This window comes from Dunckerocampus dactyliophorus, chromosome 15 (genome assembly GCF_027744805.1).
Source record: "Dunckerocampus dactyliophorus isolate RoL2022-P2 chromosome 15, RoL_Ddac_1.1, whole genome shotgun sequence".
Lineage (NCBI taxonomy): Eukaryota > Metazoa > Chordata > Actinopteri > Syngnathiformes > Syngnathidae > Dunckerocampus > Dunckerocampus dactyliophorus.
In genome coordinates, this window is record NC_072833.1 from 19,060,001 (window position 1) to 19,162,827 (window position 102,827).

The 102,827-nt window shown below is 42.7% G+C and overlaps 3 protein-coding genes across 21 annotated transcripts in view; all 3 read left to right on the forward strand.

Annotated features, from left to right (window-relative positions):
* Positions 1 to 13,767, forward strand: part of mark2b (MAP/microtubule affinity-regulating kinase 2b) — a 49,211-nt gene extending 35,444 nt beyond the window's left edge. The window contains exons 11-21 of one of the 13 annotated variants that reach the window (XM_054800041.1): positions 67 to 179; positions 281 to 319; positions 512 to 569; positions 774 to 916; positions 1,360 to 1,454; positions 3,044 to 3,184; positions 4,584 to 4,850; positions 6,262 to 6,288; positions 8,635 to 8,673; positions 9,115 to 9,224; positions 11,771 to 13,767. In XM_054800041.1, coding sequence (XP_054656016.1) covers positions 67 to 179; positions 281 to 319; positions 512 to 569; positions 774 to 916; positions 1,360 to 1,454; positions 3,044 to 3,184; positions 4,584 to 4,850; positions 6,262 to 6,288; positions 8,635 to 8,673; positions 9,115 to 9,224; positions 11,771 to 12,120 — 1,382 coding nt within the window. In that variant the 3' untranslated portion in view covers positions 12,121 to 13,767. The other 12 variants (XM_054800043.1, XM_054800036.1, XM_054800037.1 and 9 more) reach the window with 12 other exon arrangements.
* Positions 13,768 to 14,093: 326 nt separating this feature from the next.
* On the forward strand, positions 14,094 to 22,894 carry zdhhc21 (zinc finger DHHC-type palmitoyltransferase 21). 2 transcript variants are annotated; one of them, XM_054800049.1, is made up of 8 exons: positions 14,094 to 14,829; positions 15,226 to 15,390; positions 15,462 to 15,560; positions 15,652 to 15,763; positions 17,543 to 17,681; positions 18,645 to 18,761; positions 19,031 to 19,074; positions 19,162 to 22,894. In XM_054800049.1, the coding sequence occupies exons 2-8, from the start codon at positions 15,237 to 15,239 to the stop codon at positions 19,298 to 19,300; spliced, it is 804 nt and encodes a 267-aa protein (XP_054656024.1). In that variant the 5' UTR covers positions 14,094 to 14,829; positions 15,226 to 15,236; the 3' UTR covers positions 19,301 to 22,894. The 2 variants fall into 2 exon arrangements, with proteins under 2 accessions (XP_054656024.1, XP_054656025.1); XM_054800050.1 differs by having other exon boundaries at positions 15,483 to 15,560.
* An 8,068-nt stretch (positions 22,895 to 30,962) lies between these two features.
* LOC129194715 (nuclear factor 1 B-type-like) lies at positions 30,963 to 102,024 on the forward strand. 6 transcript variants are annotated; one of them, XM_054800018.1, is made up of 12 exons: positions 30,963 to 31,206; positions 32,882 to 33,413; positions 70,519 to 70,575; positions 72,071 to 72,139; positions 75,977 to 76,097; positions 78,591 to 78,712; positions 83,306 to 83,440; positions 83,522 to 83,706; positions 86,072 to 86,210; positions 87,553 to 87,635; positions 91,002 to 91,090; positions 95,724 to 102,024. In XM_054800018.1, the coding sequence occupies exons 1-12, from the start codon at positions 31,189 to 31,191 to the stop codon at positions 95,854 to 95,856; spliced, it is 1,683 nt and encodes a 560-aa protein (XP_054655993.1). In that variant the 5' UTR covers positions 30,963 to 31,188; the 3' UTR covers positions 95,857 to 102,024. The 6 variants fall into 6 exon arrangements, with proteins under 6 accessions (XP_054655993.1, XP_054655994.1, XP_054655992.1 ...); XM_054800019.1 differs by having other exon boundaries at positions 83,309 to 83,440; XM_054800017.1 differs by lacking the exon at positions 30,963 to 31,206 and adding an exon at positions 31,218 to 31,856 and having other exon boundaries at positions 83,309 to 83,440.
* The last annotated feature ends 803 nt before the right edge of the window (positions 102,025 to 102,827 follow it).

Here is a 102,827-nt window from a genome sequence, read left to right on the forward strand (position 1 = left end):
TTTATCAAGAAGGAGTAATAATAATAATTAGCTAACAATTCTAATTGGTTTGCTGTGCATGTGCAGACATTATGCTGCAGATGGGATTCTCTCAGGAGGAGATCCAGGACTCGCTGGTGAATCAGAAGTACAATGATGTGATGGCAACATACCTGCTACTGGACTATAGGAACTCTGAGGTACACGCGATGCCTCAGTGCTGTCCATCACCCTCCACAGTACTCATTGATACATATGTACAGTGTCAAATCTCTGATTTTATGTCCACTGTTTTTATCAGCTGGATGAGGGTGGTATCAAGCCCCGGCCTGGAAGTGATGTAAGCAACATAAATGCCCCCTCCCCGCCTCACAAGGTACAATGAGAACACAGACTATTGCGTCTGTAACGTGGGCTGTTTTTGCCAAAGACGATGGCAGACTTGTAACAAAATATCCCGACACCGTCACCTATATGCTTGAGTGCAAAGCTGAAACACTACCGACCTCAATGTCCTTTATGTTGTTCTCAGGTACAGCGCAGTGTGTCATCCAACCAGAAGGCTCAGAACCGCAGAGCTACTGACCAGGGTGAGTTGTGTGCATGCGCATGTACGTGTCATAGTGAAGGGCAAACGCTCTGTTAGAACGTTAGGGGGAGGAAAGACAGACTGGGATTAGATTCAAATGGGGGCTTTGGCAGGAGCTCCTCAAAAGTGGAGGCAGTTTTGGCTTGCACATGAAGAAGAAATTATTTTGTTGGTGGAGAGACTGAATGCAATGTCGCTTCTCTAGGCTCCTCCTACTCAAAGAGAGGAGACAACCGAACTTCTGGGGAGGATTCTGGGAGGAAAGGTTCATCGGGCAGCTCCACTACCAAGGTGCCGGCAAGCCCTCTGGTCGCCTCTGACCGCAAGAAGAGCGCCACGCCCTCTACCGTGAGCTCAAGTTCCAACCTGCCCAGAACACAATAAAATGAGGACAATATTACTACATTCAATGTGAAAAATGGCACTAAAGTGCCGTCCAAAAATGAAACAAAAGTTACTAATTAACCTGATTAATGGCCATATGACGAGGCCTAACCTTGATTGACATTAGTCATAGTTGTACCATTACATTAATATGTCAGATAGGTACACCTGGGACATTACACACACACACACACACACACACACACACACACCTACACCTAATTTTATTGTGTTCTTGCTATGTGTATGTTGGTCCTGTTTGGGTGCCACCTCTCTCTCACTTGGCCTTTCCGTGTTTGCTTGCCGTGGCTACCTCTGTCATTTTTATATGGTAATGTTCCTCATAGCTCCTCATCTTTATATATCCTTGATTGTTTCCCTCTTTTTTTTACCCTCTTTCCCTTCAGAATAGCATCTTGTCCACTGGCACAGGTCGCAGTCGGAACTCTCCTTTGACTGAGAGAGCCACGCTGGGCCAGGGCATCCAAAACGGCAAAGACAGGTACACTTGAACTAAAACAAGGGCAAAGCACACACAAGCACACTGTCTGTCTCTCATGACTGAAGGTGGTACCCGCGAACAGACACATGCCACAAGGTGTCTCACCCCAGTTTGTGAATGAAGCTGTCTCTTGGCTGTCTGTGGCCCAGACCCAGACCTTGGCTGGTGCTTTCCCGACCTCTTCCAGCTGGCCCAGGGAGACCTGCAGATTTCTCCCGGGGTGGGGTGACCCACCCTGCTGGACAAGGAAATCAGGCTTTCCTGAGAATTTAGGCCAAACCTTCAGTAGATTACGGATAAGTTGGTTCGATGGACGCCGGCCAGTCGGTGCAGAGGCGGGATTTGATGCCATATTTGTTTAATCGACAAAAAATGATCTCACTGTTAGCTGACCTCATGTGCCCTTGACTTGCACTGAACACACCTCACACACGTCGGCACATGCAGCATCAGTGTGTACACACTCATGCCTAACGCAGGCAATGCTTGGTGTAACTTTCCATAAGCATTCAAATTGAAGCCATAAGTTCCCACTTTATGCAGTGTTCGTCTTACATTGCTGCTTTATGACTTGTTCGCTCATCAGTCTCAAATGACCTGTTTGCAAAAAGATTTGGTTTGATTCATTTTCATTTAGTCATCCCCTGCTTGACTTTTGTTTTTTGCTGCCAATGTGGTCATTTGAGACAGCACTGCTTTATTTGTGCTGTTGGTTGCAGTTTCTTCATGATCATCCTTAATGCTTTTTATACATGTTACACCTCCCCTCCCCTCCCCAGTTCTTTTCCTTCTACTTTCTTAATTTCTCCCTTTTTTGTCTTAAATTAGTCTTTCTTCTCTTTACTTCCTCCCCTTTTCTCTCTCTAAGGAGATTATAAGGACTTGTGATGGAATATTAACTCCTAGTGGCATTATGTGGACCCTCTTAATAGGCTTACACATATGCAGAAGTGGCCTCACTCTCTCACACACACACACACACACACACACACACACACACACACACACACACACGCATGCACTACAGCCGTAACAAATTCAAATACATTGTGAGGCTCACAAACATGCATGTCCCTCAAATACTGTTAGGCTTTATTTTCCATTACTTCCTGTACAAATCCTTCTGTGAGCTGTGTGTTTGGTTACTTTTCTCACTCCCTTTCCCAGTTCCTCTCTTTGGTGCCACTCTCCCACGTCTTGGGCCGCTTTTGCCTGTCAAGACAGAGTAAAGTAATTGGTGTAGTTTTTCTTAAGGCAATAAAATACAAATTGTGCCATTCATGTTGGTGTTGTCATAGCTAACGGTTGTTTTATAAGATAAAGAGCATCACTGAACATCATGACAGTGCAGTTTTTTTGTAGTTAGCTAGACTTTTCCTCTTGTTTACATCTTCATGTCTTCACTTCCTCTCCTCCTTCCTGTATTTTCTACCTCCACCCCTACCCGTCCCCCATTTACTCTGTTTAATATGTGCTGCCTCTAACCATGCTCCACCTCTCCGCCCTGCCCACCCACACACAAACCATACCGGGTGCGTGTTTGTGTGTGTGTGTGTATGTGTGTCTTGTCCCCACCTCGTCCCTCCCAGCCTAAACACTCCGGGTTCCCGCGCCTCCACTGCCTCAGCCGCCGCCGTCCTCTCCTCCTCCTCCTCGCGTCCCCGCCACCACAAGTCCTTGTCTTCCTCCAATCATCCATGCCCCTCTGACCTGCATGCACCACGACCCAGGCAAGTCACTCATCCACACTTGCACAAACAAAGGGTAGTGTTGTATTATTAGTGTTTAACCGCCATCACAAAGCGAGCCTCTTAAAGCAATACCTGCATTGCATTCTGTACCTGCTAATACTGCTGTTGTTGACAGCAGCGCGCTTTCACTACTGTCACTCAGTCGCTTTGAAATGTCATGGACCAAAGAATCAGCACGCAAGAACAAGATGAACAGGTTTTTTGGGACCAGGGCTGGTACAGGACCGAGGTGTTTCCCCACAGGAAGCTGTCAAAATAGGAAACTACAGTATACTCGTAGAATGGAGGTATCCAAAAATGCTCCTGAGTCATTATATAAGGGTGTCTGAATTAATGAGTTGAATTAATTGCTAGTAAATATGCTTCTCTGAGCCTCATAAAGGTCATAGTTCTACTGCTACAGGGAATATAGGTCTATAATGGAGAACTAGACAAAATGCATAATAATTTGTTCGCTAAGCCTTGGATATGTACTGTAGCTTGGGGATAGCCTGCCGCCATCTAATGGCTCACATCAGTACTGCAGATGTCTTATTGGCAAATCAATGACTCGTGTATGGTGTGTGCGTCCCTTGCTTGCTGTAGCCTTCTGTTTCAAGGCCACTTTGATATTTTTAGTCATATTGAAATAATCGGCTCTTTCTGGCATATTAATAAAACGGCAACATCAGCTATTTGTTGTGTACGGCAACTACATTAGAGCAAATGTCAAGGTGGCCCTCTAGCTGTTTGTGGCTTTTTGTCTGCTTCATGTTGAAGTCTCATTATGTTGCATGCATCCTTCAGCAATGAGCTTGGGCTGTTCAGAACCTGGTTGGGAACGATGGAGAGAAGGTACTGCTCTGCCCTGAGTGAGGAATAGGCACCCTTTTCTCAACAAACTCTTGCAGAGTGTCACATTTTCTTATGGCATTTGTGGACCAAAGTGGAACCGAAAGTGATGCACATCCACAAATGAAGCACCATGATACTCAATCCACTATATCACATTTCTTTTTAAATGCAATTAGAAAATATTTTTTTCATTGCAATATTACAATTCCGTTTTTGCACGCGTGTGCACTTTTCTTTGTTGGCTGAGAATGAGCATGTGCAAGATGTGTGTCTTCGTTGTACTGCTTTTTGGAGCTTATGATGGTTTGTCTAACAGCCAAGACTGACAGGATTAAAGTGCTGTGTGCGTGTGAGTTTTCCCTGACCTTGCGTGACCCTCGCTTGACTGCCTTTTGGGATTATGTGACACATCAGGATGAGCATATGTTAAACAGATTTAGATTATTGTACTAGATTATCACCTAGCATATAGGTAAGTAGCTCATGGAAATTAACGTAGGTGAAATGGGAGTTTGAACCGTCTGTCTGCCAATTTCTTCTACAGTGCGCCCTCTCAGCGGGCGCCTGCTGCTTCCCCGTCGGCCCATAACATCAGCAGTGCAGCGGCGACTGACCGCACCAACTTCTCCCGTGGGGTGGGCATCCGCAGCACGTTCCACGCAGGTCAGCAGCGGGGGGCCCGGGACCAGCAGGGCTCTGCCTACCCCGGCGGTCCGGCGTCCCCGTCGCTGTCGCATGGCAACAGCCAGGCACGGAGGACACACGGTGCCACAGGGATTTTCAGCAAGTTCACGTCAAAGTTTGTACGCAGGTGAGTGATGGCAAAAGACCCGTTTGCAACATTTCAAATGGGGAAGTTGAAATGTTAGATGTGTAGTTGGAGGTAGAAGCGAAAGGGAAGAGGAGTGGACGTGGCAGAACAAGACAGGAGATCCAAATTCTCCTCGTTTGGATGAGCGTGACAGAAATAAACCTCCACTGCAAGTGGAAGCCGTCGTGATAGCAGCCGCTTCCTTGAAGAGCTTATGCAGTTTGAGCCTTTTTTTGGCCCTTTGAGGTTGCAGGCTGAGCAGAAAATAACTAGGTTTACGTTACATGTCATTTAATGTGCTCATTTCCTCAAAGGAACCACCTACTATAAGTCGATGTCATCTCTTCAGAGTGCCTCTCGCTTGTGTCCCTATCATGGCGCTCTCGCTGATCTTGTGAGTCTGCCGCGAGTTGGAAGGGAGAGGAAACCGAGCAGCTGGCTCTTCTCTGTAATTTTCAATGCAGTGGCGACTGAGGAGTCATTTTGGGTTTGGTTCCAAGCCCTGGACAAGTTTGACTCTAACTTCTTTAGAGCAGCTTGGTTCTTTCGTATGTGATAATAAAGGAAGCAGCCTGATAGGCAATGTGGAATTTAACCACCATACTCAAGAAAATCTCAGAGAGGATGTGTCTGTGCTTGTGCGTGTGTGCATGTGCGTGCGCGGAAAGGATGCAGCATTGAGGGTCACTGCCATATTGTTATCTTATCTCAACGTGGAGGAAAAGATCCAGTGGGAAGTGCAGGTTTAATTGTAAGAATGAAACGCAAAGCAAAAGGGAGAAACGGAATGATCAAAAGTCTTGCCTGCATGCGGGGGTGTTGGCCGTGCACGGTGGTGGAGGTACAGCCACTCATGAGGCCTCCCACTCGCAGATACTGTAACTCCGTGGCGACAGTATCCATGGTTACGCCAGAGATATCACTCCACCTCCCCCTAACTATAAATACTGCAAGTGGGGACACCGTAAACACACATGATAACTAGGAAGTAGAGGTGGCAGAGAGTTTATGTTGCACATGTTTAACATGAGCGCAGACACAAAAGACTACACAACTGTGAAACTATCAAATACACATGGTTGTTTGTATGGTTGTTCCTAACCTTTTTTTAATTTTGTTCTTTGTGGGTAAATGTTTTGTTTTTTTAATGAATGTGCTTCCTGTTTTCATGTATTGTTTCCAATATGCCATGTTGTGCTGTTAATAATGCCTGTTCACACACTCACAATAATAATTTTCCATTTTTTTTAAATACCTTAAAAAAAAAAAGGAGCGCTGAGGCCATGATGTATTTTTTTTCCTGAATGTCTTACTGACGCTTTGCTGTTGAAAAAGCGGCATTTGGTTAAAATACACGTTTATACATACGTTTCTTTCTCTTTCTTTCTTATCCCTCTTTTTGTTTTTGTAGAAATCTGTCGTTCAGGTTTCCAAGAAGGTAGGCAAACACCCCCCAACGTTAATTTACAAACTCTTGATATCCAGTATATTCTCCTCTTCATATTTATTTGACATATCAATACTTTCCTCCCCCTTTTTTGGTGTTATGTGCAGCAGCTCTTGTGTTGAAATCTTCCCCTGTGCCTTGAGCCTTATCTTTTTCTCCTATTTATTTATTATTTCCTGTGGTTGGCCCTTATTTATGAGCCTTCTGGTTTTGAGCTCCTTGTTTGGCCCATTTTGTGTTTGTTTATTCCACTAATGCCCCTCCTCACCCACCCATGCCCCTAACTCACTCACTCACTCACTCCCTCCATCATCACGCCATATAACACCTCACTCCTCTTTCTCCTCACCCCTCCCATCCACCACATCCACCTCATCTCCCAACCCTTTGTCCCATTTAATTGCCAGGTAGAGTGTGTGTGAGCGCTGTCTTAGCTTGTTTTTGTTCTTCCCCTTGGACAGAGGCCTCCATTAATGATTAAATGTCACAATTGGTAACAATTATCTATTCTGAGTTGATAAGATGTAAAGGCCTTACCAACTTAATACTAATGGCAACTTTTGAGGACCCAAAGTGTGCTCATCCCATGCAGTAGTTGTAATAGTGACGTTTTGTTGTGGAAAAGAAGAGCGGATCCAGGAGGGGTGGTGGCGCTGCAGTGTTTCTCAGTTTCTTTTCCGGAGGCTGCACTCTCACTCTTTTTTTCTTGCTCCGGCCCTGGCTCTTTTAACAGTGGCAGCATCAGAACTGCTTTGACCTTGTCCTCAATGCTCTGAACACACACTCTTATGCATATTTGCATGATGCAAGATTCATATCAACACATGCTCTTAATAGATTGTGCATTTCAGGAAAACGTATCATCATCGAGTGTTCTGTCTTCATCTGGACCATTGTGCCACCTGCTGGTCAAAAGTTGTAACACTCACAATTCAATTCCAGCAATTTCCAATGATAGATTGGGACACATTTGTATCAATATTCTTCCACAGCCATTTTGCATCCCCCACATTGCAATTACCATGTAAAATGGTGCAGAAAATTACATTAAACTCTTTTTCAAACTTCACACACACGCAGTCATTTGCCATATACCCTATTTTTAACCATATTTCTCTTGCAGGAGGTATTACATTTGTTGATTTTGTCTCCCAAAACATTTTTGTCAGTTGTCTGCATGTGTTGTTTGTTTTCTTGTCTTCATGAGTGTCTGTTGTGTGTTTTTAAGTTGTGTGCTGGTACAAGAGGGAGTGTATGTGTACAAACTCAGCTGATAAATAGTTTTATATCAGTGAAAGGTCTATGTGTGTTTAGAGGAGGTTTTATTACCAAACCCTGTTTTCGCTGCAGGAAGTGCATTCATCATGGTTCAGTTCCAAGCCATGCCATCTCAGTCTACCCCCTCCCCCCCCCCTTTCATATTTTGAGTCTAACATTTATTCCAAGCTGTCCCATTCCCACGTTTTGATGATACATACTCATCACTCATTCATTTAATCAAACTACACTAAGTCCCCAACTTGTGAACATTCGGAGATACGAACGCAAGCGGACTGGTCTATATTTTCATGTATTTTGCCTTTTGGAACTCCATATTTATACTGTACATGCTTGACCAGTTGAGGGCACTGTGACACTGCTAATGGGACCAACAGGTAGAGGAAAAAAAGGAAGAGGAGAGAGGAAGGCTAAGAGTTTTTTGATACAACCCGGACAGAGTGTGACAGTGTGATTAAAGTTTATGAAGAGTTAATAGGCCTGCTTAATTCTACACCACCCACAGAACACTACCTCTTTTAGAAGAGTCTAACGACGACGACCATTTGTCCTTTTTTTCAATATCTCCTCCTCCACCACAACCACGACGTATGCTCGACCACTCCTCTTCAAAGGTAAATAACATTTATCATTACGTATTATTATATCATTTTTATTATTGTTTTTTAATGAATTATCCTTGTTTAATATTACTACTGCATCCAAACTCATATTTACATACATACGCATATATGTATACACGTACATTTAGTACCTATATTGGTAATATTAAATATTTTCGACTTGCGAACGGTCGTCCGGAACCAATTGTGTTCGTTGGTTGGGGACTTACAGTAGTGTACTGGTAATGTATTGTGGGCCATGTAGTCCTTAGTGGGGTCTTGGAATAACTGGAAGTTTTCCTTTTCAAAGAGTGGAATTCTGTATTTGGTATAACAATGGGATGTGGTTGGGTTGGAAAGGCCATGGTGAGCTGCTTTACTGTCACCCCCTTCCCGAACACCCCCACCCGGCACCAAAAATAGTAGAAAGACTAAACTTGTGTTGATTTTTCTCGAGGAGTCCGTATGAGGGAGAGGGTCGGGATGAGGGGAGCAGGTGAGATACAGACCAGAAACCCCGCTTCTTCCCTTGCCTGCCAATCAGTACTGTAGACAGTAGATGATCTTTGAGCTGGGACAGGGGGGCGCTGAGCTGGGATTTAATTGAGTGGTGAAGGTGACCAATCAGGATGGGAGATTAGTGGTGAGAGTGATGGTGTGGAGGTGAGCCTGCATGGTTGTATGAGTGCGTGACGGGGGAAATCATAGCTTTCCTGTATCCATATGTGTGTTTGTGTGTATAACACACATGCTGAACACACCCAAACACACACAGGGGTACTTAATTTTTGTTTTTTTGTCTTCATTTTTTCATCATCTCCCTCTTCCTCTTAATGCTTCCTCCAATTATCCAACAATTCTCTCGCATCTCCTCATCCCCCTCCTCTTCTCTCGCCTTTTTATCCCATTTTTTTCCTCCACCCTGCCGCCCATTCAGGTCCATGCTGAGCAGCACGGTGGACAAGTCGGAGAAGACATCTGGTGGCGTTCTCTCGTCCTCTTCCAACAATGATGAGAACAATTCCTCACCGGGATCTGGGAACACTGGTATGTCAGGATTATTCTTTCAGCTTCCTACTCCCAAAAGTGAGTAAAGCCCTCCCATTTAAGCAAGCATTTTTATGACATATCTTTGTAAAGCACAACACTATAGGTAGTTCACTTGGATATACTTTTGCTGAATCCCAATTCCACCCCTTAGCCCTTCCCCTTCGTCTTACCCCTTGCTTTACCCCTACCCCTTAAAGGAAAACTGCACTTTTTTTGGAATCCACAATCCTTGTGAGACATGAACACATGTCTTTCTCTTTTCTGTGCATTCTAGAGATAAAAAAAAACAGATAAAAAGCGACAGCTCATTACTGCATGTAATGGGAAACCCTCCACCGAAAAAGCCTTCTGAAAAAAAAATCAAAAATGTGCCAATAACGCTCCATTTACATATAATGTGACGTGCACATACAGGTGTGTCCCATTTTGTGCAGTAATGAGCTGTCTCTTTTAATCTGTTTTTATGTCTTTAGAACGCACAGAAAAGAGAGACATGTTTTCATGTCTTAAAGATTGTGGATGATGAGCACAATAAAAAAAAGTGCAGTTTTTCTTTAAAACCGAGGGCGAAGGGGAAGAAACCACTAAGAAATGGGACGCCACTTGATTCTAATTCCTTCATCACCCTTCACCGCTTGCTGGCTGTGATGTAGGTAGATGAGACAATGAAATTGTTCATAATAAATGTTTTCTACCATAGCGTAACAAAGTATACATTTCTACATTATTTCATTGTTATATAGCTTACCTCAGAACACCTTTTTTTTTTTTAAATAAAAGGAACACAACAGCTCTATAAAAAATAACAGCTTACACTGTAAAAACATTAATAAAAATAGAAAATGTATCAAATATAAACATGAAATAGAAATAATGATATAACAAACTTTATGAACATCAACAAATGTATATACCTTATCAAGCATTATTTTAAGGTTTAAAAAACTCCTTGTTTTGCCCTTGGTCTCCTCCTGTTGTTGATGTTCTCTCAGATTCTTTTGCAAGAACGTCCAGAATGGCATTTTGTTGCATTTTACTTGTCCATAGTGGGATTGCAACTTTTGAATAGTCCTGGAGTGCTGTGTGGTGTAGCTGAGGGCTGCCTTCACTTGGCTCAGCATCTCCTGCAGGAATGACATACATGCATGATCAATGGGGTACAATTATTAATTCATTATAAATTCAATAATAATAGTAATTGTAGTATACAAATGGTGTGCTGAAAACAAATTTTGAGTAATGGTAAAAAAAAAAAAGTGTGTGTGGGGGGGGGGGACACAAAAGTTGAATAAAGTTTGATAATACAGTGTGCTGTCCACATATGACCATGTTGTTTACATCTTTTATTGAGCTCGCTTCCTGACCATCCATACTGTTTGCTGAATATAATAAACATATCTCACCATGAGGATTGTTGGTGGACTAGGGAGGCTATAATTCACAGCAAACAGTCTTCACTACCATGTGCTGCGTTACATGAGTGATTAGATAGCTAATATAAAATGCCAACGTCACAGTACAGTTCAGTAATGTAGATTCCCCTCAGTACTGAGCTGGCAAGCTAGCGAGCAATTTTAAAATGAAACTTCTTAATTAACAGGCTTATGAGGTTGCTATCTAAACATTTTTTAGTCATTCATGAAAAGCAGTAGATTGCAGGTGAGTTAGATATTGGTGTTAGCCGGCTAGCTATAAGTAGCATCAACCAATGGTGGATATTTACGCGGAGTAGCAAATGATTGAATATGTGATGTAACTATGAAAATAAATAATTATGCTTAATTACTTGCATTTATTACTTGTATTTATTACTTGCCGTCTTGTCAGCGGGTGTTGCAGTTCCTCCTATCCCTTCGTTTCAAGTCTGGTCACGGACCACACTTGGTTTCTAAGGCTGTACACCCCTGAGCACCTTTACCCCTTTTTACCCCTCTCTTATGATCTTCTAAATATGTTTTTTTAACATTATTAGAGCTCTCTTGACATGAAATAACACCCATATAGTCACCTTTAGATTCGTATTACCCAATATATTAGATATACTCAGGGAAAATAAGCCATTTAAGGCATAAATTAAAGTCGTGTTTGTGTCACAGTAAATATGTTCAGTGCGGAGGACAAGAAGTGATTTGAGGGTTCAGAGTTACATTTTACAGCTGCAACAGTTGCCCGTGGAAGTATGATTATTATGTTTTTGTGAGATAACTTAAACCTGCAATAAAAGCCTGTTGTTCCGTCAATTAAGTCTGGTGGTTGTCTCACCAAACAATTACTTACACCTAGTGACTGATATAATATACTACTTACACAATTCTTAATGGCCTATATTTGTATTTTACTTCATTTAGCCATTTTTATGCATTAAAATGCTTAATTTAGGCAAAAACCTGCTTAAATGTGCATATTTTTGGACTATTGAATCAGCATGATTTATTCATTAATATGTTTGAAAAGCAATGATAGAGTCATGTGGCGATGGATGACTGTACTCACCATTACTTCCCCTATTTTGGTCATCACTCCTCTTCTTGCCCCCACTCTAGGCGGCACAGGCACGCCCCCCGCCATCGCCAGCCAGAAGGACTCGGCCAAGCCGCGCTCACTGCGCTTCACCTGGTCAATGAAGACCACGTCGTCCATGGAGCCCACGGAGATGATGCGCGAGATCCGCAAAGTGCTCGACTCCAACAGCTGTGAGTACGAGCTGCGTGAGCGCTACATGCTGATGTGCGTGTCAGGCAACCCGGCACGTGACGACTTCGTCCAGTGGGAAATGGAGGTGTGCAAACTGCCACGGCTCTCCCTCAACGGCGTACGTTTCAAGCGGATCTCGGGCACATCCATCGCCTTCAAGAACATTGCATCGAAGATTGCCAATGAGCTCAAGCTGTGAGCTGTCAGGGGAGCAGAGCGTGGATTGGGTGGGAGGGCTTGAGGGCGTGGCTATGCTGGAGCTTGACAGGTTAGAAATAACATGATTGTCCCACAATGCTTTGAAGTAGGGCTATCCCTAAGCTTTTCTCTCCTTTTTGTTCCGACACAGTTGGAACGCTTGATGTGAAGTACTTACAAACTGACATCTTCTCTCTTTTTGTTTTTTCACATTTTTAATTTTTTTTTTGGTCTCTTTCCGCTCTTCTGCATGTCAGATCTGCTCTTGTTAGGTCACCTCGAACACTCCTTTCAGTTCCTTGCTATTTATTCGCTGCACAGAATGGTTTTGGGTGGGGAAGCGGGCTTGGAAGGTGTGCGCAGAAATGCTGAAGGATTGACTTAATGTTGTAATGTGGAGCCTTAACTTGATTCTCCAAAACTCATCCATGGACTCCCAACTGAGCCATGCCTTCACACAAAAATGACTTTGATAGAAAGGACGCCTCCTTCATCACCAACCCTGAACTGAACCTTCCTCCTCACACACACCACCTCCGGCACAATCACCTCCATCCTTTCCCCCTCCCCCACTCCCTTTTCCTCTTCCCTTGAGTCAGGTCAGACGAGGCCAGTTGGACTTGGTATTATAACCCATCCTGCAGCAACTCTTCTTTAAAACACAAAAAAGTGTATTTTCCTTCTTTTATGGCTTTTATTAAAAAAAGTGCACTGGAAAAGAGGGGCAAATGTCTAATCTTCCTCCTCACAAGCTGATTCCCCCCCCTCATTCGTCTGGTCCCAAAGAGTGAACACGAACACACACACACACAAACACAAACACACAAACAAGAGTGTGTGATCACCGAGAGAAAAAAACTTATTAAAACAAACAACGAATGTTGAATTACTTTCCTGCTTTTGATTTGAGAAAACATTTTTGTGTTGTTTTAATATTTTTTGGATTTGTAAAATGTGTTTTCTTTCTGTGGAGTGGGGGGGAGGGGATCATATTATTGCTGCCTTTTTACACATTTATCATCCACACAGTGTGTTGGATTCAACACAAAAACCCCAAATTGAGCATTTGTCAATGTTAATATTGACTGTGGTGGTGGCTGCTGCTTGTTGATTTTAGGCCTTTTTTGTCTGCCATATCTACTTTTAAAATGTTCCTTTTTTTTAACAGCCTCACTAGTCCAGAATGTCTTTGCATACTACCCCCCCCCCCCCCCCCCCCCCCACACACACACACACACACCAGAGCACATGTTCAAAGGCCACAAACTTAATTTCCTCTTTGATTTCTTGTCTCCAGCTTGTTGAAGCAGTAGAAAACACACACACACACACACACACACTGGTGGTGGAGATAGGGATGTAATGGGGCAAGGCTATGCTTTTTTTCTTTTTAACATGACACTGTTTCTCTTCTGAGTCATTTTTTTCTTTAAAAGTTGATCATTGTATTAAGGTGCTGGGTATCGGATTCTAATGATTATTCTGGCTGTTGCTGTTATATTATCTCTTTCAGGGTTTTTTTTTTTTTAAATTTTATCTCGCATTATTTTTTTGTTTAACATTGCTGTAATTTACGTTGATTTTAAATGTGTTTTGAGCAAACTGTAACTGTAGTGGTGGGTTTTTGGGGTCGGCGGGGTCTTCAGCTCCTGAAAATGTATTATGTTTTTTTGTGCAAAGTTTAAATGATGAAAAATTACAATGATAGTAATAAAACAATGATATAATGATAGCTTGCCCATGGGATCCGTCATATGTGAAGCGAGACAAATGGAGTAATCCCTACACTTGTGTCACTTACTGTAATTATCCATCCAGCCATCCATTTTCTATGTCACTTGTCTTCATTAGGGTCGCAGGGGTATGCTGGGGCCTGCCCCAGCCGACTTCGGGCGAGAGGCGGGGTACACCATGCCAATCGAAACAACCATTCACACTCACACTCACATTCACATTCATACTGATAGACAATTTAGTCACCAACTAACCTAACCTTTTGGAATGTAGGAGGAAACCTGAAACCCAGGTTTTCCAGATCTCCTGACTGTGTGGCAAACATGCTAACCACTAGGCCACATAATTGTACCCTATTTATATTTGGTTACACATTACAACATGAAGCTTCAAAACAATATTTTCCTGTAAAGTCTTACAAATGCTCCGTAAAGCTGAAAGGACAAGAAGCTCTTATATTGGCAGGTTGGTAGCCACTTCCTATAAACGCCGGAAATTGGGAAACATTGCACTTGCATTTGCATTGGACAGTCAAAAGAAGTAATTATAAGATATAAAATGTTGTGCACATTAACGTATTACAGTCTTGTAAAGTTATATGGATATACTCTCGAAATGTGATCATTTAAAACATACTATGAGTGGGCACTTTAGGTCAACACGACGCAAAACCAGATGTCCGGAATGAGAACTGAAGAGGACAAATCCATAATTTTCTTGTTGGGGTCTCATGAGTACTAAATAATGTGGTTAATGGTACTTTATTTCCAGCTGTTGTGCTGTTGTTAATATACTAGTTTTGTGTATCGAGTTGTAGTAATGTGTGCTTGACACGTAATGGACTCTTATTTTCTAAACCAACTGAAACCGGAAATAGGTTTTTATTTTCCGCCACCACTTCCTGTCCATCCCACGGAGTCTCGGATGAGGAAGTAATTGACTCTACTACCTGCCCTGGCTAGGTCATCGCCATTAAGTATGTATTTTTAAATTTTTTCTGTTGGGCTTTATGATTTATATATAATGTAGGCAATAACTGTTAGTTATTGGGTACTTCGGTCTGCTGTTAACAAACAGAAACTCAATATGCAGTTACAGTATATAACAAGGTAGTAGTGCATGCTATCTAGTTAAGCAATTTTCATTCTTGTAGCGTTAGCGTGTAATAAAATGTCAACGTGCCACTCTGCTTTGTATTTAGATGATTTTAGCCACAAAATCCAATATTTTCATTCATACTTTTCTTGAATCTAGTTATTGATATATAGTAGCCCCTTTTGGCGTTCTTTTTTTAAACATTTGGGACACAAAGTAGCTTGCAACTTTAATTATAATACTTGCACTGTACCTTATTGTTTGGGTTTCCGTGAAGGTGCAGCAGCCATGAAGCTCCGACTACACTGTGTTGTAGATCCCATGGGCTGGCTGTGCATCAGCCTGGTCTTTGGCGTCTGGCTCTACAACTCCTTCTTCATTCCGATGCTGGTTCTGCTGCCACACTACAAAGAGGGACACATTCCCTGGGCTGTAGTTGTCTGTGAGTATCCACAATGCGCTGCTGCGCAGCTGCTCTGCCGACACGCCTGTTAAAAAGAAAGCTTCTCTCAGGTTATTATGCTGCGTCTGCAGTCTGCTTTGCTGCCCTGTTCAGAGCTTCCACGGCGGATCCTGGACGTCTTCCTGTCAACCCGCATATACCTCACTCAGGTATGGACACAGAAGTGTTCCTGCAAGCGTAGAATGTCTTGAACAGGTGCAGGGAAAGGCATAATCCTTAATTGCTGCTTTTGGGTTTCAGAGCGACAGCACTGGGAATTATGCAACAAGTGCAACCTAATGAGGCCCAGAAGGTCACATCACTGCAGTCGCTGTGGCCACTGTGTGCGCCGGATGGACCACCACTGCCCCTGGTGAGGGGCACAGCCCACTCCCTGCAAACACAGCATACACATACAGAAGTAGTAGTAGTAGTAGTACTTACTGTTCTACAAGCATAAAAAAAGTTAACCACTTTTTTTGTACAGTGTAAATTCAAGCGTCTTTGTGGTTCCTGCAAAAATCCTAGGCGCAGCCCCTTTTCGGCTCTAAACTACATTTTTCAACCAAAAAATATAAGATCACATCCACCGACTGGTAGATTTTACCAATTGTTTAAAAGAACAGATTAAACTAGGGTTGTCCCGATCCACATTTTTTATGATCTGATTTTTTAATGTCTTGCCGTGTCTCAGCACATTTTGGTATAAAGTCTTCAAACAAACTGTAATGCCCGTGCTGGTGATTAAGGAAGATGTAGTCACAGATGTAATGCCAATCGCATTATTAATGTAAGACATTTCAATGACAATATTTTGTTTAGACAATTAGACAAATGTGACAAAGAGCACTCTTATTTTGAAGGCTGGAATGTGTTATGTGTGTTGCGACTGTCTGAGTCTGAGTCGCGCATACAAACACGCACACACAGCTGCACTAGCTAAACTAAGCGAACCCCACTAGCTTCCATTCACGCTCGGTAACAAAGGAGTTTCCAAGGTTTTTCGCCTCCATTTCGACATGTTTAGTAGTGTTTGTGTGGTCCCTATTATAAGCAATAAGAGTGGCACTTCCCGTGCGAGCTCCCTACACCATGACACAGCTGTCCGGGCACAGGGAGCGGGAACTACCGCTGTAGCTGCGGAGCCAAATATCCAACGTCCAACGTGAAACTAACTTCACCACGGATACAAGGCGGACAACCAGCTTTGAGGTGTTTTACCGCACCTACCATGTTGGAGTGTGGCTCAGAGTTACGAACATGATACGGCAGCCGGATCTGCCCGATCTCTTGGCAGAAGCCGATATTGTCCGATCTTCACAAATATAGCGGATCGGCAGCTGATCCCGATCCTGAAGATCGGATCGGGACATCCCTAGATTAAACAAATAAAGTCTACATTTGTCACAGTTTGAAGTTAAACTAAATTTTGTTTGACACAAATAATATTACTGCCGTTCATGGCTTTCACTCACCACTGTTATGTTTACACGTACATGCCCGGTGTGCGTTGGAGTCATTCTGTGGCTATGATAGGCTATACATTCAATGATAGCTAATGTTAGTAGCTAAACTTTGTCAAATCGCTTTCATTAGCTTACAACAAACATAACTAATGCACGTGCGTGTGTGTTACTTTGGGTGTGTCTTGCAACGCCGGAGCAGGAAGAGGGCGATATAGTTAGCGCCCCCATGCCGTACCTACTAACCAAGGCAGACAGCATCTTTAAGTATTTTTTTATTATTAGTTATTGTAGTAGTAGTATTCATTGTCATACAGGTGTAAAAATAAGTTAACTACTGTGTTTGTAAGACATAAAAACAAGCATCTTTGTACTTATTAATATTATTACTAGTAGTATGAGTGTTATTAGTATTAACTGTCTTACAAGTGTAACAAGAAGTAAACCACAAACATAATGTGTTACAACAAGCAATGACGATTATAGCAGCTAGCTGGCTAGCTAGGTACCTGGTGCTAATGTTAGCGGTCAACTCCACTTCCTTCTGTCTTTTAAGCCTCTACTGATGGTTTGAAAGGGTGTTTGCTAACTTCATGTAACTTCCTGTATTCTCTTATCAGGCCTTTTAAGGTTGCAACACCAACCAAAACTGTGGATGAATAGGTAGTGTCTTATGTATGTCTCTTCAGGATTAATAACTGTGTGGGGGAGGACAACCACTGGCTCTTCCTGCAGCTCTGCTTCTACACCCAGGTGCTCAGTTTGTTCACTCTGGTGCTGGACTTCTGCCAGTACTACTACTTCCAGCCCCTCACGCAACTGGACCAGGTACTGCACTCACGTACAGGGCTGTCCAAGTGTGGCCGGGGGACCATTTGTGGCCCGTGGCTGTTTTTTTTTTTTTATTGGCCCATAGCAGATTCTAAAAATGTTATTTCACAAGAAAACAACACCAAACATGGAAAAATCAGCAGTAATTTTACAAGAATAAAGTCAAAATATTAAAAAACTAAAATTTGCGATTTTAGTAACAAAGTTGAAATATTAAAGAAAAAAGACATTTTAAAAAAAGTTTTGAAAAAGACAAACAAAACAACGACTAAAGTTGTAATTTTTGGACAATTAGATTGTGGAATAAGTTATAGTATTACGAGAATAAAGTCAAAATATTTTGGGAATAAAGTCATATTTGCGAGAAGAAAATTGACAAGAAGAAAGTTGAAATAGTTGGAAAATAACAGCTGTAATTTTACAAGAATAAGGTCAAAATATTAAGAAAAAAGTTTAAATGAAAATGAAAGTTCTGAAACGACGTTATTTTTAAAGTCATAATTGTATGACAAATAAAACAACATTTTTAAAAAATTAGGTTGGGGAAAAAGTCGTATTATTAAGGGAATATAGTCATAATATTCGTTCATTCATTCATTCATTGAATGAATAAATGGATAAAGTCATAATACTACGAAAAGAAAATTTACAAAGATTATTTAAGAAAAATGTTGAAGCATTTGGAAAATACAAAAAAACCCAGCAAAAATGGGCAAAAAAGAATAAAGACCGGAGTTGATACCAACAATGGGATTTTTCACCTATAATCACAAAATTGAGATGCAGTTTTTTCTTGAAATATGTATAACTTCTTATCATTACAAAATGTCAAAGTGGCCCTTGCGTCCTTTCATTTTTCAGTATGTGGCCCTTGCTGGAGAAAACCTCTGTAGCCTACTAGATGCAGGCGTCCATCGTTGTTAACACTTTGACTCTGCCTCTTCTGTTGCCGCTTGCCAGGAGAAGTTCACAACGCAGCACGAAGTGGCTCTACTGCGACTTTCAGCGCTCATGGGTGTGGTCATGTTCACCGGCATGTCAGGCTTGTTTTATTCTCAGCTGGCAGGCATCCTCACGGTCAGTATGCTCACTAAAATAGCTCGCCATGACAAATTAAGCCGACCGGGCTATTCCACTAAATTGTTCCAGGGTATACTTTTTCAGAAAGCTAAGGACCAGGACGGCTTCTTCCTTTGCTATTATTCCTATTTTGTATATAATGTCAATACCCTAAAACTTACTTGTTAAATTGTAGTCATTTACAAAGTTCTAAAGTCATACATTAAAACAGAAGCACAATTTAACACTTTTTTTTTGGTCTGATCATGTGACCCCCTCAATGACAGGATACCACCACCATAGAGAAAATGGCCTACTTCTCTAGTGAAATGTAAGTCTGCAGGAAATAACATGAAGCGTTATTTTCTTTTCAGTATAACAGAGTTTCTTTTTGTGTGGTGTTTGTCGTTTTTGGCAGCGACGGCCAGAGCAGATCGTGGAAGCTGGCCCTGGCCGAGGTGTGCGGCACCCACTGGAAGGCGCTGTGGTTCGTCCCCCTCCGAAGCAGGCAGGCGCTCCAGCAAGTTAGCAGCAGCCTGTATCGATCACACGTGTAGGCCCTCTACCTGCACACATGGTAGGTGCAGGCTACAACAAGAAAGGACTCTCCATGCATCTGTAAACAGTAAGGGTGTAACGGTACGTGTATTCGAATATGATTTTTCTGTACAGAGGCGTACCCATTTCCCACAAGGTAAACATGCAGACATGGGGAACAGGGCTACTAGCTACAACTATTAATACTGCACTTCAGCCACAAAGAAACCTTCATTTACTGAAAACAAATTCAATTCAAATGGTTCAAACTGTAACAGTTACATTTGTTTACATAATTACTGAAAAAGAAACGCTGTCATTCAAGGTATCCAAAGTGCAGCCCAGGGGCTATTTTCGACTTATAGCTTGTTTTCAATGGCCCTTGGCATATTGTAAAAATAAAATGATTTAATGATTAATTCATGCAAACTCCACATGGAGAAGCCCAAGCATGGCCAACATGCTAATCACTAGGCCACTGTGCGGAACATAATATTATTTACCTCCTGTATAATACGGTAATTGGCTTGGTCACCTATAACACCAAGCTAAGATGTTTTGCTCAACTAGCTTAGCATATGTAGACCTGCACTGAATTGGTTTTAGCATCTTTAATGCACAAAAAGTATCTAAGTGCCCCCCAACCCTCTCCACACATATTTTCTTTATGCTATATCTATACAGCCGTCCCTCGTTTATTGCTGTCAATTGGTTCCAGCCCTGACCAGAATAGGTGAATTTCCGTGAAGTAGTATTCAATATTAATAAATGGAATATCTTAATAGTTAGAGCATAGAAAACTTGTTTATGCCTTTCTAAAAACGTTTTTTTTTTACATTATTAGAGCCCTGTAGCCATGAAATAACGCCACTATATTCACATTTATACCCGTATTACCTAAAATAGTAGACATGATAAGCAATAATAACACATAATAACTTACTGTTAGCATTGGGAAAGCACCTTGTGGTTGTATCTCGAACGCAATGTGGGTCGATCGCATGGCATTTAAAAACATCACATCACATGACATCAGCCTATCATCCATCCTCATTTGTTACTTGATTGATGTACAGGACAGCCCACTGACACTAATCTGCCATACACAGATGTACACTGCAACAATAATGCTAGTTTTGTTTACACCTCATTGCGCACCGCTTTTGCGCAGGCTACGCGATTACTGCAGGGACATGGGATGCTGCTCGTAGCATATAGCAAGCTACAAAGCTAACTAGTTAGTCTGCAATTTATTTGTTCGGACCACAAATCGTACCACTTACACACGGAATGAGAGGAGAACTTTTTCACTGTCATGTTGCACTGCAAGGATCCATAGCTGCACGTGAAGGTACTGTCGTGTAAAGACATGACTCAGCAATGTAGCATCACTGATGCCTAGTGACCAGAATACTACGTACTGTATATATAACATATGTATAACTTGTCTTTCAGTATTTTTTGACTGATAATAATCCATAGTCAACCACGATAGTCAGCAGTGATCATTTATTAATTATTCATTCATTCATGAATAAATAAATGAATGAATAATTCATTCATTCAAAATAAACTTGAATAGAGGAAGGGATCAATGTTCGAACCGCAATGTGGCAAGGGACGACTGTAATTTTAAAGAATTTAATTTATTGGGAGAATTTCCTGCTGTTTTTTACATTCCATTTAAAAAATAAATACTGAAATGTAAAATAAATACATTTGAATACATTGTAAAAATAAATACTGCGAAACTGTTTTTGCTGCGACGCCACGGTGCAGCCATGACGTCTGCGTCCGCGCGCTAAAACACTGGAACACTGCGCGCAGTCATACGACAGGAGAGAAAGTAACGCAGAGCGATTGTGAGGTCAGATTTTTCTCAAGGAGGCATTTTTGTGACGCAAAGGTATTCCTCTTTTGAACGCATATTGTTTTGAGAAGCCAAACTCTTTACTTAAGTGGCCCCAGCAACTGACCGGAACTACTTTCCTCATCACCGAAATCCGACCAGAACTGGGCTCACGGCGGGTACGTCACTGTTGGTGCACTACACTGCTGATGGAGATGTCATACAAAAATCCGAACTGTCCCTTTAAAACCGAGGTAACGTGCCGAGCTGTGGTTATGGCGTACCATTACACCCCTTTTTAACGGGGTGAAGAAGCACCACTTTTTTTTTTTTTTTTTTTTTTGCTTTAACTCACTGTGAATATAAAAGCACTTTTTGGATTGAATAGATGCTAGTTTCAACCCTAAAGTGAAAGGAAACGCTCTCAGGTTCATTTATAGAAAGAGCTTTTTGTGTTTGTCACCGTTTAATTAGGATCTTTCATGTGAGAAAAAAGCATTTTGGTGTCTTGTTTTTTTGTTTGTTTTTGCTTCATTGTCTCCTTTGGAAAAGTGGAATGAATTGCAGGATTTTTCCTACATATTATTTGGCTCTATGAAAGCCCCTTTCCGCCGCTGAAAGAAAAAATATCCCACTGTTAAGTCATAATTATGAGATTAAACTACAGGTCAAATTACAAAGGTTCCTGCACTCGGTACATGCGCAGTTTTTTTTTTTTTTTTAATGTCATTACTTTTTATCTCGTAATTTAGACTTTTTCTTCCCATTGGGATATTCTTTTCTTTCAGTAGCAGAAACATAAATATAAAAATATAAATGGGTCAAGGCTAGCAGCTCGTTTGCTTGGCTTAGCCTCGAAAATGAACGAGGAGCTAAAAGAAAACCCATCTGCCCTTGCTAATAAAAGTTTCACACTTACAAAAGCACTAGTAGGTAGCCACTATGGCAATTTTCATTTTCAATTTTAATACTAAACTAAGCTAATTAGCTGTTGCTTTGCGAGTTCTTCCCCAACGCGTAATAAAACAAATGACCCAAACTGTTCAACTATTCTTGTTATAGATTTGATCTCTGGTGCAAACATCACATTGTGCGGTTTTATTGAGGATGTAAGGAGCAAACATGGCAGTATTCCTGTAGTTTTAAGTGCCTGGCAAGTTGAACTTCCATTCTGATCAAAATTCCTTTTGATGGCCAAAGAATTGTTGCAATAGGGTTAAAAAAAATGTACGTTAAATGCACTGATTTTTGTCTCTGCCTATTTTACTGTATTACTGGTACTCTGAAGGACACATGTTTACTTGAATTTTATTTTTGTAGTCCTTGTTTTGTGTTGAGACTTAAATTTGTGATTGCGGGTTTATGTTATGTATAGTGTGTAACATTCGAGGTGCAATGGTGTAATTGGGATCGAGTTATATATGTTTTTATATGTATGTTTTGTTTTGTCATTCTGCTCGTGTCTTAATTTGAAAACCTCACGCTATCAATCACAGACCGCAGCGTTGGTTTTTGATCACCTCATTGATGTTTATGTGCATTTTGCTGGATTTTCACCGGGAAACCTGCACTGGCTCTGATTTGTAAGAACAAGTTGATTAAATGTAAATATATGGATTTTTGTGTGTGTGTGTGTGTGGCCTATTACAAAGTGTCTGTTTAATCCTTTTCCCTGTGAATTTTAAGATTATGAAAGATTATGAATTCACACACTAGGAAATGAGATTATTATGGTTAGGAATTACCTGAAAGCAAAAAATAAAATGATGATGATGATAGTTGATATGTGTTCATGAGCTCTTTGGGGATGTGAAATTAAGAAAAACAACAGTAGATTCCCGCCGATCTGCGGTTCAGGATCCACTTCCCCTCATATTTGTGGATTTTTTTTCTCTGAATGAAATTGCAGTGGTTTGATGGCACTCGCTGCTGCAGCTATGAATCCAGCAAAGAGCGCTGCCTCACAAGTGAATTCACTCAATATTTTCCAGCAGGAAAATGCTTTGACAAGACACGATGTGGAACGACGTGTTTTTGTAAGTACAGTACTGGATACCCAATGCCTGTAATTGTTTCTTTATTTGTCAAACTGAATGTAAATGAAGTTGAATAACTTTGAGAGGCATTTTATATGTTTAGAGTATCAAAAATAGGCATTTTTGAGGTTTTTTATGTGTGCATCCATTTTTTGGGGTGTTTTTTTTTGGGTACATCCATTATTCACATTGTTTTTCCATTCAGTAGAGGAGGGTCTTGGAGCGAATAGCAGGGATCTACTAAAAAATATGAAAAATAAATGTAATTTGATTTCTTTTTAAGCATGCAAAACAAGACAGTGTCTTTACTACCAATTTAAACAATTTTTGTTATTACTCTAAACATGTAGGATTTGACCCTACTGTTTTTGTTAATACATCATTTTAAATTGGTATTGTTTCTGTTAGTTAATATAAGATGGCGTATGCACTGAAAAAGGTATGTTTTTTTAGATTCTAATCTGCTAAATCTGCTAAAAGTTTTAAGATCCCAAGCGGTGGTTCCATTGTTCGGGAAAAACCTTCAGTATCAGTGAGGCGTATGTAACGTGTGCATAGCTGTGAACATAATCTATATGTATTGTCTCTAAACGTAACTCAGTTGGCTGGAATGGCTGGAATAACTTTTGACTGTCTGGGATGCACAACAACAGCAACAAAACAAGACACACTGCACCATTTTTCAAGTCGAAGCGTGCATTTGAAATAGAAGTATGACATAATTGATTGTAGATTCCAAACATCTAGAGTGGCTCTTAATCTGCGGTAACGAAATGAGTGGCCACCTGCCACTTGTACTGTCTGTGACATCTGGCGGAACAAAAGACATCATTAGCCAGCAAGCTAACTCTGTACGCCGGGCACACGCGTGTACCTGGCTCGCCCAGACACGGATTAAGTCTAAGAAGTATTATCTGTATTAGTATTATTATTACTGTGTGGTGCATTTTTAGGTTTTTGTCCATATGGGGGTGTATATCCTGCTCCTGTGGCATCATGCTTTGCTTGGATGTCCTTTTGGACGTCTGCCTGCCATAATCTGATTGCCGCCATTTTGTACTTAAAAAAAAAGTCTTTTATAAAAGATAAATTGCATATCAATAGAATTGTTACCGTTTATATTTACGGCATGTTTCCGTGTGTTGAATCAGCCCACGTGGGGTTTTCCGCGTTCGAACTTCCTTTAAACGCAGGTTATTGATTGGCCTATTGATTTTCAAATAAGCTCTCATTGTAGAAAGTAGAAATCCAATTAAAAGTTGAACGTCAAATGCCTAATCCCATCAAGACGACGACGAAACGTATCGATTGATTCTTAGCGGAGCAAAGTTTGCTTTTCGACTCCATATTGTTTGTTTTTATAGTGATTTTGATACCTGTAGTCATCAGACGACTTCCTCCACACTCAGTAAAATAACAAATACACGCAACAGGCGGTATTTCCTGTTTTCCTGCAAGGATTTAACCATTTATTACCCACATGGTATTAAAAAAGAACACATACAGTGGAACCCTGTTAGTGTTATTAATTCGTTCCAGAAGGTCTGATTGTAACCGAAATGGGCACTAACTGAAGAAATAGTGAAAATCCAATTAATCCGTTCCAGAAAGCCAAACATGTTAACTCAAAACACGACAATTACAGTTTGACATGCGGAAAACAATTCACAATACATAAAAATGATGAATGAAAGGGATAAATGAACATTTAAGGTTACTTTTGCCTTAATTGAAGACGTAATTGTTGACGTGACTGTTCCCAAAGACATGATGTGGCAGCGAGATCGGTCACCGCCACCTTCCTGTTTTGATATGAGTTGTTTCTTGAATTCAGTAGTTTTTCACCTCAATACTGGTTGATCTCGCTGCCACATCCTGTCTTTGAGAACAGTCTTGTCTTCAGTGAAGGTAAAAGTAACTATAAATGTTCATTTATCCTTTTCATTCATCATTTATATGCATTTATAATTATTTTATGCATGTAAAACTATAATTATAAAACTATAAAAACGTGTTTTGTGTTTTTTTGAGTCAACCGCTGATGACATCATAAACGAGCGACGCAACTTCCGGTTCCAGTTGCGATTTTGTTTGCTAGCTAATTGGATGCTAACAATGAGGGGCGTTTTCTGCTAATAAAAAATATTAAGAATACAGATGGACTCAGGCAGCGTATTAATAACATCACAAGAAGCGCACCATATTGTGCGCTAACCGGAGAATACACGCAAACTGCGGCAAAATTGTGGTGTACATTTTCAACACTGACCAAAAAACCGCTGACCGGGGCAGACGCTTACTAAGGTGCTCCTGTAGTAGTCTGGTAGAAATTTGCTACGAACTAGTAGTGGTAGTATTTTTATACTTGAATTAATCAAATTCCTTCCTCCAAACTCAATACAATTTGATTTTTTTTCTCAAATACATGCAACAGGAGTTATTTCCTGTTTTCCTGCAAGGATTTAGCCACTTATTAACCACATTAGATTTTCTAAAAATCATTTAATCCATTGGAAGACTAACTAGTAGTAATAGTAGTAATATTTTTAATATTTTAAGTGTGCTTAAAGCTTCCTCCAAACTCAATAACATGACATTTTTTTCCTCAAATACATGCAACAGGAGCTGTTTCCTGTTTTCCTGCATTTATTAGCCACTTTAGATTTTAAATATCACCCTTGCAGGGCTTCATTCTTGTCGGCTGTGTCAACAGAGCAGGAGACCATCCAAGCACCACATTGCAATGCCTTTTACGACATTTCTTCTCCAGATTATGACACTTTTTCTTTATAATAATTTGTAGTAGTTTTTGCTATATTTTAGTCCATCAAGCGCTGTTAATACCACCCCATCACGTCGCAATCTTACAATGTGTGGCATTACAACGAGAGGCATTCTGCGTTTGAACGGCATCAAACCTTTATCATGGAATCCATGGCCCCTGATACGCGACTTGGATTTCTGCTCGTAAATTGAAGCGTTATGTAGCAGCGATCACCAGTGGAAGCACCTTTAAGTTTGGCCCTCAGCCAACTTTACTACAACATCACCTAGAGCAGTTCAGAATCAATATTTATCCAATCACATGACAAACGCATCAAAAATGGATTGAAAATGAAACTGGATTTTGAAGAATGTCCTACACCAAGTCAATTTCTCCTTCTTCATCAGCCATTGTGGGCGTTATTGTGTGCAAATCACAACGGACTATTCAGCTTGTTGAACTTGGCTTTGTTTTGCTCTAATCAGCCAATCAGAGGACAGACAAATACTGATATTTGTATGGGCCTGCTAGCTGTTCCTGTAAGGCGAATCTGAAATCTGATTGGTTGAAGAAACAGCCCCATTTCTAAGGGTTAAGTGACATCCACCAGCACTGCTGATGCTGAAGGCAGATTAAATCTGAATGGACAAAAAAAATGTAGCATCCACATATCCTGTACACATACTTGAAGCAGTGCAGCCAAGGGACACGCTACGAATTGAAGATAATAGACTGTAGGGAATAAATTAATTGTAAATGTCGGTCAGTGCTTCTGATTGTGTTTAGGCCATCAGAGAAAGCTTTGCTGGCCCTGACGGCACACCATTGCCATTAACTTCTACAGCCACTGAGGGGAGTAAAAAAAAGGTATAAAGGTATGTAATCTTTTTGTTATTTACAAACATTTACATAAAGATACAACACACATTAAAGTACATATACAGTATGAAGTCCTGACACTGATGAACATCTCAAGCGGTTTTCTCCAAAGGTGACAACACAAAATGAGCCGTTTAACACCGTCTTTGGGAACGTCACCCCAAAATGTGAGCTCAGTTTCCGTTTAGCTTTGAAAATCCGTAACATTGCACCATACCTGTTTTTATTTTCACCCACAAGTGGATACTTGAGAAATATTTACAAAAAGATATGATGAATAGAACAGCTTCCTTGAAGGATTATCACTAATAACTGGTTGGTTCACCCTTAGCAGCAACAACTGCAATCAAGTGTTTGCGATAACTTGCAATGAGTCTCTTACAGCACTGTGGAAGAATTTTGGAACACTCATCTTTGAAAAATTGTTGTAATTCTGCCACACCGGAGGGTTTTCCAGCATGAACCACCCTTTTAAGGTCATGCCCCAGGACTTTGACTAGGCCACTCCAAAGTCTTAATTTTGTTTTTCTTCAGCCATTCAGAGGTGGACTTGCTGGTGTGTTTTGGATCATTGTCCTGCTGCAAAAACAGATGGCCGGACATTCTCCTTCAGAATGATTTTTTTGGTAGACAGCAGAGTTCATGGTTCCATTTATCCCAGCAAGTCTTCCAGGTCCCGAAGCAGCAAAACAGCCCCAGACCATCACACTACCACCACTATATTTTACTGTAAATAAAAGGTAAAAACTCAAATGTTTTTCAGTTTAGTAAAAGAAAAAAATAACAAAATGGGTCTAAGAAGTATCTGAACACATTTTTTTAACCTAACTCAATTATTCTCTTCTTTTTTTGGTCATCTTCTGAATGAGCAACCTGTATTAACACAAAAAAAAACTTCAAAGGAGTCCTCACCAGCCATGAACCTCGCCGAATGTCAATGGTAATGTCACCCCAAAATGTAAACTTGTTTTCATATTAGTTTATAGCATCCATATTGTACCAAAACTATATTTTTTCACACCGACAAGTGTACATTTAAACACAGTGAAGAGGTTAAAATAGAACAGAAGTATAATACTGTATAGTGATACAGTATATCTTTATTAGAAATATGAGTTCCCAACAAGTAAAAAAAAAGTACTGCAATTTATTTCCATTTTTCTGTATTTCTATTTTTTTTGCTATTCAGTCATGTACTCTGAACTCATACTGGTTGCATTATGGGAAATGTAGGATTATGTCGGGTTTTTTGTATGTTTTTCCTTTAGCATCTATTTAACGTGTGTAATACAACATTTGTATTTGTCATTTTATCGGAGGCTTCATGTTGTAATTAATCCGCATCCAATGCTAAGGCGAGGGGAGGGGGCTTTGTTACAAAGGGAGGGGGTCGCTGGGTCGTATAATTAGCACATTCATGTCCAAGTTGGTTAGGTCAAGCTGCTTGTCTGCTGATTGTGTGTCTTCTGCAGTGTTCTCCCACAATGCAGTGCCTTATGGACCGGCCTCCGTGCGGCGTGCCTCCACTGATGCCCCTCGTTGATAAGGTGTCTCCATCCTCCAGCAGGCTGCATCCCGGGACCACTGCCACCGTCATGGCTGCAAAAGTGTCCCAGAGGCCTGTCAAGTGGCAGCTTTGCTATGATGTGACAGCCAGGACATGGTGGATGGTGAGTGAAACAACTTTTTGCACATTAGGATTTATTGCAGGGAATGCTCCAGTTGAAGCTTCTCCTATTCTCGTGCCTTATTTCACTGTTTCACAACAGTTTGTGCACCTTTTCAGATTAGTTTTAATGTCAGTACAGTACAGTTGTGACTTTTCATATGAATAACTCCAGAAAACCACAAACAAAAAGCTCCTTGTCCAGCCAACCCGCGCCTTTCCCATGATGAAGAGGTGCCATATTGAATATTTATTTACTTGTCACACTATAGGTCAGCTTGTCTCAGGGTTTTTTGCACAATTAAATGATTTTAGTATTATGTTAAGTCAACATCTTTTGCCTGGATTTTATTTTATTGCTTTAAATATTTTTTTCATGGTAAACTGAGTGTAAAATGATAAATAAGAGTATAAATACTACTACTAATAGTGATAATACTACAATGGATTTATACTCATTGGACACAGGATTAGGTGCTTGTCCACTATCAAATAAAAACAACTTTAGTATTATGTTAAGTGGACTTTCCGGCTTTATTTCATTTTTAACTAAATACAAAAAATAAGTAATAAAAAAATTCTAAAATTCTTAGGCTGCACGGTGGCCTAGTGGTTAGCATGTTGGCCACACAGTCAGGAGATCTGGCAGATCTGGATTTGAATCTCTGTTGGACATCTCTGTGTGGAATTTGCATGTTCTCCCCGCGCGTGCGTGACTTCCTCCCTCATTCCAAAAACATGCATGCATTTTGGCTTAAACTTAATACAAAATGATAAATAAGAATCTTAAAAATAATAATGATAATAATACTTTGGATTTATACTCATTGGAAGGAAGTAGGCCTACTTATGCACAATCCAAAAACCAACCACTTTAGTATTATGTTAAGTGGACATTCTCGGCATGAGTTGTCTTGTTATTGACTGTAAAGTAACCAAAATAGTATTATAATACAGAGAGGTGTTTATAGTATTTTGGTTGCATTATTTAGATACATTTAATAGTCAGAAAAATAAACTTAACTGAGCTATTATACTGTTATTTGCATTGTGCATGTACCTAAAGTTATTGCCAATTAGCGTCCAGTTAAATAGGGCTGTCTCAGTATGTCTATTGAGACATCAGGTAACTAATATTTACATTTACAATATATAACAAAAAGGTCTTACGTTACATTTGTTGGTAAAGTACCGATATTGAAAAAGGGGCCACAAAAAGTGGAGCAATTCAGACAAACATCACTGATGTAATGTAGCAAAATGACATGAACCTATAATTCTTGCAGTGTGAATGTATAGTTTTGGTGACAATGTATTTTTAAGCAGTACAAATCATAGTGTAGTGTCGTTTCCTTGAAGCAGTTTCAATAGTGTCCACTGGAGGTCATCAGAGCCTTGGTAACAACGCTGTGTATGGCTATGCTAACAATGCCTTGCGCTCCAATATATGAAAACTAATACTGTATATGTGCATAATAATGCTTTTGCACACAACACAAAAGACATATAATTAACAAAATTAATGCTGTATATGACTTCTAAAGCTAGATTGTAAAACGCACCATGTTCTAAAAGATACACACGTAGAAATATCACAGTTATGTCAACATTAAGAGTGTATAGGACCGCTTTAGTGACCATTTGTACTTATAGTGTCCAGTACGTCAAGCCCCCAAGCAGCAATGCAGTACGTCAGTGGAGCGGAAGTGGGGGGCCCGGGGCAGAGTCTCCCGGGGGCTGCGGGGTGGGGGTTGCTGCTCGTAGCCAATCAGTGGCCAGAATTCCAACACTATGACAAAACTGATCAAGCCGCACGGGGCAGCCACGCTTTGAGGCGTGAGTGTGTGGATGTTTCTTGTCAAAATAAGAGACAAAAACACACCTATGTTAGTTAATAAGAATTACAAGGCTAGCTCACAGAGTGGCATAGCCTGGTAGTAGCTTGCAGTGGCGTTTGCATTTTTGTCTCCAACCTAAATTAAAGTGGAAGCCTTTTTAAAGACCTACTGCAAAAACACTATTTCAAGTTCATCTACATCAAAGTGTGGCCAGAGGGCCAAAATTGTAATGAAAAAAAAGTATGTATCTTTGTTTTTAAAGTTGTCAAATTATGAGAAACAAAGAAAACTAATTAAAGTTAATTTAATCAACCAAATTTTTGGAAAATTAGGTGGGGGGGAAAAGTTACAATATTATGAGAATAAAGTCAATATATTATTGGAATAAAGTCCTAATTATGAAGCACCCTGGCATTAACTCTCTATGTGGTGTTTGTCATAGGGACATTTCAAGAGTGACCAAGTTTGTGTGCAAACGAGTTTTCCATGAGTTCTTATTTTGAAGGCAGCTACCGGAAATACCCCTGCTCCCAACGAGGGGCTTATCTCCAAGGCAGGCAGACAGTGAAAGTGAAGGCGGAGACCAAGCCTTACAGACAACCTCCTCTTCTGGATCACCGAACAACCCCCCCCCCCCCCCTTAAAAAACTTGGAAGATAGGAAGGAAGACGAGCATAGAAGGGGGGTAAAACCTTTTTGTAATTGCTTTTTACCGCTTTCTGCCAAGAATTTTCCTCTTCGTGTATTTTTGTCTGCAAACACTACAAGAGCAACGCCCCCTCCAAAAAAAAAAATCACCAAAGTTGAGAAATGTGAATCTACCGGCGTGTTTGCTTCAACCAGGCGTCCGGACCCACTTCTTTTTTTTTTAAGCCAATGCAGTACAGTGCAATGGTACGTGGATTATTACTGTTTTCTCGTGTGAAAGCTCCCCATGCAGTCTTCTTGTCTTTATTCTTATTATAAAGTGACATTTTGCAAGTTTAAAGTCAAATCACATTACACGGTGTTTTATCTTATCAGGTGCTGCTGTTCATTAACCCACTTTGGTTCTGCTCCAAAGTCCACAAGCATTATTTAGGAGAGCTTCTGCTGAGCATGTTTTGAGAGACAAGGTGCTGTGCAGGCTTGGAGGAGGAGAAAAAGAAAGGAGGAGGAGGAGTGTGTAATTACGTGGGTACAAAAAAAAGTTGTGTGTGATTTGCTGGATGCAGGAGCAGAAGGTGCGCCACATATGAAGCTGAGCAGAGAACATCACACACTCCGTACAGCACCGCCATGCGTGCATGATCCAACGCAACCAGCTCACTTTTACTACCAATAACATCATTTTTTACTGACTTTCTTGCGCAGGAGACAATCTTTTGGACTTTTGGAGTTAAAAAAAAAGTTAATGGATGTTCTGGGATAATTTCTTTTCATTTGGCGGAGCTCGCCCTGCAGGAATGGCGCGATAGTGGAGAAGTCAGCACCGGAACCAGAACCTCTTTTTCACTTTTCTATGCAGAACTATCGTCATGTATTCTCCAATTTGTCTCACTCAGGTATTTATCTACTCTTATTTTTTTTTTTAATTCAATCTAAACTCCTTCGTGTCACATCTTTCATTTTTGACTTATTTTCCTAAACAAATGCACTTTCATTTTAAAAAATGTAAACATGCATCTGTTTCATTGTCTTTAACTCTATATTTCTTCATTGAAGGAGTCCAGCTTCTGTTGCAGATAAAGCCCCATGATAACACGCCACGATAACTCACTTTTGCTGTTTATATTTTACTTGGCATAAGTCAGTGATTGACTTTTAGTTTGTGCTTTAAGAGGATTGTTTTCATGGCCTCATGCAGAAATGCAGTGCACATCCAAAGCAGGAGCACGGCCAAGCCAGTTAAAAAATACATACAAACAAACTACAGCAAGTGTTTAAAGTGAAAACTTCCCTTTTTGTTACTTTAATTGCTTTGCAGGGAAAGTCATTTTGTCTTTTTTAGAATAGAAAAAAAATATTATTATCATTTACCTGCTGTTTTAAAAAAAAAATCCTATATGAAGTCATCATAGCAGTGTTTTAGACAAGTGGTACAAGTAGCAACTTCTTCCAAAAATAATAATATAAATAAAAATGACATTGTAATGAACCTCAAACATTTCTACATCTTCATTAATGACAGCTCGTAAATGCTCATCTTGCAAGGTGAGTATTTACAGAGCAGCATTTGTATTTAATTACAATAACAATGCCTGAGGGCCCCAAACATTTTAAATGTTCAAGTTAAATGTAGCTTCATTTTTTTTAAAGAAATATTTATTTAAAAAGTGCATGTGGAAGTTGCAATTTGTGCCTCAAAAGTAGAAATAGTGAGACGTGGATGCCGTCCTGCCTCTTTTGGAGATGCATTTCTTGTGCCGTGTGTGGTTAGCGTGTTTGCCACCCCGTGGCCTGTGTGCAAGAGCGTTAGGAATCACCACCCCACCTGGCCCCCCAGCTTCTCTCTCCTTTTGTTTTATTTGTGCATATATGGCCTCCACGTGCTGTCCAAATGATGCGTCGCCATGTCCTGTCTTCCCAGGATGAGTTCCATCCCTTCATCGAGGCCCTCCTCCCTCACGTCCGTGCCATTGCCTATACGTGGTTCAACCTGCAGGCCCGGAAGCGCAAGTACTTCAAGAAGCACGAGAAGCGGATGTCCAAGGACGAGGAGCGCGCCGTCAAGGACGAGCTCCTGAGCGAGAAGGCTGAGGTCAAGCAGAAGTGGGCCTCCCGACTGCTGGCCAAGCTGCGCAAGGACATCAGGCAAGAGTACCGTGAGGACTTTGTCCTCAGCGTAACGGGCAAGAAGCACCCGTGCTGCGTGCTCTCCAACCCGGACCAGAAGGGCAAGATCCGCCGCATCGACTGCCTGCGACAGGCGGACAAGGTGTGGCGTCTGGACCTGGTCATGGTCATCCTCTTCAAGGGCATCCCTCTGGAAAGTACCGATGGCGAGCGCCTGGTCAAGTCTCCGCATTGCACCAACCCTGCACTTTGTGTCCAGCCGCATCACATCACCGTGTCCGTCAAGGAGCTGGACTTGTTCCTCGCCTACTATGTCCAGGACCAAGGTAAGACCTCCACCTCTACAACTGTGTGTGTGTGTGTGCGTGCGTGTGTGTGTGTGTGTGGAGCCTCATTGCGCTCAATATCGCACTGTGGCTCAATTGAAATTGTTGTTACCTTATTCACACACCTTGCACACACACACACACACACACATGCACACACACGATGACAACTTTTGCTTAAAGAAGACAAACTAATTTTTTAAATTAATTTATGCAAATTTTGGGTGTTTTTTTCTTAGAAAAATGTCTCATAAATGTCCACTTTCATCCGCTTAAAGCAGATTAAAATAACAATAATACTAATAATAATACTACTAATAATAATACACAGGTATTTCTGGCTATTCAGAGTCGTTTATGTCGCTAATTAATAATGGTATAGTTTAAGTGGTAAGACCCAAATATCTGTGTGTCACTACTAATGACCTAATTCAGTAATTACTCAAATCTAATATTTCTGTTTAAATATTGGTCATTTTTAGTTCTCTCATTGTGCGGAAGGTTTGAAAAAAAAAATAATTGAATGTATTTTGAATTTGGAATATTCAGATGTATGAAAATTACACGGGAGAATGAATTTAAATTAAGTGTTTATATTTATAACTGATGCCTAATCCAGCATTTCCATTTTTAATTATGTGTGTGTTTGGAAGAAAAATGGAGAAAAATGTAATTTGTATTTAAATGCAGGATTGTCCCTGGCAAGTCTTATTCCGACGCCTGCACCACCATGTTTGCCTTGTCGAAAATGTGTTTTTTCCCACCCTTTTTATCCCAAATGGCGCTCTTAGTGTCCTGGTATTAAAGCTCTCGCAGCAAATGCGCCGCTTTTTGGGGCAGAAGCGGTTGGTGGCGTCGCTCGCTCATTGTGGTCAAAAGCCCGAGCACCATTTTGTGTTTTGATACCAGGGGGAAGCAGAAGGCACCCACAAGAATGGTTGCCACTGGCACCGGGGTTGGCATCAGAGCCTCTTTTGTGTCTTTTGTGGGGATAATGCCAGCGCTTTCTCCTTTGCACTTTGCATCTGCTGCAGCCAACTTGAAAGCGTCTCTTTTTTTTGTTGTTATGATTAGGCTTTGTAAATAATGAAATAAATCAAATTAGCTGTTTTTGACAAAAAAAATACAAAAACCTAGCAGTCTTCTCAGTGGGCACCTCCTGACAATGCAGCCATATTGTGGCTAGCATGCGGCGGTGCGGCGCCATTTTGTTTTGCACCGTGCCAAGGAGGCAGGCAACCCAGCAAAGCCCGCCATGGCGTAGAGATTGCTTGCGAGGTTGGCATCGAACCCTCTTTGTCTGCCTGCAGCATGCCTTTGATTCGTCGGTTGGCATCCGCAATGCAGCTTTGGGAAGTTTTGGCGCTATGAAGGCGTGAAACAAACAAATAAAACACCAGCGAGAGCGCAATGTGTGTGAGATGTTCCTATATCGTGTATTTTGACAGAGAGCTGGCTGGGTTGGCACTCAATGCCCCTTGTAGCATGCCCGTGGGCAGGGTTGCTTGGGGTGATTCCCTTGTGTTGTTGCGTGGCGTCCAACGTCAGTGTTTCCTGTAGGTTTCCAAACACTGACACAAATACGTAGCGTACTGCGGTTTCCTCGATAACAACCACTTTTCATAATCGAAACACTCCAGAAGAATCCACAAAGTCAAAATAAAATCAAAGTAACGCATTTCCGTGCTTGATCTAGAGAGCAGAGGAGAAATTGTAGACAGAAATCACATGCTGTCATATAAATAGAATAAATAAAATTAGACTGTTTCATTAGCTTAATGAAGAACAATGTTTATAGACCTGTTCTATTTAAAATGTATTCTTAAATTGTTTCTGTTATGATCTGATGCTGTATAGAAATTAACATTGAAATAATAACCTCTTGTACTTTACCTAATATAACTGTAGAGGAACCACTGAATGTGCCACCTGACAGGCTGGGGTCAATTCTCTCACCATCTCACACACACACACACACACACACACACACACACATGTAAGCACACACTCCAATCCACAATTCCTATTAAAGATTTGGACGCAACCTCGTGCTTTATACTTCACAGCCTGGCGGCATAGTTGTCATGTCAGGGCACGTTGGGGCGCTGTGTTATCTCCCGCACCAACATATGCTAAAGGGCGGCCATCAGCGGCCAATAGGAAAATGAAATCCCAAATGAATGAATATGTGTGTGCGAGCTTAATGCTCACTGTTTCCCTCCACCTCGCAGGTCAAATGGATTTTAGTTTTATTTTCTACGTAGCAGTAGATCACAACAGAAGTAATTTAAGGGTACCTTTTCTGTACCTGTGGAACTTATACCGTACCTCCTTTTATTCAGCAGAGTCTTGATATTTTCATGACTTGGTGGATTCTTTTGGCGTTTTTTGTTATGATAGGTAGTGTTTATCAAGTATAAAGGTGGAGGAGCAATCGCAATGCAGTCAGTGAAGCTGCATACGTGCGTGCATGCTTTTGTGTCCGTGTTGGGAGTCAGATTGTGTGTCGCAAGACCAAGAAGTCAAGGTCAAGCGGCTCCACCATTACTCTGAAAGTTAACACCACCATAAAATGCCATTTGCTGTTTTTTTGCAGCGTCATGTTAGTTTGGACACCCGCTTAATGGAGACCTTGTTTAATGAGCGGCTGCCTTAACCTTTGGCCCCTGGGGGCGTGACCCCCAGCAAAGAGATGTGTCGGGCCGTCCTATGAAGTTTAATTGAGCACAGCACATCAGTAAAAAGCGGGCCCGGCTCGTAAGCCTGCCTTGTTGAACTCTTGGGATAGGGGTCAGACCGCAGAGGTCAGAGGGGGATCAACGGCACGGCTGGTGCGGCTGGTGGTCCCCTCGCTTCGGTGGCCTAAGTGAGGGGGAGTCAGTCACCCCGTGAGCCGCTCGCATCTTGTTTTCCGCCCGGCTGCCTGTGGTCAAGGCGGCCGTGAAAGGAGAGGCCTGACCTCCCTTCCTCCCCTTCTCTCCTCCTCCTCCTGCATCAAGAGTCGCCCAGCATCTCCCTCCTCACGCCGAGCGACTCCGGGGCCTTGACAGCGGGCCAGAGAGAGGCCTGAGGTCTGGGCTCTTGCCAGAAACTTGTCGTAATGAGCCACTTCCCAGTCTTGGTAGCTGCCTTTCATGTTCTTTTCTTGTTGTCTTGTTGTGAGAAAGGGATTCCCGATGAAATGAGCCTGAGGGGGGGTAAACTTCTAGAAAGGTTTTAGCGAGTGAACTGTTCAACCCCGCGCTTAGCTTCCTTATTAGTATGCAATAGAGCCGGCGGTGTCTGGCCACCGCTATCTCAGAGCCATAACCTATCGAACACATTCCCTCAATCTAATCCACTTAGAACTCCTTCCCCAGCTTCACCGCTTGCCTTATTGATTTCGCCTTCCCACTCAATGTCTTCCCGATCCTTTTTTCCTCTTAACCCCAGCAGCTATTTTTTGCTTTCTTTCTTTCTTGCATGCATTGCCCTTCCTTTTTCCTTTTGCTGCTCTTTGTCAAACGCCATGCCGGTTTGCGGTGCAGCGGGGTCCAAGCAGGCGTTATTAGCTGCAGCAAATACCTCGAGGCTTAAACAGGTCCTGTTAGCTCCTTGTGTACATAAACCTCCATGGAGACCAGGCAACTCTGAGCAGAGGCCACGGAGAAATGTGCCTGCCTCTTCAAGAAAATTTACAACTGCCTTCTTTTTTTATTTAATTTGCTTGTGTCACAGCTCGGAAAAAAAAAAAAAAACGGGCCTTGGCTTTTCTTTGAGACTTTGCGCTGAAAAGGCTTTTCTTTTCTTGTTCAGCTGGAGATGCCACTCGTTTCTGCTTTGGTCGACCACACTTGGTTCAGATAGTCTACAGTTAAGATCGCCGCTTCCCTGCACTTTCCCAGGCTTTTGGGGAGGACCCCCGAATGCATTTCAAATCCCCCCGAGGCCACTTGACTGGAGGGCCGGCACCTCCCACTCCTCCTTCCCCCAACCCCCACGCTGTCTGGCGGTCCTCCCCAAATGAAGACAAATGGGCACATTCACCCCCTAAACCCAGGCGTTAGATTGTACCTCACTGTCCTGCCTGCGTACAAAAGACTCCTCAACCCACTCTCCATGTTCTGTCCTATCAGGCTAGCATCCCATGCTTGCTACATGCTAATTAATTAGCTATTCCTCAAGTCGGCTCTGAAGACTTCCTAGCAAAAGCCATTCCCTTTCACCCAGAGAAAAAAAATGGGATAGTCAGGGAACTTTAGGCAGGGACAGACAAGCAGAGTGGTTGCCCAGGAGACCCAGGAGACCCCCATCCTGCTTTGTCCCATCAAAGTCTTTTGAGCGCAGACAGGGTGGATCAGTGGCCCAGAGTGATGCTTGTCTCGTTCTTTGTGAGGCCGTACAGTACGACCCATCACTGTCACATCTACACAAGAACGTCCCGCCGCCATGGCTGCTTGTGCCAAGTGTACGTTTGGGTGGGCACGTTTTGCCCATTTCAGTGTCACCCACCCCGCTATTGTGCACTTTATCCACTTTTTGCATATACATGTACACTGTAACTCTGCACTTGTCCAACATAATAGATGCCATATATTGCATACAACAGGGTAACATTCAAGGAAAACTGCACTTTTTTGGGAATTTCGCTCATCATCCACACCCCTTATGTGAGACATGACATTTCAGTGCGTTCGAAAGATATAAAAGCCGATACAAAGAGACAACTCAATACTGCACGTAACGGGATCCACATATGCTGCCTACAAAGACTGCTATTAAAACACCTCCAACAACGTTTTATGGTTTTATATACCGTAAATACAGATAAGATATAAGCCACTACTTTTTTCTTACTTTGAACCCTGCAGCCTAATACAGCTTTGCAGCTAATTTATGGCAAAATTTTAATCTCGTGACATCTCCTTTACTTCAGAACTTTTGTTTAAATACTGTTCCGCTCGTGAGCCAGTGAGGATACCGTCGTGCTTTCTTTGGCAGGAGCCGATCACTCACAACAAGCTTGCCAACCCAGTGAATGTCATTGGAGGTCATTGCATATAGTACCTGTATAACAACATAACAGTCTGACTCACGGTGTCATCTTTCAAAGAACACTTTAGTAACAGCACTAAATTCATCACACAGCAGCTTAGTACTCAAAAGGTGTATATACAAATATACAAATGTCCCAATATGACGTTAAAATAAAAAAACAACATTTTAAAGTTTTCCCATAAAGAATTGCGGCTGAGCAGCACATTCATTGAGGCGCTCCAGTGACGTCAGCTTCCCTCTTTTTGCTTTGGGGTCCTCTGGACGGCAGCACCATTGCAGTGCCATTTTCTATGACTTCCTTCTCCTTCAATGAAATGGTTTTCTCAAACAAAATGCATTATGGGAACACTTTAAAGTGTGTTTTTTTCATGTAAAAGTCGTATTGATACATGTTTTTATATTTTTGAGGTATAAGGTTTGAGTGTTAGTTGCTGTGTGATGAGTTTAATATTGTTTGCAAGATGACACCGTGAGTCAGATTGTTATACTGAGTAACGACCTCCTGCATTCCAAAATTGGGTTGACAAGCTCGCCGTGAGTTTATTCATAGCTCATGATTGGCTCCTGTCAAATCAAGAGCTGACTGGTCCTCACGGGCTCGCGACACGATATGCCATTTTATGACGTCGACACGTGCGGCTTATATAAGAACACGTGCGGCTTACACACCGGTGCTGCTTATATAAGAACAAATCTTGTTTTTCCTCTAAATTTGGTGGGTGTGGCTTATACACCGGAATTGACGTTACATGCTGTGATCATGTAATATCAGTTCTGATGACATGTAATACAGTATTTTGCATTGCTTGTTCATTATCGGAACTTCCTTTCTTGATGCATTGATTTCACATTAACTTAATAAACGTGAACTTAAAGGGGACGTATAATACAAATGTTTGGGCCTTTGTAGTGAGTTCTGGACCCCTATAGAGCAGCTACACACGATAATCCGCACAGAAAGCTTTCTAGATCTTCCAGACTCTGCACCTCTTTCTGCAGTGTTTTCTGCAGTGTTTTCTGCCGCCCGCCCAAACGGTCTGTGTAATTTACTCTACCCGCGGCCCTCCTCCAGGTACGCCTCCGGCCGAGCCCACTCCGCTGTGATTGGTCACACTCCCAAGTGCTCCCGAGGACTTCCGGACAGCTGCCGAACCCCGTTTGTCCGATTACGTACACAAAATAAACACAAATGGGACACTGATAAATTGTTACTTACAGCTTGCTCTTCTGACTCTTCAACACGACCAAGTAACGTTGGAAAGGCGTCCGACTTCAGCAGCAGCTTGGTGGATAGTCCAACTTCGTATTGGCCCATGTTCACATAACAGTCCCGTGTGAAGCGGCGAGCATATTTTTCTTTTGATGGCCGGGAATCAGCAACTCCAACCACTTCTGCCTAATGCTTGCCTCTTTAGGCTCACCCGAACGAACATTTCCTGGGAGTCATACGTGCAAACACGGTCAAAGGAGCAGAGTGAAGCAGAGCGGGGGGAGGGCAGGCCTACAGTGTTTGCCTGGGCATGCCCATATAAGGAACTCCGGTTTGCATTGACGTCAATGGAACTCAGTGTTAAAAAAAAATGTAAAACACAGCGTGCAGAGACGTCCAAAACTGCTTTCAGGTCTGACTTCCAAATGCACAAACCTCATTTTCTGACGCGTTGGCATCATTTAACACGAGAATACAACATTGTAACCACATTTATAGGTCAGAAAGGAGGAAAAGCATAATAGGTCCCCTTTATTAAATAGCGTTAACTTAATAAATTCAAAAATAAAAACACAAGAGCACTGGCGGCATCTTGAATATGTAGCCGTACCTTTTGGTAGTGGTCTGAGGCGTGGCTGTAGCTTGGTTAATATGCACGTCACATTATATGGAAATGGAGCGTTGTTGCCGCTTTTTGGAGACTTTTTCAGAAGACTTTATAGGCGCAGTAAGTAAGTCCCATGCAGTAATGAGCTGTCTCTATTTATCTGTTTTTGTATCTTTCGAACGCACAGCAAAGAGAAAGACATGTTGTTGTATATATATTTGTGTGTGTTTAGTTAATTTAAATATGGTTGTATTATAGTTAAGAATATGGTAGTGTTGTGCAATAGATGTGATAATTGTTATGTGAAGTGACATGTTTGATCGACAGGTGTCGCTAATTTGCAAGGTTGGACAGAGCGTAGAAGAAGTAGTTCAGGAAGTTAGAACAAGAAAAAGAAAAAGTGATACAGACGCACATGTTGAATGTATGTTGTGTAACGAAGTAAAGTAAAGCCAAGAAACGACACTTCTGACATCAACTTCATTTGTGTGACTAGCAACGAAGTTACAGCTAAATTACCACACATGTGTGTTCATGTCTCACATAAGGATTGTGGATGACTCCTTTAAGGAGCGGGACAGGAGGACACAAACGTTAGCAACAATAGCATAGCTATGTGAGCTACAGTGCTAACATTACAGTCACATTTTAACATCATGCCAGGTTCGTCTGTTCACTGACAAAAAACAACATGAACATACTTTAAGCTCCTACGTTTAAACTTTTTTTTTTAGACGTGGCAAAGTTGGCTTTTTTACAAAGTGGTGGGCAGGTGGGCTTATGTTGGTATGGGCAGGTCCGAAGCAGTATCATGTTCCTCCATGATGTCATGAAAACCCGGAACTTTGTATTCTCTCGCGCTCATAAATAGGCTCTTGGGGCACGTGATACTGTTATAACACCATTGAGAAATCAGTTTTGCCTAATAAGGGACCTTTAAAGTCCATGAGAGGACCTTTTTGCAAAGCTGAAAAAATTAGGAACTGACGTGAAATTTGGTGAAAGTGCGAACGCACTGAAAGCTTGTTCCACATTTACCCAGCCAGCTTTGTAATTAGACAGCCCAAAATTACAGCTGTGGATTCTTTAAAAAAAAACCAACCCCATGCCTGTGTTAAATTTCATAAGGCATTCTATAACGTTAATGAAATGTGTATAATGAGAGATTAGCGCAGCATAATAGTCCCTCTGTTGAATCCCTAATACGTTTTCAGAGCTTTGTTTGCACCCTGCCGTCACTTCCACTTGTTGGCTTGTTGGCAACCCCGGCTGACCTCCGCTCATCGACCTTCTGGTGTGGGGTGGCTTTGGGGTTGGGTTTGCGTCCCAGGAATATGTTCATCGGCTGCGGCACGCTAGACGCCCACCCCCTACACACACACACACACTTTTGTGTAAAAAACCTCTGGCTGTAACTTGGGATTGCCATGTGTGTCTTGTTAAGGGCAGTTATGACAAATGGCAGCAGCTGTACAAACTAATCCCTCTGTAGCTTTCACACATGGCGCCCAATTAACAATGGACCACTGTGGGGCCCTAATCCATGCAGCAGCCATCCTCTGGTCCTGTTTGCCGAGCCAGCGCCGCCCCAGGAGACTCTTCTTCTTCTTCTCCTGCAAGCACCGTGCGCATGAACACTGCATCGGTTGGCCATCTTGTTTGTTTCCAAGTCTCAGAGATCTCAGAGATCCTCGGAGGCCTGTGGGATTGGGTTGCAGTGCCCCGGCGACAGAATGTACATTTGAGTGTTGGGGACCGCTTGTGAACTCACGTGGATCTCCTCGTGGATGCTTGCATTAAAAACACGCAGCTGCAGTTGATAGTTTTATCAAAGCGGTTGCTTCATGAGTGGGTGGGTGGACAGTGTGTTTTAGTGTGGGTGTGTGTGTGATACAGGTCTCCCTTGTCAGTTGGATTATTTCCAGCGCTTGTGTGATGATAAACTGTTATTTCTTTTGGGGGCCCCAGATAGCTGCATGCCTGACGTAAACCACGTAATGTATTGTAGGAGTGTGCAATCACGTGTTACGTCACCAGCTGCTAACAATTCAGGACGATTTCAAAGTCTTCTTGTGGAGTTTGAGACTCAAACCAAGGTTGCCGAGGGGTCGACAGGCCATCAGGAAAAAGGAACCTCCTGCCAAATCAGTGACATAAATGAAACAAATTCGTGAGAGGCAGGTGGGAAAACGAAAATGGTCAGGGCGTGATCCCTGGCAGACGCCGTAAAAAGCACTGCCAACTATTATGAATAGGAAGCTGCGGCTGAGCTCATGTGCAAGGAAAAAAACATTTTCTTCATCTGTAGTACAATTAAGCGTGCGCTGGCCGTCTGTCAAGGCAAAAATAGACTTGGTCCAAAAAAAATAAATAAATAAAACAACAGGGAAATGCATTATGCAAAGAAGAAGATGATTGACATTATTCAGTATGTTAGGGACTCAAGGAAATTCATTAAAATGGAGGAAGGCGCACGAGTAAATGCTGAAAATATTGATCGGTTGTGGCCAGACGCACTTCTCTTAATGTATTACTGGCTGGCTGTTGCAGGCTGGCTGATTTGATGGAAGGAGCTGTATAGGAGCCAGATGTATGTGTAGATATAAATACTCTATACGACTTGACAAGGGCACTAAGTGGAGGCATGATATCACGTGCGCCTGCATTCCTGACTGGTAGACACTATCTCCCAAAAGTGAGAACACCCCTCACATTTCAGCAATCATTTCTTTACTGCATATCTTGTCATGGGACAATACTACAGGATGTAAACTTCAATTGGCAATACGTTAGAGTAGTCAGTGTACGGCTTGCAGTAGAATAAGAATAAGAGCAAATGAGCCATTTAAGACGTAAATAAGACTCCTGCTGGTGTGTGTTGATATAAATGTGTTTCTTAGGGGAACTGAGTGGCCGGCGGACAGGAAGTCATGTCGGGGACTCGGTGTTGCGTTTTAACTTGGCGTGGGTTATGGTCTTAACAATAGCCCGTGTTATATATTAGAGATTTGTATTATTATGTGAGATAATTCAAACCTACAATAAAAGCCTGTTGTTCTGGCAATCAACCCCGGTGAGTGTCTCACTGAACATTACAGTAACATTACTGACACCTAGTGACCAGTGTAGAATATTACATATCACTCACAGCTTTTTTGAATGCGTCTACTTTTAGTTTCTTTAGCCAAATTGTGTCCTTGGTGTGAATATTTGAGCACCATTGTTGGGCAATTTACTCTTCCACTCCTGCATGATGACATCACTTGGGGCATGCCCCACAAGTGCTCAGTTGGGTTCAGGTGTGGAGGAGACGTACTTGGCCACTCCATCACCTTCACTTTCAGCTTCCCCAGCAAAGCACTCGTTATCTTGGAGGTGAGTGTGGGCTTCTCATCATGTTGGAAACCTGCCACGTAGCCCGGTTTCTGCTTCACGATGTTATGTTAGAATTCATGTTTCCCCTCAATGAACCACAGCTCCCCAGTGCCAGCAGCACTAGTCCAGCCCCGAGATGCTATTTTAATTGTCTTGCTACTCTCTTGTGTTGCCAGCTATTTAGACGATAATGGCTGTGTCTTCATAGTAAATGCTATACAAGCTGTACACTGACGACTCTAACGTATATCCAAGTTTACTTTCTGTAGTCCCTTGGCAAGATATCCTGTACTGTCATGAAAATGTTTTCTGAAGCGTCTCATTTGATCTCATGTGTCAATAAATGGTGTATGTTAGTCACAGATATAACTGGTAGACCGAGAGAGAACACAGTTGTTTATTTTGCAGGGTAAAGTTTGCTTTTCAGCCCCCTCCCCGTAGGCAAGTCTTTATTCTAATGCCTTATCAGCGAGAAGAGCAATATTGTTCATCTTCAACGGTTTCCCCCTTAAACGGCATCTTGTATCGGGCCAAATACAGCTGCGGAGGAGGGGGGCATACAAAGAGGACAGTGTTTTTAGAGGACGAGGGCCTCAAAAAAAAACACCAAAAAAAAAACAACCCCAAAACTTGATTTTCCTATTGTGGCAATCAAAGCAATTTCATCAGTGCTCACCGTATTGTCACCCTGTGACAGAGAGGAGAAGAATGCCCCATTGACTGATGCTGCCTGCAAGACCCGGGCGCTGATCTTTACAAGAAAAGCCCACTGTCGCTGTTTTTTTTCTTCCCCCCCCTTATGTATGTCTCAATACTTGGAGGAGAGCGAGAAAGAGGGGTGGGGATTTGGGGAGGGGGGGGGGTTGATCTCAAGATGACTATGCGAGTGCGTATTATTGAAGTAGCACCGTGCGACCCAGGCTGGGAGTGTGAGGCGCAGTGCTGGGAGTTGGGGGTGGAGGGGGGTTGGGAGTTGGGGTCGTTGTGGTGAAAAGACAGAGCCATCACCTGCCAGACTGCTGGAATGTTAATGCCATGGCTCTGATAATTGGATTTTGTACACACCGTCTATGAGGAAGGTCCAGCAAGCCCCCCCTCATATTGTTCAGCTCAGCCATGGACTCTCAATAGGGCTTGTCTATGTTTATACAAGCACTCATGTCTCAATAAAGACTGTTTACAGTGTGTGTGTGTTGGACTTCTGAACCTAAGTGTGTGTGTACTGCATGTGTGTGCCAAGGTGGCCGCAGTTTTAAAAAGGGGAACGTGCCAAACCCTTCAAAGTTTTGACAGATATTGAGCAAAAATAATGGGACATGTTCAGAAGCCACGCCCACAGTGTGTTCCCATTGGCTAAACACGTGCACGGTCGAGGATCATTAGGGAAGTTATGGCTCTTGTTTGCGTCAGAGGGGGAGTCTGTGAGGGTCTGGAATCAGGCCGGGAGCTGTGACGCACTGCTTTCCCTAACGCTGGCCTCTTGTGCTATTTCCACCCAGGCTGCAGTGGCTGGGCTAGTTAAACGTCTCCACAGTACTGACCTAAATTCTTCATATTCACCTCAGAAGACCCAAGCCTTAGTCAACCAAATGGTTTTTCCCATCCTTCTTCTTCTTCCTATGCCTGGAACATATGTTTTGTTTGGGTAGAAGGAAGCTCTATTGAAAAAAAAAAAACAGCTCTAATCCTACAGAACCTGAAACAATGACAAGGGTTTCTTTTCCTTTTTTTTGTTCCCGGCTTGTTGTGGTTTGGATAAACAGGCCGTAATTGCATTTAATCTGCGTTCAAGTTACGCATTTGGAACAATGACTTCAGTATGTCTAGCAAACAGCTGTTGTGTGCCCCCCCCCCCTGTTTTTTAACAAGCTATATGTAATTACAATAATTTTTTTGACAAACGTTTTGTATTTTTAAAGCTGTATTTAAAGGGCTGTTGTTACAGACATACATACGCACATGCACATACAGTATATACTGGATACACTCCTGGTCCAAATATTAAGACCAGTTGAAGAATTTACATTTTGCACTGTTGGATCTTAAGGAGGTTCTAAGTAGAGCTTCAAAATACAAAAACAAGAAATGGGAGTGAGACAAAAACATTTTTGAAGAAGCAATTTATTACAAACAACCATTACACCAAAATACTAAAATAAGCTGTTCATCAGCTGATCAAAAGTTTAAGACCGTAGCTAAAAAAAAAACAAAAACAAAACCCCTAAAATAGAAAAAACATTTTCAAAAGTCGCTTTGCCATTCTTGTTAATCACCTCAAACATTGGTTTGTTCATGCTTGATGCCAGTGTTGCCAGGAGGTAACGATTCAGAGGCCTGCATGCGACGATAAAACGATTATCAATGCATCTTCATGCATCTTCATTTGTGATTTTTTTGTGTTTGTCAATTTTTTCATGCATCATTTTTTTTCTGTATATAATTTATTTCTATTTATAATTTATGTGGTTCTTCATATTTGTCGTGTTCCCAAAATATTTCAGCTTGCACGACAAAGCTTGCATATTGTTTGGCTCTTGTCCTGCTCATTTTTTACCTTCCGCTACGTGAAAGCCGAAGTACTCTCAGACAATCGCTTTAAATCCAGCGGGTCGGAGTTTACGCTCAGCCATTCTGGTAGCGTCTTACACTTACGTGCACCAGCATAAACTGCTAGGGCGACACTTCCACTTTCCGTTTTTTTTTGTTTTGCTTTTTTTTGTTCCGTCAGCATCGATTATTGACATTTATGAATCGATTAATAATCGTCAATTTCTAAGAATCGATTATTTCACCACCCCTAATATAAATATATGTATATATATATATATATATATATATATACAGTATATACAGGATTATTTTTTTTTAATTTAAAAATCCGAATTGCTGCTTTTATTATTTGTAATTCTTAGATTTTTAAAATGTAAATTATTATTAAAGTATTATTTAAGTTTTTTTTATGATATAGGTGTTTAAAGGTAAAGCCGAATTGCCAGTCATTGTTTTTTAAACTTGTTTTTAAACTTTGTCTTATTTTGAAATAAAATCAATTCTGCTAAAGCTGTTTTTATTTTCTAAAGTAAAACTACTATGAATTGCTGTGCTGGCGTTAGCGTGCTGTTGCATAAACAAAAGGGGGCTCCGGGCCCACCACCTTTGGGCTATTGTAGCCTTCTGAACTGTGGCCAAGTGGATGTTGTCGCGGCAGCCAAACAAGCGAGCCAACGAGAGGCTGCCTTTCCAGGAGGCGAGCACCGGCTGGACACGACCCTGAGGAGAGTGATTGCGTAACTTTGGCATTAAAACAAAAAGTTAGAAAGTGGGAAAAAAAAACCAAACAACAACATTCGGGTTGGATGTCGAGGCATTTTTTGTGTGTCAATGACTGAATATTCATGACGACGTGGTGCAAGCGAACTAGCCCACCACCTGTATAAACAGCGATTGTGAAACAGGGTCTCTTATCGGCAGAATGAGGTCAGACAATTCTATTTTCCCCTCCGTCCAGCTCAAGTTTCATCCTTGCGGAGCTGAAGGCCTCTCCGTCAACCTCAAGCATCTGCTTTGATGGAAGGGTAAAAGCAGAAGGTCCTTGCCATGAGGCAATCCCCCACTGTCCCAGTGTGACTTTGGGATATTGTTCCATCTTGTTTGTATTTTGTCTTTGCTGATGACATCATGTGACCCTCTCGTGGGCCAGCTTGACATTTGTTTAGGGAGAAGCTAATTGCATTAGTGTTCAAATTAGCTGAAAATGTTTTGGCCTGTTTGCCTGTCACATCACTTCTACGCTGCTGTATTCATGCAGTTTGCTTGACTGTGGATTCCTTCCAGTTTCGCTTCGAGTCCTTCTGATTATTTTTCTTGTGCAAGGTGACTTTTTCATTTTGAGTTCTTTCCTGTTTATTTTCTGTTGTGAAATGCATAGTCATGAAGGTCTTCAATGACTTCTGTGACTCTGCTTTGTAGCTACGTTGCAATCATGCCGTGTCCTGGCCCATGTCTTCCAAGTCGTGGAACTTGAGCATGGATCAGAGCGTGCACAGTAGTCAAATATGCCGGACTTTAGGTGTGCAGTGGGCATAAGCACGGCCCAGTGAAAGTTGGCCCTTAAAAAACCTGAAACTTGTATTTGTAGGCACAAACACTGATTGCCGTGGCAACTTGATTCAACTAAATAAATCACAAACCAGCGATTTTGTCTACGGTGTTCCTTCTTCCATTTGATGTGCTATTGGCTGGTAACGTTTTGCACACCAAACTCTCAGACACTAAATGTAGTGGAACCTCATTTAGCATACGCCCCAGTTAGCACATTGTTTGGTTAACGTCCAAAATTTACACCACGATTTTGCCTCGGCTTGCGTACATTTTCCGGTTAGCCTACAATATGGCATATGTTGTCGTTTTATTCATACACTGCATGTGCCCAACTGTGTTTGTAATGTATTTTTATCGCAAAATGTTTTCGTTAGCAGCCTTTTAGCTTGCTAATACATGGAAACAGGACCCGGAAGTCAGATCCTTTGCCCGTCTGTGATGTCATCAGCGGTTGTCTCTGAAGTTCTTTGCTAAATAACACAGCTACACCGAAGGTGTCTGCTTTTCTTTTGATCACGGCTGCAAAATAACCCATAATGGAGGCAAAGATGCAAGTGCCGGTACTTTGAAACATCATTGAAGTCGAGAAATAACTCCGAGCAAAACATTCGTTGCCTGAGTTAAATGTGTAACTATATATAAATACAACAATGTAACAATATAAACAAAAACCCCTACAGAACTGAAAAATATGGATGTTATTGTGCTAGTATCAATTTGATACTGATGCTGTTTGATATTTGGATTGATCCGCCCACACTAGCCCTACCACCCCTACATTTTTCAACCAGAAAGCTAGCTGTAGCACTAAATATTGGTCTCACGCTTAGCCGTGATGCACTGCATGTAAGTGGCGTGGCCCCCGCCAGGAGCCCAAATCTCTTGATAGCCATAATAAAACCCACAGAGCTCCCTCCTCCTCCTCCCTGTAACTGCATGCGGCCTGTTCCCCCTGGAGCTGTGTGTTCCGTCTCGCGCTGCCCACAAGCAGATCGCTGCACGGACCATATGTGTCGGCAGACCGCAAAAAAAACGCTGAAGCCATTATTACGCGGGCCCACTCTCGTCAAATTGAAAGCAGAAGCCTGCAGGAACGGCAGCAGTGGCAGAGAGAGCTAGTTTTGGCTGCACGGATGCGGGCAGCGTTTGGGGGCAGGATGGTGGAGTGGGGGGGATCTCAGTCAGACGGGAGCGCTCATGCCGACTGTGATGTCTTGTTGTCAACCTCTGATACTTCCTTCATGGCTTCTTTTACGTCTAAATGCCCTTCTAAATGCCAAACCACAAAGGTTGGGAACATCGTTATCTACTGTAAATGCATGTGTGGCGCCCCCTGTGAGTTGTGCTCATAATGACAGATATCCTCAAAGTTTTGTAATCATTACACAAATGATCAATGACTTATGGACAATGAGTTGCTACATTGAAGATGTTTTGGAGAAGGCAGCCATGTTTTTCAACCATTCATTCACTTTCTGTGCCGCTTAACTTCACTGGGGTCGCGGGGGTATGCTGGAGGTTAGCCCACCTGACTTGGGCGAGAGGCGCCCAGCCTGTGATTTAGAGTCTCCAGTTAAACTAAAATGCGTATTTTTTTAATGTGGAAGGAAGCTGGAGAAAACCCACGCACGGGGAGAACGTGCAAGCTCCACACAGAGATGCCCAAACGGAGATACTAACCCGGATCTTCCAGATCTCCTAGATCTCCTGACTGTGTGGCCAACATGCTAACTACTAGGCCTCCCTGCGGCCGTTTTTCATTTCACACACGCACACACACATCAGTCCCGTTTAATGTGTGCACCAAATTCGGTTATGATTTGGCTAAACACCCTAAAGTTACCATGGGTCATTTCAACTGGTGTTATAGTGCAGGCAACACAGCTGGGGTCCGTTTTGACAAATTTTCATGCTTTTGTGTGCAGCGGTTCAGGAGTAGAGGAGCTACACTAAGGGGTGTCCTCATTTTTTCGCATGACTGTGTCTGTGGTGGGCATGGGCAGGATAAGGACTCACTGAGGAGGACTTATCTTCAAGCGCGCGTCTGTCATCTGCCGCCGCGCACAGAGCTCTCTTTCATGGGCCTCAGGGAGTGAGCGAGTGAGGCAAGCTTCACTGAGATTTAAGGGCCGCCATTGTTTTTGCTCCAGCACGCTAAATCATTTTGGAATGGCCACCATGTTGCAACCCGGTGCTGGAGACGTTGAGGCTAGGAACGGCGAGGTGATATGTCCTGTCCCCTTTAAAGCACTCCTTGCAGTGTATTTTTCCCTGCAGCGCTGATTACTCGCGGTGTTTACATATTCCATAGAGGACTGTGACAGAGATAAACCGCTGCTGATGCTTATCCCTCCGGCCGCAACATGGAAAGCACTCAAATATAATGTAAACCAAACGCCGCAGCTGCCCTTTCATGTCTCAAGTGCCAGTCGTGCGTGCTTTGAGAGCTTAACTTTAAGTGGCATTGCTTGGATTGAGGAGGGAACCTTGGCGCTATTTCCTATTGTTTCTTTAAAAGGCAGCTTCCAGGCTTTTCCCACCACCGTCATCTCACCGGTTACTAACGAGACACTTGAGCTCATCACTGCACAAAAACATTTACTTGGAGGTATGTGAGGGAGAAAACGGTGGGCATTTGATCCGCAGCGTGATTAATGATCCACATATCCTCAATGCCGTGCACTCGGAGGACTTCTCGAAATGAATTGGCCCTTCCTCTCCTGCCACTCCTCAGCGCCGTACAGTAAATGTGACACATGGCCTAAAAATACTCCTTTTTTTTACATGAACGTACTCTGTGACCTTTACTGTTGGAATCCGGTGTGTTCTCCACAGCACCTGTGCCACGCCTGTGTTTTATGAAGTGCGGATGCCGACGGTGACGTTTGACGAAGGTACCCGTGGCTGCACTTGCTGAAGTGAACTTAGGGAAATGAAAGGCGCTCGGTCAGGTTAGGCTGGTTTTGCACTCGAGTACTTAAGATCCTCCTTTCTCGAAAAAAATCCACAGAGTTAATTTTGGGGACAGTGAGGGAACAACATGCAAAACATGAAACTGCTTCGCTTTTGTGTAAACAGTTGAAATGATGTTTCCAGTTTGCAACAATGCAGTATAATACAGCACATACAGTACAAGAGACAGACATAACAAGGCTCCTTTTAAAGTGCACCGTTCTTCCCAAAGCCACCCCATCCTCCACGTACGGGGGTAACAGTCATAGCGCGAAATAAATCATTCTCCAATGGGTACAATTGTCATTCATAAATGTGAAATAATATATAACAGTTTACAAGGTTTACAAGGTTACACGTGTAACAGTTTGAACGGTGTGAATTATTATTACGTTTAGCATGAATAGTTCCAGCTTGCAGCCCCGTTCCCCATCTTTACTGAACAACAGCGGCACATCCACTCGTCTTTGTCTGTTGACGTATTTTACTGGGAAGGCCCCGGTGTGAGTGTTCCCAAACAGGAGACTCTAGCTTCACCTTTCACCATTTGTGTGCTGAGTTCTGTAGCGTTACCACACATGAAAGCGAGTTATGTATCCATAAGATCCAGGACTGTTTGTATGAACACAGCTCCAATCTGTTGTAAAGCAGAGAAGTGGCTCTTTTATGAGGTGTTAACGGTTTGCTAATTCTTGAGGAAAAGGCCAAGTGACCAGTGCATTCAGTCCCTGTGTTTACTACCTATTTCCCTTTGACCCCTTCTTCCGCCACTCGAATGCAAGCCATTGTGTCAGCCGGGGCACCATGTTTGCATTCCCTTTTACCACCTTGCAGTCTGTTGTTGACACGGTCTCTGTTCATGGGTTTGGACAAAGCTGCTTTCATCTGCAAGGTCTGCATGGATGATGTTTGCTATCAGCGTGAAGGTGGAGACTTTGATGGGAGACTTTCACTGTCGATGTGAAAATGCGCTGTGCTACGGGGTAATTACGCTAATTAAATTATTTATGACTGGTGTCGGACTTGCTTTGCCTGTTTAAGTGCTTTGTGTTTTCTTTTCCCAATATTTGTTTTGTTGAGCTTTTAGCTCACGTTCTTTTGGTTTCGTGAATGTATAGCATGGGTATGTTGATACAAGTGTCGTGGCGCAATTAGCATAGCAACACCAACGCTACCCAGCTGCCCCCAGTAACAGGGTGTTCGTGAATGGTTCATTAAATGACATTCTTCGTATTTCTTGCACATTTTAGACAATTCAGTGCTTCCGTGCACTGTAACTGCACTTGTCCAATATAATAAGTACCATATATCATGTAGCGGGACAGGAGGGCACAAACGTTAGCGACACCAGCATAGCTATGTGAGCTACAGTGCTAACATTACAGTCCCATTTAAAGGTTAGCCTATTTGCTGAAGAAAAACTCCGATGTACAGAGTTGACTGATAGATTGTTGGAAGAGCTCAACTCCAGGCGTTTGTTTAAGATGTGCAATGATTTTAAGATGTGTAGTGAAGCCTACTCTTTTACAAACCTGTCCTCCACCTAGTGGTGGCAGTTAGTTGGATGAGTGTGGTGTTGAAGAGCTCGACAGTGATCCCCCCCACAGTGGAAGCACTCTGGCATCTTGTAGAAAGTATTTGCAGAAGAAGCTGTCCTCCATTTTCACTTCCATAATATGCAATGTGTTCAAGACGTGTATGTTTATGTTAATTCTTTTTTTATTTCATAAGAAAGCAGTAGCGTGCGTTCAATTATCTAACAGGCTTCTTTCAAGCACCCCCCCCCCACACACACACTATTTACAAGCCCCTTGTTGTCTTTATGGTTTCCAGCAAGGCAAAACGTGCGTAAACATAGCGTTGGATAAAACAAGAGGTGATTTAGTGTTCCCCGTCACAATGCGCCCTGCTCCGGCGCCCGCTTCCTACCTTTGTGTGGGCCGAGGGCTCGGGGGCGCGGCAGCGGATACACGCCTCCTCGGATCCCGGCAGGCTCCGAGGAGGGAAGGAAGCCGGGTGTCAAAGGCGATTTGCTCGCTGCTTCTTTCTGTTATCTGAGCAGCAGACACTCGCACGGGAGGCAGACGAGTAAATGTTGTGTGCTGCAGGGTAAATATGAAGTTAAAAAAAAAATGTATTTCTGATTTTTCACTCGGGATAGCAGGGCGGACGGAGGAGGGCTCCACCAGAAAAAGGTGTGTGTGTGCTTGTGTGTGTTTGTGTGTGTGTGTGTGTGTGGAGAGAGCTGCTGCATGGCTTCTTTTTCCTGCTCGTCTCTGCACAGGCCTCTCCTGTAACCTTCAGAGAAGCCCGCGCAGGCCCCAAGTTCAACGAGTGCATGAGGCATATTTTCGCTGAGCATGCTTGGACCGCCCCCTACTAAACCCCTCGATCCCCCCGTCTCCACCTCCCCCCAGCCCTCCCTCCTCTCCATACATTCAACCTTTTTTTTTTTCTCTCTCTCCCCGGCCACCTAAAGAAGACTCCCTGTAGGCCTCGCCTTTCACAGTGCCTGCAAAGGAAATACATTATGTGTAAAAAGAATTCCATATGGTGTCATATGATCTGTGTAATTCTCGCTCAATTGATAGAATAAAAAAAGTCACCTTGTATGCACAACTCATTGTAAATGGACTCTTTGTACCGACAGTATAACCTCCCCGCCTCCTCAAAAGCAGTTGCAGTTACTACAAGGACACATTGCCATATGTACACAGGTAGTCTTACAAACACTTTTGTCCACTTATGCATTATAAAACCCACGTGTATATAAGTCCACATGTCCAGAGCGCAAACCGAAACAACAGGTGGCACAATAACGCATAACCGCATAGTCATTTTAGCCAATTAGAAGCCAAAGAAAGTCATTTCCGCGTGACTTCTATGTAATCCCATGTTCTGTCTTATATACTGTACATTGCATACCCCTCGGGGTGTCCTAGGATCACATGACTGTATGTGTTTGTGCACAAACTGGTGAAAATGTGTCAAAATATGCACCCCTACTGTGTTGTCTCTGCTATTATTTTTGTGACGAATACACCACATAGTGGTGCCGTTATTAAACCCCATAAATTGGATTTACTTGAAATTTGTCACACACACCGCAATGTGCTCTTTTCTGTAAGGTTAGCCCAATCACCACCAAATTTGGTACATACCTTTAGGGGACTGACAAGCACGTGTCTGTAAAATTATTATTATTGGTTATAAAAAAAATTGCCGTCCTATTAAAACGTGATGAGATTTTTTTTGTTTGGAGAAAAGGTGACATCCAGGAGCCAATCAGACTGTGAACTATGGCATCGCTACTAGGAATGATAACGCAGTATAATATGGACGTGGCAGTGTGCAAGGCATTATTGGAGGCACACATTAAGTGCTTTACACACACCTTGCTATCCAACCGACCTCAGTGTTCCCAGCGTCAGCGTCAGTCAGTGACGTGTGGCTGTTTTTCCCACCAAAGTTGAACAGCTGTTTCCGTGTTTAATGTTCATGCAGAAGCTGTAGTAATTCTACATTTCAATCATAGCCACGTAAACTTTGTCAGATCAACCCACCTCGATGTTTGGACTTGTCTGCAGCTTTAATCACCCAGCGCTTCAATTAACGCTCGTTTACATTTGGCTGAGCGCCAACTTTACAAACTCCAGCGATCACCGGTTTCGCTTCATGACGCACCTCATACATAGAAGAGCTTCGTGCTGACAATTTAGCGACATGGTTGCTATATTTAGCGAGGAGGGGTTACGCATTAAAAGTGAAAGTTAGGAAGTTTTGGAGCCTATCCCGGCTGACTTCAAGCGAGAGGCGGGGTACACCCTGGACTGGTCGCCAGCCAATCGCAGGGCACACATAGACAAACAACCATTCACACTCACATTCATACCTATGGACAATTTAGAGTCGCCAACATAGCACTTAACCACTAGGCCACCGTGCAGCTGCCAAAATATGTGTGTTAAACATATCGGTATCGGTATTGCTTGATATCAGAATTGGAAATTGAGAGTTAGGAAATATCGGCTTGTCAAATATCGGCAAAAAGCCAATGTCGGACATCCCTAATTCATTATTGTTATTACTTATTATCATAACTGGTTTATCTGGTCTCAAAAAATAACATTTAGCGTCAATTTGTGGGACAATGATCATTTCAAAATGCACTTGCAATGGTTTGTAAATTGCTCAAATAAAAAAAGTTTGTTTGTCCAACCATATTTTTTCATTCTACTTTTCTTAAAAAGAATGTTAAAATCTCGTCTCGTCTCGTCGATGCCCAATCTTGTGTATCGTCTCATCTTGTGAGTTTGTGTGTCTCGTGACACCCCTACTAGCGACTTGTCTTAAGTCATTGACCGTTTCTCTCATGATTATACAATTTTGAGGATATGTGTATTACTTGTATGCCAGCATGTCTGCTGAAGCATTTTACCAGAAAACACAGGAGGCGCCATGCATGTCACTTACTCTGACTATGCTGTATGTACTGTAATTATGGCCTGACTGTGCAATTAAAAACATCCGTCATGGATACCTAGAAGTCAGCCCAGTGATGTGGCTGACTCAGCTGCTGCGATTGGGCCTACGAAGAAGTCAGAAAGGGAAGTGGATGGCGCTCGGTTGTGTTTCCAGGTAGACCCTGCCAAGTTCAAGTGGCTTGGATGGAGCCCCGCGCCGCGAACAGGAAGTGCCTCTGCAGGGCTGCCAGCCGCACAAACCAGTGAGAGCGTTGTTTGACATGACCCTCCAACAGGCAGAGGTAGATAACTGTAGATGTAGCGTGCCAGGAGGCCTTTGATGCTGTCTCTAATGTGTAGCTTTGGGCAAATTACTGTAAAAAAGTAATTGGCTGTAGTCACTCTAATTAGTAACGGGATTACTCATTCAGAAATGTCATTATTTTGTTACAATTTTGACAAACCTTCAAATATCTGACGTGTCTCATTAACAGTTACCGTATCAATGCATAATGGAACGACCTGCTTGTGTTTCCTGTTGATGTTTCGTCGCTCCAATGTCTGTGCATGCACCCCGCGTGTGATTGGTGGAGAATGACAAAGTGTTGTGCGTGTGGAGAGGACGCACAGATTTGTGTGCAAGTTGGAGACGTTAGAAGTGAGCACTGCTGTTGAGGTGTGAAGGTCAGAATAAAGTTAAAAAAAGAGCTTGACACTCTTGTGACCCCGTCGGGATGCTACAATAATAACGCGCCGCATTTCAATGTCAGTAACGGTAAGAGCGTTAAATTACTCCCAACACTTCTAACCTGTGCCTGCGGGTAAACTGTACATTGCTGCAGGTGTGTTTAAAGGAACCAGAGAATCAAGTCAGGCTTCAAATGTGTAAACAACTGCCACTTTTTTGATTGCTGTCCAATGACTACATTTATTTCTTGAGAGGCGGGTGTGAAGGCCCCTGCGGTGTAGCTCTGACTGGACCAGTCCTTGCAGGAAGGAGCGCTGTGAAGCTCACGCAGGCTGGTGGGAGGTGTGTGAGGGCTGACTGTGTGTGTGTGTGTGGGGGGGGGGGGGGGGGGGGGGGGGGGGGGGTGGGATTCTTCTACAAAAAGTGAAGGGAAAAAGTGAACACTCCATCTCCAGAGCCGCTGCTGCCGTCATCTGTGCAAATATTTCACCAGATTATAGCTGGGGAGCCTCGTGGGAACATTACCGCCAAACACACATTTAAAGCCTTGCCGACTTTACAAATGCTAAAAAATGAAAGTTTAGTGTTGCTGCAAACAAACACAAACCTGCCAGATGGAGCCTGATGACATATGTCTTTGTTGTGTGTCATCCTGGCATTTTGGCACCAGCCCAGAAATAATATTGTAACAAAGGCCTTTACAGTGTTGTCCTAAATAGCAGGGGAGGGATACGCACATGGCTACCACTCACACTTGTTTCATGGGGGGGTTGCAAACATGATGGATAATAATGGATCCTGTACTGATTCTACTAGTCTTTACTGTACTGTACATACTGTATCACACAGGGCCGCGTGGTGAGGTTCATGGCTTTTGTTAGTACAGGTTGCTCATTAAGAGGATAACAAGAAAAAGAAGAAAATAATTCACTTTGGTTAAAAATGTCTTCAAGTTGTTTTCAAATACTTCTTAGTCCCATTTATTTCATTTTTTATTGACTGAAAAACATGTATGGTCTTGCCTTTTATTTGTACATGAAGTGCATGCGGCGTAAGGAAAAGCTCTGCTAGCTCTGGAATAACTTTGGTATGATAATACTCCATCTTGGCAGTCAAATTCATTCATGCAAATTCTACGGTTTTTACTTAAGGAAATGTAAACAAATAATATAATTCAGTGGGCAAATGTGAAAATGTATTTTATCTTATTATTATTTGCTTTTTCATTTTTCATCATGACAGGTGAGTCTCTGCCTCCCCAGGCTGCACTGACCAATTTCAAAGAAGTGTCAGAGGTGCCACACTAGTGTATTGGAAATGTGTTGTCCAAAATGTAGCCTTTATTCTGGAATTTAGACAGTTTAAAAGTGCTTACTAGGCACATGCCATTTTGTGTGCCCGTGCTCTAATGATAATAAGGTGTGTTTGGCCACGCTTGTGTCGTGCCTGACAGTGTGCATACAGTATCTGTGTCTCCAAGAAGACACTTTTTTGATCAACTTTTTACATATACAGTGGAACCTCAGTTAGTGTCAGTAATGTGTTCCAGAAGGTCCAACTCAAACCAAAACGTACTCTACCCAAATAAATTTTTCCCATAAGAAATAATGTCAATCCAATTAATTTGTTCCGGACAACCAAAAATGTTAACAAAAAACAATTTTTAAAATAGTTTCACAATTATAGTTTTACATGCGGAAAAACAATTAAAAATATATATACAGTGGAACCTCGGTTAGCGTCCGCCCCGGTTAGTGTGTTTTTCAGTCGAAAATTTACGCCATCATTTCCCGCAGCACAAGCGTCTTGTCCTGTTGTCAGTATTCTGCATGAGTCCAACTGTGTTCTTAATGTATTTTTTAGCAGAAAACGTCCTGCCTTGGTAGCATTCAATGAGCTAGCTAACAAAATGGCAACCTGAACCGGAAATCGGCTACGTTACATCGCCCGTCTATGATGTCATCAGCGGTTAACACAAAAGACATTTTTCCAGTTTTACAATTATACTGTAGTTTTACATGCATAAAACAATTCAAAATGCATATAAAAGACTACTGAAAGAGATGAATGAAGATTTATGGTTACCTTTACCTTCATTGAAGACGTGACATTTCCCAAAGACACGATGTGGCAGTGAGATCAACCACCTTCCTGTTTTTCCATAAGCTATTTCTTAAATTCAGTAGTGTTTCTCACCTTCTTTGTCGAAATGCGGGCACTTGCAACTTTCTTTGACTCTATTTTGGGTTATTGAGGCTAGAAACACTATTGAATTCAAGAAACAGCTCATGGCAAAACAGGAAAATGGTAGTGGTTGATTCGCTGTCACATCAGGTCTTTGGCAGCAGTCACAGAATCACATCGAGTCAGCTGGGATAGGCTCCAGCATACCCCTGTGACCCTAATGAGGATTAAGCGGCATAGAAAATGAATGACTGGATAAATATATCTATAAAGTAGATACAGATTGTCCGCAGAGGCAACATCTCTGCAGACCGCTCACACCCCGCCCACAAATTGTTCCAGTTCCTCCCCTCCGGAAGGCGATACAGAGCACTGTTTGCCAAAACAACCAGACACAAAAACAGTTTCTTCCCCTTGGCTGTCAAACTATTGAACACTTAACAACACACACCCACAGCCCCCACAAGCTGACCTGTATGTATGTATGTATGTACAGTATGTACTACTTTATTATTTATCCATATTTATATTATCAACCACTGCTATTTGCAGCCATGAACATTTGCACTACATACTGCATTGGATGTAACACCGTGAATTTGTAACCTGTATCACTGTAAATACCATAATTATAATTATCTATAATATTTTATGTAAATATGTATAGTAGTATTTATAGCATTCTCCTTCTTCTCCTTGTTATGTAAACTTTATTTACTATACTTTGTAACAGAGAGCGATGTTAGACCGGAGTCAAATTCTTAGTATGGTGTAACATCCATGGCGAATAAAGCCGATTCTGATTCTATAAAAACGTGTTTTGCGTTAACATTTTTGGCTTTCTGGAATGGATTCATTGGATTTACATTATTTGTTATGGGAAAAATTGATTTGGTGAGCGCCCGTTTTGGTTAGAGGAAATGAATGACACTAACCAAGGTTTCACTGTAAATGCATATAAATGAGGAATGAAAGGGATAAATGAGCATTTAACGTCACTTTTACCTTTATTGAACCCTTGATTGTTGACAAAGATGGCTGAGGCAGTGGTGACGGAGGAGAGAGAGACAGAGAGGGAAGATCTACACGAGCACCTCCTTTGTGTTTTGCTGTGAGTAATTTCTTGACTTCAGTAGTGTTTCTCACCTTTTTTATGAAAGTCAGTCTCTATCAACTTCTTACTGGAACTTTCTTTGGCTCCATGGTGGGTTATTTTGCTGCCGGGATTAAAAGAAAAGCAGAGACTTTTGACGTGACTGTGTTAGTTAGCAAAGAACTCCAGAGTCAGCCGCTGGTGACATTGTACGAAACTGGGGGACAATGACTTCCATTTTCGGTTTCCATGTGGCTATAGGCGGCGGCGGTGGAGGACGGAGGTTGAAAACGGGGAGGTTTTGTGATAAAAGTACGTTACAAACACAGTTGGACTCACACGGTGTATTAATTAAAAAAATATGTAAACTGAAAAACATACGCTAACTGAGGTTTCACTACACACTGGAACTGTGCACTTTTTGTCCAGCGTAATAGATGCCATACATTACATACAACAACGTAACATGAAGGAGTGGGACAGGAGGACACAAATGTTAGCAACACTAGCATAGCTATGTGAGCTACAGTGCTAACATTACACTACCATTTTAACAGCAGCATCGTGCTGGGTTGGCCTATTTGCTTAGGAAAAATAAAATGACAAAGCTTACAGGTCCTACGTCTACAGCTGACTGACAGAGAGTTGGCAGAGCTTCATTTTAAGATGTGTAGTGAAGCCCACTTTTACTTTTTACAAAGCTGTCCTGTGTCAAGTGGTGGGCGTACACAGGGGGCGGGCTCATCCAGCTGTGGGAGGGAGTTTTTCTTCGTGACATCGTAAAAAGCTGCAATTTCAAAAGCAAGCATTTTAACATAGAGCCAACAAGTAAGGGAGATGATAGATTTTTTTCAGATTTGGTCCTCATAGGCTCATATTAGACTCTATATACAGTATGTACAGTAATCCCTAGTTTATCATGGTTTATTGGTTCCAGATCGCAATCAGTGAATTTCCGTAGGATTTGTTCTTAAGAAATTGAATATTTTTGTAGTTATGACATAGAAAACCTGTTTATGATCTACTCAGTACGTTTTTTTAGAACCATCTAGACATGAAATAATTATTTAAGACAGTTTACCTTGTAGGGGAGCAGAATTGATGGCAGGCAGGAAGTGACGTCAGGGGTTCAGAGTTGAGTTTTAGCTTGATGTGGGCTATGGCTGCAACAGTAATCCGTGCTATTATGGTTATCGTTATTGTTATTGTTATCGTGCCTGCTGTGAGATCATTTAAACCTGCAATAAAAGCGGGTTGTTCAAGTTTGGGTCTTCGGTGGTTGCGGGTTCGATCCTCCGTCGTCCCGTGATCATGTCGAAGTGTCCTTGGGCAAGATACTGAACCCCCTGATGCTGCGTCATCTGTCAGTAAATGTGCTAGCAGTGTCAAAGTGCTTTGAATACCTTGGAGGTGGAAGACTATTTACTATTTTGGTCACTACAGTCACAATTTGATGGTCTTAATGGCTTATACTGTATTTTAGTTCACTTACCATTTTTATGCTTGAAAATGATTAATGTGGGCAAAAAATACATACAATTTGCTTAGATATGCTTTTTTTTAATACTGATAATAGTCCGCAGTCAACCATGAAACAGTGATTCTTTAATTAATGAAATTAATTACATAGACTGAGGGAGCAATGTTGTGATATTGTCCAGCATGTCATTACTGGTGTCGATATCAACCAACACCGAAATTGGCAGCACCTATTCCCTTAACACCAGTGCTTCTCAAATAGTGGGGCGAGCCCCCCAGGGGGTCGTGGGAACCGTCGGGGGAGGAAGACTTTCAATATTAGTGCAGACCTGCTAACATGTTTGAATTTGTTGTACTCAGCATGCAATTTGGCTCTTGAATAAGCTGGCATGCTTCACTGCTCTCCATTTTGTTGCATTTCGCTGGTTTGAGTTTTGAGTTCAGTCTGGACAGTACAGATAAATAAATAGATATTATCAGTTCCTCAGTAGTATTTCAAATCGGGGGAGGGCTTGCGAACAGATTTCTGTCCCCCAGAGGGAGCATGACAGGAAATAATTGAGAAGCACTTCTTTGCACTAATGTCAGGTGACAACACGTGCAATGAATGAACACGTTGTGCTTCTTTTTAACTGTGAGCACTGTCTGTGAAAAAGAAGTCAAATACTGCAATAAGCAATGTAAGTTAAAGAACAAGTGCCATATTTATTTTGTATTTGTTTTGTCTCAACAAAATAAATCATTACAAATCAACTCCAGTCATAGTCCGCTACTTTTTTCCCTCATGCTTTGAACTCTGCAGCTTAAACTATCATGCGGCTAAAAGAACTGCATTTCCCATGATGCTTAGAGTGCAGATTCACGAAGTAGTGACGTGGGCGCTAATATCACGTTTTGAAGTTGATCTAACAAAGTTTGATAAATGTACACATTTTGTTTTTTTTTAAATGCGGTGAGTGTGGCTAATTTTCAGGTGCGCGCAACAGTCTGGAACTTACATGCTCTACGCCAATCAACAAACAAGTTAGGTTAGGTTTAATGACTTCACAATAAATCATCCACTTAAATAATGCTGTCACCTATACAACTTGGAAAGCTTCCCGTGTGGCACAGACATGTGAGAGTGTGACACTCTGGACGAATGCAATCATTGTCTTAGTGTGTGCTTTGGTGTGGTTTTATAAATCATACAGATGCTGTTTAAACCTGCATGTTGTTATATCTGGGAAGGTGTCGTGCGCTGCTCATGTGGTTTGGTGTGTGGTAAGGGGCATGGTGTTGGCCGTCCCCCCGCTCACAACCCCCCACAAGCGTGTTTTCCACCTCTGCCGCACATCTGGGACCAACAAGCACAAAGACCAAAGACGTCTGCTGCCAGCAGGATTGGATGGTACATGAGGAGCTTCTCAGCGTCTGGATGGTTGCCAGCGACATGACCTTGTGACGGGCACAGCCGCTCCACCCCCCCAACTCCCCACTGGAGTTATGTGAGAACCTGTTTTATGACAAATGGACCTCTCCTCTTCACTTCTGTTCCATCTATAGCCAGTTTTGATTCTGGGCAAGCTCATTAACAGTGAAAGGGGGGGATGCTTTTTATTGGCAGGCGAGCGAAAACGCTGCATTCTCCGAGTCATTATGGCGCCATTGGAAGTCTAGAAAGGTGTGAGCATGATTAGGACTGACCCACACCTTCCCAGAAGGTGTGTTGCGCAAGCAGAGTTTTTGACACAGTGACATAAAAATGTATTCAAAGCACTTTTAGCCTCCGCGCCGTGATGCATGTCCACATGACAGCTTGAGAAAGTGCTGATGCGGCAACATGCTACAGCAGAGGCCTTCTTATATGTACACCTGCAGCTTCACTGTAATGGCAGAAGTAACATCTGTTGGCAATGTCACTCATCTGTTTTCATGCTCGTAATGACACATTAAACTCTGTGGTTGAGCCCCCCCATTTCCACCCCATGTCCCATTTCCAAGGGAGGCCGTCTTGCCAGCAAATATCATCTGACTGAGTGCACGCTTTGTTTTCTTTATGTGTTTCCCGCCAAGTTGTGCTCTTAGATGTGACGATCGCATCATTCCTCTCACTCCAAGGTGTCCTGTTTGTGTGTTTGTGAGGGGGCAGCAGGGATGGGATGGCAGGCATCCTCGGTGGCCTCTTGCCCAGCTGGATAGAGGCCATTTTTTTTCGGGCCCCGGAGGAGGGCGCACCCATGCGGTCTCCTCGCCTTCAGCGTGCTGCTCTGCCAGTGGGAAACTCCTCTTGGCTGCAACGCCTGGCGCCGTCACAAGTGGTGACAATCGCTGACATCACTGGCGCATACACACGCACACGCACACGCACACGCACACACACATAAACGTGGCGGCCTGACTGGTGATGTTCAGATGTCAGCCTCAAAGCAGCTTGTGTGTTTGTCTTTTCAGTTGAGTGTGGACATAAGAAAACTATGTGGTCCATTCTTGTTCAAATATATGGAGCGTGGATTTTGTCTTCCTCCACTTTTTACCTTTTTAACGCACACCGGGCTGGAGCGGACCATCACTGACCGCCATTTCTTAAAGGTGGACAAACACAGTGCATTAGCATTAAAGCTATTGACATTCCAAGCACTTTAAAGCTGTCTATATTCCTGCACCACATCCAGCATCTCAAACACTCGTGGGGCATTTCTTAGACTTAATTAGTATAATGTGAGACTTTAAATAAGCAAATATTAGTAGAGTATCACAATAGTAGGTGGGAGGAGTGCAAATAGTTGCTTTTGTAAATCATTTTTGAAAAAGCCTACAGGCCAAATCCTAACACCCGTTAAGCCTGTCTCGCACCGTCCTGAACTTTCAGCTCCTCCTTGGGGAGACTGCAGGGAATTTCCCAGACCCCCTTAAAACGCAGCAGCACATCCTTTCCCGGCCCTCCCTGCGGACCAGTCGGGACGTGCAGGTTTGAACCCTCTCTGTGTTCCCGGCCTCCCGTGCCCGTTGCCACTCAAGCAGCGGGGGTCCGCAGCATTTGTCTCATAATTATCCGACTGTATAGGGGGGTTGAGGAGATGAAAAGGGCGACTCACAGAGCTCCTCTGTCAAAGGTCTGTCTGCCCGACTGGGGGGAGGGAGGGTTAGATGGGGGGGGGTCTCTATCTGCCTTGTCCTGGTCTCTTGTGCTCGTCTACTGCCCAACCCTCCTCTTCATCAGAGTTCTCCTAAAGGAATGCAGCATAATCGCCGACAGTGAACGCTCGTGCACGGGCGCACACCAACCTCCCCACGCCCCTCCCCGCTGCTTTATTCACAACTACAAAACTGCAGAAATACCCCCCACCCTCACATCCTGAAAGGCCCCTCCTTCTCCTCCCTTTTTTTTCTTTCTAGCGCCGCACTCCTCTTTACTCCTCCCCACAGCCACCTTGCTCCTTCTCCTCTTAACTAGTGGCTAGGAGTTAATGGACTGTTTTGGCTAGCCTCCAGACGGTGAGTGTCACCTCATTAGCCTATGGCGGCTCGCTCCCAGACTGCTCCTTGTGTGTTTGTGTGCACGCCAGGAGGAGGGATACCACTGCGGAATGCCATTGGTCATTGCTCTGTCTACCCCCAACCCTCCCATCACAAGCCCCCCCTCCCTGGCTAACCCCTTCCCACCACTACAATGAACGAGAATACACGCATGCATAATTAAACCCGAAGTCTCGTCACTTTCTCTCCTTCCTCCGTTTTGGAGGTTTGCCACACTGGAGAAAGAAAGCGGTGTCTTCACGCCGCCAACCTCCCAACCTCCTGTATGGACCCATTCTTTGTGGCCCCCGCGCCACTGAATGGCAGGGTGGCAACAGCGGGCCAATGTAAATGCCAGCCAGCCCTGCCAGTCAATTACACAGCGACAAAGCTAATTGTTTGTCCAGCTCCGCCATTGAGGACCGCTATTGTTTTAAGCACAGATGTGAACTTCTCGCTTTCTCACAGACCAGACGTGGGTGACGGCGGCGTTTGTGAATGATGATGAGACCGCCGGTGCTGCGTCCTCATGAAATGCATATGCTCAAAAAGCCTCAATCAAATAGTCAGTGTTGCAATTCAAACTAAGTTTATAACGTTGCAGTCGTTTGCAAATGTTGTAAACCAAGAAAATACACATCTCTACACTTGTAGTTGAACAATGCCAGCTCGCTTTTTTGTCTAATCTACGTCTTTGTTTATTGATGTCGGAGCTGTCCAACTGTTCTTTGATGTTTATTTAAAAAAAAAAAAATCATAATAAAAACTTGCGATTGGCTGTACCCCGCCTCTCGCCCAAAGTCAGCTAGGATGGGCTCCAACATACCCGCGACCCTAGTGTCCTTACGCGTGAATGTGAGTGTGAATGGTTGTTATGGTCTGTGAATGGTTTATATCTGCCCTGCAATTGGCTGGCGACCAGTCCAGGGTGTATCCAGCCTCTCGGCCAAAGTTAGTAGGGATAGGCTCCAGCATGCCCCCGCGACACTAAGGACAAATGGAATAGAAAATAAATGAATGTTTCTGTTGTTTGAAAAGTTTGTTTGTTGCACAAAAAATCATCAAATGATGTTAATGAAGTTTATCTTTGCCACGATGCATGCACTAATTTTACTTAAATTAAATAAAACAACTGTAGGGGCAGACTGGGAGGGACTTTTCCTTACTCTGTCTTTAAAACCAATCAGGCTACATTAATTGTTTGAGAGAAAAGTGAACAATGGATGGATGTAGCAGATGAAATAAAGCGACAGGAAAGACCACCTTATGAGAAAATGACAGACACGCGGGGGGGGTTTTGGGGGGGGGCTGCTTAATTTTTTTACAGGACAGATGAGATGTCATGTTGTGTTGTATGCAGTTTTTTTTTTGTCAGTGTCGCTCGCCGTGGGGCACCGCACATAGACGTCAAGCACGCGTGTTTTAACATGTATGAGAGTTGAGCGCATGAATGCCGTCTGCAGAGTGTCATTCGGGTTGCACAGTGTGTGTGCACGAGTGCAGTCTCTTTTGTGTATCTCTCACACAAAAGATACGTGTATAAGGCATTCATCCCGCTTCATTGGATTCTCCATTGGTGGTCATTTGATAGGTTTAGCTGTCTGGAGGATCAGGTATGCCCTTTAAGACAATAACTCCTTCCAGTTATGACAATCACTTTAAAGTTAGTGTACTTTTTTTTTTTTATCAGTTATGACTACCGCTGTGGCTAAATAAGAATGGTGTCCCCCACGGGTTGTGGTCTAAATGCTATGGAAGACATGCTAGCATACATTTAAAACAACGTTTTATAATCACGATTTATGGGCAATTAGTTGCTAGGTTGCTAAGGCATTTTGCTCGAAAGCAGCCATTTTTTTCATGGTCAAATTTGACATCCGTGTGCGTATCAGTCCCCGAAAGGTGTGTACTAAATTTCATGGTGACTCAGCTAAACGCCCTAAAGTTGTACAGTGGGTGTATGGTTGAGCTGTGTGAGAAATTTCAAGTCTGACTTATGGGGTTTAATCACGGCAGCACCGTGTGGTGTCAGAAAAATAAAAGCGCAAGGAGCACAATAGACACAGGGACATATTTTCCTTCTTTTGTGTGCAGCGGTTTAGGAGTAGAAGAATTACTTACACAACCAAATACATACAGTCATGGAAAAAATACCCCTTTTCGGGCAGGTCGGGTTGCCATTGAATGCCACACGAGTCTGCATGGGGTAGGGAGGCGGGGTTGTTTGGCACTCAGATGTCTATGCGACAGAGAGGGTGGGGGTTGGCATCGCCAGTTGGCAGGCCTGGCACACAATGGCTGGCACGATATGACGGTCTCCTCTTCTGCAGAGGGGAAGGTTCCTTTGCCCGGATCTTTTGTTTGGGTTGCGGCTCATCCCGATAAAGGCCACTTTGTTTAGACAACAAAGCGGCGGGGAGGGCGAGAAGCAAGAGATAGACAAAGAGATAAAGACACACGCAGAGAGAGAGAGGGAAGGAATTGGTGGCAAACGAGGGAAGACCGCCAACGCAGATAGACATTTTAAAAGTAGGGGTGGAACAGTATACGTATTCCTAATTGGACTTTTCAGTATGGTGCAGGGGTGCTCTGAGTTTCCACATGGTACATATTAAGTCAGGGACAGGAAGTATAAATAGTCATAGTCCACCACGTAAACAAATATCGTGGCTAGCGGTAGTGCCAAGGTGAAGCCTCGATCTCCTGGCTGTGCGGCCAACCACTCGCCCTCCGTGCGGTCCAATATACTGTATCATTTCAATGTTATTTATTTGTATGTTTTATATTATTTGAGAATTCCATTTATGAGAGAATTACCTGCTGAGCAGAGAAAGGATGGAGTGATTGTATGAGATGAAGAAAGAGGAAGATTTAGAGAAGAGAACAGGTTCGGCTGGAAGCTCTCCGAGAAACATGAGATCATCCTGCGGGGCTGCGAGAGATAGAAAGCAGGAGGACATCGTACACACACACACACGCACACACGCATGCATGTGGAGTCATTTAAGAGCACCGTCAAGACTTGCATGACCTGCACACACATTTCCAGGTGAGGAGGGCCCGAGCGGAGGAGCGGGGGAAAGCAAAAGTGAGGAGCGCAGAAAGTGTGCCGGGGCTACATCAAATATTTACTCGGGAGCAGCTGTATTGTGGAAACATTACACATCGGAGCCGCGTAATTAGCCAGATATTTTCTGGCCCTCTTACTGGCTCCCGACTTCTGTTGGGAAGTCCACCCCTTCCCCTCCCCCCCGTACCCTGCCTTCCCTCCGCTCGGCTGCTGAAATACATCTTGGCTCGGGACCCAGGCCTCTGGCAGCCACAGTGCTATACATGTGCACAGAACCCCGCTCAGCATAAAATGGCTGCCAGGCAGGCTTCTCCTCCTGAAATGTCGACAGCGGTATGCATCTGTTGTGTGCGTGTTGCGCGTGCGCACTTCTTTTGTGTGTGTGGAGGATATCTGTACATGTCTGCAAGTGTTTGCGGGTTAGGAACATGGACCGCCGCTGTCAAGGGAAAAGGAAAAAAAGTTCCCTAAACTATGTGGCTAATTTGATGTGTGTGTGTGTGTGTGTGTGTGTGTACTTTAATGGAAACAGAATGATGCCAAAAAAATGAGTGGGTAGGTCAGGGGGAGTGTGTGCGAGTGTTTTAGTGATTATAAAATCCAGGCAAGTTGGGTGTGGAGGAACCACACAAGCTAGGTTAGAGCCACATTTCTGTTTCCATTAAGCCCTAATTGGCCTAATCATTACTGTGGTATGATAAGTATCCCGCTCAACCAGAAGGTGTAACAACTTGTGCACACATCCAAAATACCCACAAGCCTCTCTGATCACAACTTTTTTTTCTCTTTTTTTAAAACTTTGTTTGCTTTCTGTTGAGCAACAGGAGATAATGGCATTCATACTGTATTTTCACTTCCTTCACGGTTGTTTATTTAAACAAGTGGCAGGAGCCAAGGGTGCCAAGAAATGTTGTTTCTGGAACATCGCCGTCTGTGTGTGTGTGTGTGTGTGTGCGTGCGTGCGTGTGTGTGCGCCAAGCTCCCAGGGCAAAGACCAGCCTTTTCCACCGCAACTGTTTATTTACAGGTTAGCCTACTATTTATTTGAATACTATGGGATTGGTCAGGCTTCTGTACACATTTGAACACACCTCACCGTTATCACAGCATTTTCAATGCATTGAAAGGCTTTTTTTTTTTTTAAAAGAGCTGAAACAATACACGGCATCTCCTACGAAGGTCAAAGGTGAGATGTAACGCAATAGAGGAGGTGTTTCCGGCTGCAGTGTGAGCCCGGCAGATGTGCCATATGCTGGTGTCCCACCTTGAGTCATCCAGGTGGCGTCTCCCGGTGCTGCAGTGGGGGCCTCCTGCTGGATGATGCTGCCTGGGATCTCTAATTGCCTCCACCATCTGCTCTTCTTTTTTTTTTTTTTTTTGTCATGCAGCGGACCCACCCATGCTGCACCAAAATTCTCCACCGCCGCAATCGAACCCGCCACTAAATGACAAAAGCTGTTTATGATGATAAGAACAACCTAGATGGTCACTGTGATTTGAACCGATATCGTTAGTGGAGTCTCACTACCGTTACCTGGCTGATTTGGATACAGCAACGTGGTTACAAAGGGAATAACACTTCACACCAGTAGGGGGAGCCTGGGAGCATAATGATTGTCTACTTTTAATATTGAGCTTTTGTTTTTCCATATTGAGGAAGCATTTAAAGGTCCCATACTAGCGTATTTTTAAAAAAATAAATCTGATGCCATAATAGTGTATTGGAAGCGTGTTGTCTAAAATCTAGCCTTGGTGCTGCAATTTCGACAGTTTAAAAGTGCTTTTAGTAAATCCGATTTGGAGCACATGTTTTTGTGTGTCTGCATCTTTAATACTAATGAGCTGTTTGTCTAGGGTGTGTGTCTCCAAGAAGCACTTTTTACGTACACACTGTACCTCTGCACTTGTCCAATGTAATAAATGCCATCTATCACATAGAGCAATGTGACATTAAGGAGCGAGACAGACATTAGCAACAGTAGCACGGCTGTGTGCGCTACAGTGCTGTTACAGTCACTTTTTAACAGCAACATCATGCTAGGTTAACCTATTCGCTAAAGAAAAACTAAATGTCCAAACTTACACGGCCCACGTCTGTGGCTGACTGACGGATTGTTGACAGAGCTTTATTTTAAGATGTGTAGCAAAGCCTACACCTGTTCTGGAGATTATTGATTGAAGATTGATTTTTCTCAAGTTTGGTGTCCATAAGGGACCTTTAATAAACCATACTGTACATGTTTGCATCCATTTAATTTTTTTCCCGATGTTCTATTTCCCTTCCAAATTGTCATTGTTTTTCTGCACCCAAGAATGTTCTGTTTTTGTTGCACTCTCTATTAGTCAAATTTGATCCAAGGCAGTCCATGAAAGAACAGGAGACTATTAGAGAGAGAGGAATGAAGAAATGCATAAATCTCTCAACCTTTTTACTTCCCTCCAGTTGCGCTGCCTTTAACGCAGCCCGTGAGAGCGCCAGGCAGGAAAAGGAGTGTTGTTGCAAGGCGAGCGTGTCTGAATTCATCGTCTCTCGCTTCTGTGATTTTTACCTCGCTGGATGTTTGGGGCAAACTTTGTGTAACACGCTTGTATCCAGTCTTAATTGAAAGCTGATATTTATGTGTTACGCGATGCAAAACGTGGTAACGCCCTTTGTCGCTGCTGAAGCAGAGCAGGAACTGCTGACAGATGAGAAATTCCCCTCTCACAGAGGCTTTGAGGTAAATAGCAAAGCTCTCACACATTGGAACCAGTGGAAAGAATTCCACCGATGCTTACTGTATTTCCTCTGCCTCCTCCTCTCCTGATTGTGTTTTGTTCTGGACATGTACCTTGCACTGACTGCAGCACGATTCCACAAAGAGCTTTCTTTTTAAAATGCTAATGCAAACACTCTTGACTGCAAAATAAGAAAAAGATTCTGGCCTCCGGGAAGGAGTTGGAACTAAGAGTAATCAGAACCGCAGACCTCTGCCAAGGCCAAACAATGCTACGATGGATCAGCACCAAATTGTGCATTAACATTCATGCATTTATCACTTTTAAAACGAAGAAAACGTAAGAAAACAAACAAAGAGCAATGATGATATTTAACTAGTGGATTTAAAGAAGGTCCAGAGTGCTGTTGTGATATAGAGGATCTTTGACTAGTATTTTTGCAGAAGTTTCAGGGTTTTCCTGTCTGTAGAGGGGGTCTTTGACTGTCATTTCGGCAGTGGATCCTTAAAAAGAGCAGGGAGCTGTAATAACAGTGAATGCTTTAAAGCAAATGATTATGTTTTCGTATTGTCAAGCTGTTCAAGCACGACTAACCCCCCACCCCCTTTCCCTCTCTCAATGTTCTTGCAGACTCACAGCAGTCAGGAAGTCCCAGTAACAATGAGCAAGGCAAGAACCCTCTTCCAGGTATGTGGAGTACCAGTCATCTTTCCTACACTTCACTGGGCCTTTGTTCCTCCACAGTTAATTCCCTGCACATACACAACATATGCCCCCTGCCCCCGGGGATTTATCTGCTTTAAAATGTGTTGATCTGCAGTCAAGCGACAAGAAAACACAGGCCGGCGGGCTAAATGGCCATTTTTAAGTGTAATAAAAAAAGAGGCCCCATCAATAGCAAGTATGTAAGTCAAAGTGACACATCTGGTGTAAAGATAATAGCAACTTAAAATCACTGCTGACATCCACAAGCTGAGGTCGCACTTTTTAAAATTGCACGGACTGTGTAGGAATAAAAATTTTATTGGTAATAAAATTTGAATTGTCCTGAAAAAAAAAAAAACTCCATGAAGGACACTTGAGAGCTGAGGGGGACTTTATATTCCCCGACAGTTTCCTGCTTGTGTCGTCACGGTGATGGAATGAAAATAGTTAGACAAGTATAATTAGCGTTCTACCTCCAAGAGCAGGTTCTGCTGACGCCGGTGCCAAGGCAAATATGCCAGCCAGCCAGTGACTCAGGCTTGGGAGGCCGCTACGCCGTTGGCTCACTTGGAGCGTCGGGGCCTCGTCGATGCCAGCCGAGCTGCTGGCTGTCTTTCTGGCACAGGCCAGGCGCTCCTGGCGCCGCTTCAAAGCCGGCCACATTCGTTTTGATTCATTTGAGCGTGAATAATCTCACCGCTCGTCGTACGTGACTGACAGCCAGCGATGAGCGTGGCCGCCACGGCCAGGAAGTGTGTGTGCTGTAGAATGCGTCAGGTGTTAACTAACGCGCCTTGAAATACATGATCTGTCAGGCTTGTGATTGAGTTAAGATAGTCGACTTAAATGCACGACATCATGTCATTGCACCTTCAAATAACAGTTTTAATGCCATTTTGGATAGGGAGCTGGCATATGTGGTTGCCATAGCAACCTTCACCTCACCCACTTTAGTGTTCTGTAACAGTCGTTCCTCTTACGCAGAGGATCTTTGACAAGCATTTTTTGAAGTAGAGTGCCCAAAGTGGGGTCGGGGTTCTTTTTTATTGCCTCCTGGCATGTTGTAGTTGTTAAAATAACAGTTCATTAACAAGATATATTATTTGATATTACACTAACTACTGTAACCTTTACTAGGGATCAATAAAGATGCATCCAATCAGATCTAATCTAGTATAATCTAATGTAGTGTAGCATAAACATGTTGTTTCTTTTTCAATGCGTGGGTTTTGTGCTTTATTCATGACTTTGTTAGTCCTAGTCTTGCAGTGATATTATATACCGAATAACAATCAAATCTCTTGCTGTTTTTAAGAAGCCACTGCAAAAATGCTAGTCAAAGATCCTCAATATGACAGGAGCTTCCTGTTGTTGTGTTATTGAGAATGAATACACTTCCTAACTGTAAAGCTGAATGAAATGGATTTGCGCTGCAGGAGTAATGCTCAGCAACATCTCACTGTGCTTCCATCGACAGTCTATTTGGAGGACAGCTTCATCAAGTCGGGAGTCTTCAGTGTTGCAGAGCTGGTGCGAGTGTCCAGAAGTAAGTTTGTTAGTTTGTTTGTGCTCGCTAGTGTGAGTCACAGATGTGTTCTTCAACACGGCACTGGGCTGGAAACAACATGGACACCAACGTCCATGTGTTCGAAAGAATGTGGAAGGGTGTACGTTTACCTGCCTTGACAGGTATAACAATGTCAGTTACACACACACACACACACACACACACACACATACACACATACAAAAGGCGGTAATTGAAATGCAGCGGAATGTCGTCAGTATCCAATTATTTGATTTGTAAGAATGCAACATGTGTGGAGAGATGCGTGTCACTGAAGATCTGTTGACCCGGTCAATCCAGTCGGGCCAGTCCACTTTGCAACACTCCTGTATGTGTGTGTGTGAGAGTGTGAGTGAAGACTGTAACACGCTATCTGTAGAGACACGTCCACTTTTGACACTGCTCCTCCAGGAATCCAACACCTCCTATAGCAGAGGACATCCGCAGGCGCTGTTTACCTGCGATTACCTCAATCACCCTCCACTAAGAAACAGCTTGTTGACTTCAGGCCCGGATTAAAGAGAACGGGTGGGGGGAGTGGGTCTACGCTAAATTCAACTCGTCTCCGATATACTATCTTTAGCTAGCTGTCAGATATTTTGGATTGAGGAAGACTAGATGGAACACATTTGATCTCAGCTGCCTCCGCCATCTTGTGCTAAGTAATCACAAAAGCCATTCCATAGACATTTGTGGCACCCCCTACGGGTTGTGGTCAATATAATTTGTAAGCGGTGACGTGCGGTCAGGCAAGGACAATAAGTAATCGGACAGAAACATGCAATACACTGAGGTGCTGCAGGGGCGGGCGTGTGCACGATCTGAAAGGTGCTTGTCGCTGCCATCCGTCCACACAGAGGAAAAAAACAGTGCCTTTATTGAAAAACACTGACAAGTCAAATGCATTAAAGATACCGTATCGATATACTCTGCTGAATGAATGAAGGAATTTAACTCCCAAGATGGAGGACTGTATACCCTGGCTCAACAGAAGGGGGTGAGACTTTTAGAACAAAGTGTCAGAAGGTAGGGTGCATATACTTCATATACAAATAAAAGGTTTATAAAAGATATTTAATTGGGACTAAGAAGTATTTGAAAACAATATTTTGAACCAAAGTGAATCATTCTCTTCTTTTCTTGTTATCCTTTCAAAGGAGGGTGTGCCTCACCAGCCATGAACCTCACTGCATGTCACTGTTTGAAATACATGCTAGCATCCATGCAATGCATGCTGTATATCGTCAACGTCTTTGAATTTGGAGACAAATGGTCAAGAACTTATGGGCAATTAGTTGCTAAGTTGCAAAGATGTTTTTCAACCAACCTTGCTCAAATTTTACGCATATGTGTTTGTCAGTACCCTAAATAATATCAAATTCCCGGGTAATTCAGTTAAACACCCTAAGCGGGTGTATGGTTGAGCTGTGTGAGAAATTTCAAGTGAGTCTGATCTATGGGGTTTGATAACAGCGTCACCACGTGGTGTATTGGTCTGAAAAATAATAGCACAGGCAACATTGTAGGGGTGAATGTTTTGCCAAATTTTCACCCTTTTGCGTGCAACGGTTCCGGAGTAGAAGAGTTATCTTCCACAATAAACTGTACATGTATGTTCCAAACATCAGGTTGTTAGCCTTTTATTAGCCACTCTGTCCAGATGGCCCGCTCCACCGACGCGCTAAAGCTGAGCAGGAATTTTTAAAAGGTTGACGGACGCACGGGAGTTGTCGCCCACTCCGCCGGCAAGATATGACTCCCCCTCGCTCAGACCGGCTGGGCTGTTGAGACGTTCGTAGAGGTCCATGGGCGAGAGGGTTCAAGGCCGACGTGCATACAGTTGGAACCAGGACACTCATGTTTTGTACACACATTTTTCCCTTTAAAATGTTACGTTTGTGTTGCAAAAGTGTGGGTTTTTTTTGTTGTTGCTAAAGAGTTTGGCTCGATCCATGGCTCTTCTTACGCTCCTAAATTGTCATTTATTTATGCCACACTGCAAAAAGTGGAAGATAAATATCTTAAATCAAGCTCCAAAATGAATATTTTTCACCAAAAAAAATATTTTTTCTTAGCTGGCACTTTTGTCTTTCATTTGTAGCTTGTAGTTTTTTTTTTTTTTTTTTTTAATGGAGCGTATTCTAAGCATAAAATTAGACATGTTAGAAGAAAAAATATGTTAAAATGTTAACTGTCACAAGATATCACTTGAATACTAATAACTATTTGCTTTGACAATAACACAAAGCACACCGTTTTTTCTAAATACACTACAGGCAAACGTTAGGACACACACCATACAACCCCGTGGTCCCAACGCCATTTATAATGCAAGAAATTACACCAAGTAACCCTGACAAGGCACACCTGTGAAGTGAAAACCATTTCAGGGGACTACCTCATGAAGCTCACTGAGCGAATGCCAGAGGTTTGAAGAGCTATCAAAGACAGTCTAAGACATAAAATATATGTCTCAAATATAAGACATATCTAGATTTATTTCACACTTTTTCGTTAAGTACATAATTCCGCATGTTTTCATTCATAGTTCTGAGAATCGGTAAACTTGATGCGGACGCCTCTGTCTTCAGCCATTTTGCTTATCCAACATAACATTAATTCTGGAAATATATTATTTAAAGCAAGCTGTTGGATTTCCACTTTTTGGCAGAATAAGAAGCCTAGACAGTGATTATGTGTGCAAAACACAGTTTGTCGATGTAAAATATAGTTTTTTTTCTTTTCATTTACGTGTGCAACAACAGTGCACACTACGCTGAGCTGTAAAATAGTCCAGGCAGGTCCAGGAGTAACATAGAACAGTAAGTCAGTGGTACTGGTGGTCGCCGTGGTAACAAAAAAAACATTTTCCTCATTAAAGGAATGAGGTGAAATATCCACATATTGTAAAGTCCATGTTTTGACTGGCAGCAGGAGCAGCGAGCAGCTAAGAAATGAAGTATACAAAAACAACAATGGTCTTTGCATGGAGCGTCCTCAGGCTGGATGCATTCCTCCATAGATGGCTCGGTTTAGCGAATAGCTGAGTGGGTCGTGGGCCCCTGCCAGCACTGCAGTGGAGCTGCCAGGGCGGCGGCTGGTGGCGGGATCACGCCAGTGGTGAACCTCAGACCACAACAGACGGCGCCACACACTCCATCCTCTCATCGGCTCCAAACCGACTGCTTGAGCTGGAGGCCACACAACAAAGAGAGGGGTCCTTTTGTTCACTGAAATGTTATCACTCACCTTTACGGTAGAGGTGGAAAAACAAACTAAGAAATAATATTTACTTCAGCAAATAATAATATTCAATAATATTTAAGGGTGCTGTCCCTCTTCAGCTCCAAACTGCACTTTTTTCAACCAAACTATATAAGAACACCAATGTTTCACCCCCGAATAAGAGGATTGGCATTCATGGCTTTCACTCAACGCTCTCTGCTATTCATGTAAATGCAATGTCGGAACAGGAAATGGGCGGAATAGACAGTTTTTGAGGGTTAGCGCCCCCAATGCAGTATTCAACCAAAGCGGACAGCATCTTTAGGACTGTATAGCATAGTGCAGAAAAGCTTCAGGTGCCTGCAGTCATAAGTGTGGGAAGCAGTGACTTTTTAATCAGAGGGCTCAGCAGAATCACTATAGTGGTCAAAGAGGAGCTTTTAATTTGATGCTCAGGGCCTCTAAAGCGTCAATAATGACCACTCATGCAATTATGCAATTAATTGTGTGTTTCCCGTTGCAAGGAAGGACAATCTGCTGCTTGCTGGGCTTTCTATCTGACCAACTCCACTTCTTTTTCTCTCTCTGCAGTGCCCATTACGCACGGTGCAGCGGTGAACTTCTCCATGGCGGACATGCCCGGACAACCCTACTATCACGACCTGAACTCCAGTGTGGGGATGCACCGCTCCCTGTCCTCCCCACCTGGAAGGTTGGCACTTTTGTTGTGTTGCAGCAGCAGCATTGCTCAGTGGATCCAAACACTTCAAAGAAAAAATACTAGCGTTGTTCATTTTATTGTATTATTTTTATTTTATTATGATGCCGCCCTATACTTCAAACACTATTTCCTGGAACAAGAATGAGGGCATAAAAACACACTTGACACATCACAATGCTTTGATGTTGTCCCTTATATTGCTCAATGTCACTGGGGGGCATATTGGCTGTGTAATATGTACAGTGGTGTGAAAAAGTGTTTGATTTCTTCTTTTTGCATGTTTGTCACACTTAAATGTTTCAGATCATCAAACAAATTTCAATATTAGTCAATGACAACACAACTGAACACAAAATGCAGTTTTTAAATGACACTATTTATTATTAAGTGAGAAAAAAATCCAAACCTACATGGCCCTGTGTGAAAAAGTGATTGCCCCCTAAATCTAATAACTGGTTGGGCCACCCTTAGCAGCAACAACTGTAGTCAAGCATTTTTAATAACTTGTAATGAGTCTCTTACAGCACTGTGGAGGAATGTTGGCCCTCTCATCTTTGCAGAATTGTTGTCATTCAGCCACATTGGAGGGTTTTCCAGCATGAAGCACCTTTTTAAGGTCATACTACAGCATCTCAATAGGATTCAGGTCAGGACTTTGACTAGGCCACTCCAAAGTCTTCATTTTGTTTTTTTCAGCCATTCAGAGGTGGACTTGCTGGTGTGTTTTGGATCATTGTCCTGCTGCAGAACCCAAGTTGGTTTCAACTTGAGGTCACTAACATATGACCAGACATTCTCCTACAGGATTATTTGGTCGACAGCAGAATTCAAAGTTCCATTTATTACAGCAAGTCTTCCAGGCCCTGAAGCAGCAAAACAGCCCCAGACCATCACACTACCACCACCATATTTTACTATTGGTATGATGTTCTTTTTCTGAAATGCAGCGTTATTTTTACACCAGATGTAATGGGACACACACCTTCCAGAAAGTTCAACTTTTGTCTTGTCAGACCACAGTATTTTCCCAAAGGTCTTCAAGAGGTTTTCTGACAAAATTGAGACAAGCCTTACAGTAATGTTCTTTTTATTCAGCAGTGGTTTTGATCTTGGAACTCTGCCATGCAGGTCATTTTTACCCAGTGTCTTTCTTATGGAGTCATGAACACTGACCTTAACTGAGGCAAGTGGCCTGATGTTTTTTGGATGTTGTTGTGGGGTCTTTTGTGACCTCATGGATGAGTCGTCGCTGCGCTCTTGGGGTCATTTTGGTTGGGCGGCCACTCCTGGGAAGGTTCACCACTGATCCATGTTTTCACCATTTGTGGATAATGGCTCTCACTGTGGTTCGCTGGAGTCCCAAAGATTTAGAAATTTCTTGATAACCTTTTCTAGACTGATAGAGCTCAATTAATCTAAGTTATGTTATGTTTTAACGGGGGTGGGCAATCACCTTTTCACAGAGGTAGGTTTCATAAAATGAAAAAGTGTAATTTAAAAACTGCATTTTGTGTTCAGTTGTGATGTCATTGATGACCTAAAACATTTAAGTGTGACAAACATGCAAAAAAAAAAAAAAAAGGACGAGGGTAACACTTCTTCGCACCACTGGACGTTGTGACACGTTTTTGTCCACGATTTGTGTCTTTTTTGGCATTTTAGTTCGACAGTATCCTCTGAATTTACATTCAGTTTCTGAGGGAGCTGCAACTTCGGCAAGCTAAAATGTATTGCAATCACAAATATTGGATGAAATAGTAGGAGAGAACAGTGATGTCATGACCAATCAGGGGGATATTTTGCAAACTAACACGTAAATTGTGATGCATTTTTGGTATTTTAGTTTAATGATAGCATCCTCTTCGGACAGAAATGCAACAAATGTTGATAAAGCATTGACGTCATGGCTCTGTTGTCATCCCCTATGCTGCTCACAGCCACTAAGAGGCATATTGCAACCTAACGTGTAAAGTGTGATGCATTTTTGGCAGCCTCCTTTTTGTGGCTCCCTTTGGCTTTGACAAAAGAAAAAAACAAAACAAAAAGAATAACGGTTATTCATTGAATTTTTCTTTATATATTATTTTATTTTTTTTAATATTTTGTTGCTTGAAACTTGAAAAAACTTTCTAATTTGTCAGTTAAAAGTTGTGTCACATTCACGTCTATAGACCTCAACCTGCAGGCGGCTTCTTGAGTGTGCACCCCTGCGGTAAGATGACTATGAATACAAAAAAAAAAGAGTCAAAAAGGCATGCATAGTTTAGTGTATGATTTACTTCAAAGTCGGCTTACACATGCAAACTGCTATTCTGTTATTGTAACAGGTAAAATAAAGAATAAAAAGTTTAGAAGTTGTGTTATGTTTTACGGCGGCAGACTATTTTTCGTTAGTGGAAGAGGGGACAGCACGGCTCTTTTGACAGTGAAGGTTGTGTTCTCAAATGTGTTGCTGAACTGCACCTTTGTGTCCAAATCCCACAGCAAAAGACCCAAAACAGTTAATATGGAGGAGAATATGGACACCAGCCCTACTGGACCCGACTTCTACTCATCACCCAGCTCGCCAGCCAGCAGTCGGGCAAACTGGCACGACCGAGACGGAGGTAATTTTTAATGCTTTTTTTTCAGGGCTGGGTGCACTGCCTTTGTGGACTTGCATAGCCGGAGGAGCTCTAGCGTGCACAGCTGGGTAGTTTTGTGCAGATGTGGATGAATTCTAGGCAGAGGTTTTCATGTGGAAATAGATTTGATGAGCGTGAACACTTTGTTTTTTTCTTAAAATGCGGCCAATTGCGTTGTAAATTACCGTGTTTCAAAGCCCCCACACTTTTTATTAAATGTCGTCTGAGTTATCCCCGCCGCGTAAACCTGTTCAACCCTCTCAAAATACATACCGTGACAGAGATAGCTGCAGGACTTCATCATGTGATCGCCTCTCAACCCATTTGAACTTGCGCTCTGAAGCACACGTCTGAAACACTCTCACACACCTGTTGCCCGCGTTACAGGAAACGTCAGATTCCTCCGGGCAGACTATCTTCTGCTGGAACAAACTGTTCCAGCTGTAATTCATCACACACTGTTTTTTGTAAGAAGGAATTTTCTAGCTAACTTAAAGCAATTCAAAATGCAAAAGGGAGGAAATGGAAGTGAGACAGAGAATATTTTCAGTAAGCAATTTATTGCAAATAACCATTAAAGTGAAATAGGCTCTTCATCAACTGATCAAAAGACTATAGCTAAAAAAAAAACAAAAAACAAACCCTTTAAAGTAGAAACCAAATGTTCAAAAAAGGAATCAGTAATGAGTAGCTTCGCCATTCTTGTTAATCACCTCAATAATTGTTTGTTCATGCTTGATGCCAGCGTTTCCAGGAGGCTCGTGGGAATGTTGCTCCAGGTGGTGAAGATGGCTTCACGGAGAGCATCCACTGATGCCCTCAATGGAACTGATGTCCATTTTTGTAAACTTCCCTTGCCATCCATCCCCAAATGTTCTCAATTGGATTTACATCAGGGGAACACGCAGGATGGTCCAAAAGAGTGAGGTTACTCCTCTGGAAAGAAGTTCCTTGACAGGCAGGCATTGTGAAGTGCTGCGTTGTCCTGTTGAAAAAGCCAGTCATTACCAACGCACACACCTTCAGTCATGAGTGATGCCCTCTGCAGCATCTCCACATAGCCAGCTGCCGTTTGACCTTCGTACACTGTTTGTACAAAGTTTCAAAAGTACACACTGTATGTATGCTCAGTACCAGCAAAAGTTTGGAGACACTTTTACATCCTATTGAATGAGAAAGTGGCCATAAACTTTTGACTTCTTGTCTCTATCCCGTCCTCCGTACACAAGTAGAGACAGCCCACAAGTGGCACTCCACCACAAGCCCAGCGTGGCTGTGTGAAATTTCAGACGGTCCCTTGGCACCAGGCCTGAGCGCACCGCTCCAGACACTTTGTGCAAAGACGACCATCATTCTGTCAGGAACAAATGAGAAGCTAGGAGAGTTGCCGTCGTGGTCGCCGCTGACAAGAAGCTCACAAATGACTCCTCTACTTTAACTCTGGGAAAGAAAAAAAGATATGGAGGCCAAATGAGGGGCTGCATTTGTGTGTTTGCTTTCTGGTAATTAATTGTGCTTTTCCAGAGGGGATCCGCTCACCTCTCTGAAGGATTTAATTAGGTGAAGAGAGGAAAAGATTGAAGCTCCGTGGAAACACGACACCTTTATCCTCTCACAACCTCGGAGTGGGAATTCCTCCGGCAGACACACACACAAATTCCAGCAACCGAAAAGAGCAAGTCCTATGACGGGGCCAGATTCTTTTGCAGGGAAAGGGAGTGCCCATTTTATTGCATTGTCCTAACAGCGGGTTATTTGCTGGGATGTTGTAAAAGTCATCCAGTCCTTGAATTAAAAAAAAAAGAAGCACTTGAGGAATGTTCCTGGAAGACATAAGCCGTCTTTTCTTGCATCAATGTTGTTATCCCTTAAGAAGTGTAAAATTGAAATGCGCGCATTTGTGACGGCAGCTCACGAGAGTGTGGAGCTTTTGCTTGTGCTTCAACTTTCTTAACAAATGTCATGTCTCCTGAAAACCTCGGGGATTATTCACGGGGGATTATGGAAGCTTGTCAGGCGGCGTGTAAAGGGCGAGGCCAGCAGATGTTACCCTGGGATATTCCATTCATGATCCTCGCAAGGGATCTGATTGGACTTGATGTGATTCACTACGTTTACATGCACTAAAAGAAAAGGTTAACACACATAAACTATGGCTACGTTCACACTGCTGAGTATGATGCCCAAATCAAATATTTTGTTAAAATACAATCTTTTACGTGGTCGTTCACATTCCAAAAAAAAAAAAAGTGACTTGTCAATGTGAAAGCAAAGCGTCCGGGATGTGATGCGCATGCTCAAAAGCACCACATCACACGCTTTGCCGTGTGTTTTTACAGGAGTCAACATCGCCTCAATTTGTGCGTTTGTGGCAACTTCAAGGAGTCAGTATTTTCTTAACCACTTGATGAAGTTTAAGAAAAAAAGAGGACAAGACTATTGGCTACGGCAGATCATGGAAAACTTGCTGCGACATCTGTTCCGAGCGTGTGGGCGGATGTCGGAGCCAGGAACGGTGGGAGATTGAGCCGTGACATGGTGACATTTTTTAAAAATAATTTTCGGATGACAAGAATAACTTTTCCCTTTATCAAGTCCTGCACGGCAAAACACACGTTTTGATGACTCTGATAACCGATAGCATTTATTGCATGACATGGCGCCTGACAACATCCCCCGTTGGTATAAACAGATCAAACTGCTGCTGCTTTTAACAACAAAACTTTGTTTTTGTATCATTTTGTTAGTGATAAGTAGACAACAACAATAAAGTCGGTAGATACAGTGAGTGAGAATAGCATCCAAGAGGCACAATCGCATTCTTAATTGAATTTTATTTAGTGAAGTAAGAATGGATAGCCTCTATAATGTAATGTAATGTAATCCATTCATCCATTTTCTATACCGCTTATCCTCAGTAGGGTCGCAGGGGTATGCTGGAGCCTATCCCAGCTGACTTCAGGTGACAGGCGGGGGTACACCCTGGACTGGTTGCCAGCCAATGGCAGGGCACATATAGACAAACAACCATTCACGCTCACATTCATACCTATGGACAATTTAGAGTCGCCAATTAACCTAACGTGCATGTTTTTGGAATGTGGGAGGAAACCGGAGTACCCGGAGAAAACCCACGCACGCACGGGGAGAACATGCAAACTCCACACACAAATGCCCAACGGAGATTCGAATCCAGGTCTTCCCGGTCTCCTAATTGTGTGGCCAACATGCTAACCACTAGACCACCATGTGGCCCTAATGTAATCTAATGAATTATAAATTATAAATCATTCACCGTGTAGTTGGACGTTTTGTTTATCACTATTCAGTCCGAGCAATCCCAAAGTATTTACCCCACTACTTTACTTTTGCAGCATTTACTAACTCACTTCCCTAACTTCAGTATTAAGGAAGTAACAGTAACTTTTGTCTCAAGATGTTCTGCTGTCCCTCCCTAGTATTTTACCGTTGACTTGCGACAAAAGCTGTGATTGACTCCATCCCTGCCAAAAATCACTGCCTTTTTTGTCTCATGTAAGAATATGTACATAATACAAATTTCGCATTATTTTCTATCCACAGTGCATCGTTTCATGAAACCAAATGGGGCAACAAACAATATTGTTGTTGTCGTCTCCACACACCAACATGCATCACAGTCTCGGTTGTAACACACCACATGGTCCTTTGAAGTTGCAAACGCCACAGGACATGCTCAAATCATTTTAAATTTTGCATAAGCAGTGATAAATAGATAGGTAATAATCCTACATAGCTTTTATTCCAGTCTGGGATGCTTCTGTTTGAACGGGTTGAATTTGAGCATCATTTTTTTTTGTCCACTCGAGATTGTCTGCATGTAAATTTGATACCAATTTGAACTTTTGAAGGGGAACAACCATTTTAACAACCAGTAACCAACTATGAAAATTAGAGATGCACGATCATTTTTTTTGTAAGCCGATACTGATATCGATAACCAATACCATAACTTTTTATGTATGTTATTATTAAAGTTTGGATTTAACTGTAGTTTGTTCACACCTGCAGGTAAGAACGACTCAAAAAAAGTTGGATTTGACAAACTGTACCTGTAGATATTCCCTTAACGAGAGATAGATAAACACATTATTGTCATTGCACACAATATACAACGAAAATTGGTTTGGTGGCTTCAGTCTACTTGCATTACTAAATATCATGACATCACTACAATGAACGACATCACTAGAAAGTGCATCGACATGTCCTCAGACATGACAAAAGCGAGACTCTTATTTCCCGGGAATGTCAAATGACCACATGACACATTTTTTTTATGACCTGCACATGTGTGCAATCTACAAAATCAACTTTTCAACCTGCCCCTCCTAATCCGTGCAGAGCCTGTTCTCAAGCACATCGGCAGACAAGAGGGACGCGTTTCAATCAATTCTTGGCAGGAAAAAGCTCACTTTTAATCTTTCCAAACATGTTCTGGAATCAGAATATTTGTTCTGTCTTGTATCCCATTATGAAAATTCAATCAGGGACCTTAATTGGCTGAACGTGTGTGTGTGTTATTTTTTTATCCAGCAGACATGTCCTCTCCTACCATGAAGAAGCCAGAGAAGCCGCTGTTCAGCCCCACCTCCCCGCAGGACTCCTCACCCCGACTCAGCACTTTTCCCCAGCCTCATCACCCGGGCCTGACAGGCGTAGGACACAGTGGTGAGTTCCCAATGACCTCCACAAGCCCACCAAATAAACAAACCTTGCCACATGTCTCTTGATTCCTCTTGATTGTTGCAGTTATATCAACAAGGAGCCCCCCGCCACACTCGCCGTTGCAGTTCTCGGCTTCAGCCATCCTGCCCCCGGCGCCCTCGTCCTACTTCTCACACACCACCATCCGCTACCCGCCTCACCTCAACCCGGCCGACCCCCTCAAGAGCTACGTGCCGTCGTACGACCCGTCCAGCCCGCAGAGCAGCCAGGTGGGTCTCCTTTTTATTTATACTGTATTATTTCATCCCCAGCTTGTTGATTAAAGCTGTATTTCCCACAGTCCAAAGCCAAAATGAGGCATTTGAAGGGCAGGAAGTGACCTCTCGTCCACCGTGTTCTGTCCTGGGAATTAGTAATAATATTAATAGTTAGCAATGATTGAACGGTCCCATATTATTGGATTATTCAACAATTTTAAGTATCAGGTGACCCATAATAGTGTTTTTGGAAATGTGTTGTCCAAAATCTAACCTTGTTGCTGGAATTTCAAAGTGCTTTTAGTAAAGCCCACGGGGAACACACCATTTTCCGTGTCTGTTTCAAGATTCAAGAGAGTTTTATTGTTATGTGCATGGTAAAACAGCAGTAATACCATGCAATGAAAATCTTATTCTGTTCATTCTCCCAAGAAAAGAAAGAAAACACAAGAAAGAATAAGAACATAAACATAAACATATATACTAATAAATTAAGCAGCAACAAAAAGAAGAGACATTCATACAAATAGTTTGTCCGCGCCTCCGCCAGTGCGCATCTCGAAAAAGCCCTATTGTGCACTGTTCCCACTTTTGACATATCCACTGTAACTCTACACTTGTCCAACCAAGTATATCACATATGACAACGTAACATTAAGGAGTGGGACAGGAGGACACAAACGTTAGCAACACTAGCATAGCTACAGTATGTGAGCTACCGTGCTAACATTACACTCACATTTTAACAGCAACATCATGCTAGGTTAGCCTATTTGCTGAAGAAAAGCATTGTTATCAACGATACAGCTCCCATGTCTGTTACTGACTGACGGATAGTTGGCGGAGCTCCAGGCTGCAATTTAAGATGTGTAGCGAAGCCTGCTTTTTTTTTTTTATACAGGGAGGGCTCATGTAGCGAGGGGCGTCTCAGAGGTATCATGTCCATGAGGAAGGAGGTTTTTCCTTCATGAATGTGCCACAATTTCAAAAGTAAGCCTTTGAGCGCCTCTTCTCTCAAAAGCAGGGCAAAGAAGTGAGGAAAACGATAGATATTTCTTGCATTTGGTTCTCATAAACATATATATTACAGTTAGAACGTCGTTAAAAAGTCACTTTTGGATAATACGGGACCTTTGCGGCAACATTGGCTATTGACAGAAATTGTTCCTCATTTCTGCTTTAATGCCTTGATAAAAACGTCAAGCCTAAAGCACTGCGCTTTGGCCAGAGAAGGCGTAGGCGTCCATAGATAAGAGCGCCGCTGTGCGATACTTGTTTGCGTTTTATATTCTGGCGGCTCTCCTTGTAATCAATTCCAGAAAACCATCCATCCATCTTCTATGCTGTTTATCCTCACTAGGGTCGCAGGGGTATGCCGGGGCCTATCCCAGCTACCTTTGGCTGGAGGCGGGGTACAACCTGGACTGGTCGCCAGCTAATCGCAGGGCACATATAGTATAGACAAACAACCATTCACACTCACATTCATTGAGAGTTGCCAATTAACCAAACATGCATGTTTTTGGAATGTGGGAGGAGGCCTGGAGAAAACCCACACATGCACGGGGAGAACATGCAAACTCCACACAGAGATGCCGAATGGAGATTCAAACCCAGATCTCCTGACTGTGTGGCCAGCATGCTAACCAGTAGGCCACCGTGCAGCCTAGAAAAACCATGGGGAATGATAAAGGCTGTAAATATTTGCCGTTGCCGGGGCCCGGCCCTTGCAAAATGAGCTGGCCCTCTGCTGAGGTGCTAGGGAGAAGAGGGGCGAGTGGGGATAGGAGGGAGGGGGGGCAACAAATAACACAGCTCTTATAATCCCATGGACAAGTGCCAGAATGTTTTTATGCTTGCTTTAACGCAGATTATATTACACTCTAATTAAACATTCTATTCACATCCGAAGGAACCCCGTGGACACAATTCTCTTCCAAAAAGAGCCTGTTTGAGTTTTGAACTTAGGGCGGCCCCGCTATGAACGCCCCCAGACAGTCTCCAGCCGTCTCAAAGAGTCGCCCCCTTTTCTTTCTTTCCTCTGCATGTATATAGTCTCCCTGTCCGGGCTCTCTTCACGCCATTGTGAGCGCTCGCCTGGCGGCCTCGGCCCGCCTTTTCAACGCCCCGGATCCCAGTGAACTCCATTTATGAGCACCATTAAAATCATTGTGTAAAATCATGTAGGAAATCCATACTCATTGACTGATCCGCTATTGTCCGCACAGTAATAATAGTGACGACTCAGCTGCTAAAAGTGCTTTTCTTTAAGTGACCTCTGAGGGCTGCTTAAGGGGAGCTAATCGTAGCCATTGAGATATGGATAGACTCCATTTTTCTTTAGCACAATATAATCATCATTATTATTCATGTGCAGCCCAACAGCAGCGGTCAGGTAGTTGGAAAAGTCCCGGGCCACTTCACGCCAGTGCTGGCTCCCTCCCCGCACCACGGCACCGTGCGACCCGTCTCACTCTCCATGCCCGACACCAAGCCCATCACCACGTCTACGGAAGGTAAGCTTTTTCTGTATTTGTCACATGACTGTGTGTATTGGTTTGTGTAAGACAGGGGTGTCCAAAGGGCGGCGCGGGGGCAATTTGCGGCCCTCATCTTGTTTTTTATTGGCCAGTGGCAGATTGTAGAAATAAAATAAACCAAAAAAAACCCAGCAGAAATGGGAAAAATAGAGCAAAAAGGCTAATTTGAAAATTTGACGCTAATAAATGATACTGATAACTAATAAAAGCTTTGTCTTTAAATCATTTTTTTTTTAGCCTTTTTCAAAAATTAAAAAATGAATATAAAATAGTTTGGACACCCCTGGTGTAAGCGAGCGCTTCCCCTCCTGAACCACTGCATACAAAAGGGGGAAACATTTGTCATAACAGCACAGTGGGGGTGCTGCGTGACTAGCGCACCACATGGTAGCCTCAATGTTAAGTTGGATTGACTTGAAATTTCTCACACAGCTCAATGCGCTCTATAACACAACCCACTGTTCCTTTAGGGTGCTTGGCCATGAAATGTGGCACGCACTGTGAAGGGACTGAAAGGTACATGTGTTTAAGTGTTGAGCAAGACTAGTTGAACAACATGGCCACAATCAAGCTAAGCATCTTAGCAACTATTGTCCACAAGCCACCGACCATTTGTTTAAAATCCTGGAGGATATCTGTATCCCATGTACGCTAGCATGTCTTCAAAAGGAGAATTTTTTCAACTGAAGCTTCTCATATATCTTCGATTTATCGGGAATGTCAACAGTTACACGGCTGCCGAGGCACGCACCTTGTGACGCTGTTGCTAGCGAATAGCACAGACAAGAACGCGAGGTGCATTTACGGGCATCGGGTCATTGCATTGTTATTATTTTTTTTCCCGGGCAAAGACCCACGACCCACTGAAAAGGGCTCGGCGACCCACCAGTTGAGAATCACTGTTCTAAAGCATTTTGATCACAACCCATAGGGGGCGCCAGTTTCCGGTCATGTGAAAAAATGAGGACACTCCATGACCGTATAGGACTCCATTTTGATGGCACACTCATGTGAAATAAAGAGAAGAGTGTGTCTCCGGTCCCTGGGTCACCTACTGACGTGTCTATATTACTAGAGGACCAACCTGGACACCCGTCTCTTATCCCTAGCACATTTTCCAGTCCTGATGCTAAAAAAAGACTTGTTCCGCGCTGCAATTTCAATCATGTGAAAAATGAATTGGATTTATGTTGTCCTTGTAGGTTTATTGCCGGCTAATTAAAGTGGGCACCAAACTTAACCTTGTGGTACTCCATTTTGTCACTGCGCTGAATTTACGGCGCACTTACAACATGTTAATGCGAGTTGTCTCTGCCAGGCTACTCCGCTCCCGGCACCCCGACAGCCAACCGCTTCGTCGGCCTGAGCCCCAGAGACCCCGCCTTCCTCCACCAGCAACAGGTGAGGACCCACGACCACCGCAGCAACCACCATCATCACATCTTCTCATCACGTCCCTCCCCCAACATCACACATCATGTAGTTGGTTAGAACGCCCTCATGTTGACTTGTCTAATCTACTTACCCAAGTTCAACTTAGAATATCAAGGAAAAAAAGTCCCCGTTTCCGTCCATGAGGCTCCAGACTGTCATTCATTGTGTGGTTTCACCGCCAGATGTTTTCTACAAAGTCATGTGCTCATCTCTACACACTCACAGATTTAAAAACTGTCATTTAAGGCAAAAGTCAAATATTAAGCTTTGCCGCAGTGGTGATTCCCAGCATAGAAGCGGTGAGCAGGTGTGTCTGTGCATGAGTGTGTGCAAGTTTAGGAGAGGACAGGAGTGTTAGCCCCCTCCGACCCTTCCAACCGATTCCAGCCCTTTTAGAGTGCTGGTCTGAGGCCAAAGCTTTTCCAACTGCAACTAATTGAATGCATCTGTATGCCGCTATAGAACCATCGCTACCTCAGCTTCAGTCAAAATGATGAATGTCCAGTTCTCTCTTTCCTCTCTCACACTGTGCTCACAATTAAACCAAAAAAAAGAGTCATTGAGGTCTCACTCAGACGGACCAGCATCCTGCTTTTTTTCAGTGTTATCAGTTTTAATGCATAAAAAGTGGCGCCTCTCCGTAAAAGAACTAATTGATTCATCACGCTTGTGTTTGTTCCTCTTGATGTGGGATCAGAAAAACACATCTTCTTGCTCTATGAGGGGTCTATGAGGGGTCTTATTTTGGTTTGTTCTTGTAGAGCAGGGGCGTCCAAACGACTGTATGTCTGCTGAGGGCCACATACAGACAAATTAGAAGATTGCGGAGCCACTTGGATATTCTTTGCTTAATTTTATTTTCCATTAAACATGCTGGAAACACTCCACTGTAGGTCAACATGTGCAAAATACATTTAATGATTATTATTGCCAGTGTGATATTGTGTTTCTTTTTCTTCTTTTACTTTTCAACGTGACCCTAATCCTCCTACATAATGTTCCATCTTTCATTTTACGTATACAATATTCCCTGGGGAGCAATAAAAATTGAGCTGCGGGCCACAAATGGACATCTCTGTTGTAGACTTGTGGACGTGGGAGGCCTCATTTGAAATGTTTGCATTATTATTATTTTTTGGAACACACACTAGAGCAGCGATACTCACATGGAACCACATTTTCCCAATTAAGGGGCGTCCAAAGTCCCGCCCGGGGGCCATTTGTGGGCCACAAGTCACTTTTTTAGTGGCCTTCCTGAACGTAACATTTTGAGTTCACATGAAAACAATTACAAACGATTTGCTTTGTCAAATTGGCTGCTTTTTCGTTCATGATCTATGATCGTTTAGCATATGTCTGTATTGTTTTTTAGCGTGTACTTCCATAAAAAATGGTGTATATCCCACAAGTTTGGACAACCCTGATTGAAGCAAATGTATTTTTTATTTTTTTACATAGCTGATGTCATCTTTTTAAATGCATTAAGTGCGCATGTGCAAAGTGTGTTCAAATTATCGCAATGAATCATTATGTAGAAATAATTATCAAAACATCACACAGCACAAAATTGGAAATTGAACTTACAGTTGCGTTTACTTACACTCAATAATTATGCGTAATAATTCCAGTTTCTTGGAAGAGGGCCTATTTAAAAAAATAAAACACACACACGCAGAGTAAAAAAAACAGCCAAACACACCTGCTCCACCATTCCCAGGCAAGACAACGTGTGAAAACCCTCCATTCATCTCTCGCCTTGGTTAACCCCTCCAGGGAATGCCACCATGGAGCATTCCACTGGGAGAGAGCTGTGATCAGATGTCATTTGGCATTATCTAAGGAAGGGTCCTAATCCGCAATCTGCCCGCATCTGTTATAGTGAGCGTACCCCGTCGCCTACCTCCCCCCACTCCCTCTTCCTCACCACCACCCGTGCCACTCTGATGTGCCGGTGTCAGCGGGCGGACAGATGGTGAGCTCCTCAAGGAACGCTGGCACCGGGCGTCTGGCCCAGCCCGCTGCAAGCTTTTGTCATGTCGCCTCCCCGACGTTCTCTTTCTATTCTCGTAACTTCACGTTGGTGCAGGTGCTCACGATGCACTTTCTCCACCGATGAATATTCAGCGCTGTCTGATGAAATGGCTTTTAGGGAGAGTGCTAACGTTGCACTTTCTTCAAGCCCGCCGCATTACCAAATGAAAGCGATGACCACGGGGCAAGGTTAGCTTGCCTCTCAGCCCGATTGCAGGCTCGTGTGGCGGCATAATGCGCACTCGGGAGGACGCTGCAATTTGTCATGTGTATGTGAGGTTGGCTTTAAGAGAGTGTGTGTGCGTGCGTGCGTGCGTGTGTGTGTGCGTGTGCATTGTAATCCCTAATCAATAGGAGTCGTTAGCTAATGAGAAGACTGCATGTCAACTTAATGTGTTTATTTGCCCAACTTAGCATGCCTCCCCTTTGCTAACCACCAGGGGTGTAACGGTACATGTACTCATAATCTGATTTTTTGGTAGGGATCAGAGGCGTGCCCACATGGTACACATTAAGTGAGGGACAGGAAGTGTGTATCGTCACGGGTCTACACCGTAAAGGAATACAGTGCAGCCCAGCCTAGTGCTAGTCAAGGAGAGCCCAAGCCAAGGTGAAGCTAGACCTCTTTCGTCGTGTCCTGTTTGGGAACACCTGGCCTTCATGGTGAAATACATAAACGGATAAAGACAAGACGTGAGCAGCGTGCCGCCATTGCTCAGTAAAGATGGGTAACGGGGCTGCAAGCTGCACTTCAGCCAAGAAAAAAACTTTAATTTCCTAAAAATAGAATAGTAATTCACACTGTTGAAACTCTTACCATTACTGTTTGCATCGTTGCACTTTTCCTTTAAACTATTATATATTATTTATTTTTTAAATTGTATTTATTAGAGAATTAGCTGCTGGCAGATTTTATGTTTGATTTTTTAAAAATCATTAAAGCTAAGCAGCTTTATGCTTTCGATTTTCTTCCCTCACTGCACCCAAAATGAAGCGAGCGGTGACGTTAAAACCAAGCTATGTACCGAACCTTGTAGCGTAGCGCTACACCCCTAATCACCACTACTATGAACATTTTGCAACTAACTCCATTTTGTTTGTTTTCTTACTTTCCAGGTTAGCAGTGATTGCATGTTTTTATTTTTTATTTTTTCCAATTTAATCCAGCCCCTCCTCTCCATAACCCCCCAGCCCCGCTTCAGGCTGTGTCTCTCTGCTGCATGTATGCTTGTTTTTTTTTGTTGACTTGTTGTGTCATGTGACGTGGCCTCAGTGATCTGACCGCTAGGTTTCAATTGACAGCTGAGGAAGTGTGACTGGAGCGTGACTCAAAACGGCAGGCATTATGGCCCCAGTGCCGCTGACGACACTTTGGGGATTGCTTGGCAAAGGTAACCTTTTCACTCTTTCACGCTGACTCAACACACACTTTTCATCCCATTGCTTCACTACCACTCACTCATGGTTGTTCATTTACTGTGTATGTGTGTGTGTGTGTGTGTGTATGTGTCCCACCGCCTTTAGTCATCAATATTCTTAATATTCTTAATGTGCAACTAACTTTTTGGCCCGTTTGTTGTGATGATTCCCACCGTTATGTCCCAAAAAAAACACCATAGGCGTTGGTTTCTGGATATTCTCATACAGTCCAATGGATGAAAAGCACAGTAATAGTGAAGTGGAGGCACTCTACCTTGTGGGAAAGTGGCTATATTGTAGTTTTATCAACATTTTCGTGTCAAAATTGAAGATGGAAAAGTTATTTTTGTCCTATGCTGACATTCCAAATACTGTTATAAGCGCTAAAAATAGGAACACGCTCCAAATAAAGCTTTGCATACATGACATCCCAAAAATCCATAGGTTATAATGTGCAACATGCCGAACCGTATCAAATTTTGAAGCAACTTCTGATCCAAATTGACTGCAATTTAAATGTAACCACCTTATTAATATGTCAGACTCTCATTTTGCCATACATGTCAATATGGAAATGGAGGAAAAGCACGATTGTGAGTGGGTAAATTGTAGTTTTGTCAACTGTGTCGTGTCATAAATGTGTTAAAATTGCAGAATGTTGACCTTGAAAGTAAAGTTTCAAACACTAAAAAATAGGAACAAGTAAACTGCACACCAAAAATCCCTAACTTGTAGTGTGCAAAATGTCCAATTTTGGACAAAGTGTGCTTTGTATGCAAGCTAAGAAGCCGGTAAGAGTTTATCCAGATCTGATCCGAATTGGTAGTAAATTAATTGCAATTTAACATGTTCAGACACCCAATTTCTGCTTTGACCAGTATTTGTGTATATACAGTAATGTGCATGCCAGCGTATTGTGTGTTAGTCAAGTGTGAATGCCGTCGCCTGAGAGCGCTTGAGAGACGAGTCTTGGTCTGCCTTCAAGCGAACTCTGGTGTGGTTCGGTTCACTTGAGTTGAAATGTGAATGCTACACGGATGTGTGTGTGTGTGTGTGTGTGTGACCACGCTTTAAAAGTATCTTTTAGACATTTTTGGTCAAATCTAAGCTGGTAAAAATAAAATATAAAAATAAGCTACATATTCGACACGGTATTTTGGGTTTGAATTTTTGAGTCATATTACGTAATATGCCACGAAAGCTGCCCGGCCAGGCTCCGGCCAAATTCCAGTGTGAACACTGCGACAACCACGCCAAAGTGTGCACCTAGTCTTTTTTACATTTTTGGTCCTGACCGGAGTACAGGGCTGCAAGTGTGAACGCGACCTGATCTCATTATAATATTTCAGTGCTAATTTTCGAAGCAGCAGCTTAGCTTCTTTTTTTGTTGCATCCTGAGAGCTTGTTCGGCCGGACTCGCGTGTGTTTCACTTTCCGTGTTCCAACAAGCCAAGTTTTGTTTGACTCCCTGCTGAAGTCATACTTCACTCTATTGAACTAAAACCTAGCAAAAGCCCCTCCCCACATCCCCTTGCACTGTATTGAGGGGAGAAAGCCTGGGCCCTTTTACTGAGCGAGCCGCCTCTTTTTTCCCCTGCAAGTTTGGTGTGTGTGTGTGTGTGTGTGTGTCTGTGTGTTAATTTAGCACCAGCTGAAGGTCTTTACAAATACACACACGCACAACCCCTTCAACGGGCCTCCTAAACGGGCCGGAGGGGGAGAAAATGTCCTCACGCCGCCTTTCAACACATAAAATAACTCGGGAATGAATGTTTTAATTCATGTTGCAAGCTGTAATCATTGCACCGTACATAAACTGCTTGTAGCGCATCCTTCAAATTCAAATGTTGCCAGACTCGCATGTTGCCATTGTGCAGGAAATGGCCCAGCAATCCATTAAGATGCCATTAGATAATCTAATTTAGGTGGCTAATCCTTAAAGGCAGGCGCGCCGGACAAGAGCAGAGGGAGGCCGTGCTGAAGGTTACCTCGGGGGAGGAGTCCTCAACATTAAAAACAAAACACATTTCTTGTTTGCATTTTGAGACGCGCAACTTTTTCCCCCTGCGAGTTGCTTCCAAGAAAGACGCAAGTGCGTCAATTAGCAGTGACGGCATGAGCAAACACGGCTCTTTTGTAGCCCCGAGGAGACGCAGATACACACTGACAGCCGTCAATTCTAACCAGATTAAAAGCGAGCAAAAAGGGCCCACAACGTGCGCTTTTGTAGCTGTGTGGTCCCCGTGATGTTTCATTACCTGAGAGGGGGACAGACAGCGAGAGAGGGAGGGGTAAAACAGAAAGACAGGAAACGAGAGCCGCTCTTGGCCGCTCTGTGCGCTCTTTGTTCAGCAAGGTAGGAAAAACTTAATCCCCCACCACCACCACCCCCGTTTCCTGTCCGATGATTTTTGGCAGTGAGAGCGAGGCAGGGAGGGAGGGGAGAAGGCAGGAGAACTTGAGGACGAGTTGGACAGGAAAAGAAGTGCAAGAGAGGATTAGCTCTTGTTTTTTTAACCCTTCACATGCAACCTCCTACAATTTCGCCTTGTTTTATCTGTAAAGATGGCCGACTGGTGGCTTTTTGCTGCTACTTTGCCAGCACCCTTTTTAGTGTGAAAGTGAAACCCACACAAATCTAAGCAGGATTAAATATCTGAAATCACCGTCAAAAGTGCCAACATAAGAGCAACATTTGACTATTATTATTATTATATTATATTATTATATTATTATTTTTATTATTTTGCCTTTTTTTTAAGGGTCCCATATTATCAGATTTTTGAAACAATTTTAAATAGACTTTGCACAATAGTGTATGGGCAGTGTGTTGTCCAAAATGTGGAATGTGCTTTTCGTAAGCCCTACCGGGAACACACCCTGTTATGTGTCTGTAGCTTTAATGCTAATGAGCTGTATTTATGTGCATGGTGCACTTCTGACACATAGACATGCACTTGTCCAACGTAATAGATGCCATATGTCACATTCTGTACGTCAGCGTCGTATTTAAGGAGTGGGACAGGAGGACTCAAGTACAGCTTTAATTCAGGGGTGTCCAAAGTGCGGCCCGGGGGCCATTTGCAGCCCGCATCTTGTTTCTTATTGGCTCGCGGCACATCGGAAATAGAAATAAAGTCAAACAAAAAAACCCCAGCAAAAATTGGAAACATAGAGCAAAAAGGCATAATGTAGAAAGAAGATGCTGAAATGGTCATTCTAATAACTGATGGTAAAACAAGGTTTTGGTTTTAAATATATATAAAGGTTTTTTAGCCTTTTTTGACAAAATTAAACGATACGTAGAAATATCAAAGTGCACGGCCTCCTTTGATTTCAATATGCGGTTTGGACACCCCTGGTTTATTTTAAGATGTGTAGCGAAGGCCGGGTTGGGTATCTACACAGGGCGGTTCAGAGATGGAATCGTCTTCATGACGTCGTGAAAAGCTACAATTTCGAAAGCAAGCGTGTGAGCGCCTCTCTTCTCTCAAACATGGAGCAAAGAAGTGAAGGAGATGATAGCTTTGCCTCACATTTGTGCTCATAAACAGGCTCTCAGGGCACATATCACCGTGAGAACATCACTGAAAAGCACAAAAAAGGACATTTAAGGAATCCATTTTGGATTTTAGGATACATATTACTTAAAGGGACTGTTTGCACCCGTTACACAGCTGCCTAGAGGGCGCTAACTTTCAAACATGCACCAAGCATTATGTCATGCCCTCTTCCTGCTTCAAACACATAAGCCAAGCCCCACGTAGCGCACGTGCACGTGCACGTGCACGAGTTATGCTTGTTGTCAGCTAATGATAGTGATTTGGCAAAGTGTAGCCTCCATGAGCTATTATTGAATATACAGCCGATCATAACAACGCAATGACTTCAAATGGTTGGCCGCTTCTCTGAGACTGCTTTTGTGTATGTGCATGCGCTACAGACATGTCCGGTACGTGTGTATGGGACAGCCTTGAGTGACGGCTATGAGCACCAGTCATCTTACCCAAATTGAAATGCCTGACAATTTTTGTACAGCTAAATTTGTAATTGTAAAAAAAAAAAAAAAAAAGACTTTTTTTTTTTTTGTTCAATCTGATCTGCTAACATGCTAACCCGTGGTGTTATATTTCCTGGCTGAAAAAAAATGCAAACCATCCCTTTAACATTTGATTTCATTTCACATACACTTGATTAAAAATGGCCTTTTGCAGTGCAGGTATCCTCCTATAGTGATGGTCGGGGGGAGAGTGGAGATGAGTGGCCACTGGGGGCCTCTCTGGGGGAAAAGGGGGCGGTGAGGAACGTGAGGGTACGGGGGGCGGTGGAGGGCTAATTATCCGACATGTACGTAAGGCAGTACCCCTCGGGAACAACGCGCTGTTTGTTCCCGCTGGCGTTTTCAGTTAGCACCGTTGCTCCCGGGGAACAATCCCAGTGTTGTTTCGCCATTAGCGTGATATGAATAGGGATGGGGCTGCTTTGTGGAGGGACCCCCACCAACACACACAACCCTATCCCCCTAACCCCCTCCCTCTAACCTTCACAAGCTCTCACACAACACCGTGACTAACCTGTGGACATCTTTCTGTGTCTTCTCTCCAGTCCTGGTACCTGGGCGAGCTTAGTTCCATTCCAAGTGTCGAACGGGACTCCGATCCTGCCAACAAATGTCCACCAGAACTACAGCATAAGCATCATTGGTGAACCGTTGGTCCCCGCCGAGAGCGGGAACTGATCCCGGAGAGGGGTGCTTGAGTGCTTAGGGGGCAGGGCGGGGGGTGCCACCGATGGATGAAACCAGCAAATGTCTCATAATCTTACATCCAAACCGCCATGATGGATGCTGGAGGAAAGATTCAGGTGTGGCCCCTTCTCCCACCAACACACACACACCTACACACACACACACACACACACACACACACACACACACACACACCAGCCAGTGGTTGTTTGCAGAACTTTCCAATGCATTCAAATACTGTGATGTATAGATGCCTTAATGTTCTACTGCATGACACTCAAAGCAGCCGCTCCTGCTTCTCATAGATATAGAAACATGGGGGGGGTCAACAAAGTCACTGTGTACACCGTCGGAAAAAAAATATTGTGAATTCTTTGACTAAACGTGTTTGTTTATTCTTTTTTTTCCTGCTACTTCAAGAAAAAAAAAATAACTGAGCGATTGGAGCCCTCGCTAAAAATTGGGAGGCCTTTAGGAAAGGCTTCCTGTTTTGTTAAAGAAGAGCAATTTCTGATGGAGGCAAGTGCAATTGAATATTTGAAGGGAAGCGAGCAGTCTGTCAGCCCTCAGACTCTAAAAGAAAGGGGGATAAACGTATTTTGAGAATTTGAATTCAGTCACATCCCAGCAGCAACACCAGCACTTGTTGTCGTTCTTTTTGAGCCCTTCCCGTTTGTACAGGGACGTATTTGTTGCTTATTTATTTCTTGGAAAAGGGGGGTTAAAAAAAAATAATTCAATAAATAAGTAACCCCCAGGAAAGAAATGAACACGTACGTGTGTAAAAACAAACAAATAATGGCATTTCACTTTTAAATGATAAGAACATTTGGCCATGATTGGCTTGTAAAGCTTATGTTTACAGCAACTTCGAAAAAGTGTTAATAGTTGTGAAAAAAAAAAGGAATAGTGCGCTGGCAGCCATCGCCTCTGCAGTCTCTCCAGTTAATTTGCACGATGACACACTTGTCCACATGATGACGTGCCTTTTTTACACGCACACGCACACGCACGCACTACACGTGTTTTTGCTGCATTTTGGGTGCGTTCACGCTTGTTTGGTTCAGTTGAAAGGAACTCTGGCGCGATTGCTCTGCTAGTCGGGTTTGGGTCTCGGCCCGCTTGCAGGAGAACTCTGGTGCAGGTCGGTTCACTTGAGCTCAAATGTGAATTCCACACGGACCGGTGTTAAAATGACAGCAAACATGGAAGAGAAAATGTGGCGTCGTGCTCCGCCATCCATCCATCTTCTATACCGCGTGTCCCCACTAGGGTTTCGGGGGTATGCTGGAGCCTATCCCAGCTGATTTCAGGCGAGAGGCCTGGTACAGCCTGGACTGGTCGCCAGCCAATCGCAGGGCCGTCTTGCTCTTTAAGAGTATATTTTAGAAGCTTTTGGTGAAATCTGAGCAGGTAAATATCGCAGGACCTCAAAATAAGCTACGTGTTCGACCCGGCAGATGGCATTTTGGTTTGGAATACCTGAGCTGCAAAAGCTAAAATCAAGTCTTTCCTTTATGTTCTTTACTGTGCGGCCTTTGGTCCCATGACAGAAATGCCAGTGTGCACGCGACGACAACCACACCAGAGTATCTTTCAGAACTGTTTTACCGCAAGTTTGAACGCAGCCTAAATCACCGTCGACACACACACACACACACACACACACAGAGATAACATTTTTAACGTTTTGTACTGGGAATGTCCATTTTTAACTTCATCATGTCACATGGCTGTGTATAGTCTACTTTGTAATCAAACAGTGTTTTCTTTCCTTTTTTATTCGTTCCCTCCACAGTATTTTTGCTGTTCTTTTTCCCCCCTAATAAGCTGTCATCTTTTATTTGTTTGGTCCCCTTTTTTCCCCCTCATTGTCCTCCCGTGGGGGCAATTCAGAATGATGACAATTATGCAATACCAAGTTTTGCCTATGTAGGTAGTGCTTATAGATGTCAAATATTAGAGGCTAGTTTGGAGATAGACACTATTGTAATGCATTTATTTTTTTTCTTCATATTGTTGCTTCTTCTTGTTGTTGTTGCTGTTGTTGTTGTTGTTGTTATGGTGGTGGCAGTGGGGGTATCTTTCCATTGATTTTCTTACTTTATTGACCAAAGTGGGGGGCTGCAGTCTATGCAGTGGAGGACAAGGTCTTTTCTTAGCTTAGCTTACAAATTTGGGGGTGGGAAGGCAGGAGGTATCCTTGGTGGTTACATGGCTGCAAAGTCACGCATCACACCGCTTTTCCATCTAAAAGAACCTGGCGCTAATGCCAGTGCTGAGCTCATCTCATTCAAGAGTAGCTTAAAGATCCCCTATTATGCAAAAGTGACTTTTTAATGAAGTTCTAACAGTAATATGTGTGCCTGGAATCTATCACCTTCCCCGCTTCTGGATACGCCCGTTATTTTGTAAAAAAAAAAAAACAGGCAAAGCAGGCTTCACGACACGTCTTAAAATCAAGCACTGGCGAACTCTCCGTCAGTTTGCCAGAGACGTGGGATCTGTAAGTTTCATCAGTTTGATTGTGAACAGTGAATAGGCTAAGCTAGCATGATGTTGCTGTGCAAATGTCATGTTGTTGCGTGTGCTATGCGGCGTGGCAAGTGTATAAAGTGGAGACGCACACAAGCACAGCTCATTAGCATTAAAGCTACAGACACACAAAACAGCATACTGACTGAATGCTAGATTTTGGACCACACACTTCCAATACACTATTGTGGCACGTCTGACACTTATTTATTACAAATACGAATCAATAATAAATACATTACTACTAATAATATGATAATATGGGACCTTTAAGACTTTTGGCAGTCCTGAGATGGTTGGCAGGTGAAGAACTGGCGCACTGGAACCAGGAAAAGAGGTATAAAATGCGTAACTGGTCCACTTGGGGTGCTAGAAAAGGAATTACACTTGCTTTTTATTCTTTGGCGGAGAGACGGCTTGACTTGAGCGCGACAATCATCGCATTGGAAAACCCTTTTCAGCCGTCATTGGATGCAATTCCCGAGTAGATGCCTTAAATGCCTGTCACCTGCGCAACAATCACACAAATCAGCCTTTAGAGAGTCTTTTATAAGCGTATTAATGTACTGTATACACGTGTGTCAATCCTCCCCCCGCATATCGAAGTCAATCGCTAAATTCTTGCCCCTTTTGGAAGGATAGAAAAGATAGCACTTATTGAATCGCACTCCGTCTCCGTGTTGTCAATCTCAGGCGTACCACAGGGCATTATGTATGTCAATCAGTAGTGTTCCTTGCAGCGACACCTTTTGCACTACAATCGCGCCTGCAGCGTAAAAAAAAAATAAAAAAATCCTCAAGTCAAGCTCCATCTCTCCGCCTTCTCACTAATTTTCTTTTCTTTTTTTAAACGAAAAATCACTCCTTTCTATGTGCACTCTTCTGTCCTTTTTTTTTTAGTTTAGAAAGAAAAGTGCTTTGCAGCCTGTGACCATCCCAGACCCCACTCAAGTGCATTGTCCCCAACTGTGTGTGTGTGTGTGTGTAAAAGTGCATAGCGGTAGCGTGTGTGTGCGTGTATGAAGATGAGGGTCTTTCTATTCTTTTTTTTAATTATTTTTAAACCTGCCGCCAGACAGGAGTTTGTACACTGTAAACCTTCTCCAGCCCTTATTTGTTGATTCTGGGGAAAAAGTAGACGTGACAGTTCCATTTTAGGAAATAAAACGTGTTTGTTGAGTCTGGTTTTGAGTTAGAACTCCCCAGATTCCCCTGATGAATCCTATCTAAAGTATTGTTGTGTTCCTGTAAAAAACAAAAAACAAACAAAAAAAAAAAAAGCAAGATGGAGGGGGCTATTCTAGATATAAAAACAACAACAATGAAGGCTTTTACTTTTTTTTTTAATGAATATTATTTTTCTGAACTTGCTTAGTGCTTGTCGGTATTTCCATTTGGGAAGCGCTTCATAATGCTAATAATAATAAATATTTGAATTGTTATATTTCATTCGTGTGGCCATAGCGAGTGTGATGTGATGATATTATATGTTTTTTGTTTTTTTGTTTTTTAAATGTGGTGTGATTTCTTGTCCAACAAGATGTGAGTGTGTTCTTGTAGCAGGTGGGAGATGAAAAAAAAAAAAAAGAAAGGCCCCATGTTGCACCTGACCTTATGTGAGAAAGCAGGGTAAATAAAATAATGGACAAAAATGTCCCCGAAGATTGTTGGGTTATTTTGTAGATTTGGTGCCACGCCCTGATTGGCTGAGCTCATCGTGCACTGATGCAGCGTGAGCACTACAAGCTAAAAGTGTTGGTGCTACTGCTTTCTCATCAAAATTTGCCCCCCAAGTGTGTCCTTTTATTTAAACAGGGGTGTCCAAAGCCTGCCTTTAGGATTATTTTTATTGGTTTACTTTTTTGAAGAACATTTCAAATGTTATTCAGGAATGATTCATCAGAAACTGCAATTGAAACAACTTTTTCTTGTCTACAATTCTAATTGCCTGTGAAAAAATATCTTAATTTGGAATTCATTCTTAATTATTTTAAAATTGAAGATTGAAAAAACATTGTCTGCTATTGTTTCTGACTCACCTGTCAAAAAAAGCAAAACGGTATCAACCTATTTAGTAATAATAACATTTGAATAATATCTGTACTGCCACTACTACTGCTAATAATGATGCTAATGATAATACTACACTGTATTTGGATAATCGGGAGTAATTTATGAATTACATTTCATTCTAGCTTAAACAACTTTTTTATTTTTTAAATGACGCAATCCAACCTCTGCACTTATTTTGCAGAGGTTCATTGGTCCACTAATTATTACAGAGACAATAAAATATAATTGTAGATTAGGACATCGTGTTTGCCTCTGAAAATGTAACAAATAACTCAAGAAAATGGGAAACTCCTAAATGAAAAAGATTGAGAATTTAAGAGATTAAAGTGATCATGTTTGAAAGTTAAATAAGTGAGACACTTGCAGAGTAAATAAGTAATGATTTTAGTTTAGTGTTTTGTTTTTTTTTGCAGCTATAATAAACTGACATTAGCTGTCTTTGCGTACATTAGATTGGTTTTAAAATACACAAAAGTAATATGAAATGTTAAAAAAAAGTTTGGACACCCCTGGGCTTAAAGCACGGAGGCTCATGATGCACTTTGTTCATTGGCACTAGAACGCAAGTGCTTGACACTCAAGGTACTGTACCTTCTTTACCTTCTTCCTTCCATTGTTGGCCCGGGTTTGAATGTAGCCTGTCTTGGAGAACCTCCATTGAATCAGTGTTCCACCCACGCGTAGCTTCCAGGCGCGCTCTCTGTGCGCCCTTACTTGACAAAGTATTATTGCATTGATCGCTGCCATCAGCTTCACTTTTTTTATGCAAAGCCTGACCTGCGGCGCTCATGCAACACCTGCAGGCTTTTCATCCCGCACTCACGCTCTCTCTCAACATGAAAAACCAGCATTTGTACAGTTGATCGTCAAGCAATGCAGTGCCTGTTGTACATACATATTTACATGCATAATATGTCAAATGTGACTTACTTTTCATGTCTACACGCATGTCAGCACTCATCAGCTTTGTTTTTTTGGTTTTTTTTGTTAGCTGTAAATGTTCTTTTTTTTTGCAAGGGAGACAACGCTATATTTTGTGCAGTCTTTTCTTTTGTTTATTATTTTCATTTCTTTAAATTCTCTGCAGGGCTGATTTCTTTGTGGGTCTTGTGGCACTTTTATTTCCCTGTGAGTGTTAAATGACAAACAACAACAACAGCAACAAAAAAAACAACACAAAAAAGCAGTAGTGATCGTGCAAAAAAGGTCTTTGTATGTATCTGAATGTACGTTTTTAGATGACTGTCTTTGTTTTCAAGCTTATTTTACAGTTTAGGAGGTGTCCATTGTGAAACTGTACAGCGAAGGCCTTTGTATCACTTTTATTATTTTTTTTTTTAGCAATTTGTAAAAGGTTGGTGCAGGGGCTAAAATTGCCACAAGATTAAAATCAGTGTAAATAAAGGCTCAATTTTTTTTTTTGTGATTGTTACTGTTATATCCAGCCTATACTGCTAGCAGCTGTTTTTACTGCAGTCAATTACTGGAAGTGGATATATTTCCTATGCAAAAACTGTTTAAACAATAAAATGAGCTATGCTACAAAAAAAATGTGTTTGTGTGAGTTTTCATAATAAATAAAGACATTAAGGGACCGTCTGACAATAAAATGACAGCGGAGTAAGGAGTCACTAATTGGATTTCATTCCGTCTGCAAAAGTGCGTCCCCGAACGCAACCTGCAGGGACCCCTCCCAGCCTCCAGGCTCCACCTGATTTGAGTTAATCTACTGTAATACCTCAGTGCCGCAGGAATTGGAGACGATCTGGTCATCTGAGGTAGCGTCCATGTGGGTCACAGTGTCAAGTACATGAAGCTCTGATCTGCTAAGCCCATCTAATGGGATTGAGGAGGCAAAAATCTGTCTAAAGAACCAATTAGGGCTCATTTGAAGCTTAGTGATGGTCTCAGATGGACACGAAGAGCAGCAGGGGCGCCCTCCTAAAGGCAGGAGGTGGTACTGCACCAGCTGGCCCAGGGTATCAACAATGGGGATCTCCTATAAAATGATCTTTAATGGCAATCATTATGAAAATTGGCCAGTGGAGTCAACATCTGGCTTGAATAGGAAGAATTGGTGAAGGTCTTGGCACCCGCGTGGAACCTTTCTATACTTTCCACTCTTTTTTTATCAAGGCCTGCTGTCAGTGATTTGACCAGGATAAATAGATGATGATTTGGCCCCTATTAGGTTTCGCAAAAGGGGATTTGTTGATTGCCTTTTATGCCCCTCCCCCTGCCTCTCCAGGAGACGGAGCCTTGAGGGGGGTTTGAGGGGGTTGTAGGCTACTCTCACACACTTGTGAGTGCAGAGGTTGGACTGGAGGTGAGCCAATGTCTGCACAAAGACTCTG

What these genes read in the sequence shown, in the direction of transcription:
- zdhhc21 (XM_054800049.1), top strand. Translation starts at nt 15,237, where the DNA reads ATGAAGCTCCGACTACACTGTGTTGTAGATCCCATGGGCTGGCTGTGC. An exon ending in CCCTCACGCAACTGGACCAG is followed by an intron (nt 17,682 to 18,644) that starts GTACTGCACTCA and finishes GCCGCTTGCCAG; the next exon opens with GAGAAGTTCACAACGCAGCA. An exon ending in GCCTACTTCTCTAGTGAAAT is followed by an intron (nt 19,075 to 19,161) that starts GTAAGTCTGCAG and finishes CGTTTTTGGCAG; the next exon opens with CGACGGCCAGAGCAGATCGT.
- LOC129194715 (XM_054800016.1), top strand. Translation starts at nt 31,830, where the DNA reads ATGTATTCTCCAATTTGTCTCACTCAG. An exon ending in CTGTCCTCCCCACCTGGAAG is followed by an intron (nt 76,098 to 78,590) that starts GTTGGCACTTTT and finishes CAAATCCCACAG; the next exon opens with CAAAAGACCCAAAACAGTTA. An exon ending in CTGGCACGACCGAGACGGAG is followed by an intron (nt 78,713 to 83,305) that starts GTAATTTTTAAT and finishes TTTTTTATCCAG; the next exon opens with CAGACATGTCCTCTCCTACC.